Source organism: Diadema antillarum, unplaced genomic scaffold (assembly GCF_040938485.1).
Source record: "Diadema antillarum isolate AM-2024a unplaced genomic scaffold, OU_Dant_1.0 seq00000150_RagTag, whole genome shotgun sequence".
Taxonomy (NCBI): Eukaryota; Metazoa; Echinodermata; class Echinoidea; order Diadematoida; family Diadematidae; genus Diadema; species Diadema antillarum.
This window is the reverse complement of record NW_027271223.1, coordinates 1,143,731-1,287,909: the sequence shown is the minus strand read 5'-3', so window position 1 is coordinate 1,287,909 and position 144,179 is coordinate 1,143,731. Positions and strand designations below refer to the sequence as shown.

At 37.5% G+C, this 144,179-nt stretch overlaps 3 protein-coding genes across 4 annotated transcripts; 2 read left to right on the top strand and 1 right to left on the bottom strand.

Annotated features, from left to right (window-relative positions):
• The first annotated feature begins 24,521 nt into the window (after nucleotides 1–24,521).
• LOC139727774 (condensin complex subunit 2-like) lies at nucleotides 24,522–53,425 on the top strand. Of its 2 annotated transcripts, XM_071638751.1 has the most exons (18): nucleotides 24,522–24,558; nucleotides 33,687–33,931; nucleotides 34,722–34,806; nucleotides 35,341–35,433; nucleotides 37,100–37,214; nucleotides 40,093–40,160; nucleotides 40,629–40,700; nucleotides 41,822–42,017; nucleotides 42,594–42,682; nucleotides 43,584–43,834; nucleotides 44,413–44,549; nucleotides 44,907–45,013; nucleotides 45,478–45,603; nucleotides 46,298–46,405; nucleotides 49,014–49,193; nucleotides 50,226–50,336; nucleotides 51,693–51,854; nucleotides 52,771–53,425. In XM_071638751.1, the coding sequence occupies exons 2-18, from the start codon at nucleotides 33,687–33,689 to the stop codon at nucleotides 52,825–52,827; spliced, it is 2,202 nt and encodes a 733-aa protein (XP_071494852.1). In that variant the 5' UTR covers nucleotides 24,522–24,558; the 3' UTR covers nucleotides 52,828–53,425. The 2 variants fall into 2 exon arrangements, with proteins under 2 accessions (XP_071494852.1, XP_071494851.1); XM_071638750.1 differs by lacking the exon at nucleotides 24,522–24,558 and having other exon boundaries at nucleotides 33,536–33,931.
• A 17,290-nt stretch (nucleotides 53,426–70,715) lies between these two features.
• Nucleotides 70,716–128,309, bottom strand: LOC139727779 (ligand-dependent nuclear receptor corepressor-like protein). The gene is made up of 6 exons (XM_071638756.1): nucleotides 128,177–128,309; nucleotides 119,264–119,329; nucleotides 117,854–117,945; nucleotides 98,929–99,046; nucleotides 88,747–88,906; nucleotides 70,716–73,813 (listed from the first exon to the last, which is right to left on the bottom strand). Exons 1-6 carry the CDS (start codon nucleotides 128,283–128,285, stop codon nucleotides 71,977–71,979), a joined length of 2,382 nt encoding a protein of 793 aa, XP_071494857.1. The 5' UTR covers nucleotides 128,286–128,309; the 3' UTR covers nucleotides 70,716–71,976.
• Nucleotides 128,310–130,841: 2,532 nt separating this feature from the next.
• LOC139727760 (swi5-dependent recombination DNA repair protein 1 homolog) lies at nucleotides 130,842–131,811 on the top strand. The gene is made up of 2 exons (XM_071638738.1): nucleotides 130,842–130,991; nucleotides 131,632–131,811. The coding sequence occupies exons 1-2, from the start codon at nucleotides 130,842–130,844 to the stop codon at nucleotides 131,809–131,811; spliced, it is 330 nt and encodes a 109-aa protein (XP_071494839.1).
• The last annotated feature ends 12,368 nt before the right edge of the window (nucleotides 131,812–144,179 follow it).

Genomic DNA, 144,179 nt, shown 5'->3' with positions numbered 1-144,179 from the left:
GAAAATAAAGACAAACAGGTTCTGAAAATATTCTTTTTAATTTTCATTTCGTAACGTTATTTCATCTTTATTGCAATGAACTGTACAAGATATCTACAAGAAGTCCATAAAGCAATTTGCATTTCCACTAAAGATTTTATGCTTGAGCAGGTCTTTGAGATTGAGCGATTTTTAAGTCTTAAGGTGAAGCTGTCGTTATTAGAGGGCAAGTCGTGTTATTCAGCCAAATGTCTCGAGGCAATGGTGAGCCTCCATTCAGTCTTATGGTTTAAGATATTAGTAGATTTATATCGTCTGTCGGGAAATGCCAAAATGGATTGTGGATCTGATCTAAATATCATCTAACCTTGCTTGATGTACAAATGGTTTTAACAGCAGTTCCACCCGAAAGTATATAAAATTACAATTAAAAGCGAAACTTGTTCGCAGTCATTTGCCTTCTAAGATCATTCAGATTCTATCATAAAAGGAATAAAGTTATCTGGGATGAAGCAAAGAAACAGCCAGTCCCCAAAAAGACAGCAAAGTCACTTACTAAAAACTTTAGATGCATTACCCGGGATCGTAAAAGTCGTCCCCACCGTGCTGACCAATGCGAAGTGGGAGGGGAGGCCCCGGCCGTCGAAGATGGCTCTATGGTCAGCTCTAGTAATGAGTTGTTTGAGCGTGGATTAGTCTCGTTGGTTGTATGCCCCACTAAGGCAATGGGATGCTCGGCATTTCTGGGTCGTAGACTGGACAAGCAACCCGTAGAAGTATTATTAACTAGAGACATAAAAACATGATATCAATCATAAACTTTTCCGCAATCTACATCTCACTACACTGATCAGAATCGGTATTACTTTTCACTTGTTTTTTTAGTTTACTTTTTCAAATAAAAAGAAAACCAAACGGAAGTCGAGGATATAGATGATACGGTGGCACATGGCATGTAGTAGCATAGCAATTTTCTGTAATTTCTGTCCCAAATATGGAATTCAAAAACCAAAGGCAATGAGAGCTTACAACCAGTACATTATCACCGCTTAAAACCGTATTCTGCTAAAATGATGTCCACTTGAGCTAACTGCTAGATTCTATAAATGGTTACGGAACCTGTACAAGAGATAAAAGAGATAAGTGGCATATTGGACACGCCCTATACCGTAACACAAGTGACACAATATATTGCAAGCATAGATTTAAAAGACAGACTAAACTACTAATGGCCCATTCGTGGCGGGTACAGGTGGACTGGTGTTTGCTGCCGGGGATGGCTCCGTGGTCGGTCCAGCAGGTGTCCAAGCTTGGATTGGTCTCACTGGCTGCACGTCCCCCATAAAGGCTGTTGGACACTCGGCATGGTGGGCTTGTCGACTAGCATTCACCTTTGATACGACAGGTATAAAAAGTATAAGTAACCAGTTAATACAGTTTCCACACAAACAATGTTACATAACATAAATTTTTAAACATAAAAAAAGCATTGGATGCACACATTGTGTTTAGTTTTTTCCTCACTAAGACCATAGATCTATATAGTCTACAGATATTTCGTGAAGCAAATAAATAGATAGATAAAGAAGAGTGTTAAATGTGTTTTACTTATACTCGCTTTGAATGCCGGTACAAAGGAGCCAAAGTAGACAGCTGCCCGACTCCTGGGAGAGATGATGTCCACGAAACGGCCGTGCGGTCCTCCCCGCTCCTCACCGGTATGATGTCGGATGCCTTGCTGCAGGGAAAAAATGACTCGTTCCTCAGCATGCACGACTCCTCCATGTAGCATAGACTCCTCCAGCGGTGATACAGGCTGGTCTCTATCCACGCTGTCCCCTTTAATACTTTTCACTGACTCTACCCCCTAGCCAATGACAGGAGTAAAAACTCTCTTCAACGCCCAAATGAGAAAATCCCTCGTTTTCATTGGTGCTCACAAAATCAGCAGTTTCTTAATATATCCTGTCACGCGACCCAAAGTGGGTGCGGTTAACATTCCTAGTCAAGGGATTCCAATCATAAGTCTAATTTTATTCAAATGCATGCGAATTCCCGCCAACTGATGTTATGTGGGGCAGACTATACTAGAAACAATACAAAAGGGACAAACTGTCCATTGACAAAATACCGTGTCTTCATTGGTGCTACGAACAAAATCAGCTGTTTCTTAGGGTAGGCCTGGCCTATCACACGAACCAAACTGGGTGCGGTTAACATTCTTAGTCAAATGATTCCTTTCAAAAGCCGAAATATATTCGAATGCATGCGAATTCTCGCTAACTGATGCTGTGTGAGGCAAACTACTACGAACATCACAAAATAGGCAACCTAACCACTCGATCGATGCCTTATCGAGAAAATGCCGTGCTTTCATTGGTGCCAACAAAGTCAGCAGTTTCTCAAAGTAGGCGTAGCCTATCACACGACCCAAACTTGGTATGGTTAACGTTCTTAGTCAGTTGATCCTTTCAAAACCTGAATCGTATTCAAATGCATGCAAACTCCACCACCTGGTGCTTTGTGAGGCAAGCTACTACTAACATTACAAAAGGGCAACGTGACCACTCCCTGCCTCATTAACAAAATACCGTGTCTTCATTGGTGCTATCGAAATCACGCAGTTTCTAAAAAAAAAAAGAGTCGCACAAGGATCCAAACTGGAGGAGGTTAACATTAATGTGCTTGCTTTCAAAACATGAATCGTATTCAAATACATGCAAACTCCGCCACCTGATGCTATGTGAGGCAGGCTCCTATCTACGGACGGTACGAAGGGGCAACCTGATCACTCGCTGCCCTAATGACAAAAAATACCGTGTCTTCATTAGTGCTATCGAAATCAGCACTTTCTCAATAGGCGTTTTCACATCAGCCCGATGTTTCGAAATAGCGCGCTATTTTCTGACTTGGGAAATTTTCCCGATAGCGAAATAGCGCGCTATTTGATAATGTGAACCCAAATTGGCGCGCTAATTGTATCGTTCTGATCGAGAATATTTCTCGACTCCAACTCGGGAAATTTCTGAAATAGCGGGATAGTAGCGCGCTATTTGAGAATGTGAAAACGACTCGAGAAATTCGCGCGATGAATCAATTATGCCTAGCGTGTGTGACCCGATCGATCGAGGCAAACTGCACACAAATCATGAGGAATTTTTGAGAGGGCACACACATTACTGATGCTGTTTGCACATACTCAGCTGTCGAATTAGCTATTTTAAAATTTTTAAATATTCGGGCTACCCCCTCTTCGGGCTGATGTGAATAAGAAATGAAATAGCGCTCTAATTCGCAATCGCGAAAAATTTCTCGAGCTTGGATTTTTATCGGGCTGATGTGAAAACGCCTAAAGTCACCCAAGTATCCAAACTGGGCGAGGTTATCATTTTTAGTCAAGTGTTTCCTTTCAAAATCTGAATCGTATTTAAATGCATGCAAACTCCGCCACCTGATGCTATGTGAGGCAAGGCACTATGAACAATACAGAAGGAACAAGATGTCCTCTGGGTGCCCTATATGGACAATTCCCCGTGTCTTCATTGGTGCGATCGAAATCGGCCGTTCTTGAAAGATGCTATCAAGACGTCCGTCTGAGAGGTGTTATTTAAACAATCTATCCTTTCTTTTTTATACCCCAGATTGCTCCGTATCGTTCAGATGTTACACGCTCTATCGCAGGTTTTATACTGAATTGCTTTGACCATGGACATTCATCACCCGTTAATTACAGTTTCTGTCAAAAGCGTTACAATGATATTTTAAACATGCTTTCCTACTTGGATCCCATCATAACCGCCGACAGCCTAACTGAAGGAAAACAGGGAGGCGTTATAGAGTGGCTTGGAACATGAAACACCAAAGCCAGAAAAATGCTACTTTTTCAATTGTCATCCTACACATATAGGGCCTACGCATAAATTTGCAAAATCGCGAAGAGATGTCACTTCTTTTCTAGTAACCACCTGCCTGCGCCACCAAACTGAGTGCAGATAACATTTTCTAGTTAAGTGAATGCTTTCAAAAGCTGAATTTTATTCAAATGCATGCAAACTCTGACTGCCTGTTGTTATGTGAGGCAAGCAACGGTGAGCATTACAAAGGAGGAAAACAAGCAAACAAGTCTCTTCCTTCAAGACAAATTCCTTGTCGTCTCCAGTGCTAACAACCAGAGATTCAGCAGATTTCATACACTATGTTACGCAATCAAAACAGCTTGTGCTTTACATGGGGCCTGTCATATGAATCCTGCAAAACTGTGAGAAATTGAATTCTATGATTACTCAAGCAATTATCGGCGCCTGTTGCCTTTGAGACCAACTTCTGTAGACATAACCAAAGGAGCAAGATGTGTAGACCTACTCCCTGCCCTCATGACGAAATCCTTTTCTTCACCAATGCAAATTGAATCAGCAGTTCCCCCCCCCCAGCTCCTATTATATTTTTATGTAATTAGTCGTAATACTGGTCGTAGCAGCCATATTGGAATTCAAAATGGCGGGCAAACCGTTCGTCAGACAGATCACATTATTCCATTTCCTAACCAAGCGTGTTATAATACTTATGTGCAACCAATTTCAGCGACATTCGTCATTTAGAACTTAAGATAGGGATTTTCAACTTTTGGTCGAGGCGGCATACTGAAATTCAAAATGGCGGCCATTCGATATGTTTGTCAGACATTTCAAATCCATCCGTCACATGAATTTGAAGTTAGCATGTCCAAAAGCCCTTGTGTACGAAATATCAATGCCACAAGTCATTTAGAAGCCAAGACAAGAATCTTTAAGCCCTAATTGTTTCTTCATGGCGGCCATGATACTAGAATTCAGGATGGCGGCCGACCCAGTGGTCATGTCTCTTTGATCCTGCATTTTTTAAAATCAGCGCCCCCCAAAATACCCGCTCTAGAAACAAAATGTACTCATTAAGATGCACATAATCAGGTGTCGGCGACGATCATATACATCAAAGAAAGACTGCATTGAACAGTCCATGCATATTAGGTCCATGGTAGGGCAAGCCTCCGGCCAAGCTTTGCAACTTTTGTGAATCATAAGCATGCATGATATCTTAATACATTACCTGTCTATTCATATCAACAAAGAAATAAAAACAGCGAACACTTATGCAGGAGAGGAATATGAGCTTTTACGGATTCATCATCTCATCTGATTTGTCTATGGTTGTTCATTATGACTTTGCTGGGATATCATGAAAAAAAAAGCCGCTGATTTCCAAATTTTCCATAATTTTAAAAAACATACTACATCGTTAACGTGTTTTGGTTGATGTCATTATTTTACTTATCAAAGGTCATGTTGAACAAAGACTCGATTTTCCTGTAAATGAACTATAGGGCCTATAATGCAAATGCATGTGGACTTTGCGTTGATTCATGATACCCTCGACGGCATGAGCAATGACCAAATGAATGTCTAAATACATGTCATATGTTTCATAACAGTCTTCTATTATTTTTCTTATACGCCCATAAAAAAACCCCACTTCAAAACCAAGATCCTACCAGTGGCCTTAGTCAGTCAATTAGGTACTAATGATTAATGAAAGAATTTGGAATGCAACTTTCCCTAGCCTAACTGTCATGCTTCCATGTTTCAAAAGACATTGCAGTTGAACACCCAAAGTTTATGTCCACTATACTGTGAAGATGCATTCCAATGTCTTTTGTCAATCAAGTAGTTCCTGAATTTGGGAGCGTTGTGAATGTCAGGGGGGCTGAGAAAATAGAGGTACATTTATGTACTGTAGACAACAGTTTCGTAATCAAAACGTCACTCTGTTATGGCGATCGCGTCTAAAATAACAGCTAATGCTCTCCACTATACTATACCCCCCCCCCCCAAAAAAAAAAAAAAGAAAAAAAGAAAAAAAAAAGAAAAATAGTGTTGGAGAAGGAGTGGAGTCTCTTCGCAATTTGTGCGAATAACATATGGGTTCTACAGCAAGACAAACCCTAACGCTTACCCTAAAGGGGGTATCTCACTGAGCGGCGAACGTTTGCGAACGTAGCGAATTTGGGAATTCGCCAGGGTTCGTAAACGGTTGCAAAACGTTCGTTAACATTCGCAAGAAAGTTCGCAAACGGTTTTTATTGTCGCAAACAGTTTTTCTTGCCGCAAAGAAATTTTTGAACTTGTTCAAAATTTCTTTGCGAACCTTTGCGAATTTGTATTTTCGCTAACAGTTGCAAACAACCGCAAACATTCGCAAAACACTCGTAAGAATTCGCAAACCGGTCGTAATACGGTGTTGCTAACATTTTTATATGATTCGCCACTGCTAGCGAACAAGTAACCACATGGTTCCTATATAAAAGCTTCTGAAACAGACAAGGTTCCACTCAAAGAAAGTTCTTGAAGCTCTTGACATCTCCATCATGATTGTAATTGCTTCAAAAAGCTTTTCATATTGACTAAAGTCTGTCCTCTGCAACAAGCACTCTCTGACTCTCTTTTCTTCTTCCTTTCTTGTTTTTCTTTATTTTATTTCTCTTATGCTGCACAATACATAGCTGTAGCAGCAGCCTGACAAAGCAGCTCTTCAAGGATAGCAACACCTTGAACCTCTTCTTGGCAGAAATTTATTTCCATATCCTGGAAATCCATCTTGAACGGTTGTCACAACAGATCTGAATTCAGTGGAAGGTTTTATGTCGTTTTATGGGTATTACTATACACAATCGCCTGGTACTTTTCTAGGTCCAAGAACATTCGCAAAATTGTCGCAAAGGATTTGCAAACAGTTGCTAATATTTGCAAAACTGTCGCTAACATTTGCAAAATTGTCGCTAACATTTGCTAACATTCGCTAATATTCGCCACCTGTGTTCGCAAACACTTTCGCAAACATCGCTAAAAGTCGCTAACTGTCGCTAATGGCAGAAGCGAACTTTGATTTTTCGCAAACATTCGTCAGAAAAGTTGGCGAATCTCAAATTCGCTACGTTCGCAAACGTTCGCAAACGTTCGCCGCTCAGTGAGATTACCAGCTTATTCACTGGCTTTGATGTTCCATGCTCCACGCCGCTCTTCCATAGTGTTTGGATATGGAGACCAAAGAAGAGGTTCTTGATTTAAGGAATTTTTAACTGTATTTCAGAGGAAATTTTGAAATCTTGTGTGCAACTTGGTGGTAATCGTGTATGGAATAATTTTTTTTTCTTCTTCAAATCTCCTTGTTATTAATACCTCCGGACTGAATATTAATATCTCATAAAAAAGGTAATATTCAACAATCTTGCGTATATTTAGTGCATAATATTGCATGGGCGTCACCAGGGAGGGTGCGCTGGGTGCGAACGCACCCTCCTTCAGAACCTTAAAAAAAAAAAAAAACAAAAAAAAAAAACGCTTCAGTCTGCGAGCGACCTCAACGCCGGGCGCTAAATAATTGTTCTTTTTTATTTTTGTTTTTATTTTTATTTTTTATTTTGCACCAGGAGGGAAAAAACACAAAAACAAAAACAGAAACAAAAACAAAAACAAAAAACAAAACAATCGCACCCCGGCTCTGGCAGCACTGATGCTATACATACAGTGTTTACTATAATTGACCGTGCTGTATACGTAAGGTATATTTCATTCATTGTGCAACGGATTATCAATTCAGAAAATGCAAAAGCTCCGTCGCATGGGAGGGAGATACCCCGTCCACACCCTCCTCCCCGTTATAGATCTCCAACTTATGATCAGTGGCGTAACTGCCCCCCCCCCCCCCCTATCCGCTGGTACCAAAAAAAAAATCAAAATGGTAATTCAAGGATTAGTAAACTGCTTTTGAAACTTACATGAAAGGGTGAGCAAGAAATTATTTTTTTTTCTCTCTAAGATTTCTTTTAACCATAATTAAAGAGGCATCAATAGTGTGAAACATTGTTCAAAAAGCCCGGAGCCGACAAAAGATTGTGATTCAGCGTGATTCCTGGTTGGCATTCTGAACGATAAGGAGGATGGAGCAGTGTACTCAGAACATCCGAACGGCAAAGAGTCGCAATGCGAGATGTACACCTCTGTACGTTACACTTCGTTATATCAAAGCTAGATCACTGAGTGTTGCTTTACATACTATAGTCTATATTAAAATGCCTTGCATTGCCAATAATAAGACTTGACCTGGGCTATTTCCCAACTTTTCCATGTATAAAACACACACACACACACACAAACACAAACAATAATTATTAGGGGATGCTCGCAGATTTTAGACATCCTTCCCCCGCTTGGTCACTTCGACGCCCCCTCGCTGGTCACACCTCCCCAAATCATGTACATAAACTGACATCCTTGACTACCAGTGGCGCACCCCACCCCGTAATTTCCACAGCGAAAAAACAAAGCAACAAACGGTAGTTTTTGGACTGTAAGATGTTAAAACGCTCGCTCGCTCTGCTCGCTCGTATTTAATCGCTATGCCATTCTCCTGATGTTGCTGCCAGTATTAAATTGCCAGCAGTTGCACCCTGTGCGCCCACCCCCCCCCCTCCTCCTTAATTTCCAAAGCGAAAAGGAATAGCTACAAACGGCAGTTTTTAGATTGTAAAATGTCAAAATTTTCAAGCTCTCTCGCTCCGCTCGCTCGCATTTTAATCAATTCAATTCAATTCAATTCAAACTTTATTTCATTTTTCGAAAAGAACATAAACATTTCACTTTCTTTGGTAACACAGAATAAGGTTGCATAATCAAAACAAAGTAGATTGAGAAAAAAATAATTGTGGAACCTTGGGGTAACAAACACGTTGTAAGGAAAATTGATTGACTGAAGTGATACAGACGATATAATCGTTATGCCATTCTCCTGATGTTGCTGCCAGTAATTGCTAGCAGTTGCGCCCGGTGCCCCCCCCCCTTAATTTCGAAAACGAAAAAATATAGCTACAAACGGCAGTTTTTTGACTGTGTCAAAATTTTCAAGCTCACTCGTTCCGCTCGCTCGCATTTAATTGTTATGCCATTCTCCTGATGTTACTGACAGTAATTGCCAGCAGTTGCGCCCTGTGCGCCCCCCTTAATTTCCAAAGCGAAGAAATATAGCTACAAACGGAAGTTTTTTGACAGCAAAATGTCAAAATGTTCAAGGTCGCTCGCTCCACTCGCTCGCATTTAATCGTTATCCCATTCTCCTGATGTTGTTGCCAGTAATTTCCAGCAGTTGCTCTCGGTGCGCCCTGCCTAATTACCAAAGCGAAAAAATATAGCTACAAACAGTAATTTTTTTGCCTGTAAAATGTCAAAATTTTCAAGCTCGCTCGCATTTAATCGCTTTGCCATTCTCCCGATGTTACTGTCAGTAATTGCCAGCAGTTGCGCCCGGTGCGCCCCCCCCTTAATTTTCAAAGCGAAAAGATAGAGCTAAAACGACATTTTTAGTTTACTGTAAAATGCCAAAATTTTCGAGCTCGCTCGCTTCGCTCGCTCGCATTATCGTTGTGCTATTCTCCTGACGTTGCTGCCAGTTATTGCCAGCAGTTGCGCCGGGTGCGCCACCCCCCCCCCCCCCTTTAATCTCCAAAGCGAAAAAGATAGAGCTAAAAACAGCAGTTTTGGGACTTTAAAATGTCAAAATTTTCAAGCTCGCTCGCTACGCTCGCTCGCATTTAATCGTTATGCCATTATCCTCATAGTGCTGCCATCCAATTGCCAGCAGTTGCGCCCTGTGCGCCCCCCCCCCTTCATTTCCAAAGCGAAAAAATATAGCTATACAAACCGCAGTTTGGGATTGTAAAATATCAACATTTTCAAGCTCGCTCGCTCCACTCGCTCGCATTTAATTGTTATGCAATTCTCCTTTTTTTTTTCTTTTCACAAAAATTCCCCTCCCTGGGAGGGGTATCCCCCTCCTACACCCTCTCCCGCTCGGTTGCTTCGCTCCCTCGCCGAGGATCTCACACCACACCGTCACATAAAATGTACCCCCGTAATAGTCCTTCATAGTTTATTTATTTTTACTATGCTCTATAAGCGCGACTTTTACACTCTTGTTTTTGCAAAAAGTTCCTACCGTGGGAGGGGGTATCCCCCTTCCACACCCTCCGCACTGAAGGAGCGGAATGGATCATCGCCGAGGATCTCACACCGTCACATAATGTACCCCCGTATAGTCCTTCATAGCGAAAGATTCGTGTATGTATACAATCACATGTATAAAATATGTACAATATATAGAGTATGTGTAAATGTACATGATGACACAGGAGCCAATAAATCAAATTTTTAAAAAAACTCACAGTTGACTATCAAACTGTAAAAACGCACCCTCCTTGAAAAAAAGCTGGTAACGCCCCTGTATTGTTTGCCGGGTTTAACACTCAATTATCAAATCTTTCGAATTCAGTATTTGGCAATTGCGTGTTTCTGCCTGTTTAGTCGCATTTTACAGTTAAAGAAGTACATATTTTGCTACATTCCTTCGTGTGTCCTATATAGATTTATATTCTTTGCACATTGTACAATTGCTGCTGAAAATATTGGAGGGGCAGCGCATTGCTACTGGCTAGCATGTTGTATTTTAGGAATGATGCATACTTAAACAGAAGTGCTGTCTTAGGTGAAAGCAATTTATCAACACCTTCGGTAGAGTGCATAACTTCTCGGCGGCATGGAGCATGGGCAAAAGAAAAGATTCTCGTTTCTTCTCCTCTGACACCCCCATGCTACTGTCAATGACGGGTAATCCCGGCTCGTAAAGTAATGCGTAATTTGTCAAAGCGGGTAACGTTTCTTTATTCAAATGAAGCCTTTCGAATATCATGCAAATAATGCATGGAAAGCTCGGGGCTGTTGCTCTGCTGTACAGGGATTCGCAGAGATACGCCGGAGCTGACTTTTATTTTGAACATGTCAACAACAACAACAACAACAACAACAACAACAACAACAACAACAACAACAACAACAACACCTGCTCCAGCTTATCTCTGCGAAACTAGCTACTGGAAATAAAGAACGTCAAACTTGGTTTATTGTTATGAACCATTCTTAAGCATTAGCAACGGATCCGAACGCATCTCCATTTTTTTAAATTCGTTTGGGCATTCGTTATCTCGATATGCCTTTAGAGAAGGAGCGAAATCTCTTTGTGCAATTTTTTCGTAGATTCATTGCATGACAACTCTTGAATGCTTACAGACATTCCACTGTCTTTGACTGTGCTCTAAGCCGCTCTTTTGCAGAGTTTGAATATATCATGGAGACCTCCGTTCAAAAGAAATGTGGAAATCCTGTGTGGGACTTGGGGGTAACATGGCAGGGAACAAATCCCTTCAGTTTTTTTTTTTTCATTAAAAAATCTATCAACTACCTTGCGCACAAAATGGCTTCGTTTGGGAAGTTTAGAACTTGAATGTGAAATCTTTCTGATTATGAAATGTAATTGGCTAAAGCATGACCCGATTTATGTGTATCATGTTACAGTTAACAATCCGAAGTATGCCTAAATTTTTTTAACTGATTTTTGTTCACGTGTCCTGTTCTCTATCCACATTGCTGCCGAAGGTATTGAAAGGGGCTTCGAACTGCTGCTCGTTCGGTTTGCTGTGATTGAGGAACTATGCATATTTAAACAGGAACGCTGTGTTTCGTCGAAGCAAATCATCAACACCTGCGATAGATCTCATTAATTCTTCCCTGCACGGAGCGACATTCGTCAAATAGAACTTAAGATAGGGATTTTCAACTTTTCGTCGAGGCGGCATGCACACTGAAATTCAAAATGGCTGCCTTTCGATATGTTTGTCGGACATTCCAAATCCATCCGTCACATGAATGTGAAGTTAGCATGTCCAAAAGCCCTTGTGCATGAAATATTATTGCCACAAGTCATTTAGAAGCCAAGACAAAAATTTTTAAGCCCTAATTGTTTCTTCATAGCGGCCATGATATTGGAATTCAGGATGGGGGCCGACCCAGTGGTCGTGTCTCTTGGAACCGGCTATTTTTTTTTTTCTTTACAATCAGCGCCCCCAAAATACCTCTAGAAACAAAATTTCATACTCTCCGCCGATGCAAGCATCTCGACCAATCTTTACAGCTACATATCTGCGCTACTACCAGTCTTATTATATACATACCAACAGTATGCATGAATTCCTGAATCTGTAATGCCTAACAAACATGCTATGTTTGGTACTTTTCCAGACATAAAGAGTCTGCAATAAACATTGAATCAAACACACCATTTCTAATTGTCCGTTTTGCTACTCGTCCATTTATTTCCATTTGCTATTCGTCCATTTATACTACAGTGTATATACAAGGGTTTGGAAATAAATCGTTCCACAGTATATAAGTGACTAATTACTGTACTTGCTTCGTTCAAATAGCTAACGAATCAGCGATTCCGTTAGATTTTCCATTACTCAGCATAAACTGCACGTATATGGTATAACCCCCTGTCAGATAAACCCTTGCAATGTCGAATGTCATAAAAGATTCTATACGGAGAATAGATTCTTTGATATCATGCGAAATCAATGCTCACTATAATTCTCGGTTTTGCCAGTATGTGAGGCACTCGTATAGACCAATTCGGTTTGGGTACTGTTTTTTCTGGTAATTTCTAACCGGGGGCTTCAAGTATGCCTGACAAAAAGATAATTCATGCACTGACATTGCAACGCACCTGACTCATCTCATAACCCATTGAAAGTGCTTTTGTTCTTCTTTGGAAGCCCCCAGTTACGGCTGCCATTTAAGCTACAGTGCTCTGTTACGAATAATGTGGTATTGTTAGGCAGAACAGTAAGGCCAAACAAGCAGATATTGGTAGAAGTTGAATCCAGAAATTAAAGAATGGAAAGCTTATGACTATCGAAGTTTATTGCATTTTCCAAAACTGCAATGGCCGTCTCAAGCACATTAGTAATATGTGACGAGGACATTGTCATTGCCTCACAATTGATATCTGACTTGTTTGTTCATTTAAAAAAAAATCTAATAAAAGTGTGGGGTTTTTTTTTTCAATATGGACAGGGAGGTATCACCTCCCTGTCCATATTCACAAACAACATTGTAAAGCCGAATGCCCCGTCCTACTAATTGACGCAGACTAATGGAAACTGAGGCAAACTGATGCAAACTAATGCAAACTCAATGCAAACTACTAGTTAATGCAAACTAACGCAAATTGCTAATATTTTAATGCAAACTAATACAAACCGTTAGCGGTGAAAATTAGGGAGAATTACCACACCTGGACCTGGCTCTTTGTAGGCCACTTAGTCGTCTCGAAACAGATATCGATCAAGTAAATCCATCCTATCAACGAATGACTAACGTCACGTTTACTTCAGTTCTTCAAGCATCTCATCTCAACAGTCAACTAAAACGCGGAAAATCATTTGTATTGAAATATTAAGATTTTTTTTTTTACCAAATAGATGTCACGTAGATTCTATTTTGCTTTTAAAATGTGGAAAATGTAGAACAGAATGATTAATGATTACTTTGAAGGTCGAAATACTAATTAAAGCAAACTCAACACAAATTCCCAAGACACAACGCTATCCTATGTGAAAACCACGTAATATCAATTACAAATATCAAAAAATGACACCCCGAAATACTACTTAATGCAAACTCAACACAAACTCCAAGACACAACGCTATCCTATTGAAAACCACCTAAATCGATTCTAAATATCGCAAAATGACACCCCGAGGCCAAGAGACAACGTTATCCTATGTGAAACTGACCTAAATCGATTACAAATATCGGAAAATGACACCCCGAAATCCTAATTAATGCAAACTCCAAGACACAACGTTACCCTATGTAAAAACGACCTGATTCGATTACAAATATCGGAAAATAACACCCCAAAATATTTTAAAAATCTAGATATTTGACAACCTAGGTTTCACGGAAAGTTGGTGCAATCAAGCATCAAATCTCACTCTAGCAGAAGCAAAAATTCAGTTAGCGCCAGATTAAATGAAAATTATAAGGAAGAGTGGCGCAGTGATGTATAGAAGACATTTTAATCCCCAATGTTTGCACTATCGAATTTTCAAGCAGGAGCTTCATTTTAAGAAATACCTCCAACACTGGAATAATTCACAGGGAAATTTTCATGCAAATTCCGTTGTGCTAATCACAAATTCCCAACAGTTTCTGGAAGATACTCAAATGCTTTAAAATCAAAGATTGTGTGAATAAAAGTGGTGATGAATTCTATTACCTTTTCATTGCAGCCTCTGAATGAACAGCGAAAGAAATAGACCTGCTTAATAAGATAACACAGAAAAATACCCAAAACGAAGGTTGATCATTTAATTGTGAAAAGTACGAAAAGAGGGCAGTTCTTTCTATTTAAACTAAGTTTTGTAGTTATAGATGACACATGTTAAGATGACTATATTTCGTCCTTTTCTTAATTACTGCATAAGCCTTTTTTTTTTTTTTTACAGATTGTGACTTCTTTATCTGTAACGTGTCTTTTCACTCTCCCCTCCTTCTCTTCATTTTTCTTCCTCTCGCTCTCATCTCCATTTTCCTTCATTCTTTGTTCACTTATCATATGCATATATTTCCGTACGTCTTTGGGTTTTTTATTTTCCCTTTTTGTTTTTCTTAACTATACGTGACTCGTATTTCTTTCATTCTAAATTTGTACAGCTGTGCTCATGTCATCAGTTTTGGGTCCTTCTCACTCTTAGGAATTCCCTTTCCCCTCTTTTTCTCTCCCACCGCCTCTCTCTCTCTCTCTCTCTCTCTCTCTCCATATTTTCCTTCTTTTTTTTTGTTCACGGGGTCGTGTATTATAATAGGCCTATATTACATATTACTGTGCATTTTCTTGGTTCTTTTCATCAATCGTGATTCACTCTGATTTACTTATATACTTATTTTTTATATTTTCAAAGTTACTTGCAACTCTGTTTGTATTATTGAATTGAAATATGACTTTACATTGGACTCCGATATCAAGAATATGGGTTATATAGTGAAGGAAATAAAATTTTAACTTTCCACTAATCACAATACTGCAAACTTGTGAAAGGAAAGTGTCTATCGATTAACAGGTTCTGAAATGCAAACTCCTTAGCGCAGTTGGTCTTAAAATAAATCTGTTTCCCCACAAATTACTGACAATTACTGTACCAAAACAATCAAAATCACATTGGCTATATTAATAGTTGCCTTTGTATGTTAGTACTTTTATCAATGTTTGTTCACAACATCAGGTTAAACAAAACCCCACATACAAAGAATATTTATATACTAACCAATTTATATTCAACCTTGACACATCGACAATCTATCATTTATTTTAAGAGACAATTTAGGAACCAAATATCACAACAATGTTATGTTTGAAATGTTGAATTCTTCTGTTCGATATCAGCTCCCCTCTCCATCTCTTCTTTCCCTTCTAATCTTACGTTGTCTCATCTATTCCTTCTGTTTCGTATCCTTCCATCTCATTTTCTGTAATCATTGCGGGGCTTTAGTTTCAGTTGTTATAGTTATTGGCTTGTTTCTAAAGGTATGAATACTTTGCTGTTGTTGTTGTTGTTTGTGTAAATTACGGTTCTGTTATGATGGGATTTTTTTTCGGGGGCCTATCTAATATACTGGCTGTGCTTTTGATTTTGACTCCTCCACTTAGGTTCTTAAACTAGATATTTACGGTTTGTTGCAAGCGTCTATAATTTGAACATGATTTGCGATTATTATGTTTTTTACATAAAAGATAGATTTTTCCTTTTTTTCATAATCATTGTAACTAATTTTTTCCTGTTCTTGTGAACACAAAGTGGAAATGAATTCAGATCAATTCAATCAAAGTATCGATGTGATTTATTTATTTATTTATTTATTTTTTTGGGGGGGGGGGCAGGTAATACAAGCTGCGTAGGCTCCTTTGACTACATAAATGCTCTTCTGTTGCAAAAGTTTCATGTGATTTATCATTTTTTGTACGTCCAAAAAAAATGGACAAAAATGCTATTGTATATTCATTATAAGTCAATTATGTTTGTTTTTGTGCTAGCGAACACAAAGTGGAAATAATTTCAAATCGAATAGAATTAATCAATCATTCATACAATCAATCAATCAATCAATCAATCAATCAATCAATCAATCAATCAATCAATCAAGCAAGCAAGCAAGCAAGCAAGCAATCTCCTAGACGGTGCATTTTGTTTTACCTATTGTTGTGAACAAGCATTCATGAAAGTATTAACATACAAATATAAGTCAATTATCAGTATTGATATTACCTATTATTCCATCGTTTCGGCACATTAATTGGCAGCAATTTGGAGGAATCAGATACAGTATTATAAAGAAAATCGATCTAATGCGCTCGGGAGTTTGCGTTGCACGATCTGTTAATCGATCGACACCTTCCTTTCATGACGTGTTTGCGGGACTGTAGTCGAAAGTTGAAAGTTCATTTTACTCAACAACCCATATTCTGGCTATTGGAGTCCAATTTAAAATCATATTTCATGTTATTACTTCAATAATAAAGAGTTGCACGTAACTTTAAGTCTATACAAACAACTATGATAAAGTAAATAAGAGTGAAATACGATTGATGAAAAGAAACAAAGAAGAATGTACAGAAACACATGCTTTATATAAACGATATAGTGAACAAAAAGGAAGGAAAATATGACGACAGATGAGAGAGAGAGAGGATAAAAAAAGAGCAAGAGGAAACTGTAAGAAGGACACAAAGCTGATGACAAATTCCTTGGACAAATTAACGAAAGAAATATGAGTAACATAAAGAACAACAACAAAGAAAATTAAAAAACGCAAAAACGTACAGATATATATTCATACGATGAATAAAGAATGTTAAATGTTTCTTAGGGGCACCATGTGTGGGTTCACATGTCTACGGGCAATAGTAAATAACTTCTGTGTCCCCTGACCCTCATTTTGGCTCCATTTATTTCATTTTTATTTTATGTGACATGTACAGTAGGCCTACAGTGCATTCCTTTGTAATGTTCATTCTGGTTTTGTTTCATGATTGAAATGTTTATGATATGTATCCTATATTCTTTACTTGGTCGAATAATTACATGAAATATGGACACAAGAGCGAGAAGAGAAAGGAAGAGAATGAGGGGAGAGTGGGATACATGTTGCAGATAAGGCACAGGCTGTGAAAAGGGTTATGTAGGAATTAAGAAAAGGTCGAAAAAATATTAGTCATCTAAACATATTTCTTTATTAACTTTAAAACTTGGTTTAACTAGGAAGGACTGCCATCTTTCCACAATTGAATAATTGATCCACCTTCATTTTGGGTATTTCCTGTGATATCTGATTAAGTATTTCTTTCGCTGCTCATTTAAGAGGCTGCAATGAAAAATTAATCACCAATTTTATTCTTATTGCAATGGGTACAAAATCTTTAATTTCTAGGAATGTGATTATATCTTCCAGAAACAATTGGCAATTTGGGATATGCCCGACGGAATTTGCTTAAAAATTTCTCTGCGAATCATTGGAGTGTTGGAAGTATTTTTAAAAATAAAGCTCCCGCTTGAAAATTCGAGAGTTCTAACATTGGGAATTAAAATTTCCTCTACATCACTACCCCACTCTTGCTGGAAACTGTTATTCAGTCTGGTGCTAATTAAATTTGCGCTTCTGCAAGAGTGAAAATTTGATACAGGAAAATAATAGTGTTTTGGAAGTATGGTTTTACATGTCCTATATATAATATCGTGTTTGTTTGTTTTTTAATATCGAGGTGTTATTTTCAGATATTTGTAATTGATGTAGGTAGTTTTCAGGCAGAAAAACTTTTTGTTTTTGAATTTGCATTACTAAAGTGTTTCGATGTGTCATTTCCCGATATCTATAATCGATTTAGGTTATTTTAACATTGGTAAACGTTATGAGTTTGCATATAATTTGTACATCGGGTGTCATTTTCCGATATTTGTAATCGATATAGGTGATTTTCACATAGGATAGCGTTGTATCTTCGGGTTTGCATTAATTAGTATTAGGTGTTACAAAAAAAAAAAACATTTCCCACTCTTGATGCTTAATAGCTCGAAAACTATATATCAGATAAAACTGTCATTGATATGAGTTGAATTGAATTGAATTGAATTGAATTGAAATGGTGTTTTATTAATCAATATCTTTCGCAGCCCGGAGGCTGAATTACAGACATTGTTAACAATGGCCATGTATACATTAAAAATGCTCACAAAATACAATGTATAGCGATGAAAAAAAAATACATTAAAATAACAAAGGGTCAATCTTATTCATCAAAACCATTGCACAATTAGATTAACATATAATACAAAACAAAATCAGATATTACAGATACAATATATTACTGTTCTCAATGATTATAAAAAAAAACCAATAAATTTATATTAATTATATATACCAGTCATTTATACTTATTAATTGATACAGATGTTGTGTTGTCATACGGCTCAAATCAACACATTTTACGCAACAAAAATAATCAGTTTATCAAAAATAATCAAAAATAGTCAGATAAACAAAAATAATCAGATAATCATAAGGCTCAAATCAAGACATTTTACACAACAAAGATAATCAGTTTGATTTAAAAAAAAATGATATCCTCACAATCTTCTCTTCGTAATATACATAAACTTCCATATCAGAATACATTCAATCTATACACAGCGCATTACATCAAATCAGTCAATCAATGATTCGCATTACATAATGTGCATTGTATATACGAAAATAGCATCTGATAATTGCACATCTCTCCCCCTCTTTCTCCCCCCCCCCTCTCTTTTTTTCTCTCTCTTTCTCTCTCTCTCTCTCTCTTCTAACTCTCATTCCACTATTACACACACTCTCACGTACAATATGTATATCTAACAAACAAATATATACTATTGTTTCTATGACCAACACTCTGTGTTATATTATTGCACATTTTACACCAAAATTCGATCTCACAAATAACTAACACCAAAACGCTAAAACACAACGTTATAAAAAAAAAAATCCAACCGTTTTTGAGACAACGCATACCATGCACATCATAATTAAAACAATATGTATATATACTTTCAAAAATTACATCTTCACATAATGAGGGAAATAATAAATGCTCTGTGGCATTTTATGAAGGAGACATAAACAAAACAAACAGACAAAGAAACAAAACACTGTACTATTCATTAGTACATGTATGAGGTAGAGAATGGCACTATTTGAAACCATTTTGTTTGAAACCGCTTTAAGAAAGTCTGATATTTGCACATCTCTCTCTCTCTCTCTCCACCTCTCCACCTCTCTTTCTCTCTCTCTCTCTCTCCTAACTCTCATTCTACTTATACACACACTCTCCCGTACATCTAACCAGCAAATAAACACTATTGTATGTAACCAACACTCTGTATGATATAAATTGCACAGTAATAACTGAATAGTGTACATTTTAGTTGGAGGTGATTTGAATATGAAAACCTATATAAGTTTTATGAAATCCATGATTAATTTCAAAGTTAGGTTCCAGATTTTGGTCAAATTTTAACCCTCTGTACAAAACCTGAACTTTACTCAGGAACTAATGACGTGTATGTGAGTGTGTACATGCGATGACCCTGAACAATGGACCTGGATACCACCTGTTCAGAGCTCTGCTCCAAGGCACGTGGATGCTTTATTAATTATTCATGATGGATTACCTGGGCACTGCTAGTTTAATTCCTAGCAAAGGGTGAAATACATGCACATGAAAAAAATAAGCACATGTTTCCATGTGCTTGCATACACCACACTTCAGAATGAATAAAGACTATCTGTGATAGCCTTCTCATGAATAATGTAGCATTCAAATCCTGGTCATTGTCCAGGACCATTGACTATCTTGGTGTCAACTACACACTTCCGTCAAGGAGGTTTAATACATTGGAGTTCCAACTGGCTGCAATTATTCAAACAGTTGTCAGATTTCTATTGATGTACAAAAGAATTCCACAGGTGCACTTGTGCCTTTGATGATCGATGTTCCAAGCCGCCGTCTTCCTGAGCAATCTGAAGATTCATTTTGAACGTTATCATAATGTTGGCCATATTTTGCTTATTTATTTATTAAATGACATGAAATGTTACGTAATGATAAAGCATGTAAAACAAAAGTCCATTCCGTCCAGAAATTTGCGCAAAAGTGTAAATCAGAGCTGTATCATGTGAAAATGTTTAAAACTGTACCATCCTGGAAAGCTGCTTTTATCACTTTTCCGCTTAATTTCCACAAATGAAACTAATGTGGAATAATCTTCAAGTATAATTCTTTATTGATAGATATATCAGATTAGTGCCCGGGTATGCCTAGTCGAGTAATTTTCATCTTTATTTCAGCATTTTTGCTCAAATTCCATTCGCGCATCCTCGTGTCTGTACCACCTACCTTTTATAAGAAGGGATAGCGAAAAGTAATTACCATCACAAAGACATATCTTCCTTTGAAAGGGGCTGGTGATTATGCAATGAAACACGAGTCAATTGTCTTCCTATCTGAGCGGCAGATCCAGTTTGCCACATGCTTCAAATATTTTTGAGCGGCGGCTTCGAACATCTAGCAAAGGAAATAAGACGGTTGTGACTCCATTCTCTAGAACCTCCTTGCTTCCATACACACCAATTGACTTCTGTGCAAAGTTAAAGTTTTGTACAGATGGTTGAAAATAGAGCAAAATCTGAAAACTAGATGAAAAATTAATGTTTAATTTAATGAAACTGAATTATGCTGTCATTTTGAAATTGCCTCCAACAAAATTGTAAACCATTTAGCTATTGCTCATATCAATGTCAGCGTTATCTGATATATAGTTTTTGAACTATTAAGCATCAAAAGTGGGAAATGTTTTTTGTTACACCTAATATTTAGGGGTGTCATTTTCCAATATTTGTAATCGATATACGTGGTTTTTACATAGGATAGCGTTGTGTCTTGGAGTTTGAGCTGAGTTTGCATTAATTGTTAGTATTTCGGCCCTTAATGATCGATCATTAAAATCCGTATTTTTGTGCCTCATTCTGTTCTACATTTTTTATGTTTTCGGGTGGTCCGTCCGTCCGTCCGTCCGTCCGTCCGTCCGTCCGTCCTTCCGTCCGTCCGTCCGTCCGTCCGTCCGTCCTTCCGTCCGTCCTTCCGTCCGTCCGTAATGAATTTTGTGGACAGGGTAACTACCAAAACCTTTCGAGGTATCCTAATGAAACTTGGCATGTATGTGTATTAGGGGGTGAAGTTGTGCCTATCAACTTTTGGGTGCACATGCTCAAGGTCAAAGGTCAAAAGGTCAAGGTCAAATGCTTAAAATTTTACTATTTCCCCCATATCTATGCAATGCCTGAAGATATTTTCTTGAAACTTAGTGTATACATGTACTACCCAATTAAGATTCTCTGGTGAAAGTTTGGGGTCATGAGGTCAAAAGGTCAAAGGTCAAAAGGTCAAGTAAAATTTTAAAATTTCACTTTTTTCTCTGTATCTTGGAAATTGTTCAAGGTATCTTTATGGAACAAAGTATGTATGCATGTACTGACTGGCAGTGGTTATCTAGGGAATTTGGGGTTCATGTGGTCAAAGGTCAGGGGTCAAAGGTCAAGGGCAATACTTCAAAATGTTACCATTTTCCTTATATTTATGCAATGCCAGCAGGATTATTTTTTTAAAACTTGATGTATGCATGTATAACCCACTAGAGATTCTCTGGGATTTTTTTTTTTTTTTTTGCCAAGAAGGTCAAAGGTCAAAAGGTCAAAGATCAAGTGAAAGTGCTGAACTTCTTTCTCCATATCTCGGAAGTGGCTCAAGTTATCTTTAAACTTAGTACATATTTATGTATGTTCTGCCTGACATTGATTCTCTTATGAATCAAAGGCCAGATGAAAATGATAACAATTTACTGCTCAATACAGAAATTGCACTTTTTCTTTATACCTTGAAAATTACTCAAGTGCGTAAACTTATGAAAGGGTCAGAGTCGAAGTTAAAGTTCTTAAATCCCCAAATACATGCTCTCCTATTCATCCAATTAAACATAGGTCCTGAATTTTGAAAGCAAAATAAAATGTAAACGACATCTGTTTGGTCAAAAAAATATGAATTCGATGATATTTCTATAAAATGGTTTTCCGAGTTTTTGCTGCCTGTTGAGGTGAGATGCTTGAAGTAGCAAGTACTGAAGTAAACATGACGTTAGTCATTCTTCGATAGGATGGATTTACTTGATCGATATCTGTTTCGAGACGACTATCAAAGTGGCCCAGGAAGAGAAACAGGCCACAGGTGCTGTAGGCCCTAATTCACCCTAATTTTCACCACTAACGTTTTGTATTAGTGTGCATTAATTAGTATTTTGCGTTAGTTTGCATTAATTAGTAGTTCGCATTGAGTTTGCATTGAGCTTGCATTAGTTTGCATTAGTTTGCGTCAATTAGTAGGACCCGTAAATTAACAAACATGTAGGAAAAAAGGAACCAGTGGGACTCGAACCTGTCATCTCCTGCTTTCCCTTCTTCTCTTTCTCATTCATGTTTACTACCTTTAAGATATAAATATTCATAAGTTATGTAATTATGTTTCAGGAGTCTGTATATACTAGGTGTTTCAAAAAACATTTCCCACTTTTGATCATTAATAGCTCAAAAACTATTCATCCGATAAAACTGTCATTGATATAAACAATAGCTGAATAGTGTACAATTTGGTTGAAGGTGATTTAAATGTGAAAGCATAAATCAGTTTCATTAAATCTAAGATTGATTTTGAAGCAAGGTTTCAGATTTTGGTCAAATTTTAACCCTCTGTACAAAAATTGAACCTTGCACAGGAACCAATGATGTGTATGTGAGTGTGTGCCGACAATGGCCCTGAACAATGGACATGCCTGAACCACCTGCTGACTAGGCATCAGTCTCTTGCTCCCAGGCACATGAATGCTTAATCAATAATTCATGTGGATTGCCCTGGGCACTGCTAGTCTGGATTCATGCACGGTAAAGGGTAAACTGCATGCACATGGAAAAAGGAAGCACACGTTTCCATGTGCTTGCAAACACCACATTCCATTCCAGCTAGCAATCATTTTCAACTTTTGATTCATATATCACTAAATTTGGGATATAAATAAGCATAAGTGAGCTAAAGTTCCTCATTTTAATGCAACTGTCTACTTAATTAAAAAAAGTCTGACAAATTTATCGCTTTTTGATAAAAAGAAATAATTTTTGGTAAAGAGTTCAGCAGCATTTATCATTGGGGCGATATGTTTCACAGTAGATTTATTTAAGTCTCCATTTACACAAGTGTATACTCTAATTGATTTTCTTTGCTTCCTGTCACCATGTTTACGATAGAACAGAAGGTATTCATTGTAATTTCGCTTTTCAGAAGTAGGGAGAGCTAGCACTGTCGAGACCCAACGACAGTATCGGCAGGAATTTGACTTTACACAGATACTGCCAGAGGCTGAATAAAGACAAGTTGTGATAGTGGAATTTCTCATGAATAAATAATGAAGCATTCAAACCCTAACCATTGTTTAGGACCATTGTCAGGGTGTTAACCACACACTCCATACACACCCACTGACCCCTGTGCAAAGTGAAATTTTGTACAGAGGGTTGAAAATGGAGCAAAATCTGGAACCTAACTGTGAAATTAATCATGGATTTCATGTAACTGATTTATGTTTTCATATTCAAACCACCTTCAACCAAATTGTACACTATTCAGCTATTACTCATATCAATGACAGTGTTATCTGATATATAGTTTATGAATTATTAAGAATCAAAAGTGGGAAATGTTTTTTGAAACACCTAGTATGTTATATTCTTATACACTCTGTACATCATTATGATTATTACTCGTCATGGTGACCTACAAATTTTACAAGCTATATGCTTTTAGTTGGGTCACCCCATTTCCGTTTGTATAAGTACTCTATATTCTGTTAATTCATGCTGATATATTACTGTAATATTATGTGTCAATATGTAAACATCAATGCAATGCAATGTAAATGGAAATGAAATGGATAAATTCAATTCAATTCAAATTCAATGTAAATGTAAATGAAATGAATAAAAATTCAATTCAATTTAATTCAATTCCGGGCAGCGACACTACCACCAGGCTTTATGTTATATACGGCACTGACGTAGAGAACCAGAGCGGGTTGAACCCGCTCTGAAGAGAACAATCCCACGCCCTCAACGGATTATTATCAAAATGGCCACCTTTGATTCCATAATGTTGGGCCACGGAACTCTGAGTTCTGTGTGTTGGGCCCACTGAACTATATAGAGTTCAGTGGTTGGGCCAGGCTATCGGCCAGAGTAAGCCCACTTAGCGCACTACGTGCGCTTTATCTGGTAGATAGAGTTCAGTGCAAGAAGAGCGTGCGCTTCTGTCCAGCATGCAGTATAAAGCAGCGAGTCGGCAGCGAGTTAGTGCAATTAACAAGCGCGCTGCTGCGTGTTGGTATGTAGTGTACTGCGCATGTCCGATAACGGAGGATGATCTCTCAGCGCGGATTTCAATTTGCAACGATCACAGTGACATCAAAGGTAAGTTTTGTACTAATTGTTATCATATGTAATTTCGTGGTCTTATGAATGAAAGGAAATAACTGGACCTGGGCTTTTTTTCTTTTCTTTTCGCCGTGATGTTGCGTTAGTTTCACTGAAGAACAAACTTCGTTTTTTGGGGGAAATACTCTTAACAAGTTACAATTATACGGTACAGTATACCACTCCACCAGTCCCATCCTATTGCCAGTTATGTACAATTAATGTATGTTACAGTATGTGTGGTTTTGGTTTAGAATCTAACGCTAGCTAGACCTAGCTAGCTAACCGCACCAGCGACCCTAACTGCGAAGCCTCAACGTGCAGCGTTGGGGCTGTGCCGTTTTCGCATTCAGATTGAGGAGTTGTACAAAACGGTGCCGTTTCGGCGTTATATTTCCTTAATTTTTCAACAAAAACTACTAGGAATACTTACATGGGTCGATTTAATAAACCTAAATGATTAATTTCGGCGACTGTGTGATGCATTTCATTGCTTATAGTGCAGAAAATGTTGTCTTTCTAAGGCGAATATCTTCAGCACGCTGTGAATGTGGCAATGGAGTTATTCGTGACTGTTGTTATTGCTCCCGCTCAGCTGCGAGGCAGCCGCCAGGACCGCGCCTTGCGGCGCGGTCTCCGGGGCTACAGCGACCCTAACCCCGTCGCGGGGCGCTGTAACACGTATTTGTCCGTATGGGGACGCTGCTGCGGTTACAGCGACCCCAACCCGTAATACAACGCCCCGCGCCGGCCCGGGGTTAGCTAGCTAGCTAACTAACGTTAGCACAGCCCTGTCGCTGTACACAAATGTCGCTGGCGCAGGGTGCTACTGTCACTAGATCTAGACTAGTGTTAGTAATACTCTGAAAACCAGGCTCTCTCAGCAATGCTCAGGTTGAGCATCACTCGGCACTGACAGCAGATTCAGAACTTGACCGACAAGTATGTCTAACCGTAATTCCGCGAAAAACTTCTCATTTATAATAATAAATGACATTGGCTGGGTCAGGTTTTCGCTTCTTTGGACAGACACCATTGATAGTCATTGATTCATACGCTTCTTCTTCTTCTGATTAAGTCTGCCTCCTTCAATAGACTGAAGATTCTTGCAGACTGGTGCTATTTACATTATAATACAATTTATTTACAGATATTTACAAGCACATAGAAAATTTGACGAAAATAACTAGCCACTGTGATCAACCGTTAGACAGTTTCGAAATGATCCCACAGATGGCGCTGAAACAATTCATGGCTATTGCGACGGTTTGAACTGTTCTGGTTCAACGCAACTTCGACCCAGTTGCAGTTTCCCCCGCATAAAAATGATTATTTTTTCCAACCTGGTTTTCAAACCAATCTGGAAAAAAATATAACGTTACAGGATTAATCATACAATCACTATATCGGTACACTTACGTTTATTGACTAAAGTACTAGTGAGTTGTTCGAGCGCTAAATTTAACTTGGTAATATTGTATGGAGCATTTGACTTGCCGCGCCGTAGACATTCCTGCGGTCATTTTTCAAATGAAGGCGGCGATGAATTGGGGAGCGCTGCAAAGAAGTGGGGGAAACAACCAGAAAACAGGAGGAAACAGTGGAAGAGGTGAGTCAGAATGTTGACTGGTTAATCCTGTATATATTTTTTCCAGATCGGTTTGAAAACCAAGCTGGAAAAAATATAAATAATAACCATTTTTATGCTTGGGGAACTGGGTCGAAGTTGCGTTGAACCAGAACGGTTTAAACCGTCGCAATAGCGTATGTATCAATGGTGTCTGTCTAAAGAAGTGAAAAACTGACCCAGCCAATGTCATTATTATAAACGAGAAGTTTTTCGCGGAATTAGACATATACTTGTCTGTCAAATTCAGAACGTGACTGTGAATGGAGTGCCGCTAATTGCTAATTTAATAAGCTCGACCAGACGTCATGCTGTGGGTTGTGTATACATGTGTAGTTAATTAATCGCTAATAAAATAGAATAATAGAACTAGTCCAACAAATGCAAGTGATTTTGTAGAGCTCTTCTTGTTCTAGCTTCTTCTTCTTCTTCTTCTTCTCCTCCTCCTCCTCCTTCTCCTCCTCCTCTGCCTCCGTCTCCTTTTCCTTCTTCCTCTCCTCTTCCTCCTCTTCCTTTAAATGCAGCGTGTAGCTTCGACCATACACCAACGCAATGGCGGAAATGGTGTCTGGATGACGAGGGGTGTTGTAATTTAATTTGTATGCGATTTGGTTGAATTGATGTTGCTCGCTCTCTACCAGTCTACACATACAACATGTTGCTGCCATATCAATTGCACACTGATATAGGATCTGTCTAGATCCTATATCAGTGTGCAATTGATATGGCAGCAACATGTTGTATGATAATAATCTTGGCATAAGGGTCTAGATCCCTTATGCCAAGATATTATCATTAGGCACTTTCAGGATATTACATGTCAGAATCAAGTTGTGAAGATTAAATAATCAATTGCATTTTGTTAAATTCACAAAGATAAAAACCCAGCAAAATATGTGCCGTATAATATTTAGTGATTTGCTGAGCCTGAGTGCAGTGTGTAGCCAGTAGTAGGGGATCTAAGTTTACATGTAGGTCAATGTAGCCAATAAGCAAGTAAATGAGTAATTAACAGGTCATCTTTCGGTTTTGTATTGTATTGCTACGCCCACAAAAGGGAAAGCTTTTTGTATGTTTTAGAGTTAGCTACATTAAGTTTACAATACTCTTGAAACCTAAACAACCCCATCCATCCCCTTCTAGTAAACTAAAGACAGTATTAATTAGTAAACTTTTCAGGAAAAGACCAGACTGCCTGGGGTGTGAGTTTAGTGTATGAGTTTAGTGCATTACATTGCTATGACATGACATGATCAAACCAATTTTGACACATATTATTTACCAGTTTTTAGTTTTAATTTTGGAGAAAAAAAGGTTCAGCACATATTGAAACCCAACTCAAAAGCAAACCTTGAAGAGTTCCTCCACCCCCTCCCCCCCCCCCCCCCCCCAAAAAAAGAAGGCCCTAGACTAATGTATTTCAGGAAAAAAAAAAGACTCAACAACATTCCGGAAGAAAAGACTCAAATTATCTTTTAAATGTATATTTCATGTTACTATCTCATCCAATGATTTTCAGATGAGTTTCACTATTATAGTAGGCACTTTTCGATTTGCACGTTGAGCCAGGCGTCACCGTGGGTTGATATATTTTTTATGTACTGCGCATACGTGAGTGTCGACCCTCGGCTCATCACCCAATTTTCGAACGCGTCCACCCTGGTTATCACCGTCCACCCAAATCACTTGCGCCGCTCAACCCGCCTTATCTATGACGTCACACTCCTCTCACGATAGACGAAATCATGTGAAAGAGCGCGATGACTCTTGGGAAATCTGTGCTCAGTTCACCTGTTTTCCTATTTCTTTCGAGAGAATATAATTACCTGAAAGCTTATGATCTTGATACGTCACAGCAGCAGCGCTGACATGCAAACTACAGCCTCTGGTACCTATAATGTACTTTATTTGCCCGCTTTCGTTGTTCTGCAATTTGCCACTGCATACTGTAGTCCCATACATGCATTTACACGTAATGCTGTACGCAATTACCTCTCGGTGCATGGCCTGGTGCAGTGCATTTACCTTGTATTCTTTCCATGCATCATGTTTTAAAATCCACATAATTCATCCCAGGATACCTATTCGGCATCTAGTCAAAGACAAAATAGATATTACAAGTTAAAAAAAACAAGTCACAAATTCTGCATTATATGCACCCAAGGCACAGGTTGCCTCCTGCACACGTCACGAGACGTGACGCCCGAAATCAAAATGTTTTTAGCAGCGGGTCAACGTACAGACGTGACGCCTTGACATACTCTTGCACTCGGCGTCACAACCTTCATGTTCACCCAATCGAAAACTCCCTAATATATCTCTCAGTTCTGAAGTTATGTTTTTTATTCTAATGTTGGGACAAGGAATAATATATGACCATGCAAACTGCAGAACATTACCATTGCCACATTTGGTGATCACCATCATCGCATGAAATGTTTTACAGTGCACTCCCGTTACAACGAACACGGTTATAACGAAATTGCGTTATAATGTAAAGTAAAACTTCTGGTCCCAAAATTATTGACATTAAAGTCTATGGTACAAAATTCGGTTATAACGAACACGATTACAGCGAAATTTTTGTTACAACAAAGTCTTTTCCGAGCGCTACTGACAAAGAAAAACAAAAGAAATGTGCTCCGTTATAACGAAATGCTGATAGCTTTCGAAAATACGTAGCGGAACAAGCATTTATAGCGTCCCTGCATGGGCGAACGCTCCACATTAATGTGTGTTCGCTCCGTGTGTCACGCACAGTTTCCGAGGGTAGCTTGCGTTATTGTAATACAATAATCTGAAATTAGATAACATTATTTTATTCGTTTTATTGTTCTGAAGGTTCTTTACAAAACACACAGATTCTGATACACCTAAAATGTCCGTTAGTTTGGAAATGAAATAAGGCTGGTTATTACAAACATTTTGGCATGATTTCAATTTTGTTATCAACAAGGTTTGTTAATCCGGCAATGAAATAATGGTTCTTATTACGACAGTACGTTAATCGGAACATTAAAGGACAAGTTCACCTTCATAAACATAAGGATTGAGAGAATGTAACAATAATAGTAGAACACATCAGTGAAAGTTTGACGAAAATTGGACAATCGATGCAAAAGTTATGAATTTTTTAAATTTTTGTGTTGGAACCGCTGGATGAGGAGACTACTACAGCTTGTGAGTCATATGCCTACAACAGTATAAAGAAAATGTAAAAGAAAATTCAACATATTTTCACTTTTCTCGCATAATAAAGGAGCTCTTGACTTGACTCTTTCTAAAGGCAGGGGGAATAATATTACCCATAACATTTGTCGGTAACGAGTCAGGGGAATGTGTATTTTTTTCAAAAGATGGAATTTTGTGAAATTCTCTTTATATTTTCCTTATATCGTTGTACGCATGTGACATCTAAGTTATTCATACACTGCAGTAGTCTTCTCATCCAGCGGTTACTGCACAAAAACTTCAAAAATTCATAACTTTTGAACGGATTGTCTGATTTTCCTCAAACTTTCACTGATGTGTTCTACTAATATTGCTACATTCTCTCAATCCTTATGTTTATGAAGGTGAATTTGTCCTTTAAAGGTCAATAGCACAATCAGGGTATGCAAATGCGTAACAGGGTAAAAATGAGAAAACTTGGTGAAAATGTGTTTTTTGCTGTTTGTTGTAGCTGAGTGTTCAAATTTTCATTTCATGTAAAGAAAGAGTGAAAATTTTGCATTTAACTGCACATAAATTAGCATTTTAATTAGGGGTGTCAAATTACATTGAAATGACTAATATATTGCAAAAAATCATTTTAAAAAAAAGGAGAATTTTTTTTTTCATCTGAAATTGCTTTTAGATATTCCTTTTAAATACCCCTTTTATTCACCTCTAGCACAAAGGCATGACATATCACAAAATATGAATTAATGTCATATTTTCACTACTCAAAATTGATGATCAATTTCGTAGGCATTACTTTGAATTCATATAAAACCACTTTTATATATTTTATAATATTTCACTTTTGCCAAAGTATGAAGAGGTGAAACTTTCAGGAATAGGTAACAAACATGTACTGGTCATTATTACAAAGTTTTATGAAATTAGGGCTGGTATTTTATAAGATATGGTATTTTTCATCAAAAAATTATCTGTACAGTTTGACCTTGAAGGTGAACATAATGTTTGGATCCATTCTCATATTTGTAAACACAGATAGAAGAATGAATATGAGATTTATGATGACTTGAGTTGATATCCAAGTTGTGACACTCAAACAATGACATATTAAGCCAAAATACTATGTTTTTACTTATTAAATGATATCTTTAAGAATTGAAAAAGCATTGAAATAAGAACACTGAACACTTATCATATGACCTTAATGCAGTAGAACATGGGCATGGATCAGTCTTATTTTTCCTCAGCAATTTGTAAAAATATAAAAAAGTAAGTTCTTATTGCTCAAATTTGCTCAAATTTTCACACAATATATTACTACATATATGTACAATTCATCGCTAAAAAAGCAAGGATATTCAATTGGGGGAAAAGATTCAAATAGTAGTCAAATTAGGATATACCTCACTGGAAATAATAGAAAAACGGCTGCACTTATTTTCCTCAGCATTTGAAAATGGCTCGAAACTCAAAATTGGCTGAATATTTATTGGCAAACAGCACACCATATTGTAGTGTATCTTTGAGCAGTACTTCAAGGAAAAGCAGAAAAATAAGCTGTTTCTCCATGTATAGCTGTACAGCATGGGTTAAAAGGTCACAATGTCACAAAAATAAGCCAGCATTACACTCCTACCATGACGGGACTTCAGACCTCATAACTTTCTCCAGCAGAAAGGACCACTGTTTTTTATTGCATGCAAGCAATGCCAGGAAAAATCCATTGATTTGATACCAAACACATAGGGGTAGACTTAAAATTCGGACCTCAAATCTTGATTTTACATATTAAAAGTTGTAAAACGCTTTTTTTAATGCATTACATGGGTTTTCGGGCACATTTTGGTAATTAATCTTTGATAATTGATAGTAAATGAGAAAAAATTAGCTATTGTATTACCAAATGTGATTATTGATGTCTCAGTATGCTGCATGTGAATTTTGAAGTCAGTTGGTGCATTCTTTAAGAAGTTACAAAATATTTTTTTTAAAGTGAGAAAGTCATGATTGCATACCCTGATTGTGCTTATCACCTAAAAGAAGAAGTTTTGTTAATCCAAAAGTGAAAAAGGTGAGTCCACTAACTAAACTTAAGAAATATAAACTTTATTATCATCTTAAGATAACCGGACCTTCAAAATAACCTTTCTCATTTTTTCTTTTGATTAACAAACCTTCTTCGGAATAACGAACCTTACTTCATTTTTGGATAAAAAAAAACTTCGGGACAACGAACCTTCGGAATAGAGAACCTTTCTCAGTTTTTGATTTACAAACCTTCGGAATGACGACCCTCATTTTGTTTTCCAATCAACGAACCTTTGGAATAGTGAACTTTTCTCAGTTTTTGATTTACAAACCTTCTGAATGACGAACTTCATTTCATTTTCCGATCAACGAACCTTTGGAAAACGAACAATATAGTTTTATCTGAATTATGAACTCTCGGAATAACGAATCTTCGTTAGAGCGAAGCTTGAGATGAGCAAACCTTCAGAATTCAGGGAATGGCGAAACCTCAGAATAAGGAGCCTTTGGAATAACAAACTTTAGTAAGAAACGAACTTTGGAATAGCGAACTGTAACCGAATCCTAAACCATCATTTCCTATACATGTGTGACAATACAAACAACTTTATGCTCTCTTTTAAATGTAATATATAAACGAAATTTAAAAGGCACCATCCCATTTAAAGGGGTCGTATAGTTTTGGTTGAGACCTAATTTCAGGTTTCTAACATTTTTTGGTGAGATAATCAGAAACCTCTTATGAAATATGAAAGAGCATGTAATTCTATGAGGAATTCAACGTTTATTTGATGAAAATTGGTTTTGAAATGGCTGAGATATCAAAAAAGAGCGATTCTACTAAAGTGTGGGACCCACACTTTATCACGATTGCTTTGTTTTACTTTGTTTTTGGATGTTTCAGTCATTCCAAACCCGATTTTCATCAAATGAACTTTGAATTCTTCTTAAAATGGTATGCTCTGTACTATATAATAAGTGTTTTCTTGGTATCTCACAAAAAGGTAAAAGCCCAATTCTCATCTCCACCAATACTGTACTATCCCTTTAACCCTAACTAGGCCGGGGGGGGGGGGGGGGGGGGGGGGGGGGGACCCATGTATCGCTAACGCGAAAAGCTATTGCCGCGACATTTCATTACTTTTTTTGTATGAGTCTCCCGCATCTTTTGACACCAAATTTGCGGTGCCCGGGCACGTGGTTCCGAAGTTGCGCATAAATACGTGCATGTCAGATCAAAAATTACTCAAACACGTGAATTTACATGTATGTACAATTTCAATGCAAACTGTGCTTAACAGGCAAATTTCATAAAAGCATGGTTATTTTTGGGTTTAATTGATTAAAATCAATTAATTGCATATTTTCTTGTTCGGAACAATGTCGTGGACAAGTTTCATCGAAAAAACAAAGAAAAACAAAGTTGAACAAACAAAGAAATTTAAAAAACAATAAAATACTTAAGAATTTCTTTCTGGTGGCACAATTTTATTTCCTTCTATTTGCTCAAGACACTAAAAAGAATATTTACACAAAAAATGTGCCCATTTTGAGCTTTATTTAGTGATTTACACCAAATTGTCTTATTTCATGCATCATGATGCATAAATTAGCATAATTTAGCATAAATGATAATTTTGTTAAAATTTAACTTCGTGGTACTTTAGATTACATCATAGGCAGTGTGTGTGCCAATTTTCGTCGCGATCGCGCGGTCGATGGCTGAGATCTGGAGGGGGGCCCGGGAGGCCCCCCCCCTCCGGCTCTATGATCTTCCTAAATAGCCCGGCCTGGTTACGGTTAACATAATTTTCCAGTGTATGATTAGTATTCAACAAGTATTATGATATATGCATTATATATTGTATTTGTTCTTTGTTATAACAAAAGAAAACTGCTGGTCCCGAGCATTTCGTTATAACGGGAGTGCACTGTATTCCAGGAACCAAGTGTTTTGATGACAAGCAAGAAAATACTGTAAAACACAATATATTTGCGGCATGAAAATTTCGCGAATTGGAACTCGCAGCATGAAATTTTCGCGAATTGCCACTGGCATCCAATGCATAGTGTGTAGGCAAGAACTTTCGTGTGCATTTTAATTTCGCGAATGTTGGCACTCGCGAGATTCGCGAAATTAAAATGCAGGCGAACATTCCTCGTTTTACAGTACCAAATGATGTAGAATTATGACAATTTGTACTAAAACTGATGACCAAAAGGACTGTATTGACTTATTGAGTCATGTGCAGTCATGACCAGTGATTTATATTCAATTGATATGCATCAGATGACATCTACACCGCAAGGAGAGGCCAGAACTCCAGTGAGCCGAATTGCCTCATCGGCTGGCAGCACTTCAGACTACATTTCACCAACCACAAAACGTAAGAGAAACCCCTTAGCCAGTCAGTCATCAATCCTCACCGATGTTCCTGATAATGACGATGCAGCGGAGAAGCGGCAGCGGAGACACTCTCGGGTCATGGACATGAAACGTCTCATGCAGAGCCCTTGCTCATCTCCCTCTGACAGGTAGAGCATTATTCTTCTACCAAATCATGATATGTTTCCTACTTGAAATTGATTTTAATGTTTGCTTGTGAGAAAGATGTGCACACATGCAAATACATGTAACAGAAAATAAGTCTTTGTCCTTCCTGAAGTTGTAGCGTGGGAGGAGCCTTACAAAAATGTTAAAAGAACGCTGTTGTTCAGGGATATTGGAAGAGCTTTACCTTTGAAAGAAAGAGCTGAAGAACAGCTAGGAAACAAAATGCTACGCTCTTTGAGACAGCTGGCAGGGCAGACTGTGTAGAAAGATGCACTCAGGAGAAGGCTTCACTTCAGCTTTCATAAGTGAGCCCCCCCCCCCCAAAAAAAAAAAAAATAAAAAAAATAAATAAATAAATAAAAAATTGCCATTGTCTATGCACTGCACAGTATACATTTATGTCCCCCTGAAAGTGAAATATCTCTTCATGTCCTAAGGGCAGAGAAAAGCTTCCCTGATATTATAGATATATTTTGCCCATAGAGATGTTTGTAATACAAAAGTATCTGCCAACGTGGTCTGTGGAGCCTCCCTGATTTTGATGTGTGAATGTCAGCAGCCTACTTTTGCTTATATACCTGTTTGTTAATAGTCATCATAAAGTTGAGGATGTTGAGATTAAACTGGCAAAAGAGTATTAACAGTGGGGAAATGAAAATTAAATTACATTGTACTGAATCACTCAGGAGTACTGTATTAGTGTGAATTTTCATATTTTCAATTACAATTGATCTGTGTTTTGTGCTCTTTCACAATGTCTTTGCTATTTAGGAGAAGATCACTTCCACTTAGTGGACTTTCATCTGGCCAACTGACAGAGCACTATTCAAACTGCATTAAGTTGTCTGCTGAAAATGTGAGTCCTTAAATGCAGATTATTCATTAAAGAGAAGCATTGAATATCTTATAAAATTCCAGTATGTAACATTATATACCACTACTAACTCCTAATGTAGAGTAAAATCTGTAATTTTGATGGGGGGAGGGTAATATGGCTCAAATTCAGAATGGAGGTTTCACACAGATTTTTAGAAGTGAAAACATGTCTTTTCCTCTGATGTGACAATAGTATAATTTTCATTCTGTAAGGCAGCATATTGCACAGTATTGTATTTCAATATTCTGAAATGCAAATGAAATCAATGTTGATGTATTCTGTGTTTTTCGTCATTCACACAGAAAATCAATTCCACCGAAGGTGAATGAATTTTGGCACAACTTTAGAATGCAGATTTCACACAGATTAGAGAAGTAAAAACATTTGTTGTCCCCCCTGATGTGACAGTAGTGCAATTTTCATTCTGTAAGGCAGCATGTTACACATTTCAGTATCCTGAAACATAAATGAAATCAATGTTGATGTATTCTGTGTTTTCCTTCATTCACACAGAAAATCAATTCCAAGAATGCCTTTGGTCTCCACCTCATTGACTACATGGCAGAGCTCCTCAAATCAAAGCAAGGGGAGATGACAAATTTCCAGGTAAGTTTAAAGCAATATAACAATATCATTTTCTGTGTACTCTATCTGAAGATCCGCTTGTTGCATATCAAATGCAATTTTGATGCAGGTGCCTGCTGTAGATGCTGAATATGTTGTATGTGTTTAATCTTTTTTAGTGTCGTGAGTTGAAAAAAATTGCAAATTTACAATGCTCCAAGATATTGACGTCCAGGTGTGTGAGTACTAAGTATGAGAGTGATGTGTGTACATGCAACATGGGCAGGCAGCAGCTACACATAGATACAACCTATCCAGCTGTGTGCACATGCATAGCTATATGCTGAGCACATGCAAGCAGTGCAATATTCATGTTCCATATCGCAAAGTTAACCACCTGTGTAATTGTCTTACAACTCTTGATTCATGAAACATTATGACTGAAATGTCAAGCACCTACAGTACAGTATCAAAATGATGTTATATGTATAATGTATTGACTTATTACTGTAGGTATTTTAGAAGTTTGGGGGTTGATATAGCAAAGTGAACAGAAACATATTTTGAGTGATTTCTTGCTCTTAGTGTTTGGTTATGCAAAAACTAAAATGCTCACACTGGATGTGTTTCATTGACCAGCCGCAGGTCAACAAGTCAACAAAAACTAAAAACTCAATAATAAGCTACAAGGAAATGGTTTTAGATATAGTATAGTAGACAATTACTTGAAATAAACCCTTGATCTCCATTCACATGAACACACAAAGAAAGAAATGGTCAAATCACTTACATGTGATTCTTGAAATCTTGGTCTTTCACAGAAATTTTACATTCACTTTCATCATCACTATATCAGGGCTCCACACTAACTTTTATTTTTGGTGGCCCAAAGGCAAACATCCGCCCTTTTTTGATGGCCCAATCAGGCCACCAAAAACTTCATTTCTGAAATTTTGGTGGCCCGACGTGCATTTTTGGTTGCCCCGGGGCCACTGGGCCACCGTTAGTGTCGAGCCCTGACTATATATTTATATATCTGTAGAAGATAAAAAAAATAACAGAAGAAACCTCAAAGTAGCTCAAAGGGGATGGCTAGTAACTGATCAGTGGGAATCAGTGGGAATGCTGGGGGATGACTGTTCCAATCCTTGTGGGATTCATTTAAGAGTATATTACATATCTATTGTTGTGTGAAAATTGTTTGCTTCACAATGGTCTCATATTCAAGTAATGTGCAGTTTAATGTTTCCAGGTTAGCATGCCTTTGCAGTGACGGGGCATTGAACTGCACATTACTTGAATATATGAGACCATTCTCAAGCAAATAATTTTCACACAACAATAGATATGTAATGTACTCTTAAATAAATCTCACAAAAATTTGGAACAGTCATCCCCCAGCATCCCCACTGATTCCCACTGAGCAGTTACTAGCCATCCCCTTTAAATTTAGATTTTGTTTAACTTGTACCTCTATGTCAATCTGTCTACTTGAGTTGCAAGAATTCAATGCTGGCTCTGTTAGTCAAAACATTTCTGTTGTGCCAAAGTCAGTTTATTCTGGTGTGTTGTCACTGATTTACTGATTGTATCACAGTCAGTATTGCGTATGACAAGTGTAGTTGTGCCTAGTCATGTCCAGGTATAGAATACCAGGTTTGATTTGATGGCTAAAATCGTCCTCCCCCAACATGGTCATCCTTTGCAGGTTGCCAGCTGTACTTTGGATGCAAGTGCCAAGATCTACGCAGGGCGAGTGGATGCCATCCATGCTGAAACCTACAAGATGCTTGGTGGTCTCGGACATGATAGGCAGAGCAAACGTGAGACAGATTTTTGTTGTTGTCTTTGTTTTTGTCTGTCTTTGCTTTTCGAACATCAAGGTCTACTCTCTCATGGAAGGCAGATAGCTGCTGTTATGTTTTGCTGCATATCTTTACTGAATAGTTGACATGTGTAATGGCGCACTTTGGGCCAGAAGAAATTGCACAAAATAACTATTGATCAAAGTTCATGGAAATTATTATGCTTTTCTACTTTCCCTTTTCATGAGATGTTTTGAGCAAAGAAAAGACAAAATGTCAATGCGGATTACAAATTACAGATGACAATGATATAATGTATACAGAATACAGTGATCTTCACTGATAATAATACCTGGGGATGAATTCAACAATCTGTTACAATCAGATTATCATGGAAAGCAAACTTGAGGTAATGAGGGACTTTAATAGTCCATTTCCAAATAATCTTGGAATACTGCTATATCAAGATTCAAGATTCAAGATTCAAATCATTTATTATCATGCACTAGGGCATAAAAATCTTCTCAACAGTCTCCATTTCAAAATTTCACATGTAAAGGAAAATAAGTATATATGTATACATAACTGAAAGACAAGTAACATAACACTAGACAAAGTACATCAAATACACATATTATAATAATCAAAGTATTGCACTTTGTCCCAGCATATGTACATGACTTGTGTCTAATTACAAAAAATTCTGATTTCAGCAATTTATCTCGGTAACCTCAGTCAGTTAATGAAACTCAGCTAATGAAAGCAATAAGCACGCATGGCTCGGGACCCCATCCGCCCAACACTCAAAAAAAAAAATACATGCACACCCATAACCGCCCATACACACACACACACACACACACACGCACACACACACACAAGCACAAACGCACACACACACAAACACACCAGCACCTACACACGTCTCATACACGCCCACATCACACATCACTATATGGTCCAATAAAGTTCCACTGGATAAGTGATCCAACATTTTTGACTGCTGATGATCCACAGGTGGAACAGGCTAAAATCTTGTGTGTGAAATACCCCACACAGATATCAGAAATGCTTGCTCAGTTGCTTTCAGAATTTAGAGTTACCAGGCCTCCAAATGTCAGTCTATAAATCCAAAATATGCTGACATCCAAACATACAACATCCAAATAGCAGGCAATGATAAGCCTCTCACTGGCAAGATCCTAAGAACTCTCATGGCTTAGGAACTCAGCCCATGTACCGTATGTCCCAAAAAAAAATTACAATGGGGCCCTCCACAACGATATCTTTACAAATAGTGAATAAATCTAAATACAAATTCAGGGTATGAAACTATAACTCATCGCCCACATCTTTCAGAAAACCCCATTCGATTTGCTTCAGTGGTCAAAGAGAAATGAGGAATTTTGTAGAGGATGTCGGGAATCGCTTCTGTCCAAATTCTGTCTATTATTCACACACAAGAACATTGAATTGCTAAAATTGGAAGAATCAGACTCATGACATGCTTTACAACAATCCACATTTCTCTGTGACTGTTTAACCAAATTGAATGGAGTTTTCTGCAAAATAAAGCTAAAATGTTATATTTCAAGACCCTAAAGAAGCATTAAAAAGAATAAATCATATTGGGTGTTATCCATGCGAAAATCCGATTGTAATTTTTTTGGGACAGACTGCAGTAAGTCGCCCCAAAAATTACAATTTGATTTTCGAATTGATAACACCCAATACGATCGACTTGTCTAAATGCTACTTCAGGGTCTTGAAATATAACATTTTAGCTCTATTTTACAGAAAATCCCATTCAATTTGGTTAAGCGGTCACAGAGAAATGTGAATTGTTGTAAAGTATGTCATGAGTCTGATTCTTCCAGTTTTAGCAATTCAATACTCTTGTGTGTGAATAATAGACAGAATTTGGACAGAAGAGTTTCCCGACATCTTCTACAAAATTCCTTGTTTCTCTTTGACCACTGAAGCAAATCGAATGGGGCTTTTTGTAAGATGTGCGCATTAAGTTATAGTTTCATACCCTGAATTTGTATTTAGATTCATTCACTATTTTTAAAGATATCATTGCGGAGGGCCCCGTTGTAATTTTTTTGGGGACATACTGTATAAAGTATCAAAAGTCTAACCTTCTACAAGATTCTACCCACAGTTATGACTCGTTACCTCACACACTTTGTTCACACAGCTTTGATTGCAAAGACTTGACCTACTTCAGCAAAATGCCAGCCTACACACACACACACACACACACACACAATACAAACTATCAGTGGGGGATTCTCCTTTATGACTTCTTGACTAGTTTTGTAAACATAGACTTCTAGTGTATTCTCCCCAGCCAAGCATAATCTAAAATATTCTAAATCACTGTGACATCACAGGTTAATTCATAGACATTCATAAAAACTTTGATACATACTTTGAGAAAAATGTACTGACAAAAAGAATAGAATAACATCTTTACACAATCTAAATGATGAAATTAATTGTATTATGGGTAATTATTACACATATGTTGATGTAAACTGTGCTACACTACACTGGGAGCATAGCCTATTCAGTGAAAAATGATATTTAATTCATGAATTGATGAAAGTAAATTGCATGAGTAGTCTATTTGAAATTAGAAATATCACTCAAAGTTGCTTCTGTGTCGTTTTTCCAACCTCTTAGTAATATTGTTGATGTTTAATAGTGTCAATGCACCAACTTCCTTCAGTAAGATTCTGTTACACAAACTCTAGCTGCTTATACTGTATGTGCTCGTATTGAAGCAAGATCCTACTCCACCTGTGTGGAAAGCTTGTACAACCATTTACTGAAAGTATATATATGCAGTTGAGAAGAGTTCATATTTTGACCTTTCCTTGTGTTTTGGCAGATTCAGAGGGAGATGGGCTTGATGGTTGTGATGATCCTGGGTCTCAGGACAAACAGAAGAAGAAGAGAGTGAGTCAATGGTCCCAATTGTTACCATATTGTTCATTACTCTTAATTCTCCAAGCAATATGTCCCCCTCCCCTCAGGTTTATTTTCTATTATTTCATTAAAGGAAATCTGGGTGCAAAACAAAATAGGAATCTACCTGAGTTAGTATTGGGATATATTCCTTGGAGACAACCCGTGCACGTTCATATGATAACATTTTGATTGTAGTCCCACTCTTTCTCAGTAGCAGAATTACTTATGTCATCCTTTGAACACATGAGAATGCAAAAAAAAAAAAAAAAATGGACAAACTGTAGAATGCGTTCATGTATCAAGCTGTCTTGCACACAGGATGCATCCTTTTCATGTGATTTTTAAAGAAGGATTTCTTTTTATCTTGTTTTATTTCTGCTGGTTTCCTCAAACCATACTCGGACTCCTACAAATTATAACTTGTGTATTCCCTTTGTGTCTATTTGCTTCCTACAGGTACGTCATTCCAACACATTGGAAACCAACCTAAAGAATATCAATGTGACTAAGCTGGATCTTGGTTTTGAGGTAGTTATGCTAAATTATGGTTTGTTTTTTACTTTTAGGTTAAAACTATGATTGTACTGCCCTGCCAGTATTAAAGTCTACTGTATCAATCCTGAAAGATGCCAATAATGCTTGCATCTCTGAATTTTTCCTCAATGATTTCAACCCCAAATTGGAAGCAGCTGTAAAAATGATTTGTTTTGAAGGCATGTACTTATAAATCTTATTCTAAAAGTCCAAATTTATAGGGTATTTTGTATTGAATTTTAGAATGGATTGGGAGTTCAGCAAATTATGTATGTAATCTGGGGAAGATGGGGGAAATATCTAAACTTCTTCGGTTCATAATAAGATTTTTTTTGAAGTGCTAAGAGCTGGATTTGTTATGGCCTTAAACCAAATAATAATATGTGTAAATCAAATTGTTATTGGCTGAGTCTCATTTTCCATTACAAAATGAATATCATTTTTAACTAGAAAAGCACTCTGAGAGCGCAGACCTCCGCCAAGCATGCAGCTCATTTCCACCACTGATCTTGTTCTTCCATAGAGATATAAGTGATTTCAACCGATACGTACAATGTACTTTTATATAGCATTGTGTGCTGAAAGTCGCCCGATTTCCCAATATAAGCCTTTGTTACGTCATAAACCCCTAAGCTGCATGGCGTGCCCCGCCCTGCAGAATCTGGAGCACGCACTTTCGTGCGCGCATGCAAACCTCAAATACGCGCAGCCCGAACTCCCAAGTTCATTGACCCTAACTGCCAAAATATCAAAAATCCTTCGTATATTCCCCAAAAATTCTCGGATCACTACCAAAGTTTAATCATCTGTTACTTGTATCATTCTAAACCTTTCCTGCAAGTTTCATCCAAATCCGTTTGCAACTTTTTGAGTTATTTTGCACACGGACAAACTAACTAACTAACTAACCAACTAACTAACTAACTAACGAACATACAAACAAACAAACAAACCAACCAACAGTAACAAAAATATAACCTCCTCCCTAGGCGGAGGTAAATATTGAAACTTAAGCCTTGTGAGTGTGTGATGGACTCCTTGCTGTGAAAGCAAATATTGCAGACTTTACAATTATCTGATGAACAAAGATTTTTCTTTATGTTTCTTTTTAAAAGCCTGATCCACTGTTCCAGCGTACCTCTGCTGCATTTGATGAGGGTGGCTCCTTTGGACTCCTTCTCAACCACCTCCACTGCAGAGATGATGGTTGTGAGCTGCTCCTGGACTCCAACACTGTCCTCAGCCCAGAGGGGGAAGCAACAAAATCAGACATTGGAACACAGACGACTGTTGACATGAGTGACGTCAGAGGTGAGAATATTTCAGGGCTTATGACCAATGGCTGTTCAGGAAATGAGAATTGACCATAGGAAAAGTAGTACCATAAGTCTTTTTGCTTCTACTGACCCCTACATGAGTACTGACTATCTGATTCATTTTATTTTGCCCTCTGGCTCTTTCTGTTGATTTTGTGTGCATAGCTGTACTCAGCCTTCCAGTAATAACTTTAGTTCAATTAATTATATGTATTTTGCTAAAGTGGTTCCAGGGACAATCACAGCTCATCTTTGGATGTGATGAGGTCATAGACAAAAAGGTATTACAGAAATATAACATAACTTATCCTTATATACTTATTGGTAATACACGTATAATCTTTGTATTAGTGTCACGCTGGAAATACTACTGTGAATGGTGGGGATGATATTAATCAACTCTTATAACACCAGGACAACTGACTGTTTTCTGAAACCATAAAATCTTGACTTACCACATGTCAGATATGCGAATGTTCTCATGAGTCTTGTAAGAGCAATAACAATACAAGAGAAGTGGCAGTAGTGATTGTTTTCTGATTGTTTCTTTGTGTTTATTTGTTTTGTGTAGAAATCTATGCTGGAGTGTCCCTTGATAATCTGCAAATATGTCCAGAGTTTGCCACTTTCGAGTTCACCAACTGGAATGATGACTGTGAGGTAAGACAGACAGAGCTCACCCTGAATATATCTACCTTTGCATGTGTGATATAATATATTCAATATTAGAAAATGTAAAAAGAAGTAACACAAATTTTCATGCATTCACATTTCCAAATCGTAAATATACTTCACTGAATCTTGACCTTATCCTGTTTTGTAATCAGTTCAATCAAATCTAATTTTCTTTTTAGAAGAGATGAAAGTGTAAAACCTGTGCAATCATTATAGCAATAATTCATTATGACTGTAAAGATAAGCTTGCCAGTGACATTAGCAAAAATGGACACGAATTAGTCATGACAGAAAACAGGTATATAAAATCAATTTAGTTCTTCTTGAAGAAGTGTAGAACCAATGAAATATTTTGTTGTCTTGACAGCAGAAGATGAGTCTACATTTGGCCAAACAATATCCCACATAATACATGTAAAATGTTGACAGTCAATTTAAAAGGCACTCTCCAATTTCAATGTTTCCACTTTTAAGAATCTTAACTGCATGGATTCTGTATGTCACCAGAGTCTCTAATATTGAGCAAATCTGAAGCCCCCAAATGGATCAAGGTTGAAAATAAATGCCATATACTTAAACAAAAAGAACCAACCAAACAAAAATCTCTTAGCCACTAGATCATCATGGTCCATAGATAGTAGTGTTGGAGTTTAAACCGTTCAGTAAATGGTTTAACAACATGATGATATTTGGGCATAATAGTGACCACATAATATTAATCAAAACTTGTATGTTGAAGTGTTTATCGTGCATTTGAACATTATTGTCATGCAGCTCAGTCAGCAAAGTTTGTCAATTTCAGACATTGAGCCACCACAATGTTAAACATTAATTGCCTTTAGGAGAGGAAAATAACAACTCAGCGCCATTTTCCCTCCTCATGTAGGAAAGAGCGTCTTCGATGCTGACCAAGACAGCATCCAGCAGCGCCCAGGCATTTGATGTGGCAGCCATCCCTGAACCCCTTGAGGAAACAACTGATCACGCGGGGATGGATGTCATGGGAGGAGGCGATCCCATTGAGGGAGGGTTCAGCGATGATGACGGGGACTGTGATGCACCAATGGACCAGCCCTCCATGTTCATCTCAGATAACTCTGCCACCACCACCACCACAGTTGGAAGATCTGGTTGCAGGTATTCTTTTTGCTGTCATCAAATTCTATGTGCTTTGAAGTTTATAAATTCTAAATATGAATGATTAAGTGTTTCTTCAGATACCTGTCATATTTGTATAGTCAATCACTCACCATATTCAAAGTTTTGTTTGTTAATTAGACATGAATCAGTTTTTGATACTAGTAGAAACTGTCATACAGTTTGTAGCTGATAACCAAACAGTATATATATATATTGTCAATCACTCACCATATTCAAAGAAAATAAACTTTGTTTGTTAATTAGACATGAATATCCATTTGAAACTTGCCAGACTTTGTGTGTACCTATGTAACTAGTAGAAACAAAGGATTCATAGAAATTTTAGCTGGATGACAGTAAACCACAGATGGGAGCATGGCTTCAGCTGATAACCAAACAGTTTGTGATGATAATATGATAAAATCATGCATGTATGATGTGCTTTAAACTTAATTTTTATGCCTTTTTGTTTCCATCAGATATTACAAAATAATACTGCTCACACCAAAGTGGACAAGTCTCAGAAATGTTACAATCAAGTCATATGTCTGTATCATGATATCATCTCATCACAGTTCTGTATCAGTGAACACCGGAGGAAGTCTGTGTCTTCAGCTCTCCCTTGCCCCCACGGAATACTCATACTTCAACATGGACATTCTTAATACGTGGGCTGGGCCACAGCACTGGAAGCTCAAACCAAAGTCCAAAGGTATCGGAATGTTGAAAGCTTTTGCATTTTCTTTGTGTCTTGTGTAATAGTGCCCCTAGTAGATGCGTTGCCTTCTTGCAAACTTAAATGGAAATTCCCAGTGACATTTTCAAATGTCTTTATGTCTGTATGTTTGGAAATTTTCTGTACAGTCTATTACAGGTTGAGGTTTTCTCATGCAACCAGATGTTGGAACAAATTAACAATAATTACAGCAGTAACAGTTTTGTTGCAAACAAATTTTTTTTTTTTTTTTCAAGATAATTTCTCAGGCTTGTATGGAACAGTAGAATTGCATCTCAAAGCTGTTTCTAAGTAGCATCATCTCTTTTGTGCATTATATCCTTTGAATGATAGATCAAGCAGCAGATGAGGGCCCCAAGAAGGCAAAGTCTAAGAAACCTCTCTTCAGGATAAACTACGATGAGCAAATCAACTTCGAGAACTCTTTCAGTGAATCCAAAGTAAGTGACAGCTTTTGATGAAAGCGTTTTGGTGTCTGATTCTGATGGAATGAACAGTGAATAATATCCAATTCACTCCTCTCTCAATGCAAATGTAAAGCTGTAATTATCCTGATACACAACATAGAGTATGGAATGTCTTCCAGTTGAACAAGAAACACATATTAAAAAAAAAAAGAAGGAATATTAAAAAGATCAACTAAGGCAATTTGCTATTCTGTGCAATCTCAACTCATTGATTAGACTGTTGTGTACTTGATATACAGTATACTGTTTGCTTCTTTTGATTTTAAGAGACACCTTTGAGGAATCAAATATAAAATACTTTTTTTTCCTCGGGGAGGGGGGAGGGGTGGAGGAGGGAAAGATGATGGTATTTTGTCAAGCCTGTTGCTATGTCATCAGTGTTGTACATTTTCTTGCCTCAAAGTCTTGCTCCACCTCCTTCATTTTTGTTCCTTCAGGCTGCCACTACCCTCTCCCAGGCAACCCTTAACAAGTACAAGAAAAGTGAGTTGACATTGCCTGACCATGACAACGACTACAAGCCTGCCAGTCTCTTTCAGATGTTCTTGAGGCCAACATTTATGGTAAGAGTTTCAGTAAGATATTGTCCCAGTTAGTGATTTTGGACAAAACTGAGAAAACCAAATGAAACATGTAACATTTTAGCAGGAAGTTTGAATACCAAATGATCAGTACTAGATTAGCTTTAGCTGCACAGCAAATGTTTGAAGAAATGTTGATATAAGCCCCTGTTAAAACCAAGTTTGGTGTCTAGGTCATGTGACTCTGATATTTCTTCACTACCACATCTCAGCAGAGTCCAGAAATGTCTTGATTTCATGAATTTTCTCATGTTAGCTCAAAATATGTCAATGATGATATCAAATTATTGCTCATCCTTCAGTACATGATGCATCGTTACCTCCATCAGATTCTAGAGAAACTTGCACTCCATTCACTTATTTATAAAAGGAATGAAAGAGCTGAGCAATGACCTAAAAAAGATTAACAAATGGCTACCACTTATAAAATCAGTAGCTGACTATGTGTCTTAGAGTTTACTGCAAAAACACTACATAATATTATTATTTCACAAAATGGCAAAAAATAATGACCAGTGTGTGAGGATTTAGTAAAAGAAATTTGGATTTCTCAAGCAAGATTCTCTGAATTTGTTGGTGATGTCACAAAGAGTGATGAAAGAGCTGAAATGGAAAATAAAGCATTGAGACAAGATGTTTCATTTGTATGGCATTACACTTATCTCATGCGGTGCAGGTCAAACGTCAAATGAACAGCGAAGGTAATGATTTGATTGATGACGGGATTGAGGGCTACGACTACAACAATGAGAATGACTGTGCCAACTTCTGTCCCGCTGCTGGGGTTTGTGCTTTCCTTTGTTCATTCCCAACCATCCTATGTGAGAGCTTGTTAGAAGATATTGGAATGAGTGTGGTGCTACAGCACAGTTCCATGCCATGTAAAAATGGCTTTGATAACGAGAGTAAAATGAGATGAACACAATGATACAAGTGTAATCAAAATCAGACTTGAAATAAGAAACTTATGGAATGTTAATTTTTCACACATTTTTCACAAAATATTGTTATTGGTTGCTACCACATATATATGCAAATCGGCTGAGGTGATGATGTAATCTACTCACAGCTATACCATTATTAGTTTGTGCACAAATCTTGTATATCATATTTGGTCAATAACTTAACTATGAGAACCCTATCCTCCCTAAGATTCACCAAGTTGCTAAGTTATTGCAGCACAAAATTTGACGTGCATACAAGTTTTTCTCTGATTTCATGTCAAAAAATGGAAATTCATTGAAGATTTTATTGTTAGTCAGTGGGAGAATTGTGGTGCCACAGCATCATTTCCTCATCTGGTTTTATGGTTGCTACTGAATATTGCCATTTCATGAAAACATGTGAAACTCCTTCTATTCCATGTGTTTCATTTCACTCTGTCTATCAAAGCTTACTTGAGCAGTCATCCTGCATCAATCCTTATTTTATTGTGCGCATAATGCCACACTGCTTGATGAATATTCATGAGATAAATGACTGTACCAATTTTTCTTGTCATTGAGTATTTCAACAAGTTATTCCATGTGGAATGTGCAAAAATCGTATCATTAAGGAATCTTAATTTATTAACATTTTAGCAGCATCTAATTTCATCACTTGAAAGTTTAGAAATTCAAGGCAGTAAGATTTTTTTGCATGTCTTATTTTGTCAATCTTTTGATGTTTTCTTGGCACCAGAATCCACATTTTTAGTAGAGTGATGAAGCAACATTACATTACAATTGTTTTCCCACTAGTATGAATAGGCATTAGGAATATTAGGCCTCACGCTTTCAAGAGGCAAATGTCCAATCATATTACTTGCCCAACAGTTGTTCTATTTGTCCTTGGCAAGTGGGCAAGTGTGTTTGTAGCACCCTGCTTGTGACTTGTCCAATTTATCAAGTGTCGATCGTGTCCAGTGATATTTTGTGGCTTTGACTTTTATTTGAACATTTCATTGTTTGTATTTTTATGCCTCCACCACAAAGTGGTGCCGGAGGCATTATGTTTTCGGGTTGTCCGTCCGTCCGTCCGTACGTCCGTACGTCCGTCCGCTTTCGTTTACGCGATAACTTGAGTAATATTTACTGGAATTTTACCAAACTTGGTCCAAGTATGAAGTATGATGGGGCAATGATTTGATTAGATTTGGGGTGAAATCGGCTAAAGGTCAAAGGTCAAGGTCAAATCATGAAATTGTATCCGTTTACGCGATAACTCAAGACTGGATGGAGCAAATTTCACCAAACTTTGTTGGAGGATGATGTATGATGGGACAATTACTTGATTAGTTTTTCAGTGAAATCGGACAGAGGTCAAAGGTCAAAGATCAAGGTCAAATCCTAAAATTTATCTGTTTACGTGATAACTCTAAACTGGATGAAGCAGCTTTCACCAAACTTGGTCCAAGGATGATGTATGATGGGACAATTAGTTGAGTAGATTTTAGTGACATTGACAAGAGGTCAAAGGTCAAGGTCAAATGCTAAAAATTATGCTATTTCCCCCATATCTATGCAATGCCCGCAGTTATTTTCTTGAAACTTAGTGTAGACATGTACTACTGCGTAAAGATTTTCCCGAGAGAGTTTCATGTCATAAGGTCAAAGGTCAAAAGGTCAAAGGTTAGGTGAAAATGTTGCAATATCACTTTTCTCGCAAATGGTTCAATGTATCTTCATGGAACTTGGTACATACGTACATGTATGCATGTACTGACTGGCAGGGATTATCTAGGGAATTTAGGGGTCATGGGTCAATAGTCAGGGGGTCAAAGGTCAAGGTCAACTCCTCAAAATGTTACCATTTCCCTCATATACTAGTATATGCAATGATTGCATTATTAGTTTTGAAATTTAATATATGTACATGTATTACTTAATGGAGATTCTCTTGGAAATTTCCAGCCTGAAGGTCAAAGGTCAAAGGTTAAGGGTCAAAGGTCAGGTTTAGATGAGAAAAAAGATATACTTTGTACTGTAATTACAGTCTTTCTTCGTACCTTGAAAATTATACTCAATGCATAAACTTATAATAAGGTCCGTCAGAAGTCAAGTAAAAATTTTCAATTCCCCAAATATGTGTACCTGCACTCTTTATATAGACAATTATAGCAAACCCAGTTCGTGGAAAGTGAACATTCAAGATATTTCTGACAAACCTGTTATTTCGATATTTTGCCAGTTATGTGAAACTGTCATCACACATTGTGAAGACATTGTACTATACACCTATTGGGAGAATCATGCCTTATGGCGGAGGCATCAGTCGCCATAGCAACATTTCTAGTTTGTTTGTACAATGTATTTTATCACTTGACATGAGCATTTGACATGACATCTGCAATGAGAAACAGATCACTTGAGTAAATGGAAGTAAGAAATCACAGTAATTGATTCATCATGCAGGGTGATGATGATGATGACTATAGCAGCCAGGCACCAGGTAGCGTGACCTACGACTTTGCTAGCAGTGGAGGTATCGATCTCAGCCAAACTTCTGCTGGTAGTCACAGCGGATTCCTCAACAACAGCATCCTGGATGCCACACTCCTCACTGGTGACAAGTTGGTGGCCCAGCCCCACAAGGTTTGTTTGAATTACTGTAAAGGTGGACGTTTTTGAGTATTTCATGCAACCAGAAACTAGCACGAAAATAAAAGCGCACATCATATTTTTGCTTGTCATATGTTCCAATAGTCAATATGCCTTGATTCTGCATGATTAAAAGCACACAAAATTCACATCACCTGGCTGAGTGCGAAAAAAAATACTCATGAAAAAAATATTCACTTTTACAGTGCACATGGTAGCCATTGTCAGTCATTGTGTTTAGTTTGGATGGATTGCAAATGGATTTATGAGCTAAAGATAAACAGAAAAAAATAAGGACTTATCAAAACCATTTTAGAAGCTGCTCCTGAGGTCACTGATATTGAATCAATCTGATGATATATCATCATGTTAGGTTTCTTTTCAACAACAAGTCCAGACTGATGAGGGGAGGAGCTCATGTGAGGATTCATCTAATCCTCCTTTGTAATGAAGATTCAGTTTAGAAATGCAGCCTTGGACACAGAGAAGGACTGTTTTGTAAAACAGTGCTTCACTGATTGATTCTGTGATGCAGATTATATAGCTGCACTCTAAAACTTCTGCATGTTTGTAGTTAGGTCACACTTATGCTGTAACAAAGACTTTAGTCTTCACTGCCTTCATTTTTAAACTCACCAGCCTCCCTTATCTTCCCCCGAATTCTAATTAGCTGTTTACATGGTCCTGCACTTATCTAACTGCTACACTGTCGTATTGGTATTGCATTAAATTCACCCCCCCCCCCCCCCCCAAAAAAAAAAAAAAAAAAAAAACGAAAAAAAAAAAACGGTGACTTAGCCAAGATGAAAATAGAGCAAGTGATTGAATGGAAATCAAGACAAGTACATTATCCCCATTTATTGCAAGTTTTAGGACATCTATGCCATCTGGCAAACAGCATATTAACATACCTGTCCACTGGTAAAGAAAACATGGCAGGGGATGTCCAAAATTGTGATGACTATTCCCTTGCTTCTCATTGTGCCACAATATTTCTTTTTTTTTTTCTCTGCGAACTGCTGGCAGGTTAACAAGATTGACATTCAGTACGCCCGGACAGCCAAGAGGATGGACGTCAAGAAGCTCAAGACACACATGTGGAACTTCCTCACCACCCATCATGATGAGGATGACAAGGTCAGTATCCAATGGAAACCTTATTGTTTGTTTTAGGAGTATGGTGCATAAAAAATAGGGGGTTGCTGATGCATGAGTGTGTGTGTGTGTATCAAATTTATGCAGTCTTGCTTGTTCAGGATATTTCAGTATGGTGGTTGTTTGTTGGGGAGGATACAATATTACTTTGTTAGATAATCATTCCTCTCCACATATAGACAAGGGTATAAATTTGTTCTAGGGTCTAGGGCAATTACCTCCTGGACAATTACCTCAGACCCTTCCCTGACCCTAATCCAGTTGGAAAAAGGAGGATGCTGATATATATTGAGGGAAATATCAACTTGTGATAAAAGCATCATTTTTCACATTGCACACAAGAGAGAATTCAATGTTTGTTTTAAGGATACATAACTACAACACACGTCAAAGAAACCTCTTCCATCGTCCTCATGTAAGGACTACTGTTTCCTTGAATTCTTTCCGAACCACTTGTATTAAAGAGTGGAACCAACTACCTGTTGACATTAGGAACAGTACAACATTTTCTAAGTTCAAAGTTCAGTGTAAAAAATATCTATTAGACAATTTGAAATGAATTTGTCTAAGTACATGTTAAACATTTATTTGATGTTATATAGATTGGCCAGCCTACTGTAGTTTTGAGTGCTTTGTGTGGGTGATTGTGTATGGGGTGTGAGGGTGTGGGTGTGTGTGTGTGTTAGTGTGTTTATGGTCTCCTTTTTTATGTAAGTTTATTTGTTGCCATTGTATATAGCCTACATTATGACTGTTCTGATATATACTTGCCATGTCGTAGTGTTAGTGTGTGAACTTACGTGGTACCTTGGTCTGCTGTCGGTGGTTTCAGTGACTGTTCTGAATGCTCTCTCAACTGATTATTATGATGGTGAATGTCACCATCTTAACTTATTTGTACCCTGCATAGAGCCTCACTCACAAGCCTTGCTTCTTTCGGGGTCCTAAAAAACCATGTAAATTTTTGTATCAGCGATTTGTGTTATCTTGTTATTTATGTTTGGTTTTTTGAATGAATTGAATTGAATTGAATTGAAGGTATATACTAAAGGGAAGTGCCTGAACGTATTGTGTGTATGATGATATGAAAGTTTCTCCTCTGGCGATGATGCCATGAGATATGATGGAATGGAGAGGGAGGGAGTTCCTGATATACGGTGTATGTCAAAGGAGAGCATGAGTTGCTTTCCTTTGGCAAGGGTGTTGATGTCCAGGGATACATTTCAATGTTATTATTCTCATCTGTGTTGTGCTTGATTCCTGTATTTATTTTAAAGCATGCTGGGAAGGTGTTGGGTGCATAAGATTCTTTGCTTTCCTTTCTATATTGCAATGCAGGAGAATATCAGCCAAGAAGCCGAGAAATCAGATGGTGTGGCCGGTAGTCAGTCATTTTGTGACATGTACTCCATCCTGCCCGAGAGACTCAGTAAGACCATGTCCAAGAATCTCAGTGTACCCATCGCTTTTGTCTGCTTGCTTCATCTCTGCAATGAAAAGGTGAGTGTACGATAGGATTGGTGGCTTTGAGGCAGCAGACGGTCTAAAAAGTATTAAAAGTAATGATGGGTGATAGCAATGTTACTTGATGGATGTGGTGTTGAAGTTAAAAAGTGACAATGATAATAATGGTGCTAATGATGATGATGGTTATGGTAAATGATGATAAAGATAATGTGAATGATAATGATTATTAAACCAGGTGATAGTGATGACAGTGTTGGTATGATGAAAATGTTTATGTCAGTTGATCAACATGGCTGGCTGGGATGCTACTGAGGGAGTGGAGAGTGAGCACTCCCAGTGCTCGCTGGAAATAATGTATCCAGTGACTGGGGTAATGATACACTGTAGTATGTAAAGCGCATTGAAACCCTTAAAAAGTCTGAAATGCGAATAAAGATTGACTACGATAATTATTATCATTGTCGTTATGGAGATGCTGATGATGATATATACAATGATGCCAATTTGATAATGATGGGGGGGGGGGGGAGAACGAAGAAGATGATAATGGCAATAAAGATGATGACAATAATATGATGATAATGATTCAGTGTCTACAAAACCAAGAATGTCCTTGTGATTACATGGTGATAATTACATTTCTTACCTACCGGTATTTGATAAGAATGAACTCAGTATAAAAGTAGCTCATCAGAAAGGCAATGGTTAGTCAAAGTAGCTCATGAGAGGATGTACTTTGAGGCGTGGTAGGTGACATGATTTCAAATTTGACCAAAGAATTATTCAGAAAAACACATTATCAACTTTTTATACAAATCACAGGAGGGTCTTCTGAAAAGTGGGCTGCCCATCTTCCCTTTTCATTAATTGTACATTGTGTATGACTAGACTTGGATGTGTTATGATATATTGCAATTCCCTTTCTTTTTCTCTCTATGGTTGTATTCAGAGTCTTCTGGTGAGCAATAGTGACCATCTGGATGACCTTATCATCAGCCAAGATTGAGGGCTCATATGTAACTGTGTCCAAATACTTTGTGTGTGTATATATATGTATGATACAACACACTGGTACATTGTCTCTATGTAAAGTGCAGTATGTTTTACACACTTCTGTAATTATTACCTTGTTTTAACTGGATGAAGGTACTGCATTCTCTCCCCTATTAAGCTCATCACATAGGTTAGAACAGATGGTGTCATATGTTGTCGAATGTCACTTGTGCTTTTATTTTTTACACTAAGGCTAAGATGCTCTTTAGTACAGGCCATTTGGTCTTCACAATCTCTTGAGGTATAACTACGAATAGTTAATCATAAGTGATCCTGAGGCATTGAGGTTCCATCATATCTGGACATGTCAAACATCATCTCGGATTTGTGGAAAAATATTGACCATAACTGCAAAAATATTCTCAGTAGATGACAAGTTCAAGTCCCTTGGTTCCTTTTTTCCGACATGTTGGTTAAATTATAGATCAGCAGTTGCGATCTTACAAATTTCATTTGTAGAGGCAGCAAATTGAAGAAAACTCACGCCTCAATTCTGACTGCTCTCAGTTATCAAGTTTAAAGATAATATAAAGTTTTGGTACCTCAAAAGTTTCCCTGAGTTTCCTTGTCTTAGTTTGTGTTTCAGGTTAAAGTACCTTTCATATAACTAACGCTGTGGGACTTACTCGCCCCAAAGTGCTGTCATGTCTTGCATGTAATCATGCAATAATGGTTTCATACAATACGTGTATATTGATTCTCGCGTTACCGCGTCGAGTCAAACTAACGGCTCGTTCGAATTTTTCAGAGCCCGCTCTGCTCTGGTACGAAACCATTATTGCATGATTACTAAGACATGAGAGCACTTTGGGGCGAGTAAGTCTCACAGTGTTAGTTATATGAAAGGTACTTTAACCTGAAACACAAACTAAGACAAGGAAAATCACGGAAACTTTTGAGGTACCAAAACTTTATATGTGACCTGCTACAACAAAAAGGACCTAAAGTCGCGCACGGTCGAAAGCCGTGAAAATTGAGTTTGAGGTCAGAGCATTAAAATTGGTCAAAACTTACGATTTTCTGATTTTGACATATTATTGGAGTCTAACATGTCTTCTATCATCTGTCGAAATTTTGAAGCAAAATGATCAAAGGAAAGATAAAAAAATAGCGTTTTTCTGAGCCATGTTTTTTGGCGTTTCAACAAAGCAGAAACTGGTTCGAAAATTTGGATTGAGCGCCACAGATAGGTTCCGCCCCTAACAACGACCAGAGTGATCTCATTGGTCAGTTTGCTGCTTGCTGCTAACCGAAGCGTGAAGCTCGCACGCTGCCCAGTCGACTGGTGCGTGCGGGTGGGGTGCGCTATGCTCAACCGCTTCTCACATTCTGGTCACTGATTGGTTGGTGAGGAGACCGCCGACGCTGATGTGCTTGAATGAACTCTTCGGGGGTTGCTAGGGCTTACCTTCTATTGTCCAGAGGTGAAAACTGACTTGCGTGTCCCTTGAGCGCGATTGCGTCGAAAGGAAGACTTTTAGGGCGCTTTTCTCGAAACAGTGATTTTCCAGACGTCTTGACATGCTCTCTTTTAAACATCGATATCTCCGCAGCCGATTATTTTTATAAAATGTGTTATATATCAATTTAAAGCAGAAAGATTAGGGGATTGTATCATGCGATTTTCAAATAATCGACCTCGCCCGACTTTAGGATCATTTTGTTGTAGCGGGTCACATATTATCTTTAAGTATAAGTATATTAAGGATTTATGCATAGCTTAAGGTTGTGTCTTCTAGCTGCCGTCAAGATCTTTCATATGGCAGCCAAGGTTGCAAATGCAGCGCAAGGGCACATGCAGCGGAGATGCTATGTAAGGTATGGTGTGTTCGTTTTTTATTACACATGTATGTATATATTCAAAGCTGAAACATAGATGAGATTTATTCAGGATTTGTGCTCTCAACCTTCATAATTTAAGGCTCAAAATATTTTGCTGGCAAAGAAGTCATGCACGCTGACAATTAATGGTAACGAAACACAATGTCCACCTTATTCAAGGGAATGCAGTGTTGAGACTGACATTTAGACTTGAGTATTTCTAGTTTTGCTGTGTTTTCTTCTTCTGAGCCATTTTGTTATGTGATCGCTTGTTGCAAAGTAGTACCGGAGTCTTATTGTGTATATATTATTCAGGCATATTTGTTATTATTCAAGAGGATTATGTATCCAGCTTGCACAATTGTACAGAATATTATGCTGTAGTTTTCTAGACATCTGTGACCCATTACATTATCTGTTCTAATGTAGATTGATTTCTCACATTAATTTTGGCCTTTATAATTGCTACTTTCATTGTTATGTAGTTTTCACTGCCTATCCCCAAGAATGGGACCATGTTTTCTGATTTGAGTTCTGCAAAATAATGCACATTTGTCTGTATGCTCCAGCCTGCTAAAAATGGATGATTCTTGACTGAACTTTATTTTACATTGGAAGCCATGATTCAATCATGAAATGAAGAAAACATGCCAAAATTTTGCAATGTTTGACTTTTATTTTTTAGGAGTATTATTATTATTATTAACGTATCTTTTTATGGTATAACACAGCAAAGAACTTTTTATGTGATGTTTCATACACCAGCATTCAGATTTTATGATGTAAGCTCTCGTGGTCTCTCTCTCTCTCTTTTTAACTTGCAGAGGTAAAGTAATTATTGTGAACAATTTGTGTAAATAGACATATGTAATGCATTGCTTGAAGTTTGTGATAATGAATAAAGACTGTATAGCACAGATTATGATCTGTTCTGCACTTTATTGCTGTTTTTGATCATCCAGCTCAAAACCCACAAAAAGTAGGCCAAAACGAATTTCCACTTTTCTAAACATGTAGTTTAAGAGAGCAAGCTCTCTTGTTACGATTGGACAATCCTATCCCGTTCAAAAAGTAATTGAAACAAGAGAGAGTTAGGTGCAATTTCATAGAAAAGGCAGAAAATGGATTAGGGTCACTCCATTGTTATGTGCAGAAGTATCAAAGAAAAGATGTGGTCCAGAAAAAAAAAAGAAATACAATGTACACTGTATCTTGATTTCGGCAACAAGTAAGACACAAAGTGTACAAATTTGAGTTGGTCTACCCAAATTCTCAGTATATACATGTACATGTACTTTTAACGAGAGTGATGGTAATGTTTTTAACAAGTAACTGTCATTCAGGAGACAGTTAATTGCATTGCATATCCAGCTAGTGTGTTTGGAAAAGGAGTCAACCGTAGCTGATCACACTTACCGGTCTATACCAGGTGAACACTATTAATTACCAATACTTTTGGAAATCCTGGCTGAAAAATGCTGTTCATTTTTTTTTTCACATGGTCTCCATCATAGAGTTAAAACTCAACTTCAATCATCCTATTTATGCACACTGTACACAAATCAACAACTACAGATGACTCACGATACCAATACATGTAGTAACACCACATCAATGTGTAAATCAACTTTTTGTCTGCCCATTTAATAGATAAATTTTCTTTGGTCCCACACATGGTATTGACTTGCACCTTGTACATTGTACTTACTTACACAAGGTAGAACTGTGTGAGTTCATGATAAATTATGTCAAGAAATCTTGAGAGCACATACTGGGCTATCCCAACCTCTCATCCCACTCCACTCATTCACACACACACACACACACACACACACATACACATACACACACACATATAGTGGTATGATGCTGATATTTTTACCAAACGCTTCTGTCCTCTTGGGAAGAATGATATAATTGAGACAATTATGTTTATTACTCCATATGGTTTGTTATGCTCAAAACCTCTATTCCATTTTGTACAAACAGACAGAGCTGATGAAGACCTGAGGTCGAAAGCTTCTACCACCAGCCGGCATCGTGCTACATCTACTGTTTCATTGTCTCAGTTATAATAGGGGAGATTGTCAGCAATGCAAAAATGGGTGTATATATTGGATGTGCATAGAAATGGGTCATGGGGGGAATGTAGGTATATCTGCTTTTTCTCAAAAAAAGTTGTATTTTCTCATTAACCTACGGAATTTAGTGGTAGGCCTATAAGATGCATGTTGTGCTCTTGTCAATTCAATGCTTCATTGAGCCCATATTGATGCATAATTTTTCAAAAAAGGGCAATATTTGCATTTTTTCTGAATATTATTATGCTTTTTATCAAATTTTCCCCAAACTAACATTTATTCCGCATTTCCCCTCATGGCTGGAAATATATATATAAAATTGTATATATGAAGAGCTTGCAACCGAAAGGCGCTAAATCCATTGAAAAATGATGGATTAAGCGCCTTTTGGAAACAAGCTCTTCATTTATTATCATATATATATAAAACCTGCCTTAGCGGCCAGCTGTCTATACCTGTACAACATGCTACTATGCAACAATTCATGAACACTGGCATTGTTCAATGCATGAAACACACGTGTGCATATGGACGCATGTACATGTACACTAAGTACATATGCAATACCTATGCGATGTATGCAGCGATGATACATGTACATGTATAGGCAATGCACACATATAGTTGGATCCACTTTTTTCGTTTCCCTTGGGTGGCCGCTATAGACAGGTTTGACTGTATATATATATATATATATACTCCTAGATGGGTCATTTGGAAGACATTTCCATTTGTTTTATATGCAAATTTTTATATACATGTTCAATGGCAGTTTACGCAATGGAGACACGAAAATTGTCTCCCTAATGACCAGTTGTCTCCCTAATGAAGACACTTCCCCCCAATATGTCTCCCTAAGGTGCCAACTAGGGATATATAGATATATATATATATATATATATATATATATATATATATATATATATATATATATATCCCTAGTTGGCACCTTAGGGAGACATATTGGGGGGAAGTGTCTTCATTAGGGAGACAACTGGTCATTAAGGAGACAATTTTCGTGTCTCCATTGCGTAAATTGCCAATGAACATGTATTTTAAAATTTGCATATAAAACAAATGGAAATGTCTTCCAAATGACCCATCTAGGAGTATATATATATATATATATATATATACAGTCAAACCTGCTTTAGCGGCCACCTCTCTATAGCGGCCACCTGTCTATAGCGGCCACTGAAAAATCCCCCCGAGAGAAAAGCCATGTTAAAGACTCTGTGTATAGCGGCCACCTGTCTAACGCGGCCAGCGGCCACACATTTTGTTTCCCGCGGTAGATTTTAACCTGTCTATAACGGCCAAAAACCCGATGGAGCCGTAGCCGAGCTGATAATTCAGGGTGTTTTTCTGCTTTTTAGCCGTGCCAGTCATTTCTGGGCAACATTCAGTGATCGCCACCGTTGCATTCATCACTTATTCAGTCACAATAATGCACTAATTCATGACTGTGCACATGCTACATCTAGTGTACTGTGCAACAATTTCATAAACACCGGCATTGTTCTATGCATGATACACACGTGTGCATACGTACACACATAAATGTACATGTATACATACAACGATGATACATGTACATGTAGGCAATGCACACAAAGTTGGATTACCTGTCTATAGCGGCCACCTGTCTATAACGGCCACTTTTTCCGTATCCCTTGGGTGGCCGCTATAGACAGGTTTGACTGTATATATATATATATATTGTTTTTGTTACAGCCATGGGCAGCACACATGGTAAGGCTTGAGAGGAATTGACGAGTTATAGCCTCTTTCTAAAGCTCTGTAACTTCCAAAGATAGTTACTCTTGTAATGAACATTGTGTATGATATCTCTATCCATAACAAAAGTGGTCACACATTCATCAACAATCACTACGTTGCATCACAAACTGACATACTCACACCAGGATGTTAGGTTGGGCTTCTCACAGGAGACCAACAAAAGAAAGACACTAACTTCACCTTGATTGTGTTTAACAAGTGTCAGTGTTCAAAAGTGTGAACATTCATACAGTGTACATCAATGATATCTGTGAGTTTCAATATTCCATGCTTCAGGCTACAAAGCAATTCCACTTTTTTTTCCATCGACAAACATTTCTTGTAGTTTGTGTACATCTAGCATTAAAAAAAACCAAACAAATAAAAAAACAAAAAACAAACATAAGATGCTCAGTAACAGATATAAAGCACTAGTCTCTTCCACTAAGTGTGGGGGTACAACTCTCATTCAAATGATTATATATGCATTATTCCCCTGACAAATAAACAAGTAGAATTTGAAGAAGGAAATCAACATGAAATGTTATACAACCAAATGAATACTCCTTGCTATTCTAATAACCATTTTATCATCCTCTGCTAACAAGCAGAGGTAAATATATATAAACAGAAAACATTCTGAATTGAGTTGTTTTGAATATCACGTCTGTATCAATGATGAATGTATTTGGATACTATGTAGGAAAAACATTAAAACTTGTAATAATTTCTGTTTAATAGTCCCCTTTTTATTGGAAAAGCATAAATATCAAATTGACCATACTAACATCACATTCTTTGATCAACTTTTTTTTTTCTTTTTGGGTAAAGGAAAGCATCAGCCCCTATGATCGATCCAGGACTCCCTACATGCAGAACAGTCAAATGTCAAGTTTCTATACCTAGTTAAAAATTTTTCTTGAAAAAAAAGAGAGGATATAATCAATAAAGGAGTTACATGTAATAGCCTGATCTAATCTTTAATTGGTACTTTCAGTACATACGCACTACACACACCAGTGTATTGCACATAAAACAAAACAAAAATAAACTTAGAGAATGTAAAACTTTTTCTGTGTTCTTTTTTGTCATTCCTATATAAATCATACAGCAAGATGCTTTGCAAAATGAGGTTTATCAAATATTGCCTCTGTTGATCTAAACCTGGTTTTACACTCTGTACTGTAGGCCAGTTCATGTATGTCATACAAAGACTGTTCTTCTCAGTATGTCTTTGGCTACAACATTAACGGTGTTAACACTGTTTAGCTGGCACAGAGATGATCAATATCTGTCAGCAAGCTGTATCAAGTAGAGAAAGTCGGTATTCAATCTATTCAACTGGAGCTTACACTAGTGTAAAAAGATACTCCCATTACAGCACTTGATCCATAATTCTGTGGATTCACAACTCCCATGTACAGTGTATGCCTACTGTACGTACCAAGCTTGGATGTTGGATGCCCCACTGTGACATACAGTTATGATTTATGTTTTACTTGATGCTACGCCACATTACTACCTTGCAGAATTGATTATTCTTATGAAGCAACATGAAGTGTGAAGTAATTACCTTGCAAATTTTAGATGACATTGGCCAAAAGGAGTAAGAATTTGTTGCGTTCTAGTCAAGAATGGATATGAAATGGCATGGTAATTGAATCATGAGCTTGCTCTAAATGAAGTCCCACCTATGTCTATCCATGTTACCGGTACTTCAGTATCTTATCATTAAAGGGCAATGTTATCTATACCCTACATAACATGAAACCATAATGTGATGTGATTGGTGGATAATGAAAACATGTTCTTTCTTATACTACTATCTTAACAGGACAGTTTTACTTTTTATTCTTATTTGTTGCTAATCTTAAGTTGTTTGAAAAAGACCATCAACTGGCATTTGGATATATAGTCATGAGGTTTGTTTTTAACTTCTTCTTTTTTAATGACAAAATGCATTGCATGACTTGGCCTATCATAACTTCTTTGTTACTTTGCAATGATTTGCAATTTGTGAATGCACTAAACAGCATGATAGTTGTAGATCTATAAAATCTGACTGACAGCATATCATTTCCTGTCCATTCCTCCAGTCTTAAATGATAATCTTTTATTTAAAGTAGTGAGTTCATTTACAGCAAAATCTAAATTTCAAGCCCGTTAAGTTTGGCGTCTTGTACATTAATACAGCTGCTGGTCATCTTTGACTGCACAGACATTGAAATGCTAATACACTCTACCAGGTATTCAAGATCAACTCTTCCATTCTGATAGTTGTCATTACTCTTGGGCACTTGCATGGGAATGTGTCCTTGCATTAAGAAAATTAATTTGTACACAAATGCTAACAGATCTTGATTCTCTTACATGAAGACACGTCAACGTGAGCTGTTTACTGCAACGTTTCAGATTAGATCGTGTGCTTGTGCCTTTCCATGGTACCTGAAGACTGTATCACCAATAATACATATACACAGTGCCTTACAAAATTTTTTGAATAGCCTGTTTCAGTACATTCTATCAATTGTTGCATCAACCAATATCACTGCAAATACTCAGAAGACTGCGTGGCTCAAGGAGAGATTGACATGCAATGACACGTTACATGTAAACATATTAAAGGTAGGGAATCCCATTTGCACGCCTTAAATGAAGAGTTGTATAAATACAGTGGTATGTTGAAGAGAATATCATTTTAGAAACTCCCATAAAGTATTGAAAGTGGAAGGTAACATTTAGTACACTTTTTTGACGGTTAGAATTTGAATTGAATTGTTTTCGGGGCTCACCGTAAATTCCAGTACATTACTAGGCTACCTTTGCAGACCCATGTACTGCATGTGTGTCCATCATGTATATTTTGTGAAGAAAGTTCATCAACACTTACAAACATTTCTATTTACCACACACTCTATATGTTATTACATCAGCTCTTGTACTTTTAGATTTGTGTTTATAGATCACAAATACAGAAGAATGCAACAAAAAGGCGTAAGTGTGGCTGACACACAGAACTACTGAGTAGTTGAGTTTTGTGCATTATTCAAATTTTAGATAACTGTTGACTTCCAAATTTCTAAGCAGTGGCCTAAGCAAGTCCCCTGAGGTCCATATTTAATGTTTTGCTGCATTTTGGGAGGTCTGTAAAAGGTATCCCCTACCTTTAACACACATACGCACACACACACATGCATACATGCTCACACACAAATTTGCATTCACTTCTGTACCAATTACTCTATAAATCCTTTCACTGCAGTGTGAACAGTCTGCAGATCCTCCTACTTTACCTGAAATTCCCTCATGGAAAACTCATTTTGAATCAAGCATTTCTTCTCTTGATGCAAGTTAGGCCTATACATGTCCAGTGACATTTCTCAACCTTGATAGCAGTACACATGTACATTTTTACCAGGTGTATGTCCACAATTCATGGAAATAACCATTTTCACACATTTATACACGATATCATGAGTATAGCAAGTGCACTTTTATCATCAAACTCCCGACAAGACCCATACTTTCATATCAATCAATACTGGATCACCGGACTGAGTTATTACAGGTGTAACTTTGACATTTGTGTCCCACAGTCTGCTGTACATTTCTAACACCTCTGTGCCTAGCATAAAAATAGAATGGTTAAAGTGCAAGCAGGTATATATCTACACAGTTTCCTTGCAGTAACTCTTGGACAGTTGAAAGTATAGCAAACATAGGCATTGACATCCACAAAATCAAGATGAAAACCCCCAAACCCTTTAAATACAAAATTAATCGAAAACCAAATCATTACACAGTATTTTTTTTTTAATGTTATGGTCATTTGCATGCCAGAATAGACATAATCTGGGCATCCTTTAATCACCTCCAAATAACTGTCTTTGTAATTGGGCAGTTAAATGTCACTTCCATAGCACTATCTATATGTTTAGTACACAACCGGACTCTGGAAAAACAAATAAGCATTCACAAGAAAGGGATTTCAATCTAAAATTGACTTAAGGGATTTCAATTCAAAATTGACTTCTGAATTGAGTTTCAGAGTCTTCTTGGTTTGGAGTAACAGACTAGATGTCTTTGACTAACTGTCTTCAGATTAATACAAGATGCTGGAAAACACACAAAAACCCATAAAAAAAGGTACTGACATCTAAATCAGCATTTTATCAATATTGAAAGCCTTGTTGAACAGGTGAAAAACTTGACTGCTATGACTGTCTCAACAATAATGAATGATCACTATCAGGGAAAACATTACACAGTGCAAATTGCAAGACAAAAATGATGGGGTTATGTGAGTGAAGTCACTATTACACTATCTACATAAAATGTTTCAAGGTGTGACAAGTATCCATCAAGTTTTGTTGACATACAAATGGTCATGCAATTCTCTTCATATGTTTGATTCTCCAGATTTTTCAAGTTCCATTTCTCAGTGACATTATTTTGCAAGCCATCCCAAATAACTCAAATGCTGAACAAGCTTGAGGCCTTAATCCTTCTTTGACCATTATATCAAGTATGTATTCACTCTAGTAGGACATCTTCATGTGCCTAAAATTAAGGATTCACAAAAAGCTATCAGCATGGCCACAAAAATACTGACAAAACTGAAGAAGAATCAAGTGTGCAGACTACATCCTCTTGTGTGCATCTGAGGTTAATATATGTAACATATACGTGCTGTTTACAGGAGTTGCATCTTTTTTTCTTTTTTTTTTTAATACTTATTTCACATCTTTTACAGGTTGTACTGTTGTGTGTAATGCCATTTTCAATACACCACTTTCAAACTCTGTGTAACATGCACAAATCCTCGTTTATTTTGTGCACTTTACAAATAATACTATCTCTCCTTTTTGCTTGTGCATGAAACCTACTTCACTATACCAGTCACTGCTGCCTTCTCCAGCAAACCAATGTTATACTAATGAACACTTTGCGTACAAAAACACAATGTGCATGTGTACATGTGAGATATAAATATTTATACATTTACACGTACGAAAATATCATATATTTTGCTCGCACAGACATTACTCCAATGACAATAATTGCAGCTTTGCAGGTAAACATGAGCTGTCTCCTATATAACTCTTCTCCCCTTTTTTATACAGGGTTGTCCAGTCACACGCTGAGTTGAGATTTGCAATGTGCAGCTTCTTCAATGTGGAAGCAACTTTTGTGTATGTATGCATATACATGTGAATGCACAATAGAGGCAAGGATAGAATTGGACACACAGTGATACACCATGAGAGATTGAAATTGAAAGTGAGAGAGAGAGAGATAGTGATGAGTATATATGTATATATGCACAAAGAGACAGAGAGAGACAGACGTTGAAAGAGCAGCAATCATTGCATGGTTACACATTTTGTGTTAGAAACCTTTACACTGAAGCGAATTGAAAAGGTAAAGACTTAACAGATAGCAAGAAAGACAGAAACATATATGAATAGGGAAAATATAGATAGCCAAGAAGAGCAGAAGGAAAAAAGAAGAAATGTAGTGATAGAACACGTAAAGAAAGGATGAAACAAGGACATCTCTCTAATGGTTCTTTATCATTTCAATTTCTTTGATATATGCCTATCTACACTACATAATTCATTTAACATGCCAGGCACAATTTCATAAACCATGATTTTTTTTTTAATCTCTTGAACTATAGTATGCAAATAAAAAAAAAATCGAACTACCTGGTGATAAAAAAAAAAATAGATTTCCCGGTCACCATTACCAAAAAAATAAAATAAAATAAACTAGAAATGTCGCTTTGGCGACTGGTATGCCTCCGCCATAATGCATGATTTTCCCAATAGGTCTAGATAGTACATGTGGACACTGTGTGATTACATTTTCACAAAATTGGCAAAATATTTGAATGACAAGTTCATCACAAATGTGTTGAATGTTCACCTTCCTTGACGTAGGTTTAATTGGATGAATAGGAGAGCATGTATCTAGGGATTTAAGGACTTTAACTTGACTTTGACCCATTCATACATTTAGGCATTGAGTAATTTTCAAGGTACAGGTGTGGAGAAAAAGTGCAATTTCTGAATTGAATAGTAAATTGTTACCATTTTCATCTGGCCTTGACCCTAAAATTCATAAGATAATTACTTTCAGGTAGAACATGCATAATATGTACTAAGTTTCAAGGTAACTTGAGCCACTTCCGAGATATGGAGGAAAAAGTTAGTTCAGCACTTTCACTTGATCTTTGACCTTTTGACCTTTGAGGCAAAAAGAGAAAAAAAAAACTTTCCAGAGAATTTCTATTACATGTAGGTTACACACGCATACACCAAGTGTAAAAAAACAACCCTGCTGGCATTGCATAAATATGAGGGTAATAGTAAAATTTTGAAGTCTTGCACTTGACCTTTGACCCCTGACCTTTGACCCCATGAACCCTACATTCTCTAGATAATCACTTCCAGTCAGTACGTGTATACTTGTATACTATGTTCCATGAAGATACCTTGAACAATTTTCCAAGGTACGGAGAAAAAAAAGAAGTTTTAATATTTTTACTTGACCTTTTGACCTTTGACCTTTGACCTCATGACCCAAACTTTCACCAGAGAATCTTAATTGGGTAATACATGTATACACTAAGTTTCAAGAAAATCTCTTCAGGCATTCAATAGATATGGTGGAAATAGTGAAATTTTATGTATTTGACCCTGACCTTTTGACCTTTGACCTTTGACCTCATGACCCAAACTTTCACCAGAGAATCTTAATTGGGTAAAACATGTATACACTAAGTTTCAAGAAAATATCTTCAGGCATTCAATAGATATGGTGGAAATAGTGAAATTTTATGTATTTGACCTTGACCTTTTGACCTTTGACCTTGAGCATGTGCACCCAAAAGTTGATAGGCACAACTTCACCCCCTAATACACATACATGCCAAGTTTCATTAGGATACCTCAACAGGTTTCGATAGTTACCTTGTCCACAAAATTCATTACGGACGGACGGAAGGACGGACGGACGGACGGACGGACGGACGGACGGACGGACGGACGGACGGACGGACGGACGGACGGACGGACGGACGGACAACCCGAAAACATAATGCCTCCGGCACCACTTCGTGGCGGAGGCATAAAAATACACTGAGAAGTGAGGAGAGTAGTTTTCTGGCTACTGACACAAGTACAATGACCCATAATGTTGTTTTTGTCTTCCAACAATTCCATCCCCCAAAATGCACACAAATACAACTGTTCAACATATACTACAATACCTTCTCAAGTACTTTGTCAGAACAAAACAACAACCATTTACATCAAGTCGACTCCATAATGTGACATCATGCTACTCTTAATACCACATTTCAACAAAAACACACACTCACATTTCGTACTTGAACCAAGAAATATGTCTCTAAAAGTAATATCATTTCTTTGTTACATGTGTGTATAGCAAGAACAGGAATGCTTCAGTTCGTGAAAAAGAGAATATCATACAATACATACGAGATAATAGACACAATATACATTTACCAGCAAGTCAAAATTCTTCCTGTCAGATAATCTTCATGATCATTTTTTGAACAGTTTATAAAAAAAAGCATTAGGCACATCAATTGTATCTACAAATTTCACATTTCATCATTCATACCATGTTTTCTTCCAGGCAAGGTGTTTTCTAACTTTCCTTGCCTTGAGTCTTGATATCTCTCTCTGCCACCACATTCTGTCACTCCTTAATTTACTGTGTACTCATGTGAAAATATGACTTTCATGTCTAATAAAGTGATCACAGATTTCTCTGGACTCATACAAAAATGATATACTCCAAAGTCTGACAAGCCATTACTGACAGAACCAACTGCATCAAAACAATGTGCTCCAATTTCTTCCTTATATAAAGCAAAGTACAACAAAAACTGAACTCCCCCCTCCCCCACCATCCAATTATCCTCAGTACAAAAAAAAAAATCACACTTACAACAATATTTCACATCTGTTGACAAAAAAAAAAACAAACAAACCACCAACTGATTAGCTTTTACACTGAAACACCATGAAAAGAATTCAGCAATGTGCTACTAGTATACCATGCCAGAAATAGCGCATGTAAATAAATAATCGAGTAAATACCATAGCATTAAATATGTGTTTACCATGATCACATAATTGCACCAGTCAGAAGAACCCATTGCACAAGGTACCACTTAGTATCCAAAATACAATATCATGTACTGCTGATAGAGACAGTATCATTTTCTTTGATCATATATATATATATATATATATATATATATATATATATACAACTGTATATATATACTATATATATATATATATATATTGTATATACAATACATATACATACATGTATACATATATATATATGTATATGTATACAACTGCAGATGTCACGCTTCTCCAGGTTTTTCCCTGGCTCAGTAACAAATAAGTCCACTTTTGACACAAGTTGAGTAACATGCATTAAATGTATCATAAAACTTTTGCCTCGAGTTATCAAAGTGTACACACACACACACAAAGAATTCTTTGTGGTGATAAAGTACAAATGGGAAAATACATTTACTGACCAGACAGAACAAGAGGGAACACTGAAGCTTGAAGGGACATATACACTTTTTTTTCCAGGCATAAGCTATTGAAGAGGAAACATAATTGCACCAACTGAAAGAAAGAAAGAAAGAAAAACCTCAGTACATGAGGCCAAATAAATGACAGTGTGGCAAGTCAGTTACATTGCAAGTACCCCAAGCATGTCAGAATTATTTGTCCAATACGTGTGCAAAGAGCAAACAAAATTTCTTGGCAAGAAAGAAACAAAATTGAGAAGATAGGGCAAGGCAATTACGCCCAACATGTTAAACAAAAATTGCCTGAATCAGAATAGCAAAACAACGCTCAATTATTGTCCCTGCCATTCCTACTGCACCAAGCTTCTAAATAGTTGTACTGCATGGAGATAGTGCCACAAGTTAAGGTGCCGGTCATTTATACTGGCATGCACTAAAAAGCAAAACCATTCTTCTGTCTTGAAAAATGCTTCTGTTTTCAAAGAAAATACTCTCCTTTTCATTTTTTTTATGATATCAAAATCAATGGCTTAATACATATTAGCTATGCATCAATCAACATGATAGCTCAAATTTGATGCCATGATATGGATAATGTATGTACAGTATGAATTGCTTTGCTGCAAAATACAAATCCTTATACAGATTTTTTTAAACGAGAGATATTTCAGATGTTTACAACATAGAAACGTCAGTTTATCTCCAAATTTTGTTTGATGTCTAGGTGGGTCAGTGTAATTAAAAGACATATTCTGCACATTAATTCTAATCTCATGCTTAAATCTGATATACCAGTATTAAAAGTTGCATGAACTACCTTAGAGGGGGAAGGAATTAATGATTTTATTTTGTTTATCAGCATTGCATGTATCTAGTTCCATTAGGGGACAAAGTGTTACTTTTACAGAAATGAAGAACTTGAGGCTTTGAATACAACAGGGTGTATGCCATTAAACATTAGACCAATGAATTCTTGAAGACAGCTTTATAAAGGAATGTAACTTGAATAGAGACTTTCAGATATCAGCAGTCTTGAATATGGAGTACAAATCAAGAGGGTATTTTCCCCCAATGAGAATATTTTACAAAAGGAGCCAATTCTCTAACTCACAGCAATATACATAAAAGGTTGAATATACTGCATCCCTGCACTGCCCACAAAGTGACTTAATTCCCAAGGTGAATATATTCCTGACTCTCAACAGTAAAGGATATATGGAGGTCACATATATTTCTAGCTTTATACAACCCTACAAACCTGTGGGCATAAACCATTTATTACTTTGATCAGTGTATTGGATGCAACCCCCCCCCCCCCCCAAAAAAAAAAAAAAAAAAAAAAAAAAGTATTGATACCTGTAGTCATGGTTTGTCATAAAATCCTTCAAAAATAAAATAAACAAATTTATGAAGCTGGGATGTCATGACTGGTATTTTTCAGTCTTTAGCAAGTGAGAAAATATGACTTCACTACAGCAGGTACAACATTTTTGACAAATTGCACCCCTAAATAGCATCAGTATATTTCTGTTTCACTTTCTCTGCATGATCTCATTCATGCTGGTAACATGAAAAAGGGGCAAGGGGCATCTTGTTTCTCACTTTGGAGATGGTCAAAATCATTTGACGAATGATGTAAGAATTCATCCGCAAAACTTTGAAGTCACTACAGTTTGACTAGGCCATGCTTGTGAGTCCATTTGCATTGCTTATCATTATTGGATAGAGTAGTGTCTAATGTATAGATATGTTTGTCATAGTAAATTGTCACAACGCAGCACATCACCCAACTTTTGTTTCTTTGGTTGGCTTATCAAATAACTTTCACTAGACTTAGCCTATGAGTGTCCTATCCTTCAAAGTGCAATTGATATCCATGTTTTGGTGGACTCTCCCCAAAAGAGTAAAAGCATATAAACAAAAGGACAGAAGTTTCATCAAACTGGTGTAGCATTTTTCCAGTTACAGACTTTCCAAGTTCACATACAATTACGGAAAAGCACATGAATCAAGGATGGGAGGCAAGGGAAAGTTGAGTAAGATTTTTTTTTTTTTTTCATGATCGCTGCAGAATATTTTGTGGTAGCTTAATGTGAATGATTCATCCATTGTCTAACCAGGCTCAAGCTTCGCTATAGGATGCCCAAAATACATGTAATTTCATGTTTTCATTCTTTCAGCCAAAAAAGCTCTAGGACTAGAATCAAAATGTGCATGAGAGAACAAGCCCATGAAAATGAAATGATTGATCTGGTCTGTAATCATACACAAGGTGGGAGGAAACCAAATAAATACAATATGTTACTGTAAAGTGATGGAATATTGCACAACACAAAGCTCTTGTAACTGTATAATTTAAAGGAATAAATATATACTGCATATACTGGTTTTCTACTGTCCATACATGCATCATCCTTTCAGTTTGCTTCCAATAAAGGAAGTATGCCCATATCTAATGCAGTTCTTCAGGAAACTGAGCAACTTTAATTAAATGATGAGAATGTTATAATTATTTGATCATCAGTGGATCATTAGACATGGCATCACATAACCACTCAAAAATTACCTTTCTGACAACATGATCATATCTTGTCAGAAATAGTACTCATCAATTGCATCATAAACCTAGCACATATTTAGAGTGATTTCGATTAATTTCCCGTCCTCTTTCTTGAATAGTGGGTGTGAGAGCACATTTATGTCCAAGTTTGCCACAAGATGAGTCATGTAGCAAATGTTTCAACGGAGGGGGTGTAAAACCACATGTGAAACATAGTACTTGTAACATGAGGGAAACAGCCATACCATGGCCTACACAAGATGCCATCAGATAAGTCTCTAAGGGTCAAAATAATGACATTGTTTCAGGGGTATTTCATTTTCCAAAATCTGTCCAATTTCACTATTAAACTCATACTATTCAGAGCCTTTGTCAAGGTAGCCTACTGCATTTGGCACTTTCTCCTGTTTAACTTGTCAAAGGTGGGTTTTCACACGGATAAAGATGACGATCCCCCCCAACACACACACTACACCCAATAGATGCACCCAAAACATTCAATACTACCTGACTATCCCTATTGAAATGGAAACAAATCTGACATTGATGAGTAAAAAAACAGCACATATATAATATGTACAAGTATGAAGTGCTCCTTTGTGAGTGTACATTGAATGTATTTTGGAAAAAAAGAAGATGACTGGTGACATAAGTTATCATTTGAAGGGATCATATCTGAATATCAAAGGCATAAGAGCACAGTTTTCACCAGTGCAAACCACATGTTGGCTGTTTGCCAAGACACTACCCAGAAGCCATGAACTGAATTGCACGAGTTCATCTAAATGCTAATTCACGTGGCATTTTGTTCACTAGTGACTACATGAAGGACACGAGGATTTGCAAGCACCATACCACATGTGGGCATCTCAATTTGATGTTAATTAGCTGATTGAAAAAAAAAATGCTACAGAGGCTAATTGAAAGGTGTTGTCCAGAGGCAGCAAATTTTGCCGCCAACCCCCCCCCCCCCCACCACCACCACAAGCATTGAACATTACAGTGAAGGTTTCATACAATGTATGATGTCTCCCACATTATACGTAGAATTCAGTGGTAATGCATGACTTGGAGTGAGAAACTAGAGATGCACACTATTACACGTCAATGCATCACTCCATAGGAGCTGTAGAATATTATGTCCCTCTTCCTTTAATTGTACCTCAGACCTGTGTGTCATCATTTGGTCAATTTCGTATTTTGTTTTTACTTTTTTCTTTCTTATGGTGAGTTACAACTTCTTTGTACATGGAATGAAATGTGTCCAAAATGTGCAATAGGTGATCATGATTTCTTCGAATAACAGCATCTTTTTTTTTTGGTTCACAACAACACAAAATTTACAGCCCTGTCTTTGTAACTTAGGGCAGAGTTGTTTTTGAAGATCAAAATAAAATTCATGGGTGAGGTTTTCAGTGGAATTATCACTGATAAGACAACACATTTAAAAATGATGCTCAACTACATTGTCTGTATTTGTTACAAGGAATGGATGAAATTCATTAATGCAAATACATTTTCTTTTTCTGTCAAGTCAACAATTCTAGATGTGAAGTGTCAGCAAAAAAAAGAAATATAAAAAAATAAAATAATAATAATAATAATTATAAAATTGCAATACATGTGCCATCTAATCCAATGTGAATTTTTCAATCTCCTCATAGAGAATATAGTCTAGTAAATTATGTGAGACAGGACAAAATTCCAATACACTGTGCCTAATCCCATTGTCTCCTCTTCACACACACACCCACACATACATATATGTAGACCACGTACAGAGGATTATAACACAGTACCAAGGAGTTGTTACAAAGTTCTAATAACCATTGCTAATTACAGTAAGATACAATACTAACCATCTAGTTACTTGCTAAAAAAAGAAAAAAAATCATGCACTATACTTCATTGCACATCAATGTCAGCTCTTGTCTAATAAATTAACATCTCCAAAAATTAAAAATATGAGTTCTTTCTACACTGCACTTGTGTCTTTACCTGCTTTTGAAGAAAAAAAAAGAATTCTTTTTGTTTCAGCATATGACAATCTTACCAGATATTAAACACATACAAATACAGACCCAATGCACAAATGAGAATAAGTTAATACTGGTAGGACACGCTTTACCAGTAGCGAGTTTTCCTCTCAACAAACATTCCCTTTCTGACATAGAAAACTAAAATTTAATTTCATACTTGCAAAAAAAGGTGATCTGTGACTTACACTCATGATTTGCATTTGCAATAACAGTGAGCAACTGCCTCATTGCTCTATGTTTTCAAGGCTTTCTTGGGTTGTGGGCTGCCGTCCCGCTCTTCAACAGCAGCTCTGCGCTTGACACGCTGGTCTTCAGTGGGGTCAGGTTCCTGACGTGAGCTGCTGGACTCCCCCAACCTTGCAGCACAAAGATCATGATCTGAAGGGGTGGCACTGAACGGACGATTGTAGAGGGAGCTGTAGAGGTGTGCTTCCACCAGGCGGTTGATGGCGTCACTGACACTCGGCTTCTTGCTGCTGCTCTGCTTGGGCTCCTCCATGCGATACAGCATGCCTGTTGGATCGATGCCCAGGGTGCTGGCCTGAGGCGTATAGATGTTGAAGAATGGGGTGGAAAAGATAGGTTTGGCCAACCACTGGGCCCACTGCTCTTGAGCCAGCTGTGTGTGTGCCGCCAGAGTGGACTGGGCCTCCTCCAGACGGTAGCGGTCAGCCTCTGTCAGTGCTAGGCCGAGACCATGTCCAGCCAAGAGGGCAGGCTGGGCTTCCAGCTGCTGCCTCAGGTAGGAGTAGCTATTCTGCAATGCTTGCTTCTCGCTCATGGCTCTCAACTTCTCTGCAAAGCTCTCGTAGGGTCTTGCTGTGGCTAGACCACCGGGTACAGTGTGACCATCATGTAGGTGGATTCCAGGGGGCACTCCAAGAATTGGAGTCTGGCTGGGCTCTGCCTTCTCAGTGGACTGCTGGGAGCCTGACGGACCCTTCTTTGCCATTCTCTTTAGGTGCCGCTCCTTTACTTTGTATTCAAGCGTTGAGTGAGGAACCCCAAAAACATTTCCTGCCCTTGTGACACTCATCTCTCCTCGCTGCACAGCATTGACAGCTTGGATCAGACTGTCACGATCATAGCATCTATACCGACCTCTCTTTGGTCGCTTACTGGATGCAGGCACCTGGGAATCGTAGGAGGCACAGTGGCTGGCTTGGTTGTTGTTATTATTACAGGAGGGGGAGTAGGACTTGGTTGGACTACCATGACTGGAACTACTGCTGTCATAGCTATGCATTTTATCTTGTAATTGAGCTCCATTGACGTCACACACTACAGGTTTGAAGCAAGGCACCTTCACGTCTTGGTTCTGCTCACACGATGGCGACGAAGGCTGGCGGATCACAGAGGCGATACCTATATGCTGCCGGACATCCTTCTTACCGCTCAACAGACGGACTTTCTCTGTCTCCAGGAGGCGTCCTATCAGGTGCTGAAACACCTGGTTGGGCAGTTTGTCCTCCTCAAGGCTGCTGGCACTGCTATGCCGTTGCTGAAGATCCTCTACTGTTTCAAGAGATCCAACCTTGGTGCAGGTCATTACAAGCTCCCTCACAAGAGCCTGATCCAGCCCATGGTCGAAACCTGCTGACTTGGGCAGCTTCCCGCTTCCCCCTGCTGATCTACCCTGAAGGAAATTCCTGAGCTTGGCGACCACTTCGTCTGTGGAGCAGTCTTCATAAGCATGGCCTTGCTGCTGGTACTGCTGAAACAGAGCTGTGAAAGGGAATGCTAAATTAGGCACTGGGACGGCGTTCCTCTCAACCTTCTCTTGCTTGCCAACATTGTTGACCATGTATGGCATTCTTTTTGGGATCTTCATCTCCACTTCCTCCACGTTGACGACTCGGTTCTCCTCCTCTGCCTCCTCCTGCCGGTTCACCTTGTTTCGGTTGAGGTGATTGCGGATGGTAGAGCGAGGAATCCCATACAGTACTGAGGCACGGCGTGTTCCTAGCTTGCCCTGTCGGACCTCCTTCAGAGCCAGTTTGAGGTCGTCTTGTGTGTACGAGCTTGAGCCATTGATGCGACAGGACCGAGCAGTCTTAGTCTTGCTAGTTCTGTGGAGAGAGTATACAAAAATTGATCCTTTGTGAATATATCCATTATGTAAAGATATAATAAAGTTGAATGAGACATAATTCATCCCACAGGCAAATACAAAGCAATATTCACAAAAAAAAAACATACTCCCCCCTGCCAATAGATAAGACGCAGACAAGAAATGAATTAAGATGAGCAGAGGAGTGAAGCCATTTTCCACAGATAAATCCAGTCTGTAAATCGCATAGGCAAGAGGTATTACATCTCCACTAAGATTCTTACAACAGTATTTCTCTTCTTCTCCCTTCTCTCTCTCTCTCTCTCCCGCTCAAGCCAACCTATCCAATCCCCACTATAAAAAAAAAAAAAAAATCATTAAGAAAAAGAGAAAACAAAGTGTAGTGCATACCTGTACCATCAGAAATACTCATGATTCATCTAATGGGGGTCCACACCCATTACTACGTAGTATGACTCTTGCTCCTCTTTATCTAGTGAGTGGAGGGCACATCATAATGGGCTTATGGAACAGGTCTACTTATACTATACAGGGCTATCATACTAAAACAATGCTACTTTCACTATACAGGACAAACTTTCCTTAAATCACATCAGGCTACTTACACTATACAGGACAACTTATTGAAAGGTGCTTGTATTCTCTCTCCGTGCAACAAGTGATGCTGTTTTCAGCTCAGACTGTGAAGATAAAGTGTGAGCCACTAGAAACCTGCATCTGCTAAAAATCCAGGCAAACAAGGTTTGATGCCTGCTGCTTTTATCTATTTCCTGCCATAATTATTACTATACCCCTTTTCTACCTCCTCCTCCCCCCCCCCCCAACAAATCTGGCTTGACTTTAAGTAGAGCACAAATGGGCAAATACTGCTGCAAAATATGCAAGTCAGGAAAAAAAAAGAGGGCAGGGAAGCTCCTTTAATCAAATCCATCAAACACAACATCATAGTAATCAAGCTTGATTTCATATCTTCATAGGGACGAAGGTATTTCCCTGAAGATCAAACAAAGGTTCTTCCTCATTTGATTGCTGAGATTGGTCGGGACGAGTCACAAAAGTACATTCTAAAGACCTCAGAACTTTTTAATATTTTTCAAATTAGCAGAATCATGGACACTGACAGGCTCTTTATTGCATTAATGCTGTCAGCACAATGCTATCTAATGATTACATATAGTACTGTCGTCAAAATTGCAATTAGGCCAGAAAGCAGGAATACATTGTAATTGAAATATCTATCGCATCAGATTAAAATCACTTGTGGCAGCAAAGAGAATTGGGGTTTCAGAATGTACACAATAAACGTTGTATCAAAGTTTATCTACAGACATCCAAAAATGCTTTCATTGTACCATGCCCACAAAGTTTATAGAGTTCAGCTGATCTTAACAATGGATTAGTAATATTCTCTGTCATGATTGTTGCATGCTGTAAGATTGCATACATCCCGCAAAATTACTTTCCATTAATAGATGATTACTATGAGCAAAGGATATTGAAATTTGATATGACTTCAACATCTTATGACCTGTCAGGTTTGTTTTCAGGATACCACAAAGATATTCAGAATTTTTGCAGACAGAGATGAGGATCTATTTCTTAACTTTCATCAAAGAACAGAGGTCCTTTCATCACTTTGGATGAGGAAGAGCACAATCCAATAAAAACTTCATTTATTTTTATGACTTCATTTCTCTTTGAAATAACCACTTCTCAGATTGTCACATTTTCCCTCTTCTGTTAGGCCTAAGGGAAATTTGAGGCCTTGTTGTGTTTGCCCTTGATGTAAATGTTTTGTTCATTCTATGCAATGCATTGTGAAATGGGTAACTGATAGTGTTCTTCCAAGAAAACAAAATCAAAAACAAAAACAAACAAAAAACCAGGACAAATTCTTCTATTTAACCTGAAATTAATTCAAGCCTCTAAATCTCTATATTCCTCCAGTTCCATTATGATTACTTGCTTTATGGTTCAAACTTACTTCAGAAAATACCAGAATTTGTCCTCAAACAACCTAAAGATGCTTTTAAGCCCAAATGTGTAGTTTGAGATATCAAGTTCCGGTTCCAAAGTAATGCACAATTACCCTGCACATAATGATGCTCATAGGAGAGAAAAAAAAACACAAATGAAAAATTGGCTACCACAAAATTGTTCAGCATCAAAATTTGATGAAGTCAGCACACAATATATGTGTAGATGATGTTACTGTTTGATGTGAAGGGCCATGCTCAACAAAACAGAGACAAAACAAAATAAATGGGTCTTGCATGTGTCATACATATTATCTCTGCTCAAAATTTTCCTAGAACACTGCATGTATTTGCCCTTTTTTTCCTTTTCTTTTCAACTTTCTTATTATTTATCAGACATCAGCAAAAAAAGAAAGGAGCAACACGCAAGACATAGAGCAATATGCTGACAGCACGTCTGACTGAAAGATGAATTCTGTATTTCATCGTCAGGAATATGTTCCATGGAGACCATGTCCAGGCTTCACAGAATCCCCTCCTACACAGACTGAAGGCTGTGACATGTGCTATAGTAGGGGGATGCTCTTGCACGGACATCGATTCTCCAGTGATCAGTTATCAGCAAAATGCACAGAAGCAAAAATGCATGCAAGTACAAGTGTGCCATACACACAGAACTTAGCAAATCAAAAAGCATAAGATCGACTCACAGAATGTAATGCCACCCTCCTATCACCAGATCTTTTATTATTGATATTTTATAGATTTGTCATCAATAATATAGGCCTCCTGTAATAGGGAGAATCACTTGTTTACAGGGTTCATCATTCTCAAAACCTTCCCCAAATTCTGCGATCGAGGACTCCTTGGCAAGTAGACTTTCTAGATAACAGTAGAAAATTGATGGTAATTTTGAAAAAAGAAACTAGAAAAGGTCACAGAGAGCACAGTCTTCTGGCCGCCAAGCAGCTCACTTCCACCCATGGATGCATGCTGAAAATCTTCCTATTTCCCTATAAAGAAGCCTTTCTGTTGCACCTTGGAGTCTACATCATCAGCAGCTTACTGCATGCTGTGCCTTGAGCATGCATTCAGTGCATGTATGCACTCCTCAAATTCACACAGCTCAAACTCCCTATTTGTTGGCCCTATTTGCCAATGATAACCCTTCAAAAATATTTGTAAAAAAAAGTATCCTGGATCGTCTGTTCCTTGCAGCATTATCAACTTTTTCTTTAAGTTTCATCCAAATCTGTTCACAACTATTGGTATTTGAACGTTGGTATTTCAACGTTTAAATAGCAATATATGTATGATTTGTTTTCGAGGGTACATTCTTTTTGACAAGCCTCTGGCTTTCTCAGAACTGTACCTGATACATTTTGTAAATATTTCATATCCAAACGGTTTTTATTACTGAATGAATATATGAATTGAATTGAATTGAATTGAATTGAATTGAAACTTTTTGAGTTTATTTACAAACAGACAGACAGACAAACAAACCAATGCCAACAAAAACATAACCTTCTTGGCAGAGGTAATAGAGAAATGTGCAATACTTGAAGAAACCAGAGGCCGTGATGATTTATTGAAAGGTATGTCTGGTCAGCCTGGAATTTCCCCATTCTGTCTTAACATTGGCTTGCAATGAACTTGCACTTTTCCTGACCTGTCTGGTATGAAACCACGTGGCAAGATGCTGGTATATGTAGGCTGGGTATAGGAGAGAGTTAAAACAAAAGTGTACAACATGCTTTAACTTGCATCTCATAGCCTTGACCCTCAACCGCTAAGAAGACCAGAATACACAGTTTCAGGAAACTATTACACAGAAGCGGGTAGATATCTTACAGAAGATGTCAATGTAAGTCATTATCTTTTTGATTTTCTGGATTGGCCCCAACACATAAGTGGTACTGATTATGAATTATAACTGTTAAGTGTACAGAGAGGAAATGTCAAATAATAACTTTGATTCAGTAAACAGGGGCAGTATGAGCAAAATATAGTTTAGGATAAGTTCAAATGTACAATGTATGAAATGGTACTCAGTATGTAAAAGTGCTCAGCAATTTATCAGCTCACTTGGCCTTTCATGGGCACTATCAACTAGCCATGTTTTGCCACATGACCAAATAGCTCTCAAATAGTATTCATATCCTCCTTTAAAACAAAACAAAACTGAAACTGCTGTACCTCAATGAAGGATTTTATTTCATCTCCACCAGACGATATGTAAAGTCATAATATTTTTGAGCACCACCAAGAAGGAATGACCTAGAGAAAATACACTTCAGTCTGAAATTACATCTCAGTTGCTTTCTGCTGAAAGTGCAATTTTTCATCTTGTCAAGTCAAACACTGATAAAGTTTTGTCTTTGTTTTAGTATCACTGGTCATCAATGCGCTTTGTGTGATTTATGGCAAGTCATTCACAAGAAAAAGAAAATTGCATCTCAATCAAAAAAACAAAACAAAACACTATTGATTCGCAGTGAGCCTAAACTTTTAGATACTTTGTTGAGAGTTTTCCTTTCCAGCATTGCTGAGCATGGTCTTCTCCGAGGCAAGGGAGATGTGAAACTATCAAGACAATATAACAAAATGTCTGTTGAATGAAACTCCTATAAGATATCTTATATCATTTCATATGATAACAGGATCTGTATTGATTATGACTCTTAGCGCTGTTTTTGAATCAAGAGTTTCACATCTTAAATTACTGTTTTGATCCTTGGAAAGAGACTTCCAGGAATGATAAAGGGAAAGGAGTACATGCATTAAGCACAAAGAAATTTCTGTACTCATTATCACAGTCCAAATCATATTCGAGATGAGTTGAAAATACATCTACTATTAACACTAAAAGCGCAATTGCTTACCATGTTCAAGTTCAATCTAATATTTCAGAAACAGGATTGTTACAGTTTTAATCCGAAGCGACTACAAAATGTGAACAAGGAAAAGTAGAAATTACGCGGTGCGTAATATATGTCCCCGCCGGAAGTAGCATTTTGTAGCAAAATGTGCAATATAGGTAAAAAAATCAAGGTCAAAGGTCAAAGAAGTCAAAGGTCAAAATTCTGTGTAAAAGTTTTGAAGCCCTCACCTAGTGCCATCACATAAAGCAAACGGAATCGAAATTGGGTTAGAAATGGCGAAGGAGTAGCATTTTATAGCCAATGTACAATATAGGTCAAAAATCAAGGTCAAAGGTCAAAGAAGGCAAAGGTCAAAATTCTGTGTAGAAGTTTTGAAGCCCTCACCTAGTGCCATCACATAAAGCAAACGGAATCGAAATTGGGTTAGAAATGGCGAAGGAGTAGCATTTTGTAGCAAAATGTACAATATAGGTCAAAAATCAAGGTCAAAGGTCAAAGAAGGCAAAGGTCAAAATAAGTTTTGAAGCCCTCACCTAGTGCCATCACATAAAGCAAACGGAATCGAAATCGGGTTAGAAATGGCGAAGGAGTAGCATTTTGTAGCAAAATGTACAATATAGGTCAAAAATCAAGGTCAAAGGTCAAAGAAGGCAAAGGTCAAAATTCTGTGTAGAAGTTTTGAAGCCCTCACCTAGTGCCATCACATAAAGCAAACGGAATCGAAATCGGGTTAGAAATGGCGAAGGAGTAGCATTTTGTAGCAAAATGTACAATATAGGTCAAAAATCAAGGTCAAAGGTCAAAGAAGTCAAAGGTCAAAATTCTGTGTAGAGTTTTGAAGCCCTCACCTAGTGCCATCATATAAAGCAAACGGAATCGAAATCGGGTTAGAAATGGCGAAGGAGTAGCATTTTGTAGCAAAATGTACAATATAGGTCAAAGGTCAAGGTCAAAGGTCACAACTGAAATTCTGTGTAGAAGTTTCAAAGCTCCCATGTAGTGCTATCATATAAAGCAAACAGAATAAAAATTGGCTCATAAATGACAGAGAAGTAGCAAATTGAAGATTTTGATCACACACGGACGCACACACGGACACACGGACGGACACACAGACGGACACACGGACGGACGGACGGACACACACACGTACGGAGCCCGTTTCATAGTCCCCTGCTCGAACTCGTTCGGCGGGGACAAATTAGCAATGTCATGGCCTCATGATTACAGGCTCAAATCCTGGCAATCTGTAAACAAGGTCCCTGTTTACAAAGTTATTTCCTTTAAGTACATTCAGCCATTGATCTGGAACATTGCAACTCTTATAACAAAGAGCACAGGTGTGCATTTATAAAACAAGAAAAATCCCTCCAAGAAATCTTTCTCTCCCACTCTTAAATTTCATATATTCTTGCAAAATGTATGTATTCTGATTTTTTTCATTTATTTTTCTCTCTTTCTGAGCAAACAAATCCCTGTTTGCTCATCTCTCCCACACTACTTTACACCAGTACTCTTTTAAATTGATCTCAGAATCGCCTTGGATGAGTTGTAGCAAGCATCAACCAAGGTTTGTTGCATATTGTGGAAAGATAACGTTACATGAAAGCATATCATTAGACGCAATTTAGAAATCAATACAAAAATTTGACAATCAGCTAATTGAATTTATCAATATCATGTCATTATTGAAGATAAGCATGATTACATTTGTTACAGATATGTGTATTGTTGCATCAGATTTGTCACTGGAAACGCCACTTCAGAGGAAAGAAGATAATGGTTTCCAAAAGCATTTGGGGGTAATACTGATACATTTTGACAGTCATAAATTTTCGATGGCCAGAACAATTGATATTGATGATATAAATGCCACTTTGGCAACATGATGTTCTTTCCTGTTTTATCACTTCAGTCCTTATTAATTTCTGCAAGATATCTGCCTGAATGATGTCTCTGAATCTCAGTTTCTTCCGTTCTGCTCCCATCTTGTTCCAACGATAACTTATCAACCCCTCAAAGATATTCCAGTAGCCTTACTACTTACCCCCCCCCCCCCTGCTCTCACTCACTCATTCTCTCTCTGTTGCTTTATCTGTTATGTCATTTTATTCAAACTTTACATGTCTCAAATGAAAATTATAACAAACACATCACTGTTGAATGCACAAACTTACTGGTAATAAGTTGTCCATTATATGCTAAGTGCTCATGAAATGAAGAAAGCAACAACAATAAAAATATAATGAAGGTCTACATTATGAAAACAAGCTTGTCTAAACTGCAGAGCACTGCAATATCAATGATGTTGTAAGAATGCTAAGCCAGAACAATGTTGTGGAATCACCAGAGAATTGACCATTCCTAACTTTTGGTTCCCTTTGTTGTATCGGGTCACATATGACCTTACCAGGGAATATAAATTTGTCTCATTTTCAGTCATGTAAAACTGGAGGGACTGATGAATGTAGAATATCAACTATAGTAACATTCTACTTATTTCTGACTTTAATTTTAACATGACTGTGAAGTACATTGTATCTTGAACGAATGTCAAACTCAGGTCAGGAAATTTTGAAGAATTCACCCTGATATTGGACAAAATTCACACAAATTAAGAAAGCGGTTTGACATTGATCCTACCAAAAATTAAAGGTACCCCTTTTATTACAGCTGAGCAGTCAAGGTAAACTTGCTGGTATAAAAAGTTTGCTAGTCAAATAACTAAATCCTGGATTTCACAATGATTCTGATAAAAAAGAGTTCTGACATTGCGATCTACTTGTGCATGGACCATTGCAATACAACTGTAGCTATCACAATGAAAAACAGCCACAGCTGATGTGAGTACCATCAATAAATGAAATGAAGTGAATGAAATGAAATAATGAATGAATGAATAAAATGAATGAATGAATGAATGATTCGCTATGTATGGCACACTAGTTTGCACCATAGACAAAGAAGGTCAGGGGGGCATTTCATGAAGGAACTTGTTGGATAAAATATCTGACAAGTCAATTATATCCGACAAGTTTTGAGAAATTCTTTAGTCTGATTGGCTGATTTCTCTGAACTTGTCGGATATAATTGACTTGTTGGACATTTTATCCGACAAGTTCCTTCATGAAATGCCCCCCTGATCTAGGGACAAAATCTATTTGTTATAGACAATAAGCCAGTACAGGGTTCCAGTTTGCACACGAGCAGAAAAAGGTCAGTTGTACTGAGAGACAAGTTGGTTTTTAAATTCACTGAGATCCAAGTTGTAAGCATCTGTGATGCAATGATTATTCATGTAATCCTCAATTAATGGTGCCTGCCAGTACATCCACCTGACAGCAAGCCTGGTATTTGGTAATGTTAACGGGGGAAAAAATTTTTTAATGCATTCAATACAGCAAAATGAAATGGTGCTTCTCAGAGTGTTGATTGACAAACCATTGTGGTCACTTGATCTACGCACCAGGTTCATTCTCTGTTTGAATATACGAGTTCCCATAAATTGCTATGTTGGGCAAACTGATGCATTTTGTTGCTTCGAATCAAGTGAAGTGCCTAACCAACTGAGAATTCTAGAGAAGATTTATAAAGATTCCTTCATTTGGGGGGTTTGGGACCCCTGGGGGCCCCCTGGGTTGGGCATGGTGCCCATTTTAACAAATTGAGATCCTAACCCCCTAGGGATGCTACCTGCCAAGTTTGGTGAAAATGGGTCATGGGGTTTTCAAGAATAAGATAAAAATGTACAATTTAGGCCCCATTAGGACCCCTCCTCACCCCCTCCCCTGGGTCCCAAGGGGGGCACCCCTGATTCTGCCATGAACAAACTTGAAACTACAGTCATCAATGTACTAACTCATAGTATTAACTTAGCTCTATCACTTCTGGTTCTAGAGAAGAAGATTTTTGCGGATTCCTTAATTTTGGGGGGTTTGGGCCCCCTGGGGGCCCCCTAGGTGGGGCATGGTGCCCATTTTAACAAATTGAGTTCCTAACCCCCTAGGGATGCTACCTGCCAAGTTTGGTGAAAATGGGTCATGGGGTTCTCAAGAAGAAGATGAAAATGTACAATTTAGGCCCCATTAGAACCCTTCCCCACCCCCCTCTCCTGGGTCCCAAGGGGGGCACCCCTGATTCTGCCATGAACAAACTTGAAACTACAGTCATCAATGTACTAACTCATAGTATTAACTTAGCTCTATCACTTCTGGTTCTAGAGAAGAAGATTTTTACAGATTCCTTAATTTTGGGGGGTTTGGGCCCCCCTGGGGGCCCCCTGGGTGGGGCATGGTGCCCATTTTAACAAATTGAGTTCCTAACCCCCTAGGGATGCTACCTGCCAAGTTTGATGAAAATCAGTCTTGGGGTTTTCAAGAAGAAGATGAAAATGTAAAAAGTTTACGCACGACGCACGACGGACGACGGACGACGGACGACGGACGACGCACGACGCACGACGCACGACGGACGCCGGACGAAGGGCGATCGCAATAGCTCACTTGAGCCTTTGGCTCAGGTGAGCTAAAAATGAAAGGTTATTTGTACCCATGTGCATATGAGCTATCTCCAAACTGGCTTAGACCAATTCGGTTTGGGTAGTGTTTTTATGGTAATTTCTAACTGGGGGGCTTCAAGTATGCCTAACAAAAGATGATTTATGTACTCACATAGCAATGCACCTGGCTCATTGCATAACCATTGAAAAAGGCTTTTGTTCTTCTTTGGAAGCCCCTCAGTTATGGCCGCCATAAGTTTCAGTGCTCTGAAGTTAGATTTATCTATTGGGAAAATTTATCAATTTATCAAGCAACATGACTGTTCTTAACCCACTGAGGATGGATTGATTTTGCTACAACACGAATTTCCCACAGACACCTGGCCAAGTATACTCTGGACTCATCCCCAACAGGTTAATATACTACTTCCTGTTTATTTATTTTTTAATTCATTTATTTATTTTTTTTATATTTTTTTTTTTTTTTTATTTTTTTTTTTTGGGGGGGGGTGTTTTGTGTTCATTTGTTTTTGTTGTTTTCTGTTTGTTTGTTTGTTTGTTTGTTTTTTGGTGTTTGCTGGTTTGGTGGGGTTTTCTTCTAATGGTTTTATCCACAGAACAAAAATAACTGGGAAATATAATCATTATATAATGTGGCAAATCATTACCGGTAGTTGGATGAATGAGAGGAAATATGTCTGATGTACAGCAATCCACTAATGACTAAATTTCTGATAGACTCCAGGATAATTCTAGTATTTCACAGTTCACTTCAGCATGCTCTCTAATTCCATTTGAAATGATATGAGATGCATGGAAGTTACACAATTTTCATCAATAGTCATCATGAACTGGTGTAGTGGTAAGGTATTATTTGCAAGCTTCCACTTTGAGAATATCTCACCTACAGCAGAATCAACATTTCGACCATAGAAAGCAAAAATATTTTTGTCTTGAGACGGTAATATAAATTTCACCTAATGAGTTGCTTGGGGCACACCACTGTCCTGGCAATATCCAATCATTCATGGGCAGAACGAAGATAATAATACAGCAGAGCTGCAATAGCTTTTAAGGGAATGCAACATTTAATCTCCTGCTTTCATGATTCTGTTTTGCAGGCGTGCTTGGTTTCAATATGAGAAGGTCTAACAGGCAGAGGATATCAAACCATGATGCTACAAAGCCAACCAGCAAATATTTTGCTCTTTCAACAAGCTTTGTTCATTACCTAAATGAGTTTACACAGATAATTACAGACAAAACCAGACAAGCATCTTAATAATACTTGGAGCTGCTATTTTCATTTCCTTGTTACTTCTATTCTTGTGAGTGTGTGTCTCCTTTTCTTCCACAATAAGCAGCTAAAACCACTGCTTCTGTGTGATAACGGGCACGCTCTGCAAGAACAACATATCCTGTTCAGCCTTTATAGAGGGGAAAAACTTCACAACATACCAGTGGATGGCACTAGACATGAAGTTAGTGTGAATTCCATCAACCACTTTCCCTAATAAAATTTGAAATACTGATTATATCTGAACCATCTAATGCACATGCACAATACTCAGAAAATTCTGGTTATCTCAAAACCTCGTGACTGCACATTACATGGAAGCTTCTGTACTTGCAAACTATACTAATGTAACCTTTGCTGGTCTATTAATTTCATTAATCAACTAGAGAGGGGCCGTCAAAGGCGGCAGACCCACGCCTAAGTACAAAGTCGGGGTAAACATAATGTGCATTCGGTCATCTACCAGAATTCGGCCACTTAATTGCCAGTGTGCTTTATCACCAGCCAGTGAGTTCTACCAAAGATCGTACACTGAAGTGTACGATCTTTGGTTCTACAGTCACATCACACGCAAATCACATCATTACACATACGATATTAACACTCATTCACGTACAGGAAAGTCCTTAAGTCTCCTCCAAAAATCCATCGAAAATCCCAAATTCCACCGTCAAAAGTGCAGAATCGGAACTTTTCCAAGCGCGCGCGAATTAAGTCCAGTTTTAAGAGTATTGTCTACGCGACGGGTCGCGGAAAAAGCGCTAAAAATCGAGAAATACGCCGTTTTCTTGCGGGATATTTTGATTATAGCAAGCCGAGAGTGTGATGATATCAAAGGTCGTATGAGCGTACGATCTTTGATGGTATCCACAAAAGCAAAAAAGAAAAACAAAATTTACGTACCCCCTAGGCAATTACCCCTATGATTAGTGTCTACGGGAATTATTCAATGCAAGGGTTGAATGCAAATGTCTACTGCACCAGTATTCGGCCACCAACGAGCGCCGCAACGTCCCCGGTGCAATTTTGCACCAACAGTGTAGAGCGCGATGCATTTTCAGCGGCCTTGCACACGCATTGATATTGAGCACGCATATCGTGCAGTGTGACTGCGACCGAGCAAAATGCTCCTCCAACGAAAAAAACAATCAATGTTAATTTGAAACATCATCAAATATCAAAGGTCGTATGAGTGTACGATCTTTGATGGTATCCACAAAAGCAAAAAAGAAAAACAAAATTTACGTACCCCCTAGGCAATTACCCCTATGATAAGTGTCTACGGGAATTATTCAATGCAAGGGTTGAATGCAAATGTCTACTGCACCAGTATTCGGCCACCAACGAGCGCCGCAACGTCCCCGGTGCAATTTTGCACCAACAGTGTAGAGCGCGATGCATTTTCAGCGGCCTTGCACACGCATTGACATTGAGCACGCATATCGTGCAGTGTGACTGCGACCGAGCAAAATGCTCCTCCAACGAAAAAAACAATCAATGTTAATTTGAAAAATCATCAAATATCAAAGGTCGTATGAGTGTACGATCTTTGATGGTATCCACAAAAGCAAAAAAGAAAAACAAAATTTACGTATCCCCTAGGCAATTACCCCTATGATTAGTGTCTACGGGAATTATTCAATGCAAGGGTTGAATGCAAATGTCTACTGCACCAGTATTCGGCCACCAACGAGCGCCGCAACGTCCCCGGTGCAATTTTGCACCAACAGTGTAGAGCGCGATGCATTTTCAGCGGCCTTGCACACGCATTGATATTGAGCACGCATATCATGCAGTGTGACTGCGACCGAGCAAAATGCTCCTCCAACGAAAAAAACAATCAATGTTAATTTGAAAAATCATCAAAATACGGGCCAGTTTGTGATGACGGAGAACGAACTTTCATAAATCTAGAAGGACATAGTCCCTCAAATAGGCCTAAACGTAAATTTCGGAATTCTTACGAACATTTGAGCAGCGAAGTCGGATCGTTGGGGAGTTTATGTGTTCGTATGGTAGCGGAAAATCGCAAAGTGAGAAACGGGAAATTTTCGGAATGGTCACTATACCATGGGGTCAAAACTTCAAGGTCACACAGAATTTGCAAGGGTCAACCGATTATCACCAAAATCTAATCGATTCTTTCCTGTCATTATCCAAACATTCCCTGAACATTTCGTGCAAATCCGTTTACCCGTTCTCTTGTTATCTTGTACACAAACAAACAAAAAAACAAACAAACAAACAAACAAAAAAACAAAAAAACAAACAAACAAACAAACAAACAAACAAACAAACAAACATACGGAACCCTTTACATAACCCCCTGCCGATTTTCATCGGCGTGGGTAATAAACTTAATTTGTGTAACAGACAAGCTTGAATACTTTCTTTCACTGTCTCCATTCAAGAAGAGCACAAAGTGGTCTAAAACAATAAAATTTCCACAAATATTAATTATCATTTAAGCATATGGCAAATCGTGCCTGGTCGGATAGCATTTGCTGACAATTACTAGTCACTGGGGATGAACTACAAGGGATAAGCATCATTTGCCTGTTTTCTTGTGTGGGTGGGTAAGGGGATCACTTCAAGGGATGGTACAGTATTGGTGGAGGTGAGAATTGGGCTTTTAACTTTTTGCGATGTACGAAGAAAACACTTATGAAATAGTACAGAGCATACCATTTCAAAAGGAATTCAAAGTTTATTTGATGAAAATCGGGTTTGGAATGACTGAATCATCCAAAAACAAAGTAAAACAAAGCGATCGTAATAAAGTGTGGGTCTCACACTTATTAGAATCGCTCTGTTTTGGATATCTCAGCCATTTCAAAATCAATTTTCATCAAATTAACATTGAATTCCTCATGGAATTACATGCTCTTTCATAAAGGGGTTCTCATTATGTCACTAAAAAATGTTAGGAACTTGAAATTAGGTCTCAACCAAAACTATACAATCCCTTTCACCAGGTTAGCACCCTGCTCTTTGCAACAAATGAATGAAGTGGGATCTTTTACATGCATGAGTTATGACTCTCTCACATGGGACCTGCACATGCACTCCATAAAGACATTTGTAACAGGGGCTGATCCTGGAATTCAGTAAAGAGGTGGTGCCTTTACAAAATCAAAGGGGGCACATGCGCTCCCCTCCATTTTTCTTTTTATTTCTTTTGTTTTAACAAATAGTTCAAAAAAGGGGGGCACACACCCGGTGTGCCCCCCGCCTGGATCCACCACTGTATAACGAGACACACAGAGTGAAAGAAGGAAGACTGTTGAAGGAGAAAGGAAATATACTCTCTCTGCTTCAAAGCAGCAGGGTATTTTAAGATGGTGATGGTGCAACTCCAACTTTTGATTTCTCAAATATTAATTGCTCCAAAACAACCATATTCACTTGAAGTACACATTGTACGCATACTGAATTACACAATGCACATGCACACGCACACACACAAACACACACACACACTCCTGGGATGTTTTCTATAAGATGAAGCAGATGAAAGAAAGCCATACCTGAGCATCCCGTTCACCTTCCACACATTACACACATTTTTGTAGTCTACGAATTGTAATACCTAAGAAGAACAGAGCAAACGAGGGGTGTAGTGCCCATTAATACAAATGTACGTTCTATCATCTTAGTGATAATGCCTGCCAAGTTTGGTGCAAAAAATAGATGTGCTTTTATGAAGATGACAATGCTAAAATTGGAACCTAGTTTACACCCCCAGATCTGTCAAAAACAAACTTGAAATTACAATCACTAATCTACGTACTTATAACTTTAACTTGGCTTTATGACTTCTGCTTTAAGAAAAAGAGGATTTTTTTTTTTTTTTTTTTAATCACATCACTTGGGGGATTTACCTCTTTGTTGAAATGGATAATATGATGCCTTGACATCCCCCCCCCCTTCTCATCATGGTATCCTTTTGAAAAAATAAAGATCCCATCACCCTAAGAATGCTACCTGTATAGTTTGGTGAAAATCCGTCCAGGGGTTTCCAAGAACATGAAAAAATGGACAAAGTTTACACACGACGTATGGCGCATGACACACAACGAACAAATGGACAATGGATGCCTGATGTGGAACGATAAATGCTCACTTCAGCCTTTGGTTCAGGTGAGCTATGAATGCTCTGGAGGAAGAAGAGAGAAAAAGGGAGGACGAGGTAGATATGAGAAGAGAGAGAGAGAGAGAGAGAGCAACAGGGAGGGAGAGAGAACATATAAAGAAAGAGAAGGAGCATTATTCTACCTTTGCATAACGATGGCAGGCACTTTTAGCATGGATGCTTTCCCATCTCCATCCTCATCTTCCTCCTCCTCTGCAGGCTCCAGATCCTCCTCCAAGCCGTTCTTGCTCAGATCCAGGGGCTGCTCGGGCTTCTTGGCTGGCTGGACTGTCGGCATGGGAACTGACATGAGGATTGATGAAAGGATACCAAATACAAAGAGGGAGAGGGTTTGTTAGGGTTTGTTCTCGTATTCACTTTGATGTTTGGATCAAAAGAATGTCTGTGATCTTAACTCAATCTTCAATACAATGAGCAAACATCTTCAAAGGTTTAGTCTCAAATCCATTGACTGGGGTGATAACATGTTGTAAAACCACCTTGAGCATCACAACAAAGGAGAAAGGTACATTGTATGATAGTAAAAACACACAAGCACAAATGAAGAGTTAAAATGCAAAAAGCAACATCCATTTTCATCAAATTAAGATCGTTGAGATTGAAGCTGCTGCAAAACAGAGAAAATAATTACAACATATAGCATAATCTAAATAAAATCTTCAAAAATGTATCTTGTTATGGAACAAGTACAGTATCATTGAAAAGATCTAATTTTTCTTGATTTGATAATGACCACACTTTAAAAAAAGACTTTTAAAATGGCATTTATCTGTTTTTGCATTCACACGCTTCAAATATAGTCAAGTGCTATAGAACCTCCTTTGCTTACTATGAAATTTCCATTTACATTCAGGGAAGAATGTCACATGGTGTCTCAACTACGTATCAGCTTGAGGCAGAAGTATGCATTCTCTGAATCTCTTTCATTTTCTTCAATGCATGATTGAAAAACAATCTAATTGCAATTCACATCCCCTCTCCCCCTCCCCATACCACGTAAACTTTAGCTCATGACTTCTACGGAAAGCTTACAATCATGTCAACATTATGTTTTTCCTGAAGTAATGTGGTACTTTGAATCACTTACAATGTATTTCCTTTGAGAGAGAGAGCCAGTTACCATCAATTGAACTGATAAGTTAGCTTAGTATCTGACCACAGATCAGGGAAATATCCCAAAACAGGTTATACACATACAGAGTTAATCTATTGACAAAATGATTGATTTTGACTTCCAAAACAAGTCGTTCATCACCGTGTCTACAATGAGAGCTGTTGGCTGTGGTCATAGTCCGCACAGTATCTGAATCCACAGAACACCCCAAACTGATCAACAACAACTATTCACAAAAGCACAATGGTATCTTGAATGTGCCATCTAATATGGTATTTGTCATTCTAAGTCTAGCTTGAGCAGGCCATTGTGTCAAATATATCCAACCTTCACTGGTTGCACCATTTTCAATCTCTCACTACTGGCCTGCTGAAACTCACACTCAGTGAATAGCTAGCCTGGTGCTAACAAAGAAAAGAATAGCATTTCTTGACAAAACAGCAAGACTTCACAAGGCCAATGAAACAATCACTTTTGATCTATATGAATTTCATATATACCAACCTCAGTACATGACTTTCATTCTAATACACAATATGAAACAAAACAAAACACACACACACACACACACAAACAAACACACACACACACACACACAAAATCCCCAACATTTTACCATTGTGGCTTTACTACCAGAAACCACTCTGTTTTTACACTCAGTAATATTCACATCAGAAATGATTGTTTGAAATCTTTAGAAGTGCACATACAGTTTTCAACCTTTTAATCTTTTTTAAACAGAAACTCAACAAAGACTAACAAACCCAATACAATAATCACAACTGCAACTGCGGGGTATGATTTCTACAATTCTATTTTCTGAGCTCATTGTGTTGTGGAGGTTTACAGTTCCCCCTCCTTTTTTGTTTTGTTTTGGCAAGAGCATATCCTGCTGTGAAATGAGCACAATAATGCGGCCTTTTATAATGCCGGTGAGAAATCATAATCAATGAAAATTGAATAATGTTAATGAAATTGCTTGCCCGATCTACCCTTTCTGCAAATACACAAGTTGTAAGGTGCCTGCATATAATGTATGTTGCAACATGCAGAAGAGTGCTGGGTATGCTATCCACTTTTTGTTTCATGAGCACTTTTATGCCTGTGAATTGACGCTCACCGCTCATGGAACTTACAATTGCATCTACCAACACAAGCTTTTATCATTTGTGAAATACAAATTAAATCAACTGGATTGTAAATTAATACGGTATACCTTTCACACACACTTTTCTCAGAGTGGGTTGAATGAAATAAAAAAAAAGGGGGAGAGGCAGTCAGTGGGGGTGGAGGTGGGGGTGGGAGTGGAAAGGGGAGGGAAAACACTTATTGATATCAGAAACAATAGATCTGCCAAGTACAAATTTCAAGACATCATCCCAAGGTTTGTTTTTATACCAAACTTTTTAATAGATTTGAAAGGGGGAAAAAAAAAGGGTAAAATGGCAACCAGGAAACATTACCATGTGGGAAACCAATCAAGATTAAGACAGAAGTACTGGGGTGATGAGTACCATTCATGGTGTTGAAGGATTTCAAATGTAGCTTGTGAAACCAAAGTGGGTGGAGAAACAAAGATTGCACGGTAATACTAAGAAATTATTATATTGCATATCCAGTGAAGAGGAAGAAAAATATACCCTAACGACACTTCCGTAGCAAAACAAAATAACAAGGAAAAGAAACCTGATCACTTGCCCACAAATTCATGCCCATTACTTGATGCGTAATTAGTCAATACTTCCTCTTCCCATACAAAGTCTCAGCAAAGAAGCACCACAAAAATGAGACAGAATGATACTAAAGTGCTAAGATTTACAGTCACGTGGTGAAACCAATACTGACATAGAAAATGTATATTTTTTTTCTTTCATCCTGCTAGCACAAAGATAATTATCAGATGATGGCATACATTATAAACACATTATAATATCATTTATACATATACTACACTGTGTGTGTATATCCATCCAACTTTGTCATAAATAACAGGCATATCAATCTACAACGTGAATGCTTGTGGAGCAGAAGTTCCGCCAGTGTAATGAATAACACATAGCCATATTTAGATACTGTGCACAAAAAAAAAAAAAAAAAAAGGAAAGAGACACAAATGCAGCATGGACACCTCACTCCACATACTTGGATATATGGCAAAGAATTGAGCACACGCATATGATTACTTAGATACACTGAAACTGTGAAAATTTGACCGGGCAATATTTCTTCCTCTGTCTCTCTATTTTTTCTTCTTCTTTTTCTATTCTTTGTTTGAAGGGGGGAGGGGGGTTCATTGTTTGTCTTCATGCACAGCTTGCTGTGTGCCGGAGACCACCGCTGGCTTGGTGCACTGTGCCTCAGAGGATATTAACTACGCAATGGCCAGCTGCTTTTCTACACAAAGGCACGGAGGGACAGTCAAGACGAAAAAATCCTATCGAGAGGGTCTTGACATCAAGTGTACATTGTCTGCTATATGGTTGCCATGGGAACAGGGGGCATAAGAGTCATTCTCTGGGATGGAGTGTTCACAAGTGAGTGTGTGTGTGTGTATGTGTGTGAAAACAGAGAGGGAGAAATGGGGAGTGAGAAATGGGGAAAAAGAGAATTTCAAGAGTAAGAGAGGGAGAGAGCAGAAGTGAGAAAGGGTAGTACAAGAAATGAAAAAGCGTCTCCGGTAAGAACCACTAATCACAAAAGAGTGATTCTAGCTTGCATTATTATGCAGAAATGACAGATTTACATTTAAGTGCGAGCACCGTGTAGCAATTTCCAAGATGTCCTACACATCAGGCAATCTGCTGGGAAGGGGGCACGACTTCGTAATTTGTCCTGCATTCCCACTGATGCTCTCACTTCCCAAATACAAAACAATGTAGATAACACTTGAGATTGTCTCATCAAAAATGTGTTCTGTTCATGATTTTTTCTTTCTAATTTTAAATCTAGTTTTTTTTTTGTAAGACTTTGTGCAGGCCTCCTTTAATACTGGTTCTCTTTTTACATTATTTCTGGTTGGCGTTGAAGTATCCCATAATTAAGCGATGACTTTTAAAGTTATATCTTTTGTATTATTTGTATGTAATTTTGAATGTATTGATGGTTTCAATCTATGTATATGAAATCATTATATTTATGTAATCAATGTATACTTTTGTATGATGTACATCTGGGCAATTTGACCTTTGGTCACCAGTCAAATCTTTAATAAAGACGTTTTCAATTCAATTCAATGTCTCCTTTGACAACCTAAAACTTTATGGATTTGCTAAAATGAAAATTCAAGTCCCATAATCATCACCTACAAGTATTTTTACATACAGTATTTGTTTGGCTGTAACAAAATTTCTACATACCAAAAGTAAACTGCCAGTAGCCGAGGACTTTGCTAAAACAGGAGTTGACTGTATAGCCCTTTTAAACTTGTGTTTCTTAACCCCATACTTTTTCTGACCCAGGACTATCGTTAGTCCCGTATCAATTTTTTCAGCTTTTTACACTCGCCAATTAGTCCCGTACTAAGCTCTTGTCTGGGGCTAAGGAGAAAATTGACCTTTTTACACTCATATTTCTTAGTCCAGTACTTTCCAAACTACATGAATATTCATGATTACGCTGTGCACTGTACACGTACACGCACGCACAGGCAGCACTTGATTACCTCATTTCTGATTGGTCAGTGGGGGTCGGACTTCGTCTCCATCGCTTAGCCCCGGATTATTTTTTCGTTCTGTTTACACTCACTTGCTTGGCACCGCAATTGCGGTGCTAACCCTGCTATTTTGCAGGGCCAGATAGTACGGGATTATCGGTGGGGCTAGCCCACTTTGGCAAAAATGAATGTAAACAGAAAGTGGGCGAAAGCCCTTTTTACACTTGTGTTTCTTAACCCCGGACTTTCTCTGACCCAGGACTAGATCGTTAGTCCCGTACCAATTTTTTCAGCTTTTTACACTCGCCAATTAGTCCCATACTATCTCTTGTCTGGGGCTAAGGAGAAAACTGACCTTTTTACACTTGTATTTCTTAGCCCCGGACTTTCCAAACCACATGAATATTCATGATTACGCTGTGTACTGTACACGTACACGCACGCACCGGCAGCACTTGATTACCTCGTTTCTGATTGGTCAGTGAGGGTCGGACTTCGTCTCCGTCGCTTAGCCCAGGATTATTTTTTCGTTCTGTTTACACTCACTTGCTTGGCACCGCAATTGCGGTGCTAACCCTGCTATTTTGCAGGGCCAGATAGTACCGGACTATCGGTGGGGCTAGCCCACTTTGGCAAAAACGAGTGTAAACAGAAAGTGGGCTAAGGATAGTCCCGTACCAACGGTGGGGCTAAGGCCCCCCCCCCCCCTTTAGCCCCACCGTTGGTACGGGACTAAGCAAAAATTTACAAGTATAAAAAGCCCTGAAGGATAGTCCCATACCAACGGTGGGGCTAAGGCCTCCCCCCCCCCCCCCCCCTTAGCCCCACCGTTGGTACGGGACTAAGCAAAAATCTACAAGTGTAAAAAGCCCTTATGACAGAGTGATGGTGCTCATTATAGTAGGTACATTCTGTTTGAAGGCATTAGGGTCTCAAGGTTGGTCACATAATAAAAATCCCTTTCAAGGAACTTCTCCCTCGTTAAATATGTCTAGAAATATCATCTTAAAAAATTAAGTGAATGCACATGAAAGGGCTGACTGTCATCTGTGTAAGATAAGGAAGGACACCAAGATGTAGGTATATCTACACAGAGTCACAAAGACAACATTTCTTCCTGGAAAATGTGATTTTGAAAGAAAACGTACGTCATCCTAGAAAGAAGCAATGCATCCTACACAGGCAAGAGCCCCAATGCTTAACTACCACATCTGCTATCGCATTACTGTTATACAAAAACTTCATAATTCCATAACTTTGATCTTTCACATGCAATGTGAATGAAACAGACACAGTTGTGTGTGTCTATTAAGTTGCTACAGACCCCTAGTCAACTTTATCATGGAGAGGATTTTCATTCTACTTTTTTTTTTTCATAGGTAGCTTGGTCACATTCTTTTTCTCCCATTGATTGTATTTATATTCAATACATGTATGTATACATATACACACACACATTACATGTACAACCATACATGTACACAAACATATTTATCTACCATTAATCTTTTCATACAATTCTATATCATAATTCTATATTTAAATCTGGGCTAAGTCTTAATTAAGAAAGCACTGGGAATTATACTTGTTTGTTTGTTTCTTTCTTTGTTTGCATGTTTGTTTGTTTTTTACAATCCGTAAAAGGATCATCGAGATCAAATATCTTTTATACATCTTGGTGACTGGTGAATTTAAGAAATGCTTAGTATCTGGTATGGGGTCTAGGGCAATTACCCCCTGGGCAATTACCCCAGACCCTTCCCCTGGCCCTAACCCTAATCCTAATCCTGAACCTAATCCTAACCCTAACCCAAACTCCTAACCCTAAACCTAACCCTAACCCTAGCCAACCTTACCATTAACCAGTATTTAGCAGGGGGGGGGGGGGGGCATAATTGCCCTGATATGTCTGGTATGCACTAATTATAAGGATGAAACTGAAACTTTTCTGTTGGCTAGTTTGAATACCCTAAACACTCTCACAAAGCATGACATCAAATATCAAGTACAGTATAAAAGAATGCATGCACTGAATAGGTACTAGGCAGCTTTTCAAAGACTTGTTCTAACAAAGTCTTGGTAGTGACACAAGACTCTATTCTTGTGAGAAACAAGCTAAAATCCTTCTAGAGGGCACATGCATTTGTACATATGTGCTAGTATGGGGGATGTGACCATGAGGAATAGCAAGAATGAAATAGTTCACATGAATTTCAATATAGATATTGTTATGTATGATGAGTTGTTGACCTTTTGCTGATTCACATGACACTACCTTCATATGCCATACTGTGGATCATAAAATAATTTCCCTATCTGTATCTTATTTGCATATGGCTCTCATGATGTCTTCCATTTATTCTACTGCAAGATATTCAGAAAATAGCAATTATTATATTTTTTCTCATCTGTGGTTTCAAAGAGCCATACTCTGGCTTTAGTGGAATGAGAGAGAAATAAATCAAGTCTCTATTACCATGGTTACTGCCATTTCAACAAATGCACAATATCAAGTTTGCAGCTGCATTAACAAGAACTTCAAATCATATCACCATGGCTCTCGATTTCTGGCTGTGCAAAGCAGACAATATTTCATTTTTCCAACTATTTTCCAGCTGCGATGGGCTTTCATGTGACACCTGACACCTAACAGTAAGTATAGCTCTTTACATTTGTAAGATCATGACACATTGATCACGACTTCAACCTGTTTGCTTATTCGTTATTAAAGCAAAACCTGTGGCATCTTGTTAAGAAAGAGTTGTCATCCCAGAATAAAAATGGCAAACTGAACTGAAAAAAAATAATATACTGCATAAAATGGGGGAAGTTCTCACTGAACTTTGCATTTGATTAATGCAGCAGAACTTGTGTGTAATACCTTGAATATACAGTGACTACATTTACTTCGGAGGGGAAAACCCAATGAATGATTGCATTGATTTTTTGTTGCGTCTTCAGAGTGCTGATATCAGGTCTAGCATAATCACAATCATAACACTAATAACATGTTTATTCATATAGTGCTAAATACTCAAACATAGTTGCATAGCACTTACAAAATAAGTAATGGAAGTTACATAATTTCAGAAAATTTACCACAAATATATCTAAATCAGCAAAAATGTGATACTTATTAAATTACAAAAATGCATAAATTACTTATGCTAACACAAATAAATGACCTGAAACTATGAAATTACTAAATGGGTTTGAAACTTTCTTTGATAGGAAACTTGTGGAGTATGGGCATAATCACCCAGTTTAAATATAACTTGCAGGTACAAATGTGATCAATATTACTACTGAAAACATGTGAAACATGAACATTCCATACTATAGCAGGATTTCATGCCCAATATTGATGAAATTTCTGCTGTTCTGTGTGTTCGATTTTACCCTGTTTCTTACAGTCAACCTAAACATGAAGTGGTGGAGAGGGTAGCTTATACTTCAGAGTGTAAATGAGGATTATGATCAAAAGCCCTAGCATGGCTAAGGGTGGCATGCAGGAATACAAATTTAACAGGTAAAATGTAGGCTGTATATTTATATAAAGTTACTTTTTGATGCTGTTTAATTTAATTTTTCCTGGACACTCATGAAGTACCCCTCTCAAAAAAGAAAAAATATGACATTCCCCTTGATTTCAATGTTTATAGGGCCCACATTATGCATTATATTACCTAAAGTTAGGGTAGGAAGACAGCTAAAAAACACACACACAAAATGATGCTCTGAGACTAATGGTAATTCCCATCAAAGCCTGAAACCTGAAACATTACTTGTAGAAACAAAGAGTGATCTCATTGTGAACATGTTGTCTTGCGTCCATGTCTATGACAGTAGGTTATTGTTATGAGTACTAAAAATATACTCCTCACTTAGCTCCAAAATTCATATTACGTGCAGAAACATCCATAGAGATACTTTATGTCAAATCTTTACTAGTACATTGTATTCTCCAACTTGGCAGTGGATCACAATTGTCTGACTGTACGTGACTCAGCCTTGTGACCCATAACATTCCCCTATTTTTTGTCTTTTTTGTCTGCCATCTTTTTTTTTTTTTAATGGGGGGGGGGGGGGGGGCTCATATCATCTACTGCATAATTTCTATGGAACTTGTACATTCATTTATTTCTATTCTTGTCAGGCTGTTTTGCTATCGTAATGTTTTACATAGCTTGTACACAACACATGATCATATCTTTGGAGATCTGCTGTAAATTATCTGTAACTCCACACAACTACAAAGCTATTATGAGTACAGTATAAACACACACACACACACACATACACACACACATGCAGACATATGCATACATATTTGATTACTTTTTATTGAATCAATGCAGAGGGTATTGTAGCAAGTATATCATGTACTATGTACATACATATGTGCAGGGGCAAAAAATATATTTTCTCAAGTTCTCATCTTGCGGCACAGGACTGTAATTACGAAGCACAAGATAAATAGATGTCAATGTCAAGGTCATTATGCCTCAGACTCAATTTTATTATTCATCAATTTTTTATCAATTTATGATTTATTCATTTAATTATTCATCTTACAAGATGGCTGGCAAAAAAAAAGAAAAAAAAAGATAGTGTCAATTACATACTTTGTATCATGTTTCAGAAGGGACAAGAACAATGATTATGTACACATCATGGTACAACACCATGCAACAACAGAACTTTCACTGTTATTATGTTCCCTTATAGACTACATCCACTTTAGACACATTTTGCAGTATACTGTCACAGGCAAGTTTGGGTTATTTTTGTTTCCATGTGGATGATCTACCAATACCAAGAGATACCTGTCTCATTATAAGAATTCAAAGACAGTCTGTATCATGGGAACAAAAACAAAAACAAAAAGACAAAACAAAACAAACTTGAATACAGATAAAACAATATAGAAATATCACTCAAGGCCAGGTACTCCTATCTTTGAAAAAAAATATTCAAAAAAAAAAAATTTTGCTTGAATATGGTTTCTTGGGGAAAATTACTGCACACTGTGTTTCTGGAATCTACAACAAACATTCTTGTGACAGCAGCTTGACTTGGGTGATTTTCAACACAAAATCTGTACCGGCACACTTGAACAGTTACTTTACTACTTTCTGCATGCAAAAATACTCTCTCTGCAGACCATACAGATATCTTTTAATTAATCTAATCTCATGCAAACCTTTACTTACAGTCAAAAATAACATTCTTACCGTTGAAATAGTTTGCACAGGCATATGTGAATGGAATGGCTTGTTTACCAGCACCCAGTCGCCAAACATGATAATACATAACTCAGTTTACTAGCGTATTAAAACTCTATGCCTGCCTTTATAACATATGGTTTGTTAATCACAAAAAGTCTTGCCCATTCTTAGACGGCCAAACTTTAATAGCAAGAAGTAATACGGGCAAACTGGCTTTCAGGTATTAAAATGTATTTCATAGGAACACTCAATGAATTAAAGAGCAATAGCTCATTACTTGAGCTCCAAAAGAAGGCTGTAATCCACTCACCTGACTTAGCTAGCCACTGCTGTGCCCGTAACACTCTCTCCTGGGATGTGACGTGCCTGGAGCCTTCCTTTCCTTCCTCCAGGCTGTCCATGTAAGCCTCATGCCGTGCTATGGATTCCTACAACATAAACAGAAAGGTGTGTGTGGGAGAGTGGGAGCAGGAAAGAGAAGAGTTGGAAATTAGTGACTTTTTTTTTGTCAATGTTTCTTCTTGTTTGGATTTTTCGCAGAGTCCTGTAGATAGTTTAACACAAAATCCCTGTGCAGTCTTTGGATAAGCCTCAATTACTGATAGGTAATTTGCTATCTTTCTTGTTTGACCAATCGTACATTATATGCACTCCCACTTCACTCACTAAAATCTGCAGATTTCACGATAAAGAGATCTCAATCTTGTTCTCAAGATTTCATGGGAGAAAATTACACATGAATAAGAGACAACATAAAATATGCTTGAATTTATAAAAATCTACTAAATAGACATTTTGGGTATAATGTGAAAGTTATGCTGTATTGCATCATGTTTCTAAAATCAAATGCTTCAAACAAAAAAAAAATCCCTACCCAAACAATAATTTCAAAAAATCCCTACCCAAACAATAATTTCAAAATGCAAGAAAAAACTATCATTTTCAATTGTCCATGGACGATGAAAAACTGTGCTATTAAAAAATCAGAAAAACTCCTGCCATCTCAATAGAAACTGCTGAACAACTTCACTGATTCTAAAGCCAATCCAAAATATCACTACAAACATTGTACACTACAAACATTGTACACCACAATGCCATAATTCTACTACTAGTACTATGTATTTACAAGAAATTTGCTGAAATGATTTGCAATGACAATGCTCATTGCAGACAAGGCATTTCTTTTCTTTTTGTCCACCTGACTTTCTCTCAATCTTTGGATTCCTCCCTGCAGTCACACAGGAAGCATACAACTAGTTGATCAAGCCGTTTGATTTAAGTCATATCATAGCCATGTTTGCAGTAGACTGCTGAACCATTTGCATATAAAACCCCATGATTTTTCCCAAAAGCCAATACGCACAATATTTATTAGTGTCAACAGAAAAGTCAAACACTGCCATTATCAATATTGCCACACTTAGATATAAGAATGCATTTATATAAACAATGGAATTTTTAGCATGGTTTAAGACTGGTATGATAAATCAAAGTTAACTGTTTTGCTATTACTTATAAGAAAGTGTCTGATTTCAAAGTCGGGTCAGTTGATTATGTGGATTGTGTAACTCATAAATTATGTTAAATTTTCAATTTTCTCAGACTTTGTATGAAGACCATCAGACAATCTTGACAATAACATACGATAACAAGACAAAGCTTTGAGCGTGGGTCATATCATATCTCTAAACACCATGTGCAAGTGGGACACACTTCACACTACAGTTTGGCAGGATTATCAGAATTCCATCCGGCAAATCTATCACAACTAACCTGCACGAGAACACATATCAGGCAGGAGATAAACACATCAGACATTGAAATCATATCCATAAGTGGAGAATACCATTTTTTATAACAAAGAGGCTCTGACAATTCCAGATGTAATGAGAGAAAACATTTCATTATTCTCAAAAGGAATCTGTCATAACTTTCACAAGAAATTTGCAACCTTCAACAAGAAATGGGCATTGCAAATGAGACACTGAAGAAAAAAAAAAGAGAAAGAAAAAGCTGACATGTTTCTCAAATCTAATTTGTCTTGATATCACAACCACTCCACATCCTCTGACGATGCGTATCTCCACAACGACACTGATTACCCTTCATTTTGTGAGGAGGAATAAGGAAAGGCAATCTGCACGTCACAATGCATGATGCCAAACAGATGACTGACAGGCCTGTCTTCGCCATCTGTATTACGTGAGCTCTTTCAGACAATAAAATTTGTTTTCTTCTTAATACTTTTAACCTTAAGTGCCCAGCACTGATTGAAACAGCAGTTGCCATGACATTTCAATTTGAAATTTGCAAGCATTACACAGTAACTGCATTTCTGCCATCTGAATATTGGCTATAAACCATGATGGCAATTATACAAGGGACTTCTACCTCTTATCCAGGAGAAAGATTTTAAACTTGAAAAAATTATTGAATCTGCATAAAATCAGAAAAAAATTGCACAAAATAATAATTAGACAAATTTGTATAGTGCAGCTACTATGTAAATATACTCTACTGCGCTGTGATGTAACAGAGCTCCTGACATTGTCACTGATTAGACACACAAATAATAATAATAATTGACAACATTTATATAGCGCGTTATTACAAAAAACAGATAACAAATTAATCAAAGGCTTCTGAAAAGGTAAGTCTTCAATAAAGATTCGAAGACAGCAAGTGATGATGCCTTCCTCAGTTTCTCAGGTAATTTATGCCAAAGTTTTGGAGCAGCACAGCTGAAGGTACAATCCCCCAAAGTTACTTTTGTTTTTAAGTGAGATTGCTTTAGAAGCAACTTATCCTGTGTACTTCGTAAATTATGAGAATATGAGTGTGATTTCATTAATATCAATTCTGATAAATAACCAGGTGCTTGACCATGCAATACTTTATAAACAAATATCAAAATTTTAAATACAATTCTCTGTCTTACTGGCAACCAATGTAACTTCATCAAAACAGGTGTGATATGTGACAATTTTGACGAACTGGACACAAGTCTCGCACATACATTCTGCACAAGCTGAAGCTTGGTTACAACATGTTGTATCTGTGAATCTGGTAAACCAAACAATAGCCCATTACAAAATCAGAAAGAAAATTACACAAAATTGCCAAGTTCATTGAGATACAGGAACTTTCATGCCTCAGAATGCCAATTTAAAGGGACTGTACAGTTCTGGTTGAGGTGAGGATTTAGCTTTTAACATTTTGCAAGATATTCAGAAACAACTCTATGAGATGTCAAAGAGCATGCAATTCTTAGGGGTATCAAAAGTTTATTTGATGAAAATTGGTTTTGAAATGGCTGAAATATCCGAAAACAAGGTGAAACAAAGAGATCCTAATAAAAGTCGTGGCTTGTTGCCTTTTATTATTATCACTTTTTTGGAATGTCTCAGCCATTTGAAAACCAATTTTCATCAAATAAACATTGAACCCTTCATATTTCATAAGAGGTTTCTCATTATCTCACTTAGGAATGTTATAAACCTGAATCCCCACCTCAACCAGTACTGTACAGTCCCTTTAAGCATCAATTATAAATTAAGCGATTAAAAGGCTTTTGAAGATTCTGCGATTAAAACAAACAATAATATAAAAACAACAATTTTTTTTACTCTATCTCATGAAACACAAACAATGAATAGGAAAGACAATAAAAAAAGATAAATCATAAATGTGTTTACTTATGCTTGATGAGTTAAAGTATTCTATATCATTTATTCCTATATCATTGTGGAAATTGTATCCTGCTTAGCAACAGACTGATTATTGACACGTATAGCACACATTGCAGCATTCAAGTGTAGAATGTCAGTAAATATGAATAAAGCATACCTTCAGACAACTGGAAGATGGCATTGAGATCAAAATGACATATTTAGTACTATGTAATGTAGTCTCATGCTAGTCCCAAGCATTTAATATGGTTGATGGGTATGATATACAGTATATGGACATATCACCTTTCATTCACTTTCACTTGTAAAGTAGCCACAGTGTAATACCGACAGATTTTATCCAGATTTTTCTTTATAGTTCTGACTTAATTCCATTGCAAGGTTGGTTAATGATCTGACAAACTTAAAGGCTATTGTTTGTTTTATTTGCTCAGTTCTTTCTCTCTGTTTCTTTTTTTTTTTGATCAGTAAATACTGTTGGCTTCTTGTATTTTGTTACTGTAGAAGCACTTTGAGACTATATAGAAAAGGTGCTAAATAATTACTGGTTGGTTGATTGGTTATCACTCTATTGTTATGTGAAATTCTGAATTTCCAGACTAACAAATCTTGGCCATTTTCAATGAAACTTTCAGTATCAATTTATTTTGATCTTATGCACAGAAGAGTCACCTTGAACAAAGAATGGACTATCCATATCAATTTAACACATGTTCTGCTGTCGAGAATAAATTACATCTTCACATGGGCTTCAAAAGATTAGCAGCAAGTATGCAATAGAGGGCTTTTTGTTTTAACATTGAAGATCACAAGTTCCCCATTACATCAATATATGTTGCAAGAATGCTTGCTGCTACCTCTCTGATTTTATGGAAAGTAGGCCTCTATACAAATTAGGCTCCCAGGCTGAAAACTTGGGGTCAACATAGGGGGCTCACATTGAAATGAGAGGCCCGATATGGGACAGGGCCTCAAATACCCAAATTGAGCTACACAGTCTGAATGTTGGGAGCTGGGAAGAAAACAGACACAAGATGTTATTTGGCATCCTGGTGCTGAGGATGCAAATGCATTCCTATGCATCAATCTTTTCACATTCCACCTTTTCAACAGAAGTTTCATATTCAAATTTTGATGAATAAATATATCATATCATATGAATAAATAAATAAATATATATACATACATGTATACATATAAATATAAATATATATTCCACGTGTTGGACTTCGAATGTTATAATTAGAAGAAGAATGAGTCTCAAATATTGTATAAGCTGTTATTTTCGTGAGGGTTTAATTTTTGCGAATTTCGCGAATCACAGCTGGATCGCGAATTTAACAAAACACGAAAATGTCTCCATGCGCCCTGTTAATAGTGCATTTACGTAAGCATCGGCGTCAATCCGCGAAAACAACATCTTGCGAAAATGTCTATGGCCTCATCATTCGCGAAAATATCTGTACGCGAAAATAACAGCGTACTGAGTATGCCATCATTGTTATGATGTTATGTTGTTAAGATTCATGTTTGCAAAAACTTAAATCATTGTCCTAGTATACACTACACTGACGAAGGCCCGAGGCGGGTTGAAAATTTTGTGAATAAAAACCTTCTTGTTGGATCTACAGATGGTGTATTTGAGACTCATTCTTCTTATAATTATATATATGTTTATATCATATAAATAATCATTTTACTCAATGTGGTATCTTTGCCTATCACATTGTACCTTTCCCTATCGAGTTACACTGCACCATTTTACGCGTAGGTTATTGCTGTTTTACCATTGGCTTCATCGAATAACTACTTTGTATGCTTTAACACTCTCATAAGGACATGTACAACGTGCAGCTCACATAGCCTTCATAGTGTAATTTCTCACTTCTTGGTGGTGACCTGGTTTCTACTAAGTTCACTACACAATATGCAGGGAACTTCACGTATAATTCAAAGTTGATACTACTTTCCATAATCCATTCTGGTCTATCTGTGGATATCTGGCACATAAACATACAATTGTATTTATAATGTAATGTGCTATACAAATTTGAAGCTTAAACTTGAAAATGCAACCTCAACCCGTTCTTGTTTGTCAAATTTCCAATAACTTGGCACTACAGATAGATCATGTTGCCAAAACAACAAGCATTCTGCGATTTGTGACACCACAGCTAGAGAATGATTACCCTCCTGTTGATTATCTGTAAGCCTCCTATTTTGGAGGAGTTAATAATAGATTGTATAGAATGAAAGGTGTGAAGTCTATTAACTTATCACGCCAGCAGTGCTGCTATATATTTAATGATGATATCCCTAGCTTTTGGAGGCCACTTTTAATGAGGTTCATTTCCATTAAATATTCATGCACTGTAAACATTGTATTCAACTCACATTTCCATCTAGGATACCTTTTCAACAGACCATATTCTATCCTTTCCTTTATCCTATATGCAGGATGAAAATGACAAGAATATTCCTATGTTGATATTTGCTACAGTGGTAATATACCAAGACTAGTACACAAAGAGCTGTTTTCACTTGAGCATACAAATGATTTGAGAAGGACATGAATGTAAAAAAAAATGGTGAAGTCTGACATTCTGACAAGTTTTTCTTCAAATGTATCACAACCAGCGAAACGTAAACCATTCCTGTATACAGTGTATGCACACATGTTCTCAAAACATATATGTGCAAATGTTGTCCCTGAACTATGGCCAGACCACACACAAAAAAGAACAAGCAACTTAAATGCAAACATCACAAATTTGTTCTCTTCATTTTCTCCCTCTTTCATTTCTATCTGTTGTCCGTTGGTTTGTGTATGCATGCTTGTTGTGTGTGTGTGTGTGTGTATGTGTCTGCCAACTTCTTTTCTGAGGACCTATCCCCGTTAGCATCATGCTTCTCTGTAGGTTCCCCCACAAATTATTTCAGTTTTCCAATATAAATATGGTGTACTCTAGACTGATTTAGGTGCATTTTATAATATTTATCATAGCATACATGCCTTTATATATAGTTTTTTTTTTACTGTATTGTTCAATGTGTAGATATACACTGTAGAAGACCTGATAAACAAAATGAAATAAAGTTAGTATGATGTCAGACACCTCGGCCATGCACTTTATAGAAGTTAGACAGCAAATGGTGTAGATTTGCCCTCCAACATGCACCACATGTTTGTAAGAATGTCTAAAAAACTATACTAACAATTTACTGATATGTCAACACAATGAGCGGACGAACTTCACTTCTATCATGAGACATTAAAAAAAATATATGTGAAACATTTTCCAAACTGTTGTGATCTGTTTTGACTTCAAAAAGACTTTGCAAAGTCTTGGGCATATGATAAAGCTTTCAATACAATTTTGAAGAAAAAAAAATCCAAAAAAAAAATCAGAACCAGGGATGCTGGGAATGTTTAAGAAAAAAAATCAAAATTCTTTAGATTCCAAACTCGCCAAACTTAAATGACACCCGGAAAACAGTTGACAACACTTCCAAACCCTCACACCAGTTTGGAGATCTTTTGCAGATTTAACTATGAAAGTTGGACTTAAAAATTTTTATGACATTCACATTCTTCACAAATTGTTAGCGTGCTCTGCGAAAACAGCCCTTTAGAAGTTGTGAAATAATATTCTTCTCTGAAAATAGAACACAATTTTCTTGGATGAACAATGCATCACCAGTTACGCGACACTTTCAGTATATTTCATAACTCCAAATGAGTATGTCATCATGGGAAGAAATGCACAGAGAGTAAAACTGGGCAAACCTATTATTCATAAATGTCGGCATATAAAAAGGGATGAGATGTTCAGAGATCCAGCTCTGTTATGACAATCATATAGATGCCTGTATTAGTGATAAGAATGTTTCATTGTCACTGTTACTGAAAAACAAACTTGAAATACCTTGTCCTACACATTGGAATCTTTATCAGTATATCCTATCATAGTTAACTTTCCCATATCTGCATTTTGTAAAATCACAATGAGAATGTATCAGCATAGTGCATATTAACCCGCTGAGGATGGTTTGATTTTGCTACAACACGCAGTTCCCATAGACACTTGCCCGAGTATACTCGGGACTCGTCCGCAATGGGTTAATAGGACATTTGGAGTGGACAGAACAAAGTTTACCACAAATCCATTTTTATCCCACCACTTTCCATTACTTGGACTTTAATGAAATTGCCATCTTTCTTTATTACAACTACTCATAAATTTTGTTTCTAACTGCCCAGAAGTGATATGATTGGACAATGTGTTTGTTCACACCTCATTCATGTTTGCTTATTTTTTTCTAAGTTTGTTCTGCAATGCACCAAGTAAATTTTTACATCTTGTAAACATGCACTAATTAAGCCCCTAGATAGAGTGGATGATTATAATATCATAATATTACTAAATGTTTTCAAAGTATTGTAATTGTCATTATCACAATCATCAAAACTGGCACTCCCTTAATATGCTTACAAACAGCTATGAAATCTCACACATGAAGTGAAGGTAACGAAATATGAACAATGGACACTTGATCGAGATGGAAACAAAAACAACATAATATCGAAACTGCCTTCTGATTCTAAGGTTTGATATTTCTCCTTTCCGTTCACTTCTCAAACGACAAATACCACCAGAACAGACCACTAGATATATTTTGATGAGAAACAAGCTGTGAGAAAGATAAACGGTGACTATTCCCACACTACATTTATGTAACTGTATCGGAGAGGATTGTGGTGGTGAGTCTAATGTAAATGATATGCACATTAAGCTATACTCAACTGCACCAGCAATTACTTCACCCCCTCTTCCCCATTTGTCTCGTCAAAATGAAACATCACATGTCTCCGCGAGTCAGTGACACTAATGGACGAGCACTCCAAAAAAAAAAAATCTCAATTCAAATGCCAACAGCAATCACAGTTCTGATTAGACTATGAGCAATACGAAGAAGATAAACCAAAGTAGGGGGTACACCAGATCATTCGGTGTAAAACATAGTCCCAGGGTGACCAATCCCCCCATAAATGTAAATGATTCTAAGATGCAGTGTGAGAGAAAATGTCAAATCACTTCACTCACGGTATCATTAAAAGTAACATCTAGCATATTGGTACTTAACTCAACCCAATCTCCAATATGCCACACTGCTTTTTCAGTTTCTTGAACAAAGGTCTTAAACACTGAAACTTCATTATCTGATATTGCCATCTGATATACAGCAACATCCACTAAAACTTATTCACAAGTAAACAAACATGAGAATCAAAATTGTTATTTAATCATCAAGGTTGCTGTGAAAAAAAGAGCGATTACAAAACTCATCACATGGGTAGGACTGGTCACATATCTCCATGCAATACAGATGGAGTGACAGACAAGTATAATGAAGGTAAAAAAAAACAACAACAATGTCCCTCTTTAACCTGCTGAAGACTAGTCCTGAGTATACTTGGGCAGGTGTCTATGGGAAATGTGTGTTATAGCAAAATCAGTCCATCCTCAGTGGGTTAAGAATATCTGTGGCAGCTATGTACAAGTCTTATTTTAACACCAGGCAATATAGTACCCATTGTCAGACCATGTATAGGTACAAAATAATATCCACAAGATGTCACCATATATAATATAAAACGAAACATCAAAACAGAAACCATGGTATGTAATCCCATTCAAAATTTGTGAATAAGCAATTCACATAAACTGCTTTCAGATGTTTTCATTACATCACCTCACATTTTTATTCCTTTTATTTTACTCAAGTGATGAACTAAAGTAATTGAAAAATGCAGTAGCTGTGTATTTATAGTTGTCTACCTGATTCTTGATACTCGTTGTTGCTGTTGTATGTGTGTGTGTGTTTTAAAATAAAATCTATGTTGAAATGTCACAACCTGAGCATTACATTTAATTTTTCAGAAGTAGAATCATGGCTGAGTAGCCATTTATCAAAGATGTACTTTCATCCTTGAAAAAACAAACAACAAGCAAACAATATTATGATACACATATGTTTATCAAAAATAAAATGGCCACTCCTAAACTATGTGAGGAATTTCTTTGGTTTTTGCTGCTGCTCTTTACACCACTTCAATGCATAGCCTGTGGTCTGGGGATTCTATTAAATTGAAATCAATACATCACGATATGTTTGCTGGAATTTTACTACCAATTTCAAACATTTGCTGGCTGCTGAAAATGATGATACATTGTATGAACAGGCTTTAGAAAAATTCAATGACTCTTTCAAAGAAAGGAGTCTCCAAGAGTACTAATGCAGATAAATGAATTAAAACACTTTGAGCTTTTGTGTCCATGTACGTACAATGTTTGATATGGGTACTGCTGCTTACAATGAATTTCAGCAACCTTGTGAATTTCTAAGAATAATATACTAAAATGACGGTGGGCCAAATAAACTCAAAAGAAAGTGCCTTGACTTGAGGAAATGAATTCAAAATGATTCATTACCAGATGAGCAATCTCTCAATATCTATTGTATGCCATACATACACAACATTAATCACACCTGAACGATCTCTATCTGGGAATACACTAGACATATGAAATGGTCGTGATACAACAAGTGGTGTGTAAAGGAATTCTACAACACTTGAACATATAGTCGTAAAAATGCTATCACCTTGACAATTTATTCCTGTATTAGACTTTAACCACAATTATCCCCATTAACACTGTAGATTGTACTAGTAATCTCTTCTAAAGCATCATATGGCGCTGTGGCATAGTGGATAAGACTCTCGACTCCCGATCGGAGGACCCTAGTTCGAATCCCGCCTAGCGCTTATGTCCTTGGACAAGATGTTTTACCCACAATGTCCCTCCCGACCCAGGTGTATAAATGGGTACCTGGCAACACTAGGGTAATAATAATGGCAGGGCCCTCTGGTAGAGCAGTGGCAACACTGAAGAGCCTACCCTGGGTAAAATTATTATATGATGTTAGTTTATCTTATTTTTGACTCTGCAGATTATTCAATACGATAGAGATTTAGAAAAAAAAGAAAGAATCACTCATGTCTGTGAAATACATGATATCAAATAAAACATTCCATTTTGTTACAAGATACACATTGTACACATACATGTGTGTCTAACATTTGCAGGGCCTTGCCTCTTCACCCTTTCATATAAAAGAATCCATCCACAAGATGTTTGGGTAGGCAACGCCAACAAAAGAAGAGTGGGAGATATCAGGGCATTTTGAACTGCGCCTAAAATTGTCAGTCAGTAGTTGCCACGGTAACACAGCCATGAAGCATATTTATCATAAATGGGCATACATTGTATGCTTGTCCTTGGGGTGCGGTACTCCATAATGGAGACTGTTTGCCATGTGCCCGGATTGCGTTTGTCCAGTATCCTTTGCAATTTGGATGTTTGCTTGAGTGATACATGTACACTGTATATCCGTGAATCCCAGGTGGCGTTTCTATGAACTGGCTAGGCTTACATACAAAGGTTTATAATTCCCTCGCAACAATTTTGCCATATTTCATATTTGCATGATGAAGATCGGGGGGGGGGGGGGGGGGATAACAGCCTGCACGCATCATCCAGCGTAGGCAGCCCTACGATTAGGGTGAAAGAAAAAAAATTGACTTTTGTCGGCGTACTCATATCACTTTTCTTCTGTAAGCAGATACTCTATAAGATGAGATTGGACATCAAAATATTCACTATGGGCAAAAGATTATGGGGAAGACTAGCTTTTGCAGAAGACATTTTGTTTTGTTGCTCTACATACATCAGCCTTTTGAGGAAATTTCATATCTTGTTTTCTTTGAAGATCTCTATAATTTGATTCTACATTGCAAGAACCTATTGGCAGCTTTTTTTGAGGTATGCAATTTAAATGGATGTGACTCTTTAAAACAATCTTGAAACAGAAAAAGATGTGTGCATTAGTTCATCAATACTCTTCTACTGTTGATTACTTTGCCGCTCTCACATATGCAGCTCCTATGTAGAAACCCTCCTAAGCACAGGTAAGAAAGCTTACTTACAAGGCAGAAAAAAACCCTACAAGAATTCAGTGTTTGCGATAAAATGGGCATTGCTTTCAACACAGTGTATGTTGAAGCTTGTGGTTTTTAATGTGCCATGAAGTCTCAGATCTAAACTTGGACAATGGAAATTAGATTATACTCTGTACGTCATCAGCAAAACACTTCACACATTTCAAAATGCATGAACTAATCACATTGAAAAGGGAAGAAAATTTCCCCTTCAAGAAATGGAAACATGACTCTTTATATTTCATACAGGCTCATTATGCAAAATTTGACAGAGATGTGTTTGCTTTACCCCAAGACACATTCTCTTCACATATTCTGATTCTCAGTAACATAGATATCACAAACAAATTGCACATATACCCGAGTATCTCTTTCCCCATTTCATTTCTCAGTAGAAGCTGAGGTCAAGGGTACACAATTCTATGCTCAATAAAATGACTGTACGCACATATATGCATACCAGCCAGGGAAAGTGACATAATTATTTTCCAACATGTTGCTATCAAGGCAATATGGACCCACGCATGTATTACTGCACAGATGTTCGTGGAAATGGAAGATTGATTGGATGATTTCCACAACAATGCCCTAATCTACAATGGTGCGTAGGTATCAAAACTGAGCAAGAGACTGTGAGTTATCAATTACTGTAGAATGATATGAATTCAGTGAAAGAGGCAAGCCATGTATGGTAAAGGCAGAAAGAGACGGGGAAAGGGGTGGGGTGTGTTGAGGAGGTGGAACAGCATACAGATACCTACAGGTATATTTACAAAAGAAAGAAAGATAGATAAAGGAGGAGGCAGATTGACTCACAAACACAGCAACACAAAAGTGATATGTAAAGGGTTTCACACATGGACTTGTCTACTACTGGTCCTGAGTTGATTGTGTGAGAGACATCCAATATTAGAGCTTTCATAGTGTTCCAGTCGCATACAAATTCTTTGCATTTATACCATGGCCTATTCTTTAAAGGGGAATTCCATTGCAGCTGAAAGTTAGTCTGAAAAGAAGGAATAATATTTTCTTAGCAAAATGATGGAAATTTGATCAAAATGGGATGAAATATAAAGAAGTTTTATATGTCATTTTGAAGTTTTCCTTATTTTTCATGAAGTAATTCTTGAACAGTCAGTATGGATATGCAAATAGCCAAGTGATGATGTCATCGCTTCACAACTTGCCATATAGGTTGTACATAAAAGTTTTGAAATTTCCAGTTTTACACTAATTAAAGCCCCATTATGCCCCAGTCTCAAATCCTGATATTCAATACTCTTGATGTTATTCAACCAGGAATAACATTGTGTTTTTCACTTTTAACAAAAATATTACATTTCCTTCATATTTTGTACATGATCAATGGAAAATTAAGAGGCAATGACATATCATCTGTTCAAAAACCATTTTGCAAACATTAACAAATTTTCAAAATTTCATAACTCCCTTATTTTTTATCAGATTTTGACAAAATTGTCACTGTTGTGCTATTCATATTCTACTCTTTCTTTACAGATTATCTTTTATCTAGACCAGAATCCACCTTTAATGACATTGGCTGTTTTTTAAAACACATTTCAGTATGATTGAAAGCTTGATACGCCACTCCAGCAAAATAAGATGAAGAGTGGCTCAACAGACTATATATTATTCACCAGTGATAAGGCTGTAGCACCGTGTGAGCAAATCCCAATTCTGTTGACTTTAGAAAAAGAAACAAAAATCCAGAAGGATGAATATTATTGCCATCAAAATCTCTCATCACTTTTTAAAATTTTGATAACAAACTTGATATGTTTTGGCATATTCATTTTCTTTTTTCTTTTTTTTTTGAAATCTACAGGTGCAAACAAAATGACACAAGCTTCCTTGCAGGATTTTGAAGAATAATCGAGCATGTGAAGTGAAGGATAATTCACCATGTCATGCATGTATAAAATGTTAATGTATCAAACTTCAGAATAAAACTCAGGTGATCAATATCATAAGACAGAATATCATATATTTGTGCAATATGAACAAAAAGTGCAATATGAAATGCAATAACTTTCATACCCTCTATCAATAAAGACTTGAGTTATGAACTATGGAATTGAAATCAGTCATAATGAAGAAGCTGAGAACACAATGACTTTGAAACAGCCTTCCCTTACAGTTATGTATAAAACTCATTGAAAGGCCCAGGTCCTAAACCTGTCACCATTACACATGCATTTCACTTGAATAACTGCTGCTTCTGATAACAATTACATTGGTAGTGATGATAATTATAAGAATTGATATCATTAATATCATCATCATTATTTTTCTACTTCTATTATCATTATCAGTATCATCATTATCATATTATTATTATTATCGTAATTTTACTATGACTATTCAATATAACCTATTACAATGTACAAGACCCTATTCCCCAGACTGAATTTAATTTCTACTATTTCCACTCATGATCATCTGGACTGACATAAGAGAGTGAAAGTAGCAAAACTAAGGGTATGTCACCAGAATCAATTAGCATTATTATCATCACTATCTTATCATTCAGCTTGTACAATCTGTTGAGGACAAACATAGGCGATGAAAGTATCTTACAGTGTGACGTCAGCAGCAGAGCTTTAGAGAGTAAATGACAAAAATATATTATGTACTGTAAAACCAGACAGTTTTGCATGCATTTTCATTCTGCGAGAGCCAAAATTCACAAAATTAAGATGCATGTGAAGTTCCTGTCTATGCACTGAATGCCAGTGGCTATTTTGGAAAATTTCATGCCGCGAAAAAGGCCATCGGCTCCAATTCGTAAAAATTTCATGCCACGAATGTTTACGGTAACAGATTACAGTTGTTCAATACATCTGACAACATACCTAACAGCCCTGTACACTCCCACATAAAATGTAAAGGTAAGATACAAGGAGAAAAGAGAGAAATAGGGAGTGGGAGTGAAAGGGGAGGAATTAGAGACATGAGATACTAGCCTAATGGGGTTCACACCTCAGTTTGGAGCACTGGGATTTGAATCTCGATCCAAACAAATGTTTGGATCATGATCTAACTCTCACTAATTTTTCATATGAATACCTGGAAATCCATTAAATTGTGATTTGGATTTTGATTCGGATTACGATTTAAATCTTGCTATTTGTTGTGTAATATTTTGCAAATTATCACGATTGCTCACATGCATCAATGTTTTTGAGCCCACAATGGATCTGCCATTTTTGCTCAGGTGGCCATAGCACGGTCTATTTCTTGATGTATCAAGCCAATTGAGCCGAATGTTAACAGGACAGCAGTGATGAGCACACAAAATATATGCCAATGATATGTGTGTGTGTGTGCATGTGTGTGCTACATGCTGGGTAGTTCTAGTGGCTGGTGGTCAGGCTGAGATCATAGGCGTTCAACTCCAGTGGGTTAGTGAGATATTTTGGTAGTCATGTGAACGACTACCAAAAAAAAAAAAAAAAAAAATCAATGTTTCGATCACGATTCATTGGTAGAATTTTTGTCTTGTTTGGAATGGTGATTTGAAAAGTGAGATTGGGATCAAGATCCCAAATCTCACTCCTTCTGCCGTTGGAATACGGCAACTGAGGGTAAGAGACTAATACCCCTTTCAGTAACTCACACATTTTTGGCCAGCTCCTGGCCCGAGCTAATTTGGCCTGTGCCAAGCAGTAAAAAATGCGTTCAGTAACTATCCCAGAGCTGCGCTACTTTTACGATGACCCATTCACGAACTTGGCCACATAAGGGATAACTACCATGATAACTCAATGCACGCTCCGGTGGAGGGCACGGCCAGGTAATTTTGACCTTTGACCGTGCAAGGAATTTTGGCCCAAGCCTGGCACTGGGTATCGTTCATACACTCTTCGATCACCACCAGGCCCGAGCCTGGCCCGAGCCTGGCCCGCGCCTGGTGCTAGCTTCAGCAGTGCCAAAATAGCCCGCTCTTGTTGTCGGCCACTTTGGCCCGACCCATTCATAAACTCAAAATTTTACAACTTAGCTCGGGCCTGGCCCAAGCCAGAGGAGTTACTGAAAGGGGTATAAAGAAAGAAGATTCCATGCATTTTAAAATGAAGGTAAAGGCAATGGCATAATACAGTATCATGTGAGAGAGAGAAGAGAGAGAGAGAGAGAGAGGTCAACTGGAACTGCAAACCAAGAAGGAATGAAAGGCATATGATACACAGAGACTCTGTACCCAGTGCTCTTCTAACACTTTCATTCATTTTCCCTCTCTTTCTTTCTTTTTGGCACTCACACACACACACACACACACACACACACATATTTTTTTTTTCTGAGTGCTACTGAACAGTAAAAGTACAAGTGATGTCCACATATGACCCTCAGAGTGCATTTTTTTTTTTAAATCTGTGGTTTTGTTCAGACAGCATTTGCATTATTCATGTACCACTTGTGGCTGTCGGAGAAGTTCACTCTATATGCACTGTGATTATCATAATGGGCATGAATAAGTATCAGTTTGTGAAAAGTTGCTTTTAAAACACACAGACCGAGATGTCCAACACTGCATACAATGGAATGAGAGCATGTCTTTTTCATGGCAGCATCACATGTTCATTGGTTTTTTTTTGTGTGTGCATATATGTATAATAAATAAATAAACCATGTACACACACAAACAAATTCACACATAAGTGTGTACACAACACGTAAACAGTATCATCTGCAAGTGTCCAACAAAAGGTCAGGCTTTTGTACATTTTCTGCTTTAAATAGCCATACTCGATGCACAAAATTACATAATGTACTAAAATCAATTTAACAAAATTGTGATGGCTTCACTACAACAGGACATGGAAAAAGAAACGGGTCTTAGTCTGAATTTCAAAATAACACTCAGCTGGTAGCAATTTCCATATATATAAGGTTGCAACTGATATCACTGCTTCTTAACAGCATGAAAAAAAAAAACACTTCAGACTTCAAACTTTCTTCTTTTTTTTTCATCTTTGAAGCAAACTCCTACCATTCTATGTGTTTGGTTTACTCTACAGTATTCTCAGTCTCCTTGATCACGAGTGACATTTGATAACATTTTAATGATTTATTGGTAATGTATTCACAAGAAATTAAACTTTTTAAGAGCCACATCCATTGGGATTGGAAATTTGATTATGAAACTGTTGACTGCTTGTGTATTGCAACAAAGTTCCTTTGCACATAAAAAACTGCTATCCTCGTGCTTTGTTGAGCATTTATGTTTAGGAAGGTTAATGTTGTAATCAATGATGTGTTTGATGATATGTTTAAGCTGTTTGTAACCAAAACTTTAATTTAGATTTGCTGTACAATCCCTTATCTGAGTGATATCTACATGCTCTGATTATATATTCTCCAGACACAGCATAAACCTGATTCATATACCTTTACATATGTGCAAATTATAAAAGCTGCACTGTTTGCTGTGCAATGCTCTGGCAATCAAACTATAGATTATTGCCTGAACATTCGAAATCTTGGAATTTTGAAACCAGACAACAGGCGAATCAAAAGCATTATGAGGAAGTTTGCTCATTTACTCAGAAGCATTTCCTGCAAGCTTTTCTAGAAAATGCCTGTTACTGTCTTTGAAATACTGAAATCAAATCATGTTTTCTCCAATTGCAAAGGCTGTGAAACACTATGCCTCAGGGAAATTCCATAAATCTGAAAATTTGCAACTCTTTTCTACCAAGAATCCCACACAACTAAAGTGGAAATTACTCATATCCACTTTCTCCTCACTCTATCACAAGTGTAATGTTTGCTGAAATATATACATGTGGAATGCACCAATGTCAGTAGAACACGGATCGTCCAGTTTTCCTCAAACTTTCACTGATGTGCTCTACTAATGTTGCTGCATTCACTCAATCCACATGTATATTTGGTTTCATTCCCTTTCAAATTTGAATTTCTGACTGAGATTGCTTTGAGCAGGATCTTATTACAGTTGAAAAGGATGTACAATCTTATATATGCATGGCATTACTATAATTTATAGCATGGTTGGTATTTTTGTTTTGAGAAGCAACATTGATCCCTACATCACCTCTGCAATCCATGGGGATTTCATCCTCTGTAAGCACAAAGAAAAATACTGGTGTACTTAATATCATGTTTGCACAGGTTTACTGCAACCAGGATTAACTGGCATACCAGTCATTTGATTACAAATAAAAAGGGTCTTACTCCACAGCAAAGACTAGGCATTCATGCACAACAAAGGAATGCTTTTAGCTCACAGAGCCAAAATAACCAAGGTTAGAATCTGTGGGATACAGGCGATTCTGATAAAGTCAGTTTAGCGTTCAGGCTGACAGAGATCAACTGAACAAATTTCATAATACAGTGGTCACATACTCTCTGTTTGTATGTGCTGCTGACTCGAAGAGTACACAAATTAAGCAATCAGGCAGGAAAGAAGCAAGAGCAGAGAGAATCTTCCCTGACCTCCTGTCTGCTGCATAATTCTAGGTACAGCTTCCTAATATTCCCCTTTCACATGCCAATTCAAATACTATTCCTTTCACTGATCGACAAATTGTGCAACGATAGATTAAAAAAGAAACAAGAAAATATACAGAGGTATGCAGGCAGTTGCAATGCCCGTCTACTTCTTGGCAAAACATCTTGTTTTTTGTTATGTCAAAATTTTCACACAGTACGCTCAACCAGCAACGCAGATGGTTGCTTTATCACTGCATCATATTGATTAAATCAACCTACAGGACTGAGTGTTGAAGACATTACTCTTTTTCATCAACAACAATGCACCTGTGCTGCTTTCAAAACCTCCCACATTTCCATGGTGATACAATTTTGAATGGCTGTATCAGTACCCTGAATATGAAGACAGCTAATTTCTCTTACCCAACTCTTAAACCTGTGTTGGGAGGGGGGGGGGGGGGGGGGGGGATATAAAACACTACAACATATGAGTTCCAGAAGCCAACTGCTCACACCTGAGAGGTACATGTACATATCTACAGTATGTGTCCTTGTAATATGAGGCCTTGGATGAATGTGACAATCTTAAAGGACAAGTTCACCTTTATAAACATAAGGATTGAGAGAATGTAGCAATATTAGTAGAACACATCATTGAAAGTTTGAGGAAAATCAGACAATCCGTTCAAAAGTTATGAATTTTTAAAATTTTTGTGCAGCAACCGCTGGATGAGAAGACTACTGCAGTGTATGAATAACTTGCGTACAACAATATAAGGAAAATATAAAGAGAATTTCACAAAATTCCATCTTTTGAAAAAAGTACACATTCCCCTGACTCGTTACCGACAAATGTTATGGGCAATATTATTCCCCCTGCCTTTAGAAAGAGGCAAGTCAAGAGCTCTTTTATTACCTAAATTATTACTGTGAGAGTTTCAGAGAATCATGATTTTGTTGACAAATGCTGGTTACTACCAGACAGTGAAAATGACCCCTCCACTTACTTGCACTATTTCTTGCCTGGCTTTGCACATTGCACAGTTTTCCTTTTCGCCTTGCCAGTCACATGGTTCGTGCTCGTGTGTGTCATCTTGCGCTACATAAAAAAGTTTCAGTACAACCATTAGCAGACACGTGACCAAACAGAATTCATGGCAGTAGGTAAAGTCAAAAGCACATTCACAACTTCTTGATTAAAACGACAAACACAAAAACAAATACATGTTGGTCCTTTTACAAACACTGTAATAACAACATTTTGCTTCATGGTCTGTGGCTGAATACAATACATTTGAGGGAATAATCTTATAGCAAATCATACTTGAAAGATTTTGTAAGCAGATTGTCAAATTCCATTCAATGTTTTCCATACCTGGCCATGAAAAGAGAATTACACATTGTTTAATCATTGCCTCATTCCTTCTGAAATACTTTTTGCATATCAATATAATGCAGTGAAATAAGCATCAATTTAACACGAAATTCAAGACATCAAATTTGATTACAAATTTCTATATCAAATTTATACCATTGCATTAACAATTCAGTTTCAACAGTGGAAAGGTTGACAATTCATGAGCTACTCTCCACATAATTGGATGAACATGAGATAGGTTTCCATTTTTTTTTTACTCTCTATAATGCAAAATGTAAGAACGCTACATAGTGTTTATTTTCACATTCACCTTCAGTGAAACCAATGTGAAGTTCTCTACCTTTATTCCATTCTACTTCTGTATTTGATACTCTGCAGAATTATTCTATGTTATGCATGGCTACCAACATTTCAGACATCCCCTTGTCCAATTTTGCACAAGATTTCACCTTATTTCTTGTTTTCATTTCACAACAGCACTGGGAGAGATCTTTTCACATGACAACACATATTTTCTTTTTTCTTAAATCTCTGTTTATTTGTCTATCACATGTATACCGTTCAAGGCCAGTCTACGCTTTAGACACTGACTCTTATGGTTGTTGTCACTAGATATTCAAATAATTCATGACTATTGTCTTACTGAATCATAAATGCAATCTCTTTTAAATCAACCCTTCACTCCATAAAATTTCTATTAAAAGCACTTCAATGACACCCAAGTTTTATGTGAATTTCTGAACTCTGTGAAGTGATATTACATGATGCATTGGGTATCCATATGGTATTGAATATTGTTTGATATAGATAGAAGTGCAGCACTTTATGATCATATTGATGTATACTTCATCTTTACATGATACAATCTCAACCCCATGCAATGCATTGAAGATTGGTCTGGTTGTTGAGGGCACTTGAATTTAATATCCCATCCCAAAATTTCTAGGTCATAAGATGTCACGAGGTGGACACATGGAGATGTATTTCCTGCTCTCAAATCTCTCCCATGATCATTTCTCTTTCACTTTCAATCACTTACCTTTGAAAGGTGAAACCTTCTGAAAGAAGTCTGATCCAAATAAACTCTCTATTACACATTCAAGGCCTGTATAAAGAGAAGGACGAGAAAGTGGAGATTAACATACAGAGATGTACTTCATGCATTTTCTTTCACAATGTACTGGATTTGAGATTTCATGTTTAGAATTTTACTTCGATGCAAAGTCATCATATGGGAAAAAAAACACGTATGGCTTTTGGAAAAAAAAAAAAAAAACCCTTAGAATTCATAGCTGCTCACACAACATTGGTACAAAAGCTCACTGCATTGTTAAGAAGGTTGCACATTTTGGAAGAAACTAGCAACAAAGCTGAAAGTGAAACAAAGGAACATGAAGAACAAAGTATTAAAATTAGTGTGCGGGTTCAATGGTAATTATGTATTTGTGCAAGAATAGTTTGTCAGCAGAAAATTTGTACTATTGTCGCAATGAATTGTATGGTTTTTTAAAGGTTTTTGACTAATATTTGTAATTACATAGATGCTATTCTGTTCTCTCCCATTGTTGCTGTTGTTGATTTCCTTGTGGTAATGTCCACACAAGGTAACTGAGGTTTTTTTTAAAGGTTATGAAGGGAGGTTTGTATGGAATTTGAGGAGCAAACCACTCTTCATAAAGCCATCATTAATTCAAAAAGTGAGAGGTCCACTAGGAGACAATTACGACGTGAGTCTCAATAGTGCTATATCTATTTATTACTTTTCTCACTTTAAGCTGTATTATTTTTCTAACTATGTAATCCTTTGTTGTTAGTTTTTGTTCTCCTTCGTAAGACCTGGAGTAATACAAAGATTTATTCGAGAAACTGCAAGATATTTTGGAGAAAAGGAAAACACCTTCTCAGTAGATTCTCCCTTTAATATTGGCATAGAATATGCATAAATTTACATGCAACGCACATGCATGACCATAGGACCATGACAAACATTACCTCAACAGGGGAAGGATGTGCATGTCTGCACCATTTAACTTCAGTTTCAAAAAACTTGATTGGAAATTCCAGCTGAGAAACTAATGCACCTTTATAGTAAGTGTCACACATTAGCACATATTACATTCCTCATACATGATGCTTGTCAAATCACAAAACACATGCACACACACACACAGTGTAACAAAAAAGCCCTAAATGAGAATCATTAATAATTGACACACAGCACAATGTACCTTGTACGGGGAATGAGTACACAAATATAGAAATCTCACACTTCAGGATAATTCAGCAAGAGAGGGGTTTACAATGGCGGGGGGGGGGGGGGGGGGGAGAAATATAGGAAAGCACGAACTTGCAAGGACAACATCTTCTAAGAGGGTACATTTCTTTTTGGCAATTTAAGCTAAGTCACTTCCTCCTGGCAAATTAGAGGGGAAAATTTTATCGAAGATGGACACATTAGCAACTGGGGCTACAGTTTCACATGCAGACAGAGGTTCCTTGTTAATTCGTATTTCTTGGCAGAGGATCAGCTTTGTCTTTGCCATGGCTTTAGTATTCACTTTGAATGTAAAGTAAAACACACACACACACAAACACATAAGATACATGCCAACAATAATACACAAAGTCAAATTTAATACACATCATATGGATAGGCCTGCAAATTGCCCTTGAGGAAAAAGAAGATTGAAGGACATGTGTGTGCATGTACTGTCATAACTGGCAAACTTTATACAAACCTTGTATTTCATATTGTGAAGACCACTTTGTTTGAAGTCGGGTAAAAATATCCACTTTTACAGTATTCCATTCCCCTTGGCCTAGTTACAATTGTACTAACAGTACCCCTTGCTGTTTCACAATGTACAACTGTTTCTGAGGACAAAACTTCAAATAACCATACAAGACATTTTTCATATGAAAGTTGACAAGACTTTTTTTTTTCAACCTACCAGACTACATTTGGAAGGGTGTTTGCTCTTTCAGGCATATATTCTGTACTAAATCTTATGTTCGAGGCGGAATTTACCAATTACAAACTGGAGAAAATTTTTGAGGAACAATACATAAGAACAAGCATACAACTGAGTGAAATCAGACACTATGCAATCAGAAAGAAATATAGTACAATTAAATGTAAAACCAACATGTTATTTCTGAGTCACAATCATCATTAATTTTTCATTGTTTGCTTCAATACTTCTTTGCGTCATATACCAGTACACTGTGTGACTAAATTTATCCTTTAATAAGCCCTCAAGTTTCCATGCCATTCACTATTAGCAATGACTAATGATTGCAATATCTAAATGTCTCACACCGTCAAGGACATTACTTTGCCAAAAAGGCTACAAAGAGGATTAGAATTAAGATTGGGACTAACTTTGGGGATTTGGTCTAACTATGGCTTGGGCTAAGACTTAAAATTTGGATTTGGGCTCAGTCGAGGGTGGGGGATATCATTTGCACAATGTACAAAATGTCCTGGTAGGAAAAGCACAGAGTCCTAAAAGGTGTTAAAGTACTGGTACATGTAAATGGCTGAACAGCCCCCATGTTTGAGGTACAATTTTTTATTCTGATTGTGCAATGTTCAAGGTCATTTTTTATTTGTTTTTGCCAACTTGAGCAGGTGAAATGACTTTTATATATCTTTTTTAATGAATTTTTGATGCCCGGCAGTGTAAGGAACCAAATCTAATGCCTGAAAGCATCTACCGTACTGAAAGCTTCCTGATTGACCTTGACTAATGTTACTCGGGCTTCTTGTTCGTTTCCCCACACTCATGGCTATTATAAATCATCTGTGACATGCTTGCTGATGAGATCTACAATTACTAAAGCATCATATCATGTATGGCCACTAGGGTAAATAAAAGGTGTAGCAAAATGAAATAACACATTATAAGCACAACTGCACACTGTAGCTGGCTATGGCATACGGCGATTTATTTTTCTTACGCAAAAAAACTTACAATACTGGTTTTAATATTGATCAACCCAAAGTAAAGTCATGCACTCGACATATAGCAAAAGTAAACAACCTGCACTAACTTGGACAGCAAAATGATCACTACACAAGTGAATAGCTGAAGCCTGATACTGTGCAATTATTCATAACTTAATATGAAAATACATTAACATCTAAATAGCACTCAATATCTTAAATCAATAAATGAAATACAATTCCTTCCAAAAAACATTCTTGATATCACTCTGAACATATCAATAGAAGGACTTTTGGTGTGCAAAAAACCTTAGCCCTTTAACATGCAGTTCAATCTGGACTGATGATCAAGTAGTCTACATATATGTGAATGTACACAGACATTATGCCACTCTTTTAAGTTTTATTAGATTTAGGTAAATATGCATCCTTTGCTCATGGAGTTATGGTATTATGGTCCCACTAGTCACTCTGTAAGAAAGCTTTCAATATCATGTTCTTTTTAGATACAGACATTATCACAGTATGCAGTTGACCTGCATGCATGCATGCAGATGCTTGAAATGGCTGCCTGTAGTTTTGCTTGTACCATCACAGAATGCACATTTATGGTATGCCATACCATTACTATATCAAGTACGTACAATGTATGCTGTACATCAACAGTGATTACTTTTTCAAGGTTGCAGACACAGGAAACTTAATTAATTAAACATAATTGATGTTATCAGACAGGCTGTCATCAAGTGCTTAGAAAGAGATGTGCCTGTTTGTATACGACAAATTCAATATTTTTTGCACTTTCACTCAAAATGATTTTAATGTGCTCGGCAAAGAGGAAGCATCGTAAAATTTGGCGAGGCTGCCATTTGCATCAGGCAGAACAACATACCATAATCATGGCCACAGCTAAATAACCGCTGGGGGCATTCAAGGAGATAGGGGCCCACTCTTACCACCCTCTGCTAAAGGGGATATCTTTCTACATTATATCAGTGTGTGCACAATTTGCAGTGTGCATGCCTGCTCAGAACAAGAATGGACTCAGTTAAGCTGATACAAAAGGTAAAACTGCAAAAGAAAACAACTTCTTCCATATGGTGCTTTTTTCAATAACATTTCCAAGAAGTAAAAGTAAATGTACACTTCCATACTGATCATTAAATTGGTTAACAATTTTTTTTTTCTTCTAGATACACAAAATGCATTCTGTTTTCAATCCACAAATCAAGTAATTTTGACTGCCAAAAGAACACCAAGTCACAGTTTTAATGATTAGTATCCAACAAAGATGGCACTGAATATTTGTCAAAAACTTCTTAGGCAATGTATTGATCTTTATTAAGGAAGAGTATTCAGCCAAAGGTAATACTTGTCAACAACTGACAACTTACTAAGAGCCTGCCACACTGGGCATAGATTAAAACCTTTTTAGCCTACTATCCCAACTGGCAAATCTACTGTTTTAATGGGAAAGCCCATCCTGATATTATTTTGCTTTGTAAGACAGCTGAAAAATCAGAGAGGTACAATGTATATCAGTGAAAATTGGGGGGGGGGGGGGAATCAGAAAACACATAATCAAGTTTGGAGAGCAAGGCAACTTGGCAATTTAGTATGATGTCAGTGTTCAGCAGCTCTTTATACATTGTTTTGCATGCAATATTTCACACATCTTATTTTTTTTCTCAGATACTTTGGTATCTCAATGCCACAGAACTTACATGTATGCTGAGGACATGCAAAAACATATTGCAGCTGTACTTGTATTACATACCAAGAACAGATTTGAAGACAACTTTTGTCATTCAATTGTAAATTTTGTGTAAAAACAGAATTGAGAGCTGCTCAACATCTATGTCACAGAGAGTTGTCAATTTGTCTTGCTCTCTAAACTTTAACAGTTCATAACTTTGTGTGTGTGTGTGTGTGTCTAATTCTTTTTTTATAACCAAATGTTTCACAGATCTACTTTCTGATTTTTCTATTTTCATGTAAAGCGACATGATATCAGGATGGAATTCCCTTTTAAATTGAAAATACACGACCAGTCCTGATCATGACCACACTTGGTCATTTACTCCACGTAAATATGGCATCAATGAGCCAGTTTGTAGTTCACTCGTATGCACAAAAGTAAAAATCATCGTTCTCTTTTCTCATTTAGGAAGGCACTTTACTCTTCTTCGAAGCAACATAATGCATAAAATTACTCAATGTAACAATTTATGAAATTAATGTTCAAACAAAGAATGAACTTGCGTAGATCAGATGACCACAATGGTCCATCAATTAGTACTTGGGGAAGCATCTATTTCATTGTTTTGCACTGACTGCATTAACAAACTTTCTCTATTAATATTGCCAAATACTAAACTTTAATGAACACTTTGTTGCTGTCAGCTGGATGTGCTAACAAGCACCATTTATAAGGAGTACATGAATAATCACTACATATCACAGATGACCACAGATCTCAGTGAATTTTAAAACCCACATGCCTGTTAGGAATATTACAAATAAATATTTTTTTCTGCTTATGTACAAAGTGGAAAGTACAAACTGGCTTTACTTTATTCAGGGAGAAGGTACTCTCCTAAAGATTTGCTATCACAACTTTGTACCTGGTCAATAGAGGCCAGGTACTACTACTAGAGTGAATTCTAATTTAAGTCTTTTGAAATTTCTTTATTATTTTGAATGTCTTTAAAGAACTGCTAAAAGTACATTATCTTTACAATGTTTGCATGTGCTTTGTTGATAATCCAATACAAAAGCTGTGACTTCTTATGAATTTCAATATCTTAGTACAAAGAGGAACAGATAGGTGGGCATTATTTTTTACAGAACTCTTGGTCTTAGAACAGATCTCCTTCTTAATAATTTCCATTCATATTTCTTTGCAATTTTAAAAGGAAAGTCTGAAGAGCAGGGAGCCCCGGTTTTTGATGTCACTGACTTTGATGATGAATTTATTCACTAATCCTTGAACAAGGTGTTTACTTTTGTCAAGTGATCACATTTAAAAACATAGGACTATAGGTAGTGAGATTCTAATTACCAGAGCTACTGAGGATACTAAGATCTCCACAGAGGCAGAAGGGCAGATTGGAAGAGGAAGATGACCACTATATGCACACTCTTTGTGATCACAAGACAGACAACAAATTGATGCATAAAATCAAATGATATGGTTTAAATTTTATTACCATAAAAGTGGAAATTTTCACGGTGCTGAAATTTTCACGCATTTGACACATTTTATGCAACCAGAAACTAAAAAAGAAATAAGAATAAAAAAATAAAAGCACACAATCTTTTTTTGCAATTTTTTTTTGCAACAGAGTGAAAAAACACACACACACAAAAAAAAAATTACTCACATGAAAACCACTTCTACAGTACCACATATCAACAGTCAACAAACCTATGGTAACTATCAATTTTACTTCTTTCTCCAACTCAGTAGCTATTGGTATTGTATCATGGACGACAAATCTGAGCTGATTTGCCATGTGAATGTGTGGCATACACAACATGATTGTATGCATTTGGACTGCTGTGATACAAAGTATCTCAATCTCAAGTGCACATGTTCTCTCCTACACATAGTTCAATCATTAGCTGCTTTTGGGGTGGCTCTGGCATCCAGATGGACAGTTCTGACTACATTTGTAAAGTAATCCTGCTCTGGGTCATCAACAACCCAGCACTGTCTCTGCCCCTTACCCATACAATGGTCAAGCATTTATCCCGAAGTTGATTAATCCCTCAAGTTATGTCAGATTTAAAGGACAAGTTAACCTTCATAAACATGTGGATTAATCTGCAAGAATCTTCAGGATTGAATAAACAGAAGAAGAAGAAGAAGAAGGATTGAGCAGAATGCAGCAAAATCAGTAGAATACATGATGCGTGAAAGTTTGAGGAAAATCAGACAATCCATCGAAAAAGTTATGAATTTTTTAAGCCTCAGTTCATTGATCGTTGGATGTGAAGGCTACTACATCCTCTCAAAAGAAACATATTTAAAAATCAAAAGATTTTTTCATTCTGTTTGAAAGGTATAAACGTCACTGGGCAGGGAATTCAAAATAAATTCTTGGCTGTGTACAGTGACTGTTTTCAAATATTTGATTTGCTTCTGACTAAAACTACATTGCATTTAAAATATATATTAGCCTGGTTTGATAATCATGTCTTGGAAATTTAAAAGTAATCACCATGATATGAGGTTATCATATTCATTTTACTTTTTTCCCCACAAAAGTAGTAGAGTATCTGTATCTAGAATTTTCAAACCATAAAGCAATGAAGCAGAATATATTGTTAGGCCCTGGAACCATAATGCTCAAACAGCTCTATTTTGCAGTATATGGATATGATCAAGATATGACTTGTACATCTGTACTATAGCTATCTGTACCTCCTGTGTGGTAAAATTTAAGAATTGAACAATAAAAGCCAATGTTCTCCTGTCTACGTTAATGTTAAATTTTGAAAATGAAGCTTTGCTAGACATTTCCTTGATAAGTAATCTAAATGACTTATAAGATAACATAATGCTGATGTCCCATTTCTTGGTAAGTGTGGTACAAATGTTTCTGACAAGAAATAAAGAAAAGTTTGTTTCTTTGTTGTTGCTTTTTAAGGCGAAGGGGAATCATATCGCCATATACCCTTAAATTTAATGGGTCATTGTATACAGTAATTAGCAAAGCATAACTGTGCCTCATTGATGACTTTGAATGTATAAAATGCCAGCACAAACACCTGTATAATACCATCCATTGAGCTGAAATGACCACAGCACACACCATATGTTGTGACTAAATCCCTAATCTTCATTCCATATCCCTCTCTTGAACTCACACTTTGGGTATGAGCCAACTTTATTCCTAAGATGTAAGAAATGTATTATTTTCCTCCATTCTTTTCATGAGGGCACATTTTGGAACTCTTGCCAAATATGACACACAGATCACATATTGTTTGATAATCCAATACACAGGAAGACTGTTTTCTTATAATTTGCTTTGAACTTCTTTGCTTGAACAGCAGTCTTCCTTGCTAACCGCTGCAGTTCAACAGTGGACAATACGGCTGTATTTTAAGTACAATCCGATCATCTGTTGCACAGGCAACAGCTATCTAGTCTATGGCGTATGAAAAATTTGTCTGCTACAAACCTGATGAAACATGCAGGACCGGGATGCGTATCAAGCAAGGCCATTTCTATTACACCGAGTGTATTTTGTAGAGGTTTAGAAAATAACAGCTAGGCCTACACGTACAGGAATTCAGGAATGGGACTTCTTTCATTTGGCAAAGGCATAAATCTTTGGTACGCCCTGCTTGGTTGATATTCTAAACTTCTACCACAAACTTATGCAAGTGAAAGCACAGAAGATAAGGTTGTCTAGACAGCGGTCTGGAGTAGGAGCAGCACTCTACTTTTTTTTTTTCATCTTTTTTGAGTTGCGGGTCAACATGAAACTGTAATAAATTTAAAAGTTAACACTTCTACCGTACGTGGTATCGTCTATTGTCATTGACGTATTCAAATGATGGATCTGGCAATTAGCTGGACTTGCTATGTAAACATTTACTACATAATAATACTAGGGTCTAACAGTTAGTAGTTTTACAATCTAAGTTAACAACAGCCGGGTCTTCATTTGCCTGTAAATTCATTGTTCCACAGCCCAGGCTTGATACCATACTACTATTGTTCTCATTCATACAGGCGAGCGCTGCGCATGAAAGGGCTGCACGAGCGAGAGTTTCAGCGAACACACCGGATCGCCTGAGCTGAGGGGCATTTTAGCAGACAAAAATAACATTGCCTGCTTTCCTTGCGATCGGATAGCCCTTGCGCACGTAATTGACCCTACCAAAAACCGGCGAGACTTGCTTGCTAATAAACTCGGGATTACATGCTTAATCCATCGCCGTGCATGACAGAAAAGCAGACAAAAATGTTCGTCGAGGTCTGTAGATACTTACCGATGTAAGATGTAAGGTTTTTCCTGCCTCGGTCGAGCTCCTTTCGCAGCTGTTTTCGTTCTTGTAAGCAGCGTTGGTTGCCACACTTTACATACTCGGCCATTTTCATAAATATGAGTATTTAATAGCCGACGTCACGCGTGTGTGTGTGTGGTGCATAGTGTACTAGTATGTGTGCCCAGACAATTTTTTTTTTTAGGTGACGTCATCTCGCGGGAATCACCCTTTATGCGATATGCGATCCTCGTTCACAGACGCGGCAAATTTGTAAACTAATGGTAAGAATAGCACAGTCTTGTCTTTCGTACAGGCAGGATCTGGCTAACCCTTCAAGTTGTTATCAATTATCCATTGCTTTCGACACCATTCAAACTTTGTTTGTACAAATCCACATGAAACCACCATATTATAACTTGAATTCTACAGAAGAGGGAGATTGGGAAACTGTGCTGTGTGACGTCGTACGCGCTACGCTTGTGCATGTATTCATGGTGTGGACTGTGGTCAGCTGGCTGGTGGTGCATTTAACACTTTCAACAACAGGCTTCCAATTCCATAGCCCAAGATATCAAGGACTGGGTGAAGCTAAAGCTAGTAGTAGAAGTAACACTTGATCTTCAGCCGTCAGTACAGCTGTATGACGTACCCTATGGCTATACTAGGTGACTTCTGCAACTGATCATGTCATTCATGATGTCTGTCAATTTACATGTAAAAATTTGTTGCATATTGACACTCGGCTGTTATGAATCTCTCATGTTTGAATTTCTATTAGATTAAACTAGATTTAATTTAGAACCTACAGTGCATATTATGATTGTGAATTGAATGGCTAAGTAACTTATAAGAAATTATAACTTGTTGCAAGTATAAAAATTGCTATTAACCTGTTGAGGACGGGCTGATTTTGGTACAAATTAACACGCATTTCCCGACACCTGCTGAGGTACAGTCAAACCTGCCCTAGCGGCCACCTGCCGCATGCAGCCACTGAAAATTTCCCCTGAGAGGAAAGCCCTGTTAAAGACCCTGTGTATATCAGCCACTTGTCTAATGCGGCCAGCCAGCAGCCACAAATTTTGTTTCCTGCGGTAGATTTTAACCTGTCTAATTGCGGCCACAGACCCACATTATCGGCACAGCACATCTTGGAGCTGTAGTAGCCGCGAGCCGATAATTCAGCGTGCTTTTTCTACTTTGTTGCCATGCCAGTCATTCATGGGCAATGTTCAGTGCTGCTGCATGCATCACACATTCAGTCATAATAATGCACTAGTGTAAAGCTTTCTTCACTACTGTACACATATTATAACCTTAGTATATGTAGTATATAGCTAGGTTATATGCACGCAAAAGAAAGTAGACGTTGACTCAGTGGCTGCATGCCAGACTGACTTAATTTCAGTCTATGTACATCTTTTATACAGTGAGTTCCATGGGAACAGAAGAGGTTGTGGTCAGCAGTGGTCAGTAAGGACTGCATCCAGTCTGACCACTGGCGTCTTACAGCATATAAGAGAAAGATGATAGATAGTGTGGCATCGGAAGAACAGAGAGTAACTGTTATTAGAGAGGAGAGAAACAGGGCTGGAAGTAGAGAGGGTGAGAAGCAAGAGCGGAAATAATAATACAGTAGTCTCAACCTCAGACTTGCATAAGATCTGTTTATCACAACACATGCGACTGTGCAACAACTTGATCAACACTGGCATTGTTCAATGCATGAAATACACACGTGGATACGTATACACATAAAGGACATGCAAGCACTTATAGATTTACATGTATACAACGATGATACATGTAGGCATTGCACACAAAAGTCAGATAACCGGTCTATAGCGGTCACCTGTCTATAATGGCCACATTTTTCGTCTCCCTTGGGTGGCCGCTATAGACAGGTTTGACTGTATACTCTGGACTCGTCCTCAACGGGTTAAACAATTAGCAGCTGCTATTGATTTTTCTAGCTGTGGCATGAAATTATTTCCCGGTTTGGACTGTGACAATGAGATAGGACAATGATAGGAGGAGTGAGATGATAAGTGAGCTAGAGGAAGCAGAAACTGATATAAATTTTACCGACAGTATGTGTAAGTCTTGACTGATCTTTGAGGTTTGATGGAGGGCAGGGCTGCCAACATATATTGGAAACTAGTTGAGAGTGAGACTCCCATAGGCCAATGCTATAATTTAGGAGTCAAAATAATGAGTGAGATCAATAGAAATGCATGCAAATGAAATAAAGTTTTAGAGTGAGAAAGGACCAAAATGAGTGAGTCTCATTCTCAATGAGTGAGAGTTGGCAGCCCTGGGAGGGAGATTAGAACAAGACAAAAGCCATGTTTATAATAAATTTATTGCTTTTTGAAGTAGGACTGTGGCATGGATTTTCTCAGTGACACAAAATGACAGGAGAAAATAATGACGGCTTTCAACATAGTTCTAAAGTATGATTCTAGCATGTTTGAATTAGATTTAGTCTAAATATATTCAGTGTAGGGCCTACTTCTGTTTGACAAATAGATGCCACCCATAGATATAATTGTGAAGTGTACTAATACTAGCAGTACCCTTGCTTATCATTGTTACAGAAATTCTTCCCATAAATCCTGCCATAATGGATGAGTCATCTGAAATTCATGATTGTACTATCATGCCAAGCATGGAACAACCCGAAGGCGATGCTCAGATGGAGGAATCTTCCAGCGTTGTGAAACAGGCAATAAGTGTTCGAAAAGAATTGCAGCGACGTGTTGCAGAGAAGGAAGATATTTGCAGAAAACTCAAGATGGTGAAGATGTACAGAACAAAGGTGAATTCAATTCAAATGCCGAGGCTGAATTCGCAGAATTAAATGAGTTTAATCATGATTCCACAAGAGTGAAAGAATTATCAGATGTATACCACTCTATGTTGTATTTGATTTGCTGTTCTTAAATCAATTCTTTTCTTTTGCCTATGGAATATTGTGAATATTATGTGAGATATAAGAACAAGGAAGCCTTTTGAAGTTGATTTTACTTGTTTGATCAAAAATTGTACTGTGTAGTTACAGTGTACATGTATTACAATACACTTTGTATGCCCAGATTGATATGACCTATTTTACCCTGACAATCAGTGAAGACAATCTTTCAAAGCATTTTACCATGGCATACAGTTGTAGTCTCTATAAGAAAGCTGTTCCGGTGAAAATTTAAAGACCATTAATGTAGAAAGGAATTGTTTTCCATGCACCACACAGTGCTCAGTTACCTTTATACGTGATTGATAGACTGTGTGTAACCATGTAATTTTAGGTTGAAATTGATATGACACCATTGCACACACCTGTCATTGCAAACTTCTTGTGGTTTTGTTGAAGATATGATAGGGTGATAAGAAAAATTTGGGATTCTTCGTTTACTTGTTGTCATGTATGTATGCTATGGTGCGTGTTCTCCCTCTTGCAGAATGATCTGAATGCACTGCAAGAACTGATTGACAAGTGGAGAGAGGCATGCCAGTCTGCCATTGTACGTCTCTATGAGAAACACCCAGATCCAAAGCCATCGCTCGGAGATTTCATCAGTGGATGCAGACTGGACAAGGACCTGATCAATTTCAATGATGATGAAGAGACATTTTCATGATGAGTTCCACTGGTTAAAGGTCAGCCATAATGTTGCCAAATCATCTTCATCAGCAGATGCAGACTGGATGTAAGGACATGATGGTGAAAACATTTTCGAGCTGATTTTCAGCTTTTAGAGGTCGGCCATAAGGCAGCCAATGCTCCCAGATTCCAAACCACCAGGTGGAGATTTTAGCAGCAGATGCAGAATGGACAATGGACAATGGACCAGATCATTTTCAGTGTTGATGAGGAGACATTTTGAGAAGATATCTATTCCGTGGAAGTCTGCCACAGTGCAGACAAATAAATAGATAATCAAAATACAGTAAACCTCGCATGAGTCGAAGCTCTCGGGACTGACAAAAATGCGTCGACTTAAGTGAAATTCGACTCTCGCGAGAGTCGATTTTTTTTCGACTCACAGTTATGTACATGTATTATAGTACATTTGCATGCATGTGTGTGTGTGTGTGTGTGTGCGTGCGTGTGTGTGTTTGCATTCAAATTTGTCTGTTCTTGAAGATAATGTTCTTATTTTGTTCTAAATTGAACATGGAATTTGTATCAATACTAGTAGAACGTAGTTCTGAGAATGTCTGCGCTAATGTGGCAATGTGCATGTGCTATGTCTATGGTGCAATATAGGTAGCCATCTCTGTCAACCTACCCTGAGATAAACACTCTCCCAGGCCCATCCCACCTCCGTCGAACAAAACTATACAGCCAGCCGGGCACGCACAAACAAGCTCCGCCCACTTGGCCTGTCACTAAAATATTAAAGCAGCGATTGGTTGACCAAGGAGTTCTGGCTTGACATGGATTAAAGAGACTGTACAGTACTGGTTTAGGTGGGGATTCTTGTTTTGAACATTCCTAAGTGAGATACTGAGAAACCTCTTATGAAATATGAAAGAGCATGTAATTTTAAGAAGGATTCAACGTTTATTTGATGAAAAATGGTTTTCAAATGGCTGAGATATCCAAAAAAGTGATAATAATAAAAGACTACAGGCCACGCCTTTTATTAGGGTCTCTTTGTTTTACCTTGTTTTTGGATATCTCAGCCATTTCAAAACCGATTTTCGTCAAATAAACTTTTGATACCCCTAAGAATTGCATGCTCGTTGACATCTCATAGGGTGGTTTCTGAATATCTCGCAAAACGTTAAAAGCTAAATCCTCACCTCGACCAGAACTGTACACACCCTTTAAGTATGGATGTGCTGTGTGTATGGATAAAGTATATGGATCGATGTGCTGTGTGTATACATGTATACATGTGTATGTATTCGACATGCGTGCAGAGCGGTACGGTGAGTGTGCATGCTTACCTGCAGCAGGGAGGTGAGAGAAATCACCACCCTGCCTGCAGCAAGCCAGGGACAGGGTTCTGCGACATGCCGATTTTTTTGTTCTCCTCTAAATGTAATGAGAATGCCAGACAAATCTTCTTCGGCTCAAGTGATGTAAACTACGTGTATTTTGTACAAAAGGGACTGAATGTTTTACTTCGACACAGCCGAAATTCGACTCTCGTACTTCGGCTTATCCAAATATTTCTTAGAGAAAATACATAGGGAAAAATCGGGACTTTTTATTTTGCTTCGAGTTAAGTGATTTTCGACTCACTCGACGTCGACTTATCCGAGGTTTACTGTATATGTACTGGGATATGACAGTGGAATAATGTTTGGACGGGAGTGTACATAATTTACAAACTAGATGTGATTGCTAATTAGATTGTACATGTTCATATTTTGAACATCTCAACGCTGGAAACAAACATAATGTGACCACAAGATGGCAGTATTCAGCAATTATACTGACTGGAGCTCCCAGTGGGAAATTAGAGGTTCCCTCTACTTGATGTGTGTGTATTTAAAAAAAAATAAAAAAATTAATGCTTCTTTGTATTGTTTTGCAGTAAACTGTACAGTGTATGTGTATATGGGTAATTGTGATATAGCTGTCAGCAGTTGATCTTTGTCGTTATGTATTTCTCTTACACATACCCAAAACTAACAAAATAGTTGCTTTGGTGCTTCAGGGAAATTGTTTTATGATTATCATGACTTTAGTGCAAGCACATATATTTCCATTTTAAGGGGGAACCTTGGCACTTTTATGTGAAAACATGCTCATACACTATACACCCAATACTGTATACGCCATATATTTATAGCGAGTCTAAATTTTCGCGAATCGGGACTTCCCGGTGATTTCGCAAGTGGTTAATTCGCGATCATGGAGTTGTGTACTAAATGGAGAAATGTATACGTGTATGTCACATTCATATCGGGATTAGAGGCAATATTTTCGCGTGTCTTTAATTTCCCTTATAGCACCTGACTCGCAAAATTCGTGAAAATAATAAACCTCATGAAATATTCGGCGTATACAGTATCTGTGCCATGTTTTGCAGCTTCTACGTAAGTGACATGCATCCCAGCGTAAAGATTGTCTGACAGTCAGCTTGTGACAAAGGCACCTGATTGCTTGAGAGCAGGCTTACCTTTTATCAGATACCAAACTGATAGCAGCTGATCATATATGACACATTTATCAAATGCATGTTGGTGATGGGAAGGCTTGGTTAAAGCTGTAGTCTTCCACCCACAAAAGTGTTTTATGTGCTCTTCTGCCATTTTATTTAGATCAAAGTTTTTAGACTCTAATTTGTTCAGCACACATCTCCTTTAAATATGGTATCATTTCCCGGGATGGGTTGCATGTATGTATTTTGTACTTTGTTAGGATTTTTTTTTTTTTTTTTGGGGGGGGGGGGGGGGGGAGATAGAGAAAAGGGGATTGTCATTCAAACAGGCAGTGTTCAGCTGGATGTGTGTATGCTTGTGTGAGTATCAAATGCAACAATAGATACACATGTACATGTAGACCGACATCAATAATTGAGCATGCCTCATCTATCTATGTATACACTATACCAAACATCTCAGCCACCAAGAAGTACCAATTGACTATCCATCCCATCTTACTGTGCAGTTGAGTTTAGGTCACACCATAATTTCATTGGATGGTTCCACATTGTGAATTTTATGTATCATGTTAAAATAGTCCAGGGTACAAGGTCTACTATAGGGGAAGGTCGGGACCAAGACACTATCCTTGTTTAAAAGCTGATATTTTGTTATCTTGGTAAAGCACATACTCATAGCATGAATGTCGTGCTATGTTAATATGTTTTTTTTTTTAATTTATGTTGCTATGTTAAGATTGTACTGTTATATATATCAGACCATAGATGATCAGACTGATACTGCAAAGTAGTTTAGATCACAAGTACCAATAACCTTCCAAATTTCAAATATGTTTTAAATTGCTTCACTAACAAAATACCAGTCTTCATTTTTTCCTGGATGTAAGAATGTTTGTTTGTTTTGTTTTTGATACATGTGGATGTAGTAATGCTCACAGAGACAATCGTTACCATAAGTAATGCACTCATTGCAGGTATGTACTATGCATACAAGTTGTGTCCAATGTATACAGTATTGCTGCAACTGTTTGAGCATGCACTACAGGTACTTGCAGAGCTACCAAGTCTCACGCATTCTGCGTGAGACTCAAGCATTTAGGGGCAGAGACTCCAACTCTCCCGCTTTCGACGGGAGATCTCCCGCCGAAAGCACATTTTTGCAGAATCTCCCGTTCTCCCGCTTGAGATTTAATTTCTCCCGCTTGAAATGATTTCTTGCTTAATTTCATTGTATGTTGAAAAATAAGCCTTAGATAGTGCAAGAGAGCATCTAGAACCCTAGACCGCAAGGAACTTCGCGCTCGTGATGTGCCCTTCGCGCACATCAAGTTGGAGTCTCCCATTTGCTAGGGGCTTCGGGCGGGAGAATCTCCAGATCAGAAGGTGCTTGGGGTTGGAGTCTCTGTAGGGGCCATCTCACGATCTCGCGCATGGCACCCATTTTTCTCACGCATCGGGCGAAGTCTGCAACTTGGGCCTATAATAATGAGCATAGCTCAAAAGATTACAGTGATAGTTGCAAATGAAGGTATATTTCCCTTTTGTCTTTCAAAATAAGTAAAAAATAGTCATTTAAGTATGCACCTGATCGCACCATTAAGAGCTAAAAATTGAAAAAGCTTCCTACCGTGAGAGGCCACAGGGGGGGAAAACCCCTCCCACACCCTCGCCCGCGTGCACATTAGCATGCCGAGATGCCGAGTCATGAAAATCTCACTCTTAAAATTTTTTTGAACTTGGCATCCCTGTACTTGTAGCATGTATGGTATGATCAATACACAAAGAGATAGATGGTCAGAGGTTGCATCAGGTTTAAACATCTAAGACATGTTTACTGCAAGATTTCAGTGGCTCATACAATACTACATAGACTGCCATGAGCACTGCATAAAGAATACTGGTACACATCCTTTTTTATAGCAATATGGCTGAGGGGATAATACCACCAAACATGTAGGCTCTTGGACCTTTTTTGTGGTCATGTAGGCAGTGGGGATTTCTTGCTATAACAGGTTTAATTAACTATTTCTTTTTTCGAAGTTACAAGATTCAGCTAATAGCATTTCATTCATTATAGCCGATTTTGGTGTAGATGTACGAATTCACTAGTGTAATACATTGTACCTTGACTCATATGGAAGAAAAATTTGGACATTACAAATTGCTGTTTAACATCCTATTTCAGCTAGTGTTTGCCATGTCAAGTTTTTCTCTGTTTATAGACCACAAAGTCAGGTGGTAAGAAAGCAAAGTAAAAAAAGTCAGGTGGTAAGAAAACAAAGTAAAATAAAAATTGATGGTAATTACTCAAACCTTCATGTATAAGAACAGATAGGTTTAGGATATGCTGTATATTGTGTACCAGAAACAAATTTAATACTTGGTCTATGTACAAGTACAAAGTGTATATCTGTTTGAAAGCATTAAAACATGATGTATTCGCGGCATAAAATTTTCACAAATTGGAGCTGATCACCTTTCTCGCGCCTTGAAATTTTTGCCAATTGCCACTGGCATTCAGTGCATATAGTGTAGACAAGAACTTTTGTGTGCATTTTAATTTCGCGAATCTTGGCTCTTGCGAAATTAGCGAAATTAAAATGCATATGAACATTCCTCGTTTTACAGAAGCATGTAATTGTGTGTGTGTACAAAGTATGTTTGTGTCATGAGTATTTGTTTTTGTGTGGTTATGATATTTCTCTGAGTGCCAGTATTGTACTTCGTAGTTTGCATGGTGTACGCCTTCATAAGATAGCCGTTGGATGTTTGGATTGACCCCTTTTCTTCTTATTTTCACCCATAATTTTTCTTGACTCTTTGCAGAAGGAAGGTTGCATGATTTAGAGGGTCATGTTTGTGGGTAGAATTTATGTTTGGTTTAGCGTGCAGATATTTCATTATGGAGCAATTGTCAAAGAAGCAAGTGTCATGGAACCTGCTGTTACAGCTATCTGCAGGGAAAAAAAAGATAATCCATAATGAGTATACAAAGGGGAAAAAAAAACCTGCCAACATCTGAAATGCCAGGCTTCCCCTCCAGCTGTAAGCAGACTACAATTTAGTCAAAATGAATGAAAATATGCAATATGCACAAATACTGCTCGACAAATCTGTACAGTGAAGCATACACTCAATGGCTCCCTAGATGAAACTTAAGTACAATTTATATTATCTTTCCATGCCAAAATGGTGATGGATTACATGATACAAGTCAAAATCACTTTGCTTACACAAATGCTTTCTAAGACAGATGGGATTCATCCAAACCTGTGTTAAAAAACAAACACAAAAGATGTGATTAATTTGCCAAAGTGTTTCATGTCAACAATGCATGGTAGACTACTGCACAGAATCAATCCCAGCTCAACCAACCAGGCCGGGACACTAGCTGTTGTACCAAACAATAGACTGCATGTTTTCTACTTATCCACAGATAAGTACAGTGTATATTGAAATGAATAGCAAAGCAGGAGGGAAAATTGAAGGTGAAGGTCTCTCCAAGGGAAGGGCAGGGATGCCAAGTTCAAAACAATTTTATGAGTGAGATTTTCGTGACTAGGCATCTCGACATGCGAAGGCGCGCGAGCAATAGTGTGCGAGGGGTTTTTCCCCCCTGTGGCCTCCCACTGTAGGGAGCTTTTTCAATTTTTAGCTCTTCATGGTGCGATCAGGTGCATACTTCAGTGACTATTTTTTACTTATTTTGAAAGACAAACGGGAATTTACCTTCATTTGTAACTATCACTTTAATCTTTTGAGCTATGCTCATTATTATAGGCCCAAGTTGCAGACTTCGCCCAATGAGTGAGAAAAATGGGTGCCATGCGTGAGATCGTGAGATGCTCGAGTCTCACACAGAATGCGTGAGACTTGGTAGCTCTGGAAGGGAAAAGAGATGCTGCCTTTGGATGCATTACCGATGTCAAAAGCTGAACAAAACTCACCATCTCAAATCCATCTTGATTTGTTGTTGAGGGGAAAATCCCAGAGAATGAGACACAAACCAATTTTGTTTGAAGAGTACAAATCTACTCAATGAATAAATTAGGCCTTAGGGACCATTTATTATTCAACAGGTTTAACCCTGGTATTTACTATTTTTGTCATAACCCAGAGGGTGTTCAACCAGAAGAGACTTTATACAAATGTCTTAGTACAACAGAAACACCGATTACTGTGACTGGTACATGTATGACAAATAATACCTGGTCTGTCCATTTCGTTTTTGTTTTGTCTAACAGTATCTCCGACTTGTTAGGTGATACGCTATCAGCGTATCACCTATTGTGATTGTCAAAATCTCTCTTTATTTGTTTTTATTCTTCTTTCTTTCTGGACAATTTTGTGTCGTCAATATCTCAACAATGACATTACGGAATGACATGAAATTTTCAGTCAACATGTCTCATAACAATATCTAGCCACAATAAGGTTTTCATGACAGTAACATATCTATGACGTCATTTAGGCGCCATTTTGTGATTTTCGGACCTTGTCACATGATCGATCATAACTTCATAACTAGATGTCATTTCTGCATCATTTTCGGTGGACATAAAGTTCAGGTCACGCTCTATCTTACTTTTTAACGCTAGTTACCCAGGTCTTCATTACGCGCGCGTTCGCGCGCGTCAAAATTTTAAAAGGCTCAAAACGACTTCCCAATGGGAAATCTCGAAGTTTCAGACAATTTTAAGCGTTTCAAACAATTTTGCGCGTGCGCGTCCGTCCGCGCGTTTTCGCGCGCACAGCGCATCAGTAACATGAAAATGCACTTTTTTTGACTGATTTGGATTCCTGATACTTTGAGTAACAATATCCATTGATTTTTGATCGATTCTGACAAATAACAAAGCAATGCACTGGCGTCAAAGTTGAAATTTCACATGCGCATCTATGTGCAAATATAGTGAAAAAACATGTCTTTATTTATTTTGCCATAGCTCTTTAAAACGTCAGGTGACCCTATGTTTTTATTGCATATTACAAAAGCATATAAATTGGACATAACGTTTCAAGCATCATTATTTCCATAAATACATTATGACGTCATCATATCGTCATCTGAAATCAAAAAAGTGGAATTAATTTTTTTAAGGTACTGTTTCTGACATTCATTTGCTCGTATCTCTGTTGTTTAAGCTCAATATTATCCCAAATTCAGATATGTTGTACTTTGAACATTTGCCTTTTAAGTCCATGTCATGCTTTTGATATTTGATGACGTCATCATACCTTAAATTGTGATTAAAGGTAAAGACGCAAAATCGGACAAGTTTACGTGTATTGTCTATGGGAGGTGATTTTTTTTTAAACCATGCATTGACTTAACAACGTTTAAGCACCTTTATCTCAGCTGATTTTGCTTCATTTCCTCTGAAACTTTAGTATGTTGTACAATGTAGCTGAGACAATAAGCTGCAGTAATCATGCATTTCATTCTTTGAAATCTTCTCATCAGATTGACAATTTTGCAGTTTAAAACTGAAAATGAAAATGGAATGTGGACAAAACGATTCCTCATGTATCTTTCACATACATAAGTTTACGTTCCCCATATTTTCTCGTCGAGACGTATGGCCGAGTGGATAAAGTCGACGTCTCAGAGACGTGAGGTTGCGGGTTCGAACCCCACAAGATCACGAAACAAAATACTTAGCTATTTTACTTTTTTTTTTCTTCAATTTTGTATTACATATTCGTCCATGTAGAAATCACGTTCGTATATAAACGCACCTATACACACACACAGACACACACACACGCCATATCCCTCTTTTTTGTGTGTTGGAGACCACATTGCTTCGACTGCAGCAAAATTTTGCAGGTTGACTTTGTCAAACCGATCATAGTATGTAATGACGACGACTGAGGTGTTGTACTTTGAACTGTCTTTCAAGACGATGTCATTGTTTTGTAATTTGATGACGTCATTACACTGAAAATTGTGATTAAAGGCAAGGTATCAAAACCAGCCGATTATAGGTTTTATGTCTGCGGGACGTGTTTTCCCCAAGTTGCCAGAAATGGCATAGCGACCTCAGTCGTTACAAGGCCGCTTTTCCGTCTAGCAATGCAATAGATGTTCACACGGCCACGTTAGTTAAGTGGGCATTGACTTTCCCCCTGTTATATCTATACATTGTTGTTTTTTTTTTTGTCTTACCATTTCCGTGGATGACCCATGGCCGAGTGGTTAAAGAAACGGTTTCGCATGCACGCTCAATATAACTTCAAGGTGCCTATATCACATTCTTTTCTTGTCGATCACAGATGACCGTCATCTGATGACCACAAGCGTATCACCTAACTCGTCCTCAATGTGACGAGTTTTCATGTCTCGTTTAATAGAGGGATGGTACAGTTTTAGTGAAAATGAGGCTTCAAGTTTCCGTAACATTTTTTTTTTTTTTAAATGAGAAACCTCCAGTGAAATATGAAAGAGCATATAAAGCTTAAATTCTAAGAGGAATTCAAAGTTTATTTGATGAAAATTGGTTTTGAAATGGCCAAGATGTCCAAAACAAAGTGATCCTAATAAAAGATGGGACCCATCTTTTATTTAAAGATTGCTTTGTTTTACCTTGTTTTTGGATATCTCGGCCATTTCAGAACTGATTTTCCTTGAATAAAGTTTGAATTCCTCTTAGAATTGTATGCTCTTTACAAATTCATAAAGTATTTTCTAAGTACAATCTGTATCTCGCACACACAAAAAAAGTTAAAGGCTGAATCCTTACCTCAACCAACACTATACCATCCCTTTTGACTAGTTCAAAATTCAGGCCATTTGGCTTGTTTTGCACAGAACTGTTTTGTTCATTGTATAATAAACATGCACAATTTCTTTATCTATTGAGCCACTAGTCTAGCCATAAGTGGATGCTTGTCATGCTACTGGCTACACAAAACCCTTCCCCCTCCCTGGAAAATATTGTCTATAACTGGCCTGTAATGCCTACTTATCAGAAGTGTATTGAGCTTGTTATGGCATGATGTAAGTCTATTAACAATTATTTCTGCAGGTTATCATAGCTCCAGTATCATGAGCATCCGTATGAGTATCGTTATCAGTCATCAAGAGAAGCTGCTATGTCTCCCAATGTTGATGATACTTGTATCATAAAACATGCTCGTGTTGATGAAAATTTGTGTTTTGTATTTCTTTTATTTTACCTGGGATACAGAGCAATTGTGTTGGAGTTCAGCAGTACAGTCTGACCTCGATTATCCAACCATCTCTCATCTAGACTTCTCTATCATCCAGACTGCATGTCAATGTACTGCATAGAGTTATTCACTTTTAACTGTCTTTTTCTTGTAATCAAAACATGTCATCAGAGACTCCAACCCAAAGTACCTTCTGATCTGGAGATTCTCCCGCCTGAAACCCCGAGCAAACGGGAGACTCAAAGTTGATGTGTGCGAAGCGCGAAATTCCCAGGGTTCTAGACGCTCTCTGGTGCTATCTAAGGCTTATTTTTTCAACATACGATAGAAATATGTAAGAAATCCTTTCCAACGGGAGACAAAGAGCCAGGGCGGGAGAAATCAAATCTCAAACGGGAGAACGGGAGATTTTGCAAAAATGGGTTTTCGGCGGGAGATCTCTCGTCGAAAATGGGAGAGTTGGAGTCTCTGTGTCATTTTCATATTGCTATGCCTCCAAAACGTACAATTTTTATAGGCTTTATTTTGCTTCTTTCAAAAGATATATGGTAATGCATGATATGGTACCAATATCAAACATGTTATGAATTTTACATAAAAATGTTTCTATTTCAGTCAAAAAAGGACTACAGTATTATTCTAAGTGGCTTACACCTCTATACCAGTGTATATGTTACCTACCCAGCTACCTCTGGGTTGGCAGCTACATGTCATGTACATGTACATGAATATTATTTCTTATAAATTTGGCCAAATTGCTCATCCAGATGAGCGCCAGTCACGACATGGCCAGATAACAGAGTTCAGACTGTAAAGCAAATGTATGGGCGTAACACAAAAAGGCTTATTTTCTCCCGATGCTAGTGCTCGAGTTACAGACCTGATCATGGTCTTCATGGTTTTCTTCTCATGACAGCACAAATTGTCATTATAAGACACAATTGATGATAATAGAATTTAAAAAAACAAACAAACAAATGAAGGGAATATTGTAGTTTGCCATTTCCAGAGGTACAGGAAGTTTATCAAAAATGAAACCAGTATTTCTAATGGCCAGCTACAGGTTGATTATATTTGCAAAGCAGAGGGATTACCATTGACCACACTAAAAATTCATATCTGTTTTTCGATTTAGTTGTGTGAAGGTGTAAATTGAGTTCATAATTAAACTGAAATCCACAGTTCCCATACATGTATTGTGTTTGCCCTGAAAAAAACTACACTACACCCTTTCTCACAAATGAGTAAAGCATTGGGGCAAAGTAGACAAAGTAAACCGTACTTGGGTCGACATGCAAAATGATACTCAGTAAATCGTAGAAGTCATTGCAAAACTTCAAAATTTCCTCCCGTCTATGTCACTGCTGCTATCTTGAGTAAGTCAAATGCTTCAGTCATTCCAAATGAGGAAAACATTTTTAAACTGTTTTGTGTAATGTAAGTTTATTAATAGTTTGGCTCTGATAGGGCACAAGAATATACCTGATGATGAGACACCCCATTGTTAGATTTTGTGTCTGCAATGTAAAACTGCATGTGGGTACACTGTACAAATGGGAGTGTCAGCGTGTCAAATGTTGTATACCGGGTTTGTGTGTGTTTGTGTTTGCGTATGTTTTGATGTTAATTTTTATACACTATTTGGTCTTTATTTTAGTATAGTGAGTGGGGATCCGAAGAAAAAGTCATAAAGTATTCTATCACATGTACCAGTATCTCACGAATTTCACCCTTGATGTGCATCTGGACTTGGCTATAACCTGCCATTTCATCTTCTCAACTTTTCATAACCACTCAGTTAATCCCTCAGAATTTGACCTACAGGTAATTGTAAGGTAGGAGGCTCACTAAGATGTAGAATGTGTCTTCATACATGTTCCACAGGCAGGCCATGCCAATACATGTACAATGGAAATTAAGGTGGTTTCCAGACATTTTTATGTAGCAAATCTGCCATCACACACCTCCTTTCATTTGTGTTTTACGGTAATGCACCGGTACTAAAGATAATGTTGATTCGATACAGGGCACTATGTGTAGTTGCTTGGAAAGTTTTGATGGTTGAAGGGATTTGATCGTGTGTGCAGATCACAATATACAGAAAGAGTGCAGGGATGCCAAGTTAAAAAAAAAATTATGAGTGAGATTTTCATGACTCGGCATCTCGGCATGCGAATAGGTGCGAGAGCGAGGTGTGGGAGGGTTTTTTTCCCCCCTGTGGCCTCCCACGGTAGGGAGCTTTTTCAATTTTTAGCTCTTAATGGTGTCATCAGGTGCATTAAGTGACTATTTTTTACTTATTTTGAAAGACAAAAGGGAAATATACCTTCAATTGTAACTATCACTTTAATCTTTTGAGCTATGCTCATTATTATAGGCCCAAGTTGCAGACTTTGCCTGATGCGTGAGAAATATGGGTGTCATGCGTGAGATCGTGATATGGCCCCTAAATGCTTGAGTCTCACGCAGAATGCGTGAGACTTGGTAGCTCTGAGAGTGTTTATCGAGATAATCTTGCACTCAAGCCTTAGTGTTTTTTAATAAAGCAAACCAATAAGCATCACAATCATGCTTGCCCTTCACTTTTACTGAAGCTTTGTGACAAAGTTATAGTGGAGATTTTAAAGATTAAAGGAAACCAAAGCCCAAATATAAAAGTGGATAGAGTGAAAGCATTGGTAGAACACATCAGTGAAAGTGTGAGGAAGATCAGG

Bases quoted from the DNA above. Each gene is read 5' to 3' on its own strand.
- LOC139727774 (XM_071638750.1), top strand. From the start codon at position 33,651: ATGACCAGTGATTTATATTCAATTGATATGCATCAGATGACATCTACA. The intron at 35,434-37,099 runs GTAAGTTTAAAG...CATCCTTTGCAG, and splicing joins GGGAGATGACAAATTTCCAG to GTTGCCAGCTGTACTTTGGA. The intron at 45,604-46,297 runs GTAAGAGTTTCA...CATGCGGTGCAG, and splicing joins TCTTGAGGCCAACATTTATG to GTCAAACGTCAAATGAACAG.
- LOC139727779 (XM_071638756.1), bottom strand. From the start codon at position 128,285: ATGAAAATGGCCGAGTATGTAAAGTGTGGCAACCAACGCTGCTTACAA. The intron at 99,047-117,853 runs GTAAGTGGAGGG...TTTATGTTGTAG, and splicing joins CCAGGCAAGAAATAGTGCAA to GAATCCATAGCACGGCATGA. The intron at 88,907-98,928 runs GTGAGTGGATTA...TCCTCATGTCAG, and splicing joins GCAGTGGCTAGCTAAGTCAG to TTCCCATGCCGACAGTCCAG.
- LOC139727760 (XM_071638738.1), top strand. From the start codon at position 130,842: ATGGAACAACCCGAAGGCGATGCTCAGATGGAGGAATCTTCCAGCGTT. The intron at 130,992-131,631 runs GTGAATTCAATT...TCCCTCTTGCAG, and splicing joins TGAAGATGTACAGAACAAAG to AATGATCTGAATGCACTGCA.